The sequence below is a fragment of the Eschrichtius robustus genome, chromosome 7, assembly GCF_028021215.1.
Source record: "Eschrichtius robustus isolate mEscRob2 chromosome 7, mEscRob2.pri, whole genome shotgun sequence".
NCBI classification, from domain to species: Eukaryota; Metazoa; Chordata; class Mammalia; order Artiodactyla; family Eschrichtiidae; genus Eschrichtius; species Eschrichtius robustus.
The window spans coordinates 119,303,057-119,447,235 of record NC_090830.1 but is presented as its reverse complement, the minus strand read 5'-3'; the positions used below and the strand labels follow the sequence as shown (position 1 = coordinate 119,447,235).

At 44.0% G+C, this 144,179-nt stretch overlaps 1 protein-coding gene across 2 annotated transcripts; it reads left to right on the top strand.

Moving 5' to 3' along the window:
- Nucleotides 1–28,427: 28,427 nt before the first annotated feature.
- On the top strand, nucleotides 28,428–81,328 carry XPNPEP1 (X-prolyl aminopeptidase 1). 2 transcript variants are annotated; one of them, XM_068548521.1, is made up of 21 exons: nucleotides 28,428–28,561; nucleotides 36,014–36,102; nucleotides 40,716–40,840; nucleotides 52,760–52,823; nucleotides 54,019–54,123; nucleotides 57,560–57,652; nucleotides 57,906–58,049; nucleotides 60,322–60,417; nucleotides 62,555–62,636; nucleotides 64,204–64,414; nucleotides 66,241–66,330; nucleotides 66,950–67,000; nucleotides 68,200–68,258; nucleotides 68,393–68,470; nucleotides 70,616–70,687; nucleotides 72,771–72,831; nucleotides 74,333–74,402; nucleotides 75,285–75,458; nucleotides 76,096–76,172; nucleotides 77,363–77,461; nucleotides 80,771–81,328. In XM_068548521.1, the coding sequence occupies exons 1-21, from the start codon at nucleotides 28,500–28,502 to the stop codon at nucleotides 80,897–80,899; spliced, it is 2,031 nt and encodes a 676-aa protein (XP_068404622.1). In that variant the 5' UTR covers nucleotides 28,428–28,499; the 3' UTR covers nucleotides 80,900–81,328. The 2 variants fall into 2 exon arrangements, with proteins under 2 accessions (XP_068404622.1, XP_068404623.1); XM_068548522.1 differs by lacking the exons at nucleotides 28,428–28,561; nucleotides 40,716–40,840 and having other exon boundaries at nucleotides 36,013–36,102.
- The last annotated feature ends 62,851 nt before the right edge of the window (nucleotides 81,329–144,179 follow it).

The following is a 144,179-nucleotide window of genomic DNA, read 5'->3' as shown; positions in this document are numbered from 1 at the left end:
AGTACTTGGCTTGTCTGGTAATCGTTCTGTTGTGGGGAGAGTTTTTGTATTCATGATGCTCTTGTGGATTATTTTTGCCAAATTTTTGTTGCTCTAAGCACTTCTTGGAGGCACCCCAGTCACAGGAGGGCTCTGAACTCAGAGGGATGCCAGGCAGGGTTTGGTGCAAACAGTCCATGCTCTGCATGGGCCAGATGGTTCCACACAGCAAGCACTGTCATTTCATTGACAGAAGTCAGAAATAAGCTGATTTTTCCACTATAACCCTAATAAATGGAAAAGTGAACAACCCTATCTTGATAAGCAGGCCCATGTTGAGACAACTCATTTTTGCAAATAGATGAACATGAGTGCAAATGAGAATTCCCAAAGTAAATACTGCTTAGATGCAGTTGACTCAAAATTAAAACCCGTAAGGGCAAGGCTCCAAGTCCACATATGTTTTCCAGACTCTTGGAAACTCTTGCATTTTGTTGTTGTCCTTAGCCTTCTGCTATCCCTAACTTCCTCCTCAAGTTATTGAAGAAATAGATATTTGGAAGAATAGAATGTGATCTAGCTGGCACTAATTTAAAGGCACATGTCTGTTTTTATACCCAACCAAGTTTGATCAAAAAAAGAAACTGTGTGGGAGTTGGCACTAGGGCTTAGGGTGCCTAGCTCCAGAGTTTGAGAAAAAGCATTGACTGGGCTTTAGGAGACATAAATCCTAGACTCCCTTTTTGGCCCCAGGGTCACTCTTCACCATTCTCTGCTTCTTAGATTCCTCATCTATAGAGTCTCTCCTAGCCCTGAATCTTTATGATGTAAGGAACTTGTTTCTGCTGGGTACCTTTAAACAACACATGACAGTTAATTTTGTGTCCAGGTGTTTGGTCAACACTAGTCTAGATATTGCTGTGAAGGTACTTTGCAGTCATGGTTAACATTTACAGTCAGTTGATTTTAAGTAAAGCAGATTACTCTTCATAATGCGGGTGGGCCTCATCTAATCAGCTGAAGATCTTAAGAGCAAAGACTGAGATTTCTTGTGATATAAGAAGGAATTCTGCCTCAAGACTATAATATAGAAATCTTGCCTGAATTGAAATCCTATTGGCCTGCCCCGCATATTTAGTATTCAAGCCTGCAACACCAGCTCTTACTTGGATTTCCAGCTAGCTGGCTTCCCTATGGATTTCAGAGTTGCCAGCCTCTACAAATGCATGAGTCAATTTCTGAAAATAAATCTTTCTCCTCTTTCTCTAGATAAATATATTTCCTACTGGACCATTTGCCCTGACTCACCTTGCACTTGACCTCCCTATGTGACCTTCTCAGTTTCTGGCTTATTTTTCTGCACATGAACTTGCTTCACTTCTCACCTCTACATTTCTAGTTCCAACCTTGTGTTTTTCTCCTAGATGACCAAGATTTAAACTTTCTTTTTGGCCCAGCTACTGTTTATTTCCTTGAATAAAACTTCCTCTGATCTGCCTCCAACTCTGAGACCTTACTGAGTGACCCCAAGAGACCTGAACAGGTATGACTGAACTCAGCTAGGTACACGCACAACTGTCCACGTGCTCACAGCCTCCAGGGCTCCTGCCTTTTTGTGCTTCAGCGGCTTATGGCGTTCTTGCCCTACATACTTCTGCTCAGAAACCACATTCTTTACACAATGTCCGCATACTTTTACAAAGGGTTAAAAAGCAGCTGGACTCATTTCCATCTCCTGGGTATTGTATTTCTTGTTCATGTCGCAGGATATATGTGGTTATAGAAGGACATATTTATTAATTAAAAGGGAGTATGTATAGTTAGTTTTCGCTTATTCACAAGGGAGATTTTTAAGTATAGTTGTATGCCTGTGTGTAAAGTTATTTGACAGCAAATGTTTGCAAAGCTCCTGGAGATCCACAAAGGGCAGTTGCTTGGCCAATGCCAAGAATTATTAGAAACACAGGCTTTGCTATTGTTGACTCTACTCTAGAAGACTCTTATTATACAAGTGTTTGCCTTCATAAGGGGCACCTCACAGGAAGTCTAGGGCATATTCTCTTTTTTTTTTTTTGTAACATCTTTCTTGGAGTATAATTGCTTTACAATGGTGTGTTAGTTTCTGTTGTTTAACAAAGTGAATCAGCTATACATACACTAGGGCATATTCTGACTTCAATGCATTGCCTGTCGGAATCTAAAGGGTCCTATATATGGCCTCTCAGTCTGCTGTGTCTAGAAGACATTATACATTTTGTTCTCCCTTGTGCTGCAGTGGAATCAGGCCGAGTTTGCGTTATATAACACCACCGTCTCACTCTGTAATGAGTAACTTCTGAGGAGGCGGCGGCAGGGGGAACAAAGCCACCTGCCCTTTGCCAACCCCTCCATGCTCTGCCAGTACACCTGCAGAGAACTCCAAGGGCTTGGCCTGGAAGAGAGGCCGCTTATTATGTTTCATTGTGTAGATGACACAGGGCCTTTCCAGGACAAGCCAGACGGAAAAAAATCTCTGCTTTGTTTCTTGGCCAGGTTTTACGCAAGGTCTCCTAGGGCTGAGGGATCGTTAAGCGGCTGCCTCGCTGAACCCTTGCCTTTCACTTCACCTGCTTTGAGAAATTTGATCGACTCAGAGAGAGACATGAAATATTCAAAGGAAGCTCCCAGCGACCAGTGTCTCAACAGCTTGCAGTGTTTAAATTGGGGACTTGTCACATGTTGGTTACACCTCAGTAGCATTTGTCCACAGTTCAGGTCTGACGCATCGGTGTGCTAAGTCAGACTGAAGTTTCATCACTGTTCTTAGTTATAAGGTAAGCATCACTCTCTCCCCCATGGTCTGCCACTCTAGGGTGGGAGAGGTTATCAGATAGTGCCCTTTCTGTTGAGATAGAGACCCAATTCAAACTGGTTTAAATGAAACAGGAAATGTATTAGATCAAGTAACTAAAAAGCCCAAGGCTAAACTGGCTTCTGGGATGGCTGGCTTCACGGCTCGAATGAGGTCAGCAGGACTTGGTTTCTCTCCATCTCTAGGCTCTGCCTTCTGTTTGACTGGCTTCATTTTCAGCAGTCATGTGGTGGGCCCCAGCAGTTCCAGACTCCCCCTTGTGGTAGGAAGGTGGCTGCAATAGTTCTAGCCTCCATAGGATAAATCCGGGGTCAGCAAAACGTTTCTGTAAAGGTGACGGATGCAGAATATTTTAGGCATTGTGGGCCACACAGTTTCTGTTGCAGCTTCCAGCTCTCCTTTTAAAGTGCAAAAGCAGCCATAGATAATACATAAGTGAATGAGTATGGCTGTGTTCCAATAAAACTTTATTTAAAAAACATGCAGTGGGCTGGATTTGGTCTGTGGGCTATAGTTTGCAGATCCCTGGAACTAGAGAGTTGCTATTGGAAAAATAGCTGCCCAGCCAGGGGCTAATCTCCCAGCTTCCCTTATAATTGGGTGTGGCCACATGACTGAGTTCTAGCCAACACAACCCAAGTGGAAGTTATGTGGACCACTTCTGGGTCAAATCTTTTAATAAGCTGCAATGCCCCTTCACACTCTCTTTACCCTCTTGTTACCGATCCTAGTCCTCGGACTCTTTAATCAACAGAAATTGATGAGACCAAATGAGAATTTCAGGCAAGGCTTTAATGGGGTTCATGCTACAGCACAAGGGAGCGAAAGCAAGAAACAGGTACCCTTGCCCGCTTCCCGAGAGGAGGTGCTTGGGTCCTTAAATGGGATAACAACAAGGGTGAATCCATGGGTTAGGCACGAGGTGTAGCTCAGGTGGTCTGTCCACCCTCTTGGTGGTGCTGTGTGCAGGGATCACGCGAAGCACCCTGCTTTTTCTCCCGGCACCTCAGAAATGGCAGTTTGTCTGTGGCCTTTTTGTATCTTATTGCTCATAATGGCCCCAACTGCGCATGCATGCAGTATTTTTAGTCTCTTATAGTTTCTTTGTATCCTATTGCTCAGGGAGAGGTTTGTTCAGGTGCAAAGCACTCCGGTAGAGGATCCCAGGTCCCAGCCTGTCTCACTCTGAGACTGGACACAGACGATGAGGAAGTTCTAGGAGTGGCAGAGCCACAGGATAAAGGAATCTGATTCCTGAATCACCGTGTGGAGGGGAGTCACTCAATTGACCAGGAACAACTGCCTCAGACTACAAGGAGAGTGGGAAATAAATTTCTGTGTTGCTCAAATCATTATATACTTCATGTCTATTTTTAACAGCAGTTTACCTACCTTAAGTAATACAGAAATTGGTGTTAGAAAGGGAGTGCTAAGTAAGAAACACCTACATTATGTGGCACTCATTTAGCAGTTGTGCAATGAGAGACAAGAAAATAGAGTGGGCTGCAAAAATGGTGACCCAGGTCATGCAGTGGCAGAATATTTGTTCAGCTGTTGCCAGCAGTCATTTGGAATGCAGACCAAGATGAACCTGTAGCTCTAGGGGAAGCCATTAAAAAGAGACAGAATGTTAGTGTGTGTTAGAGTTGAGTTCCTTGCTACTTATAACAAGTTACTACTAGAAAAATATGAGCCCTGGCAATAATTGGCCAGTTTATAAGCAGAAATAGAAGGGACTGAAGAAAGCCTCTGAATTTGAAAAACCTGATTCTGGGTCTCAAACAGTAAGAAATAAGACCAGAAGAAAAAAATTAAAACCCCAGACTTGGAAAGGACAAAAGCCTATTAAGAATTCTCAGTTAAATATAGCAGTTCAACCCCTGCAGCAAAGATCAGATTAAGGGTGTAGCCTTTCCACTTGGGTCTATTGTTCAGCTGGCCTCAAGGTAGCTGCCATTAAGTTGTGAGAAAGCTACAGAGACTCAGAACTACATCCAGGAAAGAATTTTGGGTGTGGTTATTGGCATTTGGAATTTACTAGAAGCAAATAAATGAGAAGCTTACCAAATTTTTTGAGGGGATTGTATTACTACTGGAGTCACAAACCTGGGTGAAATAATCTTAAACTGGTCAAGCCTTACCCTTTGGTCCTAAATTTGCATGAGTAGAAAGTAGACTATGAAGGCTGTGGAGTCTTCAAGGAGGGCATGTCAGAAATGGCCAAAAAGAATAGTGGGCAGGGCTTCCCTGGTGGCGCAGTGGTTGAGAATCTGCCTGCCAATGCAGGGGACACGGGTTCAAGCCCTGGTCTGGGAAGATCCCACATGCCGCGGAGCAACTAGGCCCGTGAGCCACAACTACTGAGCCTGCGTGTCTGGAGCCTGTGCTCCGCAACAAGAGAGGCTGCGACAGTGAGAGGCCCGCGCACCGCGATGAAGAGTGGCCCCCGCTTGCTGCAACTAGAGAAAGCCCTCGCACAGAAACAAAGACCCAACACAGCCAAAAATAAATAAATAAATAAATAAATATATTAATTTAAAAAAAATAATAATAATGGGCAAGGAAGGATATCAGGAGGGTGGAGTAAAGGGGCCTAGAGAAAAGTAGACAGTGAATTCCTCCCAAAGAGCCGATTAAAGGACTAAGCAGGGAACTTACCCTTTCTTACCAGGCAGAATGTCTTCGTACTGTCCACCTAGCAGGGCTCCATCATGCTATTAACCCAGGACTCTGTTTTTCCCTTTCTTCCTTTTTCTGAACTGGAGTCTTATTGCGGTTATCAAGTCCTATTCCATCATGTTATAGTGGATGTGTGTTAGAGGCCAGGTAACTGGTCTTTTAGTTAATAAATCACTGGACTGTGAGGAGCCACATACAGACCTGAATGAGAAAACATTGCATCCTCAAGAATCCCAGACTCTGAGGTGAATGGAGTGACTAAATGGAGCTTTAGGTCGTCTTCCTTGAGAAGGACATGAGTGCAGGCTCTTTATGTGGGAAGAAGGGTGCAGATGGTCAGTTAGTGTCTGGAAGGGTGGACCATGATAGATTGAAGCTATTTACTAAAAATCTATTTCTTCTTCTTGAATGCATAGCTAGACCACACTTCCAGGGTTACATATGCAGTAGAACACAAGTACATGAGTGAGTTCTAGCCAAAAGAATGTGAGTGAAAGTAACATAAGCCATTTCCAGGCCAAGAAGGTCATATGTCACATCCTTGCTTCATTCCCTTTCTGTTGGCTGGATATAGATAATAATGAGATCTTAGACCCTGGAGAATAGTGCAGCCACAAGCTAGAAGGAGCCTGGGTTTCTGAATCAGCACATGGAAAAGAGCTGTCTTCAGATTGTTGAGTAAGCGAAAAATAAACTCCTACTGTTTTTGAGCATTTATGAAATTTTGTCACCCCAGCTTAGCCTACTTAATTAATACAAGAAACAAAATAGTCTCTGTGTCTGCTTAACCCTTTCTCTCTCTGAAGACTGGCTTTCGTTGCTCCTCTGTATGTAACTCAGATGTTAGCTGGAGCTTCCCTTCTCCTTGAGTTCTAGGTGAAACTGGAATGAACTCTCAATTCCTTGTCCTGTGGTTATCCAAAGACTTTTCTAAGATATCTCTGAATTCCCAGAGGAGCTTCTGTTCTTATGGATTTCTTTCCCTTTTGAGTTCCCCAGTTCTCTCTTCTGTTCAATAGTGACCAGACAAGAAACTCAACCCTTTTCTGACTTATACACACACCTACACATCACACACACCTCTTATTCACACAAATTCTTTATGAGCATGAGAGGCTGTACAGAGAAATTGGTGAGGAAGAAATGGAGGAAGAGCTTACAACCACAAGCTGTAAAACTTCAATGAAACAGTAGGTGTCACCATTCTTAAACCACCCACCCCTGGTGAGTTTCACTAGCCCTTCACTTCACCTTATCTCCTTAGTTTTTACTCTTCTCCCTTCCTCTTTCTCTTTCCCCTTTACTTACACCAAGAACCAGACAAAAGCTCTTGGATACAGTGGACAGTTTAACAATTTGTCACCCTGGGAAGACTGATAATTGGATGACTTTTCAAATCCATCTTTGGAGGGGAGGCAATGCCTTGCATGGGGTGCATGGGGGGAGAACAAAAGAGGAACATCATACTCAGCCTCTGCTTTGTCTTCCTGAGCAATTCCACTCTGGCCCCAAACATGCACAGCTCACTGAGTAAAATAAAAGTATTGTGTTTAGCTTGACCCACTATCCTAAAAAGTTGTTTTAAAACCAATTCTCTGTTTTTATGCAATCATGTTCCTGGTGGCTCATCCCAACCTATGTGGCTTCTCAGAGTATCTGTTACAAACTTACACTTTTGTAACTGAGAGAAGTTTTGGGAACTTCAAATTTCCCATTTCCTTCACATTTCCAGTGGCATTTTTATAGTGAGGCTTCACTGCTGTTCATAGGTTGGCATTCCAGGCTGTGGCCTACCAACTTCCTCCTAAGACAGCATTGCTTAACTGTCTCCATTTTAGGAGAAAAACCAAGAAATATTTCCTTTTGTCTCAAGCAGTGTGGTTTTCTTCCTCCTCTGATGTCTCGGCACCAACTTATGTTTGTCATTGAAGGATTCCCTAAGTAGCTTATCAAGTTACTTTCCCATACAGAGATAATTTTTTTCCCTAAAATGAATTCTGGTAATAGCATAAACATGTTTTTCACTTTATTTTACATGGACATGATGGAATATGGCCCTTTTAGCCCTGGAACGCAATTAACTTTGAGCTCCAGAAGGGTTGTCATGTACCGTTGTACAGGTTGTACACCCAGTGGCTCTAGGGGGCACCTTTTACACTATGGTCTATGTGCTTGGTAATCCCTAGAGTTGTGTAGTCCACAACCTGTACAACCATATGTTACAGACCTATCTCAAGGACCATCCACCATCCAACTGTCATCTCAATGGTCTAATTTCAAAATGGTCACCCATTGTGTGTCAGTTGTTCATTCCTGTCCAATCAGATATGCCCAAGTTAGAAACATCATGTTATAGACACATGGATCCAGCGTTTCAGTCCTTTTGGGGAGCCTATGTGGGGGCACTGGGGTTATACGGTAGAGAAGGTATTAGATGGGAAGGATAGATGTCTCAAAACATGGCATCTACTAAAAGAATTTGGCATTGGCATTGCCAAGGGCCAGTGACAGAAAAAATGAACAGCCAAAAGGCATATAAATATAGTCAAGCCAATGTTTTTAAACTGTGTGCTATGATCCATTAATGAGCTGTGAAATCAATTTAGTGAGTCACACTTTTAAAAACATAAAAGTGAAATTAAAAAGATTAGAAGCAGAGAAGCCACCTCTAATAATGATAAACATTGTTTTGTGAAATTATGTTTTAGTTATTTGTGTACTGGATCAGTATATAAAGTGTGGATTATGGTGCAAAAAATTCAAAACGCCAAACCAAAATCCAAACCAGATGGTGATCCTCAATCTTACTTGCCAAGCCACAGGTTTGAGGCAGGTGCCCTGGGACATGTATCTCAGAGCGTGTCTCTGGACCTTGTCTCCCCCGCTGCTCCTGCCATCTCACCTGATCTGCTTAGCTGACCCTTTATTTTGTATCTGGTTCTTGCTTCCCAGTCACCCATGTCTCAGACTGTCTTCCTCTCAGCTCCATGCCCAGCTCCAACTCTGGGGAGTCCAGGCTGGTTAGACTCCCCAGCATCCCCAGAAAGGGAAAGTTGGACAAAAGACAGCAGTCAGAATCTTGAAGCCCAGCCCTCTCTTGTCCACTTTTCTTTGGTTCCTGAGCCCACCGTTATCTTGGCAGATGGTAAGTCAGAGTCTCTAGCCTGTAGAAGTAGGGTTTCAAGTTAGTTGTGCTCATCAGGGTCTGATATCCCAATGGCACTAGGTATGTCTCAGAGACTCACTTGTTCCCTGAACTGCAGCCTATTGCTACCTTTGCCTAATTGAAACAACTGGGCTTTTGCTTAAACTTTTCGCTGTACTTTCTGTGCTGGGGTGCTGCCTGGTGCCTAGATCTTGTAAACCAAGTTATCCTTGGAACTGGACAACATCCCTAACATCTCCTACCCCAAAGTCATAGCTGATTAGATCACAGATGAACACTTGTCATAAGGGCAGCTAGTCTACAGGCTCCCCAAAGCAGCCTATAAGGTAGCCTGGTACAAAAGTTCTGCACAAGAGGATTAATAGTGATTAAGTAAACCAATCAGATGTTCTCTCTCAGAGCTTTGAACTCAATAAGAGAAAGTGAGAGAGTCAGTTGGTAGGAGGAACAACCCTCACCCCACAACCCCTCAGCTCATACTGGCAGGGGAATCTCTAGATACTGAAGCCTGCTGGAACCAGCCTGGAACTTTGGACCCTGTATCTTGTACCTCTGCCTGCCCCTTGGAAATCTTGGTCCTGGCATCATCCTGTCCCCGTTGACCTAACACCTAGCCCAGCACCTGGGTCAAGCTAGAGGTCAATGGATGCACATATGAATGTCCTCCATCTCTTTTGGGTTGCGGTGTCTGTGGTATGAGCAGTTAGACGCCCTGACTGTGAGTTCTGGCTCTGCATCCTCCTATCTATGTAACCTTGGACAAGTTACTGGAATCCTCTAAGACTCCATTTTCTTCTCTGTTAAGGTGAGGGTGGTATTATTTACCTCTTAGGCTGCTGTGAAGTTTAAAATAGCAGATGTGTGAAAGCCTGTACTTAATGAGCCCTCTAAAAGCATTTAGTGCATCTGAGTATAAGGAAGTTACATGTTATATGAGGGTTGCACTCTGTAAGACCTCATGTAAGTAAAAAAACAAACAAATTTCATGAAGCAAGACTCTTCCTGGCAAAGGATAGCAGCCATCATGTTGGCCAGCTGGCAAGAGAATAAGCAGAATTTCCAATTCACTGGGCTCTCGGGTGAAAAATTTTGCAATTTTGAACAGATTTTTAATTTTAGAGTATTTTCAAAAAAATGTCTTTATGATTACCTTCACATTATGCACTTTTAAATACACCCCCAATCAAATTTGCTTAAAATACACTGTGCTCTATGATTTGAGAGAGAAGAAAACGAAAAATGCACACTGTGATGCAAAATGAATGGTTCTTCACAGTCCCGCACAGCTGCATGTTCCCGCATCGCATTAACCTCTGGATCTGCTCAGGCTTCACTCTGGAATTTTTAAATGTCATAACAGTGTACTTTCAAAATAATATGCTTGTGTATCCCCCCACTTCCCCAAGTGTGTAATCTTGTCAGCATGTTTTATCTGGTGCCATATATCATGCACATGAAGAATCCATTTCCCCAAACAAAACATCACACATGTCCACAGTGTCTATAAATTTTGAATCCTGACATCGATGTTATTATCCTCTGACATTTGGATTGGCCTGACTTGGGCATAATTTGGGGGTGATGTTTTTAAGGAATGAAGGGGATGTCACTCTTTTCTTCCTGATGGGTTCCCTCTGGAGAAAGTGATGTCAGGAACATGCAAGACTTAACCCTGCTGGAGAAGGCCCCAGATGCTCTCCCCAGGGTACCAGGAGATTAAGCAGGCCTGATCTGTAAGCATTCCCACTGCAGGGGTGATAACAAGGTCATTCTGTACTTAGGTTTGGCTTTATAATAATACATCTGGCATCGATAGAGTTTCCTTCTTTCCAAGTGCTTTCCTATTTATGATCTCATTTTGCCCTCACAGGAGGAGGAAAGGGAGCTGGTTGGGATGAGCAAACCTGAGTTTCTCCTTCTCTGGGTCTGGGCAAGTCCCTTCTCAGGTTTAGTTTCTCCATCTGTAAAGTGGTATCAGCATTGCTATTGGGTGCTTAGGGTTGGATACGTACAAATGTGCCTGTGTATCCCAAAGCAGGGAAGTGCTTTGGGAAATCCAAAAAGCTATGCAGGCATACCTCATTTTATTGTGCTTCACTTTATTGCACTTCGCAGATGCTGTGTTGTTTACAAATTGAAGATTTGTGGCAACCCTGCGTTGTCAGATGATGGTTAGCATTTTTTTAGTAATGAAATATTTTTAAATTAAGGTGTGTGCATTTTTTTAGATATAATGGTATTGCACACTTAATGGACTACAGCACAGTGTAAAGGTAACTTTTATATGCACTGGGAAACCAAAAACTCGTGACTCGATTTACTGTGATATTCACTTTATTGCCATGGTCTAGAACCGAACTTGAAATATCTCTGAGGTATGCTTACAGACAGAAATGTGCTGTGATGATAAAAGTCATTTACACACTCTTGAAAGAATTTAAGAAATAAAACAGTAAAGAGGTTTTCAAGCTTTCTCTTGTGAAGACGACAGATGAATGGTGGTCATGAGCAGAACACATTTCTTTTGTCGGTTCAGATTTTTGCTCTCTCACTTCAAGGGGTGCCTAAACTGTAGGTCAAATGCCTTTGTCTGTGTTGGCTTTCTCCACCTCATTCTCTTTCACTCAAGAAAGTGTATCAGAATGCAAGCAAGTGAGATGTTATTATAAGGGTAACCTTGATTTCACTCAATTTATTTTCATTCAATTTATTTTCCAAAAATGCAAACTCGGGATTCTTATAAGTAACAGAACCCCAACCCAAACTGACTTAAGCAAAAGATAAAATGCACTGACTTGTGTCATATAAGAATATGCAGGGGCAGATGCTTCTGTCATGGCTGGATCCAGAGGCACAAATGGTTTTATCGGGACTTAGACTATTTATCCATCTTTAGGTTCTACTTTAGTTTGTGTTGACATTTTCAGGCAGAATCGCTTCATGAGTGATAAATGGCTGCTGGCAGCCTTAGGTTTGTATTCTCAAAGATTAGCACCCTCTGTGAAAAGAGAGCTTTATTTTCTCAATACTGTAATTCTGGCATAAATCCTAGGATTAAGACTCATTGGGTTGACCTGGAAGCACTGCCCGCTTCCTGAATCAGCCGCAGGGTTCAAGCCAATGGGAGGTGCTGATTGGCTGGGACTATATTGTCTCCCACTCTTTCCACTATGGGGGGATGGGGGATGGAGGTGGGGTCAGTCTTGTCTGAACCACATAGACTGAGTGGGTGTGGGGTATTCCCTAAAGGAAAATTGAGGGGCTGTTATAAGAAACTAGGAGAATGGAAGCTGGGTGGGCAAAACCAACAGATGTTCTCTACAGTAAACATGATACTTAGACAAATATTTTTAAGAAATTACTTAAAACGTACATTACACATGGGTTGCGATTTACCAGGGTGTTAGAATAGTCTGACTGAAAACCTCTGATCTAGTTTGATCCTCTCTTTTTCCAGATACTCTTGTAGCTTGGTAAGTTTGTTTTTGGACATAATGAGTTGAAGTTTTATTTGTGATTTTGACACCTCATTAAAGGTTTTCTCAACATAAGGAGCCAACCTAAAGGCTCTTCGCACAAGTTTTCCGAGAAATAAACTGTCCTTCCAAAGGTGAGAGGATTGCTAGGGCCTCCTTTATATACATTGCATCTGTACTTCTTGCTATGTGAAGAAAACCTTACCAAAATTTAATGCCTCTGATTTCCCAACTTTTTCATATGCAGGAACAGTAGAAGGAAGTGCAAGTTCTGTCACCTGGATTTAGAGACAAGGAAACTGAAACAGAGAGAGAAAAGCAGGCTTATGTGTAGGCAGCATGGCTAACTACCTCCACAGTATGACTGAGGCACTTCTCAAGGCCTGCTATTTCTGGAAACCTCTAAAACAAGCAGTTTGTGCCACTGAAGTGCTTTCTTAATGAGATGTGTGTAGTTTAACTGGATCAAGGCATTACATCGCCTAGAGGCCAATGTATAATTAATGTTTTTCAGGGGTCAGTTCAATTCAACAAATAGTTATTGAGGACTTATTACTAGTTGTATCACTTAGGGCGCTTTTGGTTTCAAGGGAGAGAAAATCCATTTCCAACAGTCTTAAAATATAATACAGATTTATTGATAAGCCCAGTGGTAAGGTGGCCTTCAGGTGAGGTTTGATCCAGAACTTCACCAAAGACCCAGTTTCGTCTTTCTTCTCAGACTTCCAGGCTGTCTGCTTCACCCTAAGGCTGGCTGTCTTAGCATCACAGGATGACTGCCAGAATGTTCTGAGAGCTACATGCTTCCTTATTTACTTCCACCAGGAGAAAAGCAGTTGTCCAAGGAATTTATAAGGGTGAGGCATTTTTTTCCCCAGAGAATCTCCTCCCATCTCACTAGTTCAAACTGGGACATGTACTGCCTATTCCTAAACCAAACTTTGTGGCCCGGAGGATGGGATATGCTGGTAAACAAGGACCATGCCTGGCACTCTCTTTCCCAGACACTGGGGAAGATAAGATGGGCTGGGTTGTGGGGTGGGAGTGGATAAGGGTATTGGCTGAGTGTAAATCTGTCAACAGAAGGAAGGGGAATACATGCAAAAATTCATCTCATTAAGGGTTGTCTTTTTATTAATGAATAGAATGGCATTGAATATTTGTAACTACAACAAAAGAATCAAATTTCAAGGAGAAAAGAGAAGATAATTTTAATTTCGGATATACTGAGTTTCAAGTGCCCACAGAATTATTTGGGCAATACTGTTGAGCAGGGAGTTAGGAATACGGACCCATTCATTACTCAGAAAGTCAGGTTTGGGCTGGAGATTTAGATAAGGTGGTTAAGGACATGACAGTGGAGACAAGTAAGTTCAGGTTGAGCGTCTAGGCGCAGTGCAGGGCCAGTGCCCAGGGGCAGTGCAGGGTGAGTGAGAAGGAACCTTGACACCTACAGAAGTGAGAAAAGGAAGGGGAACCCTGGGGGCTGGAGAAAGTGAGGAGAACACTGTATCAAGAAGGCCTGGGGGAGAGCAGTTCACAGAGGAGGGAGGGATCATCTCAGAGGCCAAGTTAGATGAGGCCTCAGCGGTGTGTGCTCAGTTTGGCAGCTGGGAGGTCTGCGGAGGGATGCGGCAGGTGGAAGAGAGTCAGTGAGGAGAGACGGGGAAGGGAGGTGGTGAAGGCAGTGACAGGGCTCCTCACCCTGTAAGCCTGTCTCTGAAGGTCAGGGGGAGCTAGGGCAGAACTCAGAGAAGAGGGAGAAGACTATCTTTTTCCTGGCAGGGTCTTAAATGGGTTAGTGCTTTTTGTATCAGGCCATTTAACCTTTTGATGCTCCTCTCTCTGGACAAGGAGGGCAAGTGTGGGCATAGGAGGTGGAGGCTGGGGTCTACTACAGCTGGCAGAGCCTAAATCCTTCCTTCTCCTAGACGAGGTAAGGACTGGTGGTGCCCCAGGGTGACCATCTGTGAAGCGCCCAGGAACCCAGGTGACTTCCTGCTCTTCCTCTCCACCCAGACCAGCCCCAGGGCATCTTTGAGTGGCAGCTTGGACATCCTCGGTGGTAGCAGGTATCTGCACTCCTCTCCACTCCCACCTTCCCCTAAAGGAAGTACTGAGGCTCCTCCAACTCCATACGAGGACCTCCCAGATTGTCTAGTGTGTAGACTACTTCCCACGATGTCCGAGCTTCCCCAGTCCTCTCCCTTTCATGCCTATCTTCATCTCGCCGCTCAACCTTCATCTGTTTCAAAAATCCCTATTTGAGCTGTGGGAGCATCTGGGCCTTGGGACGCAGCATCTGATGAACATCGTTAATAGGCTTTAGCCCCTGTGTGTCTTTCATCCTCCTGTCTCAAGGGACTCACAGGCCCTTCTCCTTTCTAGCTGTTGCTGGTAGTACTCCTGTGACCCACTTCTTCACTGCCTGTCCCCATGGAAAACACCCTAGGCCAGTGGGCAGTGCCTAAGTTCAAGCTATGGGGACTGGGCCCGTGCTGGTCAGTCAGCACTTCAGAGAGAAAATCTTAAGCAGGGTGTTTCTGGGACTTGGAGAAGGGAAGGGAGAGTTCAGAGGAATGCTTCACAGGAATGCTAAGATTAATGCCTCTAGTTAGCGCCCAGAGGCGCTCCTGCACTCACTGTCCTGCTGCATTGCAATCATCTCTGCACTGGGCCTCAGACCTGGGCAGTTTCTGGAAGCGTGAGCCACTTCTGAGGTGCAAGAAGAGGATTCCAGGAAATGCAGGAGGCCTCAGAGGGATTGAAATACTTGGCTGGGACTAAAGCTGCCCTCATCGGGACACTGGGCGCTGCTCCTGTGACAGGGGAGCATTTGCTTCTTCCCTGGAGTCACCACCACCCCGCACCTCCCCTCTGTAGTGGAGCATCAGGTTACTTGTGGTTCCAGGTACTCCAGGCCTTGCATTCTATCTCTGCCTGTTCTGGGCGACAATTGATTTTAGCAAGAGACCAACCTGCTCTGTGCTCAGCGTGAGCATAGTAGGGCCATTAAAGTAGATTTTCCCTACCTTTAACTCCCTCTTTATGCTAATGGTTCAGCTCCAAAGGCAACACTTAGGCAAATAAAATATTTAGAGAACCAATCAACTTTGTATTCTGTTCTTTGAGGAGTAAAATCAAGGCAATACAGGGAGTCAGAGCTGTACTATCCAATATGGTAGCCACTAGCAACATGTAGCTATTTAAATGTAAAATAAAATTAAATAAAATTAAAAACTCAGTTTCTAAGTCATACTAGCCATAGTAGGTGCTCTGTAACCACATGTGGCTAGTGGCCACCCTCTTGGACAGAGCAAATGAATATTATTCCTCTCCAGAATGTTCTATTGGGCAGTGCTGGCCTAGAGTAATAGAGGTCAACTTCATAGAATAGGTATGGCTCGGGCTGGGCCTGGACAGATAGCAGAATTAGGTAGAAGAGGAGGGGTAGGGTCTTCCAGGTGGGAGAAACTGTGAAACTGTGCTCAGAGATTGGAATGAACCTGGCAGTTTGGGGCAACACCCAGGGGAAGAGGACTAGCGGGACAGAGATTTCCTTTTGAGGAACCATGGAAGCCATCACCACTGATGATAACAGCACAGGGAATGAAAGGGAGGAGGCTGTCCCCCTCCTCTCAGTTCTCAACCCCGCATCCCATCCTTCACTCTCACTCTACTCCCTCAGGAGGAGAGGGTTCTGATGGGACTGCAGCTCCTGCTCTCTGGAGACAGGCATCTTGGTATCATAACTCATCTGCTCTTTTCGAAAAAACAGCTGGGAATGGACTGGGATGGGAATCTGGACCTGTGACCTGTGACCTCCCTCCCCCTCCAGCCTGGATATCTGATGACCTGACCTCTAAACCTCCTTGGCTGAGCAGGGAGTGGGGAAGCTTAGAAGTCAGGCCCACCTGAATTCAAGTACTGGCTCACTAGCCAAGTGCCTGTAGCCGAGCAATTTAACTCCAAGCCTCAGTTTACCCATCTGCAAAATAGGGATGATAATAGCGTTGACCTCACAGGGTAGTCATGAGAGTTCAATGGATAATGTTTGCAAGGGGTGTGGCATAGTTCATGGCAAAATAAATGTTACCTATTCATGATGTTATTCCTTACACTGAAGCTATTTACAGGTTCACTGCTGTTGTTTCTGTTTCCCTCTTAATTAAAAAAAATTTATGTAGTAGATTAATCAATTTTTCCTTAATGATTTGTATTCTTTGTGTCTTATTTAAAAAATTTTCCCTACCCCAAAATCTTAAAGATAGTCTTCTGTATTCTATTCTAAAATGTCTTTAAGTAAAATTTTAATTGAAGAATAATACAGGAAAGTGTGTAAGTTGTAATAGTGCAGCTCCATGAATTTTCACAAAGTCAACGTATCCATGAACCAGAACCTAGACCAAGAAAGAACATCATCAGTTTCCTGGAAGCCCCATTTCATCTCCCTTAGTCACTACTCTCCTGCTAGGGTAGCCACTAACCTGACTTCGAATGTTACAAATAGGTTTTTCCTGTTATTGAACTTTATAAAGGCGGATTCATACAACATCTACCTCTTAGGTGTCTGGGTCCTGTTTGTAAGATTCATTCACGTTGTGCATGAGCAGTAGTTTGTTCATTCTCATGGCTTTATTCTATACAGTTGTATGGATATACCACAATTTATCAATTCTACTGTTTATAGACATTTGGGTAGTTTCCGATTTGGGGCTGCAATGAACAGTGCTGCAATTGTATGTGCCCTTTGGTGAACCTATGTCTGTCTGTCTGTCTGTTGACTGTGCAGACATAGGAGAAGAATATCGTGGTCATTCTTCACTTGATATTAGAGTCACCAAATGCTAGAGCAGGGACAGGGCTTGGAGGGCATCCATTCTTCCATATTACAGATAAGGGGATTATGGCCCAGTGGGGACAATGACCCCTGAGGTCACACAGTTCAGCAATTGGCAGAAGCAGGTCTCCTAAGACCCTTTCTTCTTCCAGTTCATCCTGTTGCTTCTCTTGAGAGATCAGCTGGATCCTCTTTTCTTTAAGCTCCATGCCAGTCTCCCCTGCCCCCTAACACACACACCTGGGAGCACAGTTGCTGTTCCAGGGAACCTGCAGCCTCTTAGGGCATTCACAGTGTGCAAAGGTCCTGAGACACAAGGGAAGTTCCCTCTGAGGAACTGGATGGTGAGGCTGGAGCCCAGAGAGAGGGGCATTGGTGAGGTGAAGGGTTGGACAGAGCCTTGCCCAGCATAGCAGTTTAAGGTTTTTAGACTTTTAAAGCCCATTTGCAGTTGACAGGTGATCATGTCATACAACAAAATCTTCTTTAGAGAGCTTTAATCTATTACATTTATTTTTTTATTACTTAACACCCACATGATTCCAATTCCACCTAACTTCAAAGAAAGGAAGAAAGACTTGGTTGGTGATGAGGTCATACAATAGAAACTTTTTGTTTTACTCTCTCTCCGTTGAAGAGCAGTTCCTCCTTTGCTCCTACTTCCTGAAGCCACTCCATGGCTGCTTTGTGCCAAAGAGCTGGGGGAGGCCAGGGGGACGGGCTGTTTTTACAGCTGTGCTGAACTCCAACCTGAGAGCCCTCCATCCCACTCTTCACACACTCGGGCAACTCCAGCAAAGAGGGAAAGGACGTAAATCATGCCCTCCCACATGTGTTCCGAGCTCATTTGTCTCTGAACCTCACCCAAGGGCCTCTTAAGTCCTGAATCTTAAGTAGTGAGCCAAAACTGCCAGGAAAGGTGACTCTTTAGCATAACAGTGAGGCCTACCCCGTGGGCAAATGGACCCTGGAGTCTACAGGTGTGCCTTGCTTTACACAATAGAGGCACTGACAAAACCCTAGACTGATGGGACCACACATTGGTCAGGGCCACCACCTCATCTGAGGGAGGAAGAGACTGCTTTTCTCATAAGTTTAGTGAACTAGATGGTCTCCACAACTCCTGCGGTTTTGACAGTCGTGATTTTATGAAGATGTATAGGTATCAGATTTTTAAAATGCACTGTGGGAGTTCACCAGTAATAATAGAACTAACATTTCTTGTATTCTTTCTGGGCTCCAGACATAGTGCAAAGTGCTTGTCTTGTGTTCTTTTGTTTAGTCTTCAGAATCGCCTTTAGGGTCTCAGGTATTCTTTTTCCCCAGGCCACCAATTAGCAATTGATTAGAAGAGCTGCCATGCTGCATGGCAGAGCAAACTAGATGGCACTTCCTGGAAACAAGCAAAGCCCAGCGCCTCATACCTGGGGAGGTTAAGGGCCCCAGCTCACAAGGCGGCATGCTGTTCCCAGACTTTCTCTTGTGGGGACTTGTGCTCTGAGGCTACATGCTGTCTTGATTTCTCTTTGAAATCTGTGGCGGCCTCGCAGCATCTGCTGCTTATTTTGTGAACTGTGGCCGAAAGGAGGCCCCGCAGAGGCCCAACAGCTTCTCCCAGCACTCTGGTGTTCCTGTTTTGATCATCTGCTGCCCTGATAAGCCTTGCAGAGATCTCGGTTGCCCACCAGTATTCGGCCGTCTGTCTGGTGTCTGTCTTCTCTCTTTAACCAGGGCCATACACAGTGGGAATACTCCTGCAGACAGCAAACGCACCAACACCTCACCCAGGTCTCAATCATCTGGACTAAGAGCCCTGAATTCAAATACATTCAGGAACATGGCCTGCAGCATGATGAGTGGGGCCCACTAGGTGGGCCCTTGGTGGTGCTGCTCAGCTCCAGCCTGTTCGTTGCAAAAATTAAGCAGGAACCACAGGCCCAATGTTAATAGATCTTTGTGTGTGTGTGGGTGAAATCTCTTCATTTTTATGAGTTGGCAGCTATTTTTTTTTTTTAAATCTTAAAATACCATGTAGCCTAAGCTAAACATACCTATGGGCTAGAGTCAGCCCTCAAGTACCCGATTCATGACCTTCGATCTAGGTTTTGACTTGAGTGGCTTTTGTCTAGGAATTATCCAGGGAATCACCTAATTCTTCACTTTGCTTGGTGTGTGTATGGATGCAGCCCTTGCTCTTGAAATTATAACTGCCCCAGTGTCTGCCGAGCTGGGTTTGCTCAGATCACTGAGTGACTGGGTTGCACTGACAAGACCAATAGTAGAGAATCATCAGAGCTGGGTTCCAGTCTCATTCTGCAAGAAACCAACTATGTGGCATTGCTCACATGAATCTCCTGGTTTGAGCATCCTCATTTATAAAGTGAAATCTTTGGTGGGGGGTTGCTTCCAGTTCCGAAATTCCATAAATCTATGGCTGTAATTTATGTGATTGAATTACTTTCTTTTGTTTGTAGCTAAAATATGTAGACTAGGTGCTTAGAGACTCAGGTTTATGGCACACTGTAGAAATAAATCTGATTTACTAGAGTAATGGGGACCTTTGAAGTATACTTTTTCCAATGGCTTCCCTGAAAAGAGAGGCTAAGTAAGGCTTCTCTCTAAAATGAAGTGCCACTTCACTTCCCCAGTGGCAAAAGTCATTTAGAATTTCATTGAAATCTGGGGAGAGTTGATGGAGGAAGGAGGGCAAATATATCAATCAAGAATAGTAAGAATAGACAAGGATGTAGAGGAATTGCAGCTCTTATCCATCACAGGTGGGCATATAAAATGGCACAGCCACTTTAGAAAACAGTTTGGCAGTTCCTCAAAATATTAAACATAGAGTTACCGTGTGACCCAGTAATCCATTCCTAGATATATAGCCAAGAGAAAGGAAAACTTATATCTACCAAAAAAAACTTATACATGAATGTTCATAGCAGCATTATTCATAATAGCCCCAGAGTGGAAACAACCCGCATATTGATTAAAAATTTAATTAATTAATTAATCTTTGACAAATAAAAATTATATATACTTAAGACGTACAACGTGATGTTTTGATAAATGTATACATTATGAAATGATTACAACAATCAAACTAACATATCTACCACCTCCCATAGTTACCTTTTTTGGTGGTAATAACACTTGAGATCTACCTTCTCAGCAAATTTCAACTGTATAATACATTATTATTAGCTATATTCATCATGCTGTATATTAGGCCTCTAGAACTTATTTATCTTATAACTAAGATACCCTTTGATCAATATATCCTCTTTTCCCTACCCACCAGCCTCTGGTAACCACTATTCTACTCTGTTACTATGAACTTGACTTAAAAAAAAATTCCACGTATTAGTGAGATCATGTGATATTTATTTTTCTGTGTCTGGTTTATTTCACCTAACATAATGCCCTTCAGATTCATCCATGTCTCAAGTGGGAGCACTTCCTTCTTTTTTGAAGACTGAATAATATCCTATTGTGTGTATATACCACATTTTCTTGATCCATTCATTCGTCAATGGATGCTTAGGTTGTTTCCATATCTTGGCTATTATGAACAATGCTATAATGAACAATGCTATAATAAACATGGGAGTGCAGATTTTTCTTTGAGTTTGTGAGTTTATTTCTTTTGGCTCTACACCCAGAAGTGAGAGTGCTGGATCACATGGTAGTTCTATTTTTAACTTTTGGAGGAACCTCCACACTGTTTTCCAAAATGGCTGTAACAGTTTACATTCCTACCAACAGGGTACAAAGTTTCCCTTTTCTCTACATCCTTGCCAACATTTGTTATCTTTTTAATTTTTTAAAATCATAGCCATCATAACAGGTGGGAGGTGATATCTCATTGTAGTTTTGTTTTGTATTTTCCTGATGATTAGTAATATTGAATACCTTTTCACATATCTGTTGGCTATTTGTATGTCTTCTTTGGAAAAATCTCTATTCAGGTCCTTTGCCCATGTTTTAATTGGATGATGATGATGATGACGGTGGTGATGCTCCTGCTGCTGCTGCTATGGGTTTGTATGAGTTTCTTTTATATCCCAAATGTCCATTTGAATGGATAAATAAGACGTGGCATATCCACACAATGGAATATTATTCTGCAGCAAAAAGGAATGAAGCACAGATAAGTGCTACAAAATGGATGAACATTGAAAGCATTATGCTAAATGAAAGAAGCCAGACACAAAAGATGTCACACTGTGTGATTTCATTTATATGAAATGCTCAGCAGAGGCAACTCTACTAAGACAGAAAATCGATTAGTGGTCGCCCAGGGCTGGGGAAAATGGGAGAAATGAGGACTGATGCTAAAAGATAAGAGGTTTCTTTTGGGGGTGATGAAAATGTTCTGGCATTAGATAGTGTTGATGGTTGCACAGCTCTGTGAATATACTAAAAACCACTTATTTGTACACCTTAAGTGGGTGAATTGTATGGTATGTGAATTATATCTCAATAAAACTGTTTAAAAAAAGAATAGTAAGGATAAACATATTTAAATGAAGGAATGGATGAGTAAAGAGTTAAGCAAAAGTTGATGAGAAACAGGGGAAAAGAATGTTATATGACTAGGTTAAGTTACTAATATATCTCTTTAGACATTCTCATTTTATTCTAAGAGGGGGCTGCTTTTGGAAGGCAAATTATGATTAGGGAAAGGGATGGTCAACAGTCAGAAATTGTGATTTTCACTCCTGGCTATGGTCTTAAGCACAAAATTGTTTTTCTGGTATTTTTAGGCAGTGTTTTGAAGCTCAGGCAGCCTGCTACTGTATTTTTCAACTCCATTTCTTTGAGTTTAACTGGTTTGAGTTAGTAATAAGGATGCATTATGGCAAAAGGGACACTCATAACATCAGCACCAACAGGGCTGCCAAAACCCTGGAGGCCTTGCCAAGCCCCAGTGAGTTGCCTCACACCTTACACAATCCAAATCACCAAACAAGAAGAGTGGGGGACTTGCTTGTTTGTGCTAAGTTTGGGGGAGTCTGTGTTTAAGTGCCAAAGGTGAAAACATTCTAGCAAGAAGTAGTTGATTCAACTCAATTGCCAGGGCAATTTCAGTGGAGTGGAAATTCAGTCCGTGCTTTGTCAAATTCTTTAGGAGAAGGAATCACTAACTGGGATGTGTACAGAGGCCTCGCAGGTAAAACAGAAAAGACAACGTGGTCAAATGGAGGGCTCCCTGTCCCATCTCAAGGGAGTAGCCCGTGCTCCATTCACGCTGGTGTTGCTGAAACAACCAGCAACAAGAAGGAAGGACCAGTGTTGCTAAAACCAAACTTCTGATTTTCCAGAAGAAGCTGAAGATGTGGATTCTTATTTTTATTTATTTTTGAATGAATTTACATCCTTTTTTTTTTGGCCGCCACGCCACACGGCTTGTGGGATCTTAGTTCCCCCACCAGGGATCAAACCTGGCCCTCAGCAGTGAAAGCGTGGAGTCCTAACCACTGGACCACCAGGGAATTCCCAAGATGTGGATTTTTAAATAGCGAACATCTCCTTTTTAAATGTTGCTGTCTAATTAGAATAAAAAAAGCAACGACCCACAGAATGGGAGAAAATGTTTCCAAGTCATATATCTGATGAGGGACTTCCATCTAGAATATATAAAGAATGCTTACAACTCACTAATAATAATCCAATTTAAAAATGGGAAAAGCATCTGAATAGATACTTCTCCATCAAAGATATACAAATGACCAAAAAAGCATACGAAATGAAGCTCAACATCATTAGCTACCACGGAAATGCAAATCAAAACCACAGTCAGATACCATTTCATCTCCACTAAGATGGCCAGAATCAATAAGAAAAATAATAACACATGTTGGTGGGGATTTGGAGAAACTGAAATCCTCATACGCTGCTGTTGGGAATGTGAAACGCGTAGCCACATTGGAAAACAGTTGAGCAGTTTCTCAAAAGGCTGAACATAGACTGATCATATGACTCAATATTTCCACAGGTATATAATCATGAGAAATGAAAACATATGTCTACAAAAAAACTTATACATGAATGTTCATAGCAGCATTATTCACAATATCCCAAAAGTGGAAACAACCCATGTGTGCATCAACTAAAGAATGGATAAACATTATAGGGAATATTATTTGGCAATAAAAAGGAATCAAGTTGATACATACTACACCATAGATAAACCTTGAAAACAATATGCTAAGTGAAAGAGGCCAATCACAAAAGACCATATATTATGATTCCATTTATATTATATTATATTCCATATATATTTATATGGAATCCATTTTTCCATAGAAATTCCATTTAATGGAATTCCATTACATGTCCAGAAGAGGCAAATCTACAGAGACAGAAAGTGGATTAGTGGTTGCCTAGAATGGAGAGGGTGAAGGGAATTGGGGAGTGATGGTAAAGGGTGTAGGTTTCTTTTTGGTGTGATGAAAATGTTCTAAAATTGATTTTGGTGATGGATGCACAACTCTATGAATATACTAAAGACCTGCATACTTTAAATAGGTGAATTGTATGGTACGTGAATTATATACCCATAAAGCTATTATGAAAAAAGAATTCAGTGAGGGCCACATAAAACTTATCTGCCAGGCTGCCAACTTTAAGTCCTCTTATTAAGGCTTGATCAAATGCATAGCAGGTCTGGAAGGGGCTGGTCCAACCCAAATTCTTAGGAAACCAGAGAAGAGGGTGCTTTGCTAGTTCTAAAGTCACATGACTTTTCAGTGGCTGAGCCAGGGCCAGTACTTGTCTCTTGACCTTGACCTCTAGGCCATGCTACCTCTGTCCAAAGCCTAGGTTTCAGGGCATAGCCAGGAAGGGACTGTGAGAAGTCAACATCAGGAGCAGCTGGATATACTCTCTTTCTTTTGCTACGTTTTACAAAGGTCCCTCAAAGACTTCTTGAGAAAGGGATAAAATATGGTAAAAAGGAATCCTCTTTAAGGGAAGAGACAAACATAGTGCTTCCCTGAGTGCTAAGTAGTTTTTTGTATAGCATGGGAGGGTGTATGTGTTTTAGATTCACTTACTCTGTATGTTTCTGATTCATTTACACTTAGCTCATCAAAATGTTGTTTGTGCAAGAAACTTTTGATGTCCGAGAAAACCTCTGGGCCTCCTGAGGTTTTTTTTTTTTTTTTTTTTGAACCAGAGAACTGAACTTTGCCAAGAGTAAATGGAACTCAGATATCAAAGGTCTGAGTTCAGTTTTCATTGAATACAAAGCGTGAGTGGATTCTGAACTGAGCCAAATGCATTCTCCCATCCTTAATTTACAGTACATTGTTTTGGCAGACTCTACAATCCTGAAAGTTGGCTTTTCTTCTCTGATTCCTTTCTAGGGTGTAACCACAAGCCTATCGTTCAGTTAACTTTACAGAAAATAAGACCATATTATAACAATTTATGAGAGCCTCACTCATCACTGTTCCTATAACTATCAATTTTATTAGAACAAATTGAAATGTTTGAAAAGGTTAAAACCATCCTCTGAAATTTGTAATTTTGTTTGATAGCTTACAGGAATCTCTCTTTTTTTTCAGTCCTCTCATCTGGGTGTTTACGAAAAAGGATGTTGCCCTTCGCCGCAATCATTGGTCTGGGCATCAACCAGTTATCAAGTTGACTATTGAAGGACTACTATTGCATGTGGTGCTCAGATTTGAAGGATGGAACAGGTTCCTCATTCTCTCTTCAGAGGTGAAAGGCTCAGAGAAATGACTAGTACTTTGAATTTCTTTTAAATTAAAAAATAAATCTCAAAAAAAAAACAAAGAAGCAGAGCAAAATTAAGATCATCCCAAATTCTGCCACCTTGAGATAAGCGTTATTAATATTTTGTGGATCGTTTTCTTTTTATTCTAAAAAATAAATCTATATCAGTATAGACATATTTATATAAAATTATAAAAATGGGATATTACATTGTTTTACAATCTATCAATACTTGTTCCATTTCTTAGTTTAAGATTATCAATATTAATACAATTATATCTACTTCATGCATAAAATCCAGTTGTATAGATGAAGCATAATTTACTTAAATGATTCAGTGAGGAGTCTTTTGATTGCAAGTGACAGAAAATCCGTATCAAACTGACTTAAACACAAAAGGAAATTTTTTGGTTGACATCTGAAAAGTCTAGTGGGAGATCTGGTTTAAGGCATGGCAGGATTCAGGGATCAAATGATGTTATGAGGTTTCCGCTTCTCTTTCTCTTTGCTCTGCCTTCTGCTGCTTTGGTGCCATCCACATGCTGCATGTAGAGGCAGCAGTTCCAGAGTGGATACATCCAGGTTTTTGCCTGGCAAAGGTGAACAAGGCTCTCTTCCAGCACTCCCATGGAAATTTTGTTGCACTGGTCCCAAAGCAATTTCTGAGCCTATCACTGTGGCTTGTGCCTGGAATCCAAGTGTTTCACCAAATAACATAGACTGAGAATGAGAGAGGGAGGGATGGAAGAAAAGACGGGTCCTTAGAGGGAAATAGGAGGAGGGTTACCAGAAGAATAATGGTTGAATGTTGTGTGGCCAAAATAACAGTTCTGCAATTCATACACTTGGACATTTAGAAGTCATCTTGTATTGTTTCCTAGGGCTTTTGTAACAAACTACCACAAACTGGGTGGCTCAAACAGAAATTTATTTTCTCACAGCTCTGGAGGCTGGAAGTCCAAGATCAGGGTATCCTCAGTGTTGGTTCCTTCTGAGGGCCAGGATGGAAAATCTGTTTCATGTCTCTCTCCTAGCTTCTGGTGGTTTGCTGGCAGTCTTTGGAGTTCTTTGGCTTGTAGATGCATTGCCCTGAATTTTGTTTTCATCTTCACATGGCATTTTCTCTGTGTCCAAATTCCCTCTTTTTATAAGGACATCAGTAGTTTGGATTAGGGGTTCACTCTGCCCCAGTACAACCTTATCTTTACTAATTACATCTACAACAACCCTATTTCCAAATAGTGTCACATTTTGAGGTACAGGGGGTTGAGGCTTCAACATATGAATTTTGGGAGGACACAATTCAACCCATAACATGTTTCCACACAATGTTTCTGGCTACATTTAAAACCCATCCAGTCTGAGTTTGAATGATGAATCCAGTTGCCTCCCGCTTTCCACTGTGTAGACTAGGAGGTTGAATGAGGTGACCTCTAGGGTCCCTTCCATATAACTTAGTGATGATTAAGTGCTTGGGGGCTAGGGATCCATCCTGCTGCCTGTATGTATACAACACTCCAACCACTTACTAGCTTGCAGACTTTGGGCAAGTGACTCAACCACTGTAAATCTGTCTCCTCAACCAGTAAAATGAGGATTACAGTCCTTTGCTCATTGGGTTGTTGTTGGCTAGGCACATAGCACTCAGTAAATGTTAGTGTGACTGTTCCACCTCTTCAAACATGTGAGGACTGCAGAGATAGGAGAAGAGCCTGACATAGCCTCAGTGTTCTCACCCTCTGCTGATAATTCGGCTCAGTAATTTCTCCCTGAGGTTCTCCTGAAAGAAATTCAAGAAGGGGAGGGATGCTTTGTTATCCTGCAAACAGAAATTCAAATCCAGTTCAGAGAATACAAAGTATTTCTCTTTCTCGACTAAAGCCAGATGCGATAAATCTTGAGCAGCCTCCTCCTAGGCGATGTGATTACGAAATACCTGTTCCCTTTAGGTCCCACTTATCTGTCTCTCAGACATCTCCTTTTTTTCGTACAACTTGATCTTTCCCACCATCTTTTAGATGTGGGCTGGAACCAGTCATTATATTTACATTCTTTTTTTTTTTTGGCTCCATAAATTTGGGGAAATGAAGCAGACGGTCTGCTGCTTTCCAAGGCGCCACATCTTTTAGTTCTTTTATACTTTTTCTACAGGGTCTAATTTAGCTTGTCTAAATGCTGATCGAATAACAACTAGAACTCTAAGCTCTTGCAGGCAGCATAACCTACTTGTGATACAGGTGTATCAGGGGTTCACCAAGGTCAAAGCAAGAGGTGCAGGTCGCTTTTAAAAATGTGGTCACTTCCATTTAGCAAATATTTCGGAAGTGCTGACTCTGTTCTGGGAGCTGTTCTAAGCACGAGGGTCAGAACAATGAACAAGAGAGCGACCATCCCTACCCTTGAGTACTGCACATTCTGGGGACATTCACTGATGCAGAAAATAGGTAATGAGAACTTACTGCATGTCAGGTATCGTTCATCATTAAACAACACAGATACCATTCCTGCACTGATGGCTATGGTGTGTGTGTGTGTGTGAAGTGTGTGTGTGTGTGTAAAGTAGGGGGCAGAATACAATACATATAAATACATTTTTAAAATCATGTTAAATGATAATAAGTGCTACAGAAAAAAACTGAGCAGGTTAAGGGGGATTAGGAATGTTGGGGGTGGTTTACAATTTTAAATAGGGTGATCAGGGTAGGTCTGTTGAGAAGGTGATACTTGAGCTAAGATTAGAAGGCAAGGGGAGGGAGAGGTGAGGAAGGGACCCTGGATTTTGGGGGAAGAGCAAGTCCAAGGGCCCTGGGGCATGAGTGTGCCTGGCTTTTTCAAGGAAAGCAAGGAGGTCAGATTCACTGGAGCAGAGCGATCAGTGTGAGAACAGCAGGAAATGGTTAGGGGCAAATCAAGCAGAGATTTTAGCCTGAGTGAAATGAGGAACCATCAGAAAGTCCTAAGCAGAGCAGGGACAAGATCTCAGAGTTCAAAGGACTGAGCTGGCTGCTGTGTTTAGGCTAGACTGTGCGAGTGCCCGTGGCATTAGGGAAGCCTGAGTAATCAATCACAAGGGTGAGAAGGTAGTGACGCAGACCTAGAGGGGGGACAGGTGTGGGTAGTGAGGAGCGGTTGGATTAGGGATCTGTTTTGAAGACATGGCCGACACGATTTTCTGACAGACTGGACGTGGGGTGTGAAAGAGGAGGCAGGGATGACTCCAAGATCTAGCCACTGATTGGTGGAGCACAGTTTTGTTTTGGTGCATTGGGCCAGGAGTGCCGTTCGGACATTGTAAGTTTGAGGAGCCTATTGGCTATCCAAGTGGAGTGAGCAGCTGGATTTTGCCTGTATAAGTGATCTGGGGGATATAGTAAAGCTTCAGGAAGTGAGGTCGTGCTGAGGTACTTCCAGAACCGGCCACGTCCTCCTAAAAGCTAGAACATCCCTGAAGGGCAGCTCATCGCGCCGCAGCCCCTTCAGCCGACAAAGCCCTTCTTTTTCCTCCTTGGGGAATGGCGAGAAAAAGGAACAGAACTGACGCGCCGCGTCAGAGAGAACAGAACTCTCGCTCGCCGCAAGGAAAGACGCGATGCGTGTTGGGATGGGAACGCAGACGGGTCCCAGCGGGTGGGGCGGTCTCGGGGGCGGGTGGGCGGGGGCCTGAGGGTGGGCGGGGCCGCGGCGCGGGCGCACGTCACCGAGGGGGGCGTGGCCGGCCTCCTTCCCTCCCGCAGGTCCACGGGAGATCAGCTGGTCTGCGCTGCCATGACGTGGGCCGGGGCACGTCACCGCCGAATGGCAGCCTCCAGGAAGGCACCGCGAGTAAGGTGAGGGCACTCTGCCGCGGAGCCGGTGTCCGGGCAGCGCGCACCACCCTCGGCCGCGAGCGCGCATGTTGCACTCGGGAGGGCAGGGACGAGCGGGTGAGGAGCGGCGGGCTGCCCACCGCAGTCGGGCGCCGGCCGGGGCTGACCGGAGCCCCGCGAGCGAGGCCACGGGGAGGGAGCCATGCAGCCGGGCAAGTTCCGGTTCGTTTCCGGCGGGGTCGCGGGCACCCCCGGGCAGCCCGAGCCGGGTCCCCGGACGAGTGTGTGCGCGGAGCTGCGGCGCTCGGCCTGAGGGGGCGGTGGCCATCGCCGCCCCCTCCCCGGCCCGGCCAGAGGCCCCGCTGTGGCAGGAAGTTGACCCCTCCTGGCCCCTCCCGGGGTTCGGGGAGGCGGGCGAGCCCCTGCCCTCGCCCCTCTACCCTGGGAATCTAATTCTCAAGTTACATGTATGACAGTATGACAGTATGACACCTGCAGTTCGTCTTCCTGATCTGTCACCGCCACTAGGATCGGCAGCCGCGGCCCTTCCCACCCAGATGGGTTTCAGAGGCTGTGTACGGGAATACTTGGGCATAATCTCCAGGAAAATCCCACCAGTAACCTGCCCTGGGTTCTCCCTGGATTCAGGGAGGTGAGAAGGATAATCCCCTGGATTCACATTAAACAGCTTTCAGCCTGTGCTTCAGCCGCAACCAGGGTATATTTACCAGAGCAGCTAACAAAACGGGAGACTGAGAGATACGTTGAGAGGTCACAAAGGCCAGAAGCCAAACTCCCTGGCAATCCACACGGGGTCAGCTGTCCTCTGACCAGTTGCAACTTGAATGAAGAGGCTGGACAGCATGGCCAGGCGCACTTGCTGAACACAGGCCATGGCTTGTGCTTGTGTTTGTGAGTGGACGGATCCCAAGCTGACCTTGACTTGGACTTGGCCTTGCCACAGCGTGTTGGGTATGAGTAGAGGACCTGCCCGCTCGGTGGAAGGGTGTCTGATGTGGGGCTAACCTGCATGGGGAAGGAGCTGCCTATGTGTTAAGTGCTGGAAGTGGGGTCAGGCAAGTGGATAATGAGTTCTCTTTCTAGAAACTTCTATGCCGAGAAGTAGCCTTTGAGGACCAAGTTGATCTTTGCTGGATTCATAGAATCACAACATTTTAAGGGTAGAAGGGTCTTTCAGCATCAGCTGAGAGAGCCTCCTTACCTCACACAAGAGGCAACTGAGAGGCTGAGAGAAGGGAGGCCATTTGCCCCAGGCACCTCCCCTAATGGCAGAATTTGAGTGCCATTCAGTGTAAACATGACTTAGTTTAGGTGATGGAAACTAAACTCAAATTGACTTATGTAAGGGGGTGAGCTGGCTTCTAGTGCAGCTGAGTCCATGAGACCACACTGGCATCAGACTTGGCTTCTCTCTTACACCTCTTGGCTCTGATTTCTTTAGTGTTGGCTTCATTCTCAGGCAGACTTTCTCCTTTGGCAGGGTATGACAGTTCTAGTCTGACAGCTCCCGCAGAAATAGGGCCCTTTTACCTAATGGTTGGAGCAGAAATTCCAGATCTGATCCTCACTGGACTGATTTGATCCTTATGTCCATCCCTGAACCGATCATTGTGATTTGGAGGGATGGATTGAGCAGGTCTGGGTCCCAGTACTTGGTGGGTGAGTGGGTGAGACTCATTCCAACTCTGTGGACTGAAAGTGGAGAAGAGACGTTCTCAGAAGGAAAACCTAGGTGCTCTGATCAAAAGAAGGAGGGTTGGATTCTGGGTAGGCAAAATAACATTGCCCACTTCTTCATCCTAGAACTTGTTCCATTCTACCCTTGTCTCACCTCACAGGGCATGATTGAGCATTTTGGTCCTTGTGTTGCCCCATCCTGAATGATATACGTGTACGATTCTCATCATGGACTGGGGGAAGGGGGAGGGTAACAACACTGCTGGGATTTCTTTAAAAAGAGAGAGGGAGAAAAACGTGCCATAATCATCTTATAAAAAGATTGAATAGGAAGTTCTCTGCATGCTTCTTTCTTCTTACCCATCTCATGGCACATCATGATACTGAGAAGGTGCAGGCTGAAGAAGTCCTGGGCAGGAGAAGAGCACTGAGCTGGAAGTTGGGAGGCCTGGACTCCAGTTCTACCTGTGTCATCCTATAGCCCTGAGGCCTTGAGCAAATTGTTTGATCTCTGTTTCTCAGTTTCTTTCTAGAGGGGGGAGCTGAGCTGGATCATCCCTGAGGTATATTCTAGCTCTAACATTTAATGATAGCCCTGCTTTGACCGAGAGTCTGAGAATGTGTCTGTCCAAGTAAGAGAAGGGTAGATGGATCTTGGACTCTACAGAGACCAGGGTATGACAGGAGCATGACCATTTTAATGTTTAGCTGCTTTGTGGCTCCTTTGATCCTTACAGGCAGGTGGAGGTGGTGATGCTGACAGAGAGAGCTTAAACTCAAGTTCTCTGTGAGCATCAGCTGTCAGACCTGATTTCTGGTCTTGGCTTTGCAGCTCCTGATGTGTATGGCCTGTGGCAAGTTATCTTTGTTTCTTCTCTTGTGAAGTGAATGAATAGGGCTACTTCTGAATAACCTCCCTCCAGCTCTCTTGTCCTGTGTGTGAACCAGTCACTGGCACCAGTTAAATTTTGAATAGATAGAGAAATTGACTTCCTTGGCTCACCATCTTGTAAATGTACATATGAAGTCAAGGGAGATCAGGTGAGAATGTGACTTGTATCGCTGTCCAAGAAAAGGAGGTTTCTTACTTTGTAAAATATAACAGGTTTATTGAGATATAATTCATGTACCACACAATTCACCTATTAAAAAGTACAATTCAGTGGTTTTGAGAATATTCCCAGAGTCGTACAACCATTACCACGGTCAATTTTTAGAACATTTTAATCCTCCCCAGAAGAAACCCTGTACACATTGCAGTCACTCCTCATTTCCCCAACTCCACCGCAGCCCTAGGCAACCATTAATCTACTTTCTGTCTCTATGGATTTGCCCATTCTGGACACTGAATATGGAATCAAACAATATATGGTCTTCTTTGACTGGCTTTTTTCACTTAGCATAAAATGTTTTCCAGGTTTACTGTGATGTAGCATGTATCAGTAATTATTCCTTTTTATTGCCAAATAATATTCCATTGTGTGTTTAGACCACTTTTATTTATCCATCAATTGATGGACATTTGGGTTGTTTCTACTTTTTGGCCATTATGAATAATGCTGCTATGAACATTTGTGTGTAAGCTTTTTTTTTTTTTTTTTCATTTTTGGCATTTTAACATGGAGACAAAAGTGGTAACAATAGCAAAGCAAAAAATAATAATAAAAAAGACCAATATTTAACTTTCCCACCACCCAAGTCTCACACTGAAGTTCTATTCCCATGTCCCCCATCAGCACCACTGAACTAAAAAATCTATTTTAAAGCACCCAAACCAGTCCAGACCCTCTCGAAACCAAGAGCCCCAGCCAGAGCTGTCGCCTCTCTTGGGTCCAAGCGAGAGGAGGGTTCTGGGAAAGGCACCTCATAACTCACGCAACGCCGGGGACGGGTTCGGGCACAGGGCACTTGGCGGGGAGCCAGGGTGGCAGTCACAGCCTCTGTGCTGACACGCAGGGAAGGGGACTTATTCCGTGATCCCAACTATTTGGTTACACAGCCAAGTAAACGTGACTAGAGAGTTGGGTTAGTGGAACAGGAACCCGGGCCTCAGAAACAGACCGGGCCGCTTCCAGCAGGATCCAGCGGGGGGAAGGGGGTCGGAATAAAGACAGAAGCACAAAGGCGTTAAAGGCTGGTTGTGTGTAAGCTTTTATGTGGACTTAGTTTTCTTCGGTATGCACTTAGGAGTGGAATTGCTGGGTCATAGGCTAACTCTGTATTTAATCTTTTCAGGAATGCTAGACAGTTTTCCAAAGGTATTATACCATTTTACATGCCCATGAGCAATGTCTGGGTGTTCCAATTTTTCCACATCCTTACCCATACTTGTTACTGTCTGTTTTTGTTTGTTTGTTTGTTTGTTTTTAACTATAATCTTCCTAGTGGATGTGAAGTGGTATCTCATTGTGGTTTTGATTTGCGTTTCCCTAATGAACGATGATGTTGAAAATCTTTTCATGTGATTATTGGCCATTAGTATATCTTCTTAGGAGAAATATCTATTAAAACCTTTGACCATTTAAAAATTGTAATATTTGTCTTTTTTATTTTTGAGTTGTAATAGTTCTTTATATACTCTGGATACTAGAATCTTATCATATATATGAGTTGCAAATATTTTCTCTCATTATATGGGTTGTCTTTTCACTTTCTTTATGGTATCCTTTGAAGCACAAAAGTCTTTAATTTAGTGAAGTCCAGTCTGTTTATTTTTCTTTTGGGGCATGTGCTTTTGATGTCCTATCTAAGAAATCATTGCCTAATTCAAGGTCAGGCAGATTTATGCCTGTGTTTTTTTCTAAAAAAACATTTATGTCTGTGTGATCCCTTTTTAATTAATTTTTGTGTACAGTGTGAGGGTAGACGTTCAACTTGGTTCTTTTACATGTGAATATCCAGGTGTTCCATCATCATTTGTTGAAGAGACTATAGTTTTCTCCGTTGAATGGTACCCTTGTAAAAAATTGACAGTAAATGTGACGGTTTATTTCTGAATTCCATTTCATTGATCTATAAGTCTGTCCTTTTGCCAGTACCACACTGTCTTGATTACTGTAGTTTTATTAGTTTTGAAATCAGGAAGGGTGAATCCTTCAACTTTGTTCTTTTTCATGATTGTTTTGGTTATTCTGGATTCCTTGCATTTCCGTATGAATTTAGGATCTGCTTGTAAATTTCTACATAGAAGCTAGCCGGAATTTGATAGGAATTGCATTGAATCTGTAGATTATTTGGGGGAGTATTGCCATTTTAACAATATTGTCTTACAACCCATGAACATGGAAAGTCTTTCCATTTATTTAGGCCTTCTTTAATTTCTTTCAAAATGCTTTGTAGTTTTCAGAGTATAGGTTTTTTACCTCTTTTGTTAAATTTATTCCTAGGTATTTATTGGTTTGATGCTGTCATAAATGAACTTTTCTTAATTTCATTTTTGCATTGTCCATTGCAAGTATGTAGAAATACAATTGATTTTTGTATATTGGTTTAGTATACTGCATTCTTCTTCTTCTTCTTTTTTTTTTTTTGGCCATGTTACATGACATGCGGGATCTTAGTTCCCCAACCAGGGATCGAACCCGTGCCCCTGCAGTGGAAGCGTGGAGTCCTAACCACTGGACCACCAGGGAATGCCCTGTATCCTGCATTCTTGATGAGCTTGTTTGCTAGTTCTGATTTTTTGTGTGGATTCTTTAGGATTTTCTATATTGAAGATAATGCCATTTGCAGTAGACATACTTTTACTTCTTTTTTGCTAATCTGGATGCCTTTTATTTTAGTTTCTTGCCTTATTGCCCTGGATAGGACCTCCAGCACAATCTTGACTAGAGGTAGCAAGAGTGGACATCTCTATTATGTTCCCGATCTTAGGGAGAAAGCATTCAGCCTTTTGACATTAAGGTTGATGTTAGCCATGGCTGTTGTAGTATTCTTGATCAGACCGAGGAACTTCTCCTTTTCTAGTTTGTTGAGTACTTTCATCATGAAGGGGTGTTGGATTTTGTCAAATGCTTTTTCTGTGTCTATTGAGGTGATTATGTAGTTTTTGTTCTTTATTCTATTGACACTGTGTATTACATTAATTTTTATATGTTGAACCAATCTTGCATACCTGGGATAAATTCCACTTGGTGATGGTGTATGATCCTTTTATATCTTACTGGATTCAGTTTGCTAGTATTTTGTTGAGGATATTTGCATTTATATTTATAAGAAATATTTAGGTACCTTACTTTTTAATGAAAGAATATATGGTTCCCCCAGTAAAGGACACCTCATTCTGTCCAAGGAAATTAAAGTAGCAGCCATCTAAGAGCAGGCCTGGAGTGACTGGTGAAAATGTCTGGCTGTGTGGTGGACTAAGCACATACAAATGTGGTAAAATTATAACAAAACTGTTTTTAAGTTCAGAGCTGAATAAAATCTAAAACCCTTTCTGTAGCCAACAACAGGCTCCTTGTTGCCTCTGATCTTGTCTCCTAACCGCTTACCTCCCTGTCCCCCAGCACACACATCAATACCACACTGGCCTCCTTGCTTTCCTTCAGGTATACCATGCCTTAGGGCCCTTGCACTTGCTGTGCCCCTTTTCTGGAGTGTTCTTCCCCTAGACATCCACATGGCTCCATCCCTCACGTTTTTTTAGGTCTCTGCTAAAATGTCATCTGTTAGTAAAGAGGCCTTGCCTGGCAACCGCATCTAAAATAACCTTTCCTCTTACCTCGCTGACACTGTCTTCCCCTTGCCCTGCTTGACTTTTTTTCATAGAACACATACTCACTGCCTGATAGACCGTTTTCTTGTGTCTGTTGCCTCTCCTCCTATATCCTCCCCTTCTAAGAGCCTCCCGCTTTCCCCTGCCCCACCGTGTAAACCTCTTGAGGTCAGAGATGTTGTCTGTTTTGTTCACTGTTGTATCTAGAATAAGGCCTGGATTATAGAAGATTTTCAGTAAATATTTACTGACTGAATGGGCTTGAAAGAAAGAGAAATCCTCAGGTGCCAGAAATGTAGGGGAGCTTAAAGCCTGCATGGCAGTTGGTAAGCTGAGCCTTGAGGGATTATACATGCTGTAGGCCTTCGTAGTTGGGGTCCACGGCACCAGACTATCCTTGTATGAGGACAGGACACTTGTATGTAAATCTCCTTGCTAAGAAGTTAAAGTGAAAATTAATCTCAGAAGCAAACAACAGTGACAGCAGTGCTTGTACAATCCAGGATACGTCTCATTCTCATAGATAAAATAGTCTGTGAGTCTATAAGAAAAAGAATGACCCACGAAGAGGGAGCCAGCAGACCAAGCAAACTTGAGGATTACTATTCCAAGACCTTCTAATGGAGGGTCTGAAATGAATTTTAAAATAAGGGCCCCAAATAATTAAAGCTAAGAGAAGGAATAGAAACCATAGTGAAGGAATATGACACCATGAAGAAAGGACAGGCAAATTTGAAAAAGAACCAAATAGAACTGTACCTGTGAAAAATATAGTCATTGCAAATAAAATATTTTTAGACTAGTTAAACAGGAGATTAGACATAGCTGAAGAGAATTCATGAATTAGAGATTGGGACTGAGAAGGTTTACCTGCCATGGTGTTGTTGTATCTGCAAGTTTTATCTGAAACTTATTTATTTCATCACTGATACTGGGGTGAGAGTTTTTCTGACTCACGAAGGAAAACGGCTAAGTCAAGTTGATGTTCCTCTCTGACTAAGCCTTGCCACGTTTACTAAGGTCAAAGTCTGCAATATCCTGTTCTTTCTCTTCCTTAGGGCAAACTACCAGGATTTTCAGCTGAAAAATCTAAGAATAATTGAACCTAACGAGGCAACACACTCAGGACACCCAGGTGTAGAAACAGGTAATAATTTTGTCTGTTACTGAGATGGAACATCTCAAAAGGATTTTGGGTTCCCTCACCCCAACACCAAGTTGGGAGAGAAGAGAGGGTAAGGGATTAATAATTGATCATGAGTGGGGATGAAGGGATATATATCTGGAAATTAAAAACCATTTTGTCTTTTGGTTTCCTGGGTTGTTATTGTTTTTATGTGTGTGTGTGTGTGTATAGCTATTTTTCAGTAGAAAGTTAGAGTTATGGTTTTTGCATTTCCTGTTCTTGGGATGGTGGTGATGGTGGTGGTAGTGGTAGAGACAGGTTGTTATTGAAAAAGTCCTATTCTGATTTTTCTAATTTCTAATATAATCCTTTATTGACCACCTTAGAGATTAGCTTTCAGTTTTCGTTATAAGACTATGAAATAAGAAACGTTTATGGTGTATTATTGTGCTTTATAAATTGAATGGGCATTCAGGAAAATCTTTTTGGGAAAAATTTCTGGAACCATATCCTCTTCCCAGGACTGGTTAGTTATATTATTGGGTTGCCAGAAACCTGAATTCTGAAAAGTGGTGTATTTCTATATTTCTGTCCCATGTAAACTGGTGCTTTTCTGTGGGCTACCCAGGAGAACTATAGTGTTTCCTTCTAGTTGACTGAAAAAATCAATCCTGTGAAGCACGTTAGAAACCATAACGGATCTCTCTTTGGAAGGTCAATGCTGCAACTACATGCAATTTTAGGTCCTTTTTCTTTAAAAATTTGGATGTGTCTAACACACTTTGGGCCGTGTTAGGAGGGAGGACAGGAAGGAATGGGAAAAAGAGGAAGTAGGAAAGGGAAAAGTGATAGAATAATTGAATTTAGAGTTTGAAGAGAACTTATCTTTCTTTTTATTACATATGAAGAAATAGAGGTTCAGGGAGCTTCAGTTGTCTGAGGTTGTAAATCCCAGCTGGAAACTGGAACCCACTTGTTTCGATTCCTTTGGTCTTAAGAAATGCTTTAAGAGAGCCTCTGTTATGTTCCCTAGATAATATGATCTAATAGAGCATGGGCTTGGTAATTGGATAGAGCTTGGGTCCTGGTCCTGATGACCCAGTTGATTTGGGCAAGGATTTAACTCCTGTTTATTTATCTGTAAAATGGGAATAGTGAAATCTCCCTGGGGGGATTATTGTGAGAATTAACCACTAATGTATGTAAAGCCCTTGGCCCTTGCTCAGCAGTGGGACAGAGAAACAAACCACCATCTCTAAAGCTATGGATGCTGGAAAAGGAGCTTGGCATCTGTGCAAATGTTAAGGTGCTGAAATTGGAGTAAGCCAGTCCCTTCTATTCTTATAACAAGGCATGTAGGAATCCCAGCTGGTGCTTCAGATTCAGATTCAAATAATATTTCTTGAGCTTCTACAATGTATCAGATGCTGTGCATGGAGCTTTCACACATGCTGTCATGTTAAATTCTTCTAGCCACCCAGTGAGGTAAATAGGGTGTGCTCTTCATGTACTTCCAAGCAGTGAAAAGTCTTTTGTTTGTGGTAAAGGCTGAAGGTTTAGGAGCTTATGTCTAAAAGCAGACCCACATATGCAAGAGACTTTCAAATGAGTCATTCTTTTTAAAGCATGATTTAAAAATACCTGGCAATGTATGGGCTAATTTTACATCATGGCCTAGGTTTGTTGCTCTTGGCTCCCCACTTCCCTGCACACCCTGATTAGCTCTTGGCTGCTTCTAACATTTCTGAAAAGTAATGGGATGTGGAATGAGCAGATGCTATTATACAGCATCTTCTAGGATCCTAGCTTTCTTTCACTGAAGATTCATTACTGTTATGCTGAGTCTGAAAAGATCATAAACACAAAGTTGTGATATTCATTCAGCCATCTTTGAGTGAGTGTATGCATATGTTAGGTGCTTGGCTAGATACATGGGTTCAGAGATGAAGTTGACATGGTCCCTGCCTTAAGGAGAAGCAATATATACACCTAATGCACCATTTATCACATTGCTTTCATAGTTAGTTGTGTATCTACCTCTAGTAATTGCAAACACAACATTTACTATACGCCAGACACTGTTTCTAAGTGCTTTGTATATAGTAGCCCATTTAATCCTCATAAAAATTACCCTATGAGGATCACCAGCCATAATTTTCACCTCTGCCATCTTGACTCATTTCAACTGCTGCCACCTCAGTGGCTGGGTTTTATAATTATACCTGCTTTGTCTCCTCCTCAGCTCTAGCTGCTCACCCATTCAGTCACTTTTAAGGCCTGTTGGCCTGTGGCCACCTCTCCCTCAGTCACCTTTGCCCACTGTATCCTCCTCCTTGATAGGTGCCTCCACTGCCACAGCCCATTCGTTGCCTCAGCCAGTGCCCCTTATCACATCCTATCTGTTAGTTGTGGTATTGGGAGTTCTTTCATTGGGTCTGATATAGGTGACAGGTGGCTGCATCAGACTCAGGACACCGACCAAATATGAAGGGCATGAAGGATGAGGAAGGAAGGCGCAGGGGAGATGTTAATAGTGGTGAGGGGGGCAGGTGGCATTGTGGAGGGAAGTGTGAAGATGCCACTGTAGTGGAGTGAAACTGAGGATGCTGGTGATTCTGGGGAGGCCAGTCAAGAGGAGGAATGTAATGATGAGGCAAGAGATGGTGATGAAGGTCAGAATATGGTGTTGAGGAGGCCGGTTGTGGTGACCAGGAAGCAGAGGATGTCTTTGACCGGCTCCATTTTGCCTTTGATGGTTTTCAGTTTGTAATTGAGGATTTTGTGCTTGCCATTGGTTCTGTTGACTTTATTGATGAAGTCAGTAACATAATATTGATCCATACTACAGTCAGTGCTACAAACACCCAGTCGGTGCCATCGAAATCTGTAAGTCAGGATGTGCCCAAATAGAAGCCAAATTCTATAAGGAAATTAATGATCTTGAAAGAAAATATACTGGCTGCTGTCATATAGTTGCTTTTTAAAATTCCAGATGCTCAGGCTGTACTCCAGGCTAATTAAATAAGTTCCCCAGGTAGTTCTCATGTGCAGCCAAGGTTGGAATACTGCTCCAAAGGATGTCTACGTTTTTGCTTGACTTTTAAAAATGTTAAATTGCTCAGAAATATGGTTCAGAAACACAAATTTATTCTGAAGCTCCTGAAAGATGTCATAATAAAGTTTTCAGATGCTGGCAAGCTTATGAGGTCATGATAGGCTTCATTTTGAACCCAATGGAGGTATTGACATATAAATTTAGGTCAGATTAGATACTTCTGATCCCTCTTTTTCAGGTACACGAGAAATTATAGGCTCAGTAGGTCAGACAAAAGGAAAGGATGTCCCTCTGAAAAGTATTCAGAAGCATCTGTAATGCAGGGATCATGGACATGTTTGAATCATGAATAGGACCATTTCCATTGTCTCTCTCTTTGAGTACTTCTGTCTTTTGGAGACTTCTGAGTGGGAGCCCTGAGGCCAGCAGCTGAAGCTGCCCTTGCAGATTATGAATAAAATGGGGCACTTTTTCAGTGAGTCCCAAGAGTAGTAGTAAGGTACCTCGTAGGGGAATCTATTGGAGATAACCATAAAGACTGAGGCTTTTATAGCCTAAGGTGCTGGTGATGATGGAGAAGCAGCAGATAAAAATGCTAAAGAAAAAAACAAAAAAAGGATCTATACCTAGCAGAGTACAAGCCACAGTGAGCCAGGGTGTAAATTCTTGAAGATAACCTGTAGTACAATAGCCTCAACGTAAATTACTTACAGCATTGTGCATTAGGATGTTTTTGGTTAAGTCAGGTATTTTTTATTTGTTTAAAAAATGGGTTGGCAAAATCCGAAAGTCTGACAACACCAAATGGTGGCTAGGATGTGGACCAGCAGGAACTTGCATTCGTTAATGGTGGGAATGCAAAATGGTACAGCCACTTTAGAAGACATTTTGGTAGTTTCTTACAAAACCAAATATACTCTTACCATATGATCCAGCAATCGTGTGCCTTGGTATTTATCCAAAGGAATTGAAAACTTATGTCTACAGAAAAACCTGCAACATAGATGTTTTATTTTTATTCATAATCACCAAAACTTGGGAGCAACCAAGGTGTCCTTCAGTTTGTGAATGAATAAACAAACTGTGGTACATCCAGACAATGGAATATTATTCAGCAATGAAAAGAGATGAACTGTTAATCCATGAAGAGACATGGAGGAATCTTAAATGCATATTGCTAAGTGAAAGAAGCCTATCTGAAAAGGCTATATACTGTATGATTACAACAATATGACTTTCTGGAAAAGGCAAAACTATGGAGACAGTAAAAAGATTAGTCATACCAATGGATTGGGGGGAGGGGAAAGAAGGATGAATAGACTGAGCAGAGAGGATTTTTAGGGCAATGAAAACTATTAAACTTAAATCATAATGATGGATATGTGTCATTATACATTTGTCAAAACCCATAGAGTATACAACACCAACAGTGAACCCTAATGTAAACTGTGGACTTTGGGGGATCATGATGTGTCAATGTAGATCATCAGTTATAACAAATGTACCACTCTGGTACTTAACTAGTCAGTGAGTGGCGTGGAGCAGTCTGGTTTTGGTACAAACTCTCCTGTTGTTGCAGACAGCAGAATGGCTCCAAAGGTAACTTCGGAGCTGCTTCGGCAGCTGAGACAAGCCATGAGGAACCTGGAGTATGTGACAGAACCAATCCAGGCCTACATCATCCCGTCGGGAGATGCCCACCAGGTACTGAGTGGAGATGGGCTGGTGATGGAACTCGTCAGCCCCTCGTTTCTTTTTATTCCTTTCCCTCAGCCCCAATGTGTTTGTAGGATTCAAGTTGTCAACCCACATCTAAGCATGTTCTCCAGGGCTAGGTACAGGGACCTGTGTCCAGTAGAGTCTCACTGAATGCTTATTGATTTGGCCCTGGCTTCCTTATTTCCAATGTATATAGCTAGCTTTCAATAAATTGTGGAAGAATTAGGAGATAAATGAAGGGGCAGAAGTCGGGACCTTTCTGTTGCTGATGCACTTTACCCCATCTCCTTTGCCACACCATGTCCCCAGCAGAATTGTCTGTCCTGCCTCCCTTCTCCCCATCCAGACTGTCCTGTCCCACTGGCACAGCCAGAAGGGCAGCCAGAAATTCATCTTGGTTCTCCACTCTAGCAGGTTTTAGGGATGATTCTGCATATTACCCCCATCATCCCCCCAGCCACCACCTTTGGTGGAAGCGTTTCAATAAGTGCCCTCTATATCTGAGAACACGAGTGATTTAATTATGGGAGAGTCAGGTTTAGAGAGGTGGAGACTGCATGTGATGGGGCTGAAAAGCAGAGGACGAAAGGATTCTAGGATTTACTTTTTTAGGTCATTGAGTCAGCAGGTGTTTGGATGCCTACACCATGGTCGTGGTACTGCAGGGTTACAGAGACGAATTTAAGTTTGAATTCCTGCCCTCCCCGTGTTTACGGTTTAGTAGAGACCTGAGACGGTATACAAAGTGCTATTCTTCCATAGAGTTATCGACACATATACTTCTTATAGCCTTTGTTTATGTGCACTGCCTTAGGTATGGTACATGACACAAAGATGAGAATGGTCCTGGTCTCAAGAAGTAGACAGTTTAGTAATGGAGTTAAGATATGCATACACATGTCTATATTGCAAGGTGGAATGTGGACGTGCCATCAAGAAAATCTGGGCAGAGGGCTGTGGATGTTTGAGGGTGAGAGGGGAGGGTGATGGAAGGCTTCATGGGCAGGGGAGGCATGTGAACTGGAGCTTGAAGGACGCATAGAGTTGGGTAAATAGAGAAGGGGGAAGGGATTCTAGATAGAAGGATTAGTAGGAGCAAAGACAGAGAAGCAGGGAAGCTTAGAGTGCTTTTCAGAAACAAGGTGGTAAGTTCCTCTGGCAAAAGCCTAAGGAAGTAAAAAGCAATAGTCAGAAATACTGGTGTTCTAGAATTCTTTAGTTGCAGGCAATAGAAACCACCTTGAAGTACTTTGAGCAATAAAAATGCTGCTTTATAAGGATTTAGGGGCAGGGCCACTGCACTGGCACAACTCCAGGTTGTGAATGGTACTCTCTGGAGTTGTGCCTCAGGTAGTCTGTCCCGTGGAACCTGAGGGCAGGGTGCAGCTGGCCCTCTAGGAGGACTGGAATGGGAGGGGTTTCAGCTCTTGCTGCAGATAAGTTTCTTTCTGTCTCAGGCAACAAGGTAGATAGTGAATAGATGGCCATCTCACAGCTTCTGCATATATATCTCTTTATCTGTTACTTTCAAGATACCAGATTGAGCCAGAACCTTAATTCCAAATCCGGAGGCCTGGGTGAGAACTTGGTTGGTGTAGTAGCTTGGTGTTTATCCTTGGTCACTGTGAGTGTGTAAGTACGTGTGTGTGTGTGTGTGCGCGCGCACGCGTGCATGTGCATGCGTGCTCACATGTGAGATCACGTGTGGCACTGACATGACTGATGAGGGTCTGCCATGATGGAGGGGGTGGCAGATAAGGGTATTACTGTAAGCTGAAGCAAAGTTCCCGAAAGAGGTCCACTCTAGCTGACCTCCTTTCTGCCCCTCCTCCAACAGTGGCAAACCATATGGTCGTGACAATATCAGGCCAGTGTTAACCTGGGGACAGCATCAAGATTGGACCCCTGCTTGGAGGCACAGGAGATTTCCTGGCCTCAGGAGCAAATGAAGGGCTGAAATGAATAACCAAAGGGACTGGATGATTTGAGGCAACAGCATGACATTCAGGATATTTTGATGTTTAGAACAGAGTTTCCCAAACCGTATTCTACAGCATTCCTGTTGTGTTTTGTAAGGTGTTCTGCAAAAAATGTAGTCAGGGGTCAAGAAAATAGTGAAATGAGCTGAACAGTTTCTTTTTTTTTTTATTGTGGTAAAGAAACTTAACATTTAACCATTTTTCACACCACTGTACAATGCATCAGTGTTAACTGTGTGCACATAATTGTACAGCGGATCTCTAGAACTTTTTCGTCTTGCAAACCTGAAACTACAGCCACTGAACCCCTCTCCCTGTCCCCGCCAACTGCCATCCTACTTTCTAAGAATTTGACCACCTTAGGTGCCTCATCTAAGTGGAATCATGCAGTATTGTCTTTTGGTAACTGAAAAAAACTTATTTCACTTAGTGTAATGTCCTCAAGGTTCATCCATGTTGTAGCTTATGACGGGATTTCTTTCTTTTTTAAGGCTAAATAATAATCCATTGTATGCATATACTACATTTTCTTTATTCATTTGTTTATGAACATTCAGGTTGCTTCCACCTCTTGGCTCTTGTGAATAATGCTGCACTGAGCATGGATCTGTAAATGTTTCTTTGAGATCTTGTTCAATTCTTTTGGATATATACCTGAAGTGGGATTGCTGGATCCTATAGTAATTCTATTTTTAATTTTTTCAGGAACCTCCACACTGTTTCCCATGGTGGCCATGCCATTTTACATTTACCCCAATAGTGCACAAGAATTCCAATTTCTTTACATCCTTGCCAACACTTGTTACTTCTTTTTTTTGATAGCGGTGTCCTAATGGATATGAGGTAATATCTTGTGGTTTTGACTTGTATTTCCCTGATGATTAGTGATGTTGAGCATCTTTTCATATGCTTGTTGGCCATTTGTGTATCTTCTTTGGAGAAGTGTCTATTCAAGTCCTTTGCCCATTTGAACAGTTTTCTAAACTGTAGGATTTCTCAAGGCCTTTAATATATGAGTGTGCACTGTACAACTCTAAGGAACAGATGAAGTATTCAGCACTTTTCAGATTTAAATGTCCATGGAATTCCCACAGTCATCTCAGGAGTGGGGTAGGGGACTCTGTTCCATGGAATTCCTTAGTCTGTTGATCTTCAGTAGCACTTTTTGTACCACAGTGGGTTTGAACTTGCACCTTGAAGACGTGAGAGGAAGGGGGGGTGTAAAGAGGAGAGGCCCCTGAAGATGAGGGTTTGGCAAGTAGACGCAGTTGAAGGGGTGAAGGGGGAGGTGGGAGAACAATGTGTAAGTGTAGGAGAAGCAGCAGATCAGGCCGGAAAGGGGCTGTTGGCACGTGAGAAAGCCAAGGTGGCCGTGCACTGTAATGTTAAATTTAGTAGGCGGGGGAGGTAAGGAGAGACTGGTGGGGTTTAGGGTGGGGCTTTGGTGACAGAATTCTTCCATTCACCTCTGTTCTGTAGATGAACAAGATTCACCAACTTCATAGGAACCAAAGTTTCATCTTGACTAAGGGCTGGATGAGTAGGTAGGGTAGCCAACATAGCTTGGGCCTGAGGAGGTGTAAGTAGCAGAGGAACTGGGCATCCCACCATTTAAGAAGGGCAGACCTTGGCCTTGTCCTCAAGGAGCTCCTTGTTTCTTCTCCTGCCTGGGAACCTCTGATGGGCTCTTCCTTGCCTCCTGCCAGGCCCAGGCTTCAGCCTTTGGACTTGGGCTTCCTGTCACATGGATTCTCTGCTGGATTCACCAGTGGTGTTTTTCATTCTCTGCCTTTCAACTGATTGGATGCAGCCCATGTGTATCGGTGAGGGCGATCTTTATTGGGTCTACCAATTCGAATGTTAATCTTTTCCAGAAACAACCTCACAGACACACTGAGAAATAATGTTTTACCAGCTGGCTATCTGGGAATCCCTTAGCAAGTCAAGCTGACACATAACATTAACCCTCACAGCACTAGCACACTGCTGTCTGAGATTGGGTCTCTCCTTTGAAAGGGTCTCACAGGCTGTTGTGGAGCAGCAGCCAAACTCCTGCTAGTTCTGCTTCACTTGTGAACCTTCACCTCCAGGGGAGGCCTCATTGTGTGGAAAGATTGGACCTGTGAGTATTACTTGCGTTAACCTTTGAAGGCTTCCAGTTAAGGGTGTGCTGGAAGCTTTGTAGTGTTGGTATTTCAGTTTCAGTTTCCTTTTGCCTGGAGTTAGGATAAAATCTGTATGTTTACTGGTAGGGGATGTTCTTGTAGCCAAGCCAGGTTTATCTTGATGTTCTTGGTCCTGGGCGCTGTTCCTGAGCCAACTTTTTTTGGTATCATAATGCTGGTTTTCGGTCTGATACTCTGATTGATTTTTTAAAATTCTGTCTTTGACATTAGGTGTGACCTAATAGACCCAAAGCAATTTCTTATTCAGCTTTGGGAATGGCGGCGACACTGGCCAAACCCCAGTGATGTTCCAGGCTTTCCCTCAGTGTTTCATCTCCTGCTAATGGATCTGGAATATCAAAATTGGATGGGTCCTCCCTAAATGAGGAAGTTTAAGCTCTAATCCTGGAAAAATGTGTTTTCCAGCAACATCCTGAAAACACAAAAAGTTAAGCTTGCTTGATATGAGCTGTCACTTTTATTGCAGAAGTCACTATTTGTTTAGGCTTCACAAACTTATATTCTTGTACTCTTGCTGTCCTCTTCTCTCTCACCTCCCTCCCCACTACCCCCCCCCCCCATTTTTCTTTTATAATCTTTGGTTATCATTTCTATTGCTGTAGCTTAGCCATCTGCCTTGCAAGGCGGGAGAAGTTGTGTTTTGCTTGTCTGGTGCATATTTCCTGACTACCATATCAGGGCTAAGTATTGGGACAAATGTAAAAGGCAAGCAGTTAGCATATAGGTAAGCGTATGGGCTCTAGAAACTGTCTGGGTTCAGGTGGCAGATTTGCCACTTAACTAGCTGCTTGACCTCAAGTAAGTTACCTCAAACTCCTAAGTGTCAGGTAATCTCTCTGCGTCTCAGTTTCTCCACCAGCAAAAATGGGACAGTGACATATCTATTTCTTAGGGCTGTTGTTAGGATCAAATGAGTTAATAGATATAAATGCTTAAAGCATGTCTGTCACCTAATAAGTCTCATTATATTAGCTGCTATTTCTGTTGTTGTTATTATTACTATTATAGAAATGAATGAGGGAAAATATTCCCTTAAAGAGTAGATAGCCCCAGTCACAAATCTAACACAAAATGCGACTAGTAAATGTCATAGGAAAGAACTCAATCAGCACTGTCCAGTAGAAATATATGAGGCACATATGTAGTTTTAACTATTCTAATAGCCATAGTAAAAAAAAAAAGTAAAAAGAAGCAGTGAAATTATTTTTAATAATACATTTCATTTACCCCAGTATGTCCAAAATATTATCATTTCATCACATCATCAGTATAAAAAATCATTAGTGAGATAGTTTACATTTCTTTTTTTATACTGAGTCTTCAATTCCGGTATGTATATCATTACAAAACATCTCAACTTGAATGTGGAATGTTCGTGGGAAATATTTGATCTGTATTTAGATTTCATAAAATTTACAGTTGAAAAAGTGGCCTTACATACCAAAGTTTTTCTAAACATACTTAAAAAGTTTTGTAATAAATGAACCTTGAGCATCAGTTTTAAAATTTATATTTAAATTAGTTGAAATAAAATCAGACATTTAGTTTCTCAGTCACATTAGCCACATTTCAAGTGCTTGGTAGCTACATGTGTCTGGTGGCTACTCTAATGCTAAGCACAGATTTAAAGTGTGGACTGAACTCACAGGTGAGAGGGAATATTTTAAGCTGACAGGGTCAAGGAAGGCTTCATGATGGAAATGCATTTAAATTGGAATGTGAACAGGTAGAATTTGGGTGCTTACAGGTAGAGAGGTACAAGAAATACCATGGGCAAATCCATGGAAGTAGGAGAACATGAATAACGATAACCCTAAAGAAGAAAGAATAATAGGGTCTGGTCAAGGCCACTCAGGAGCCACCAGAGTCAGGAGTTTAGGTTTCTGTTAGACGGTAAGGACCCACTGAAGGTCTTTGAATAAGAGAGTGACACGATCAATGAACGGGAGCAGTGTTCAGTGTGGATTGGAGAAGGGAGACACTGGGAACTGAGAAGCCTGTTCCGAGGCCACTGCAGGATCCCAGAGTCGGGCTACAGAGGGCCTGGACGTGGGTGCTGGTCTTAGAAGCAGAGAAGAAGGGAAGGATTTGGAGGAGAAGCGGTAGATAGATGGAGCGAGGACCTTGCAGGCAGATGACCGAGGGAACTGGGAAGTTTGGAAGCTGAGAGGGTTTGTGGTGCCGTCCACAGAAAGAAATGAGGAGCCCCACGTTCCTTGTTTCAGGCCCCATGGAGAGGAGGGCCCTCGTTGGGATGACTGTTAGGTGGGACTCTGGGTCCTTGCCAGGGCTGTGAGGACAGGGAGGAAGTGCTGGCTCTGTGTGACCTGCCGCAGGAGCCTCCTCAGTAACAGAGAGGCTGCTGTTCTCTGGGGCTCTTGCTCCTGTTTCGTTTCAGGCTAGATTCAGCGTTGCTGGAATTTCTCCTACGGGTTGGGGAGGGAGGGTGTTAGAGAAATGAAGAGGAGTCTTGAATTCTGTCCTTTGTGTACTTTGCAAAGCACAGATACACACACCCACACACTGTTGCGTGTTGGAGACAGTACGCACCCCGAATACGTAATTGTGCAAGGACTTGGCACTCCAGGGCTCTGCTCCTCTCTGTCCTTTGCGACTCTAAGGGTTTTTTCTTTTAAACTCAGAACAATGGTTGTAGTATTAATGAGTTTGGGCCCGGGGGTACTTTTACAGCGAGGAAGTGTCCATTGTCTCTTGTAATCTGGGTATTTTCATGTACCTTCTAAGCCAAATGCTGGGATTTGCGGGCACTACTGGCCCCAAATCAGGAGAATCATTGGCTGGGGCCAGAACTGCACTGGCCCCACCTTTGAGAAATCCGAACTCTTCATCCTCCCCTTCTGTGAGGCCCCTCGTCTGCTTTTGGGCTCGGCTTAGTCCAAAGATCCCGTTCTTGGAGGGGGCGGCCCTGCCACCTTGAGCTTTTGGCTGTGTTTATGGTTCCTCCTTCTGGAAGACATGACTCTGATTTTCCGAAACTCTTTTTGATTCTACTCCCATTCCTCCAGGAGCTGGCTTCCTGTTTTTATTTCTTAAATAGGCTCTCTCCTGGGGTGGAGGTAGTGATTTTTATCCCAGAGTGATTTTATTCACCGTATTAATTAGAGTAACGCTAGCTGTGGTAACACATCTCAAAGTTTCAGTGACTCTGTATTGTAGAGCCTTATTTCTTGTTCATGTAGCAGTCCAGAGTGGGTGTTCCTGGTTGGTGGGTGACTTTCTTCCACTAGGAAGAAGAGTGATTCAGGGATCCAGGCACTTTCCATCCTGTGATGCCACCATTCCAGCTGGCGGAAGGGAAGGAGTATGGAGAGGGTGCGTCCATCTTTAACTGCCCTGACTCAGATATCACTTCCCACCCACTTTCCATTGGTGAGAACTAGTCATGTGATCCCTCCTAGATGCAAGGGGGCCTGGGAAATGAAGTCCTGGATGGGAAACCAATCATTCTTCAGTGACTTTACAGTAAGGAAAGGGCATGAATCTTTGGGCAGCTATCCGTTTTTCCCACGTACCTTGACTTGGTTTCATTTAAGAGACAAGAAAGCCAGTAAGTGGGAGCCAGGCTTGAACATAGGTTTGATTCCTGCATGTAGGAGACATCTATTATGTGGTTGATGAAGGTAGAGGTGAATGGGGGGCATACCTGTGTTCCTTGTTCCCTCAGAGTTTATAATCCACTTGTGCAGACCAGATGTGCACAGTCTCTGTACAGAATAAAAGAGGTTGCTTGGCAGTGTGGTAAAGGCATGGGCTTTTGAAAGTCAGACCTGAGATCAGATCTCGGCTCTGCCACTTAGAGCAGTGGTGTCTTGGTTGGGGGGTGGTGGTAAGTAAGTAATTTACTTCCCTGAGCTGCTGATTCTTCTTCTTTTTTTTTTTTTTTTAAACCTGTAAATGGGAAGGATGATACCTTCCAGAGCTGCTGTTGGGGTTAGAATTAGGGGAAATGAAGATAGTTATTGGCAAGTAGTCAATCTTAGCCAATATTATTTGTTATCATCACCCAAGGTGGGGAGCATCGATAAGTGCCATTGTGGATGGTTCGGTAAAATTGAGAGGTGTGGGGGATCTCTGAAAGCTGGATGGGTCAGAAAGCTTTGTGGAAGAGGGCATGTTTGAGCTGGATTTGGAGACATGGCTGAGGCTTTTTTTTTTTTTTTCTGTAGTTTACTGATATGCTTTATTTGGCTGTGTGTTATTTAAATTGTTTGAATTAGATGCCAACATTTAAAAATTGAGTGATCTCTCACGAACATACATATATTTAGCTTTACCTGAAATATTGAAGGTTGGCAACACGTGGTTCACATTCCAGCATGACGGGAATCAGAGCTGAGTAGGAGCTGCTCTCTCTAGAAGAGACAGCCTCTTGTCCTGCTTTACTCATTTAGTTTACCTGCCTGTACCCTAGGGCTTTTGAGTTTGAAACCCCAGTTATAATCCCTTCTGGCCTTTTTCCTGTTGGATAAAGCATTAGTTTCCTGTTGCTGCTGTGACAAACTTAGTGGCTTATAACAACACAAATTTATTATCTCACAGTTCTGGAGGGCTGGAGTCTGCAGTGGTCAGCAGGGCTAAAGTGACTTCTGGAGGCTCTGGGGAGAATCCATTTCCTTGTCTTTTCCGGTTTCTAGAGGGCACCTGCATTTCTTGGCTTGTAGCCCTTTCTCTGTCTTCAAAGAAGTGGCTAAGGTCTTAACTACGGAGAAAGGTTCATCTCTCCTCCTGCTTGTTCATTTATTCTGCAAGTATTGGTTGCGGGACTAGTGTGTGTCACCTGTGCCCTGTACAGGGACAGTGACAAACAAGACAGACAAACACCCTGGTCTCATGGGACTTACATTCTGTGGGGCAGGACAATAACAGTGTAAAAGAGTCATTAAGAAGAGAAACATCTAGAAAAATGCGCTATACAGAGAGGCAGAAGAGGCTGAGTGGCTACTGTAGCTGGATAGTCGAGGCAAGCCTCTCTGGGGAGGTGACATCTGACCTGAAATACAATGATGGGAAGGAGCCTGCCATGCCATGATCAGAGGGAGACTTTTATAGGCACAAGGAAAAGCATGTGCAAAGGCCTTGAAGCAGGAATGAGATTGGCAAGCGCAAGGAGCAGAAAGCAGGTGGTGTGGCTGGAGCACCGTGAGGGGGAGGATTGTGGGAGGGGAGCAGGGCCGGATCAAGCTATGCCTTGGGGACTGGGCTGGGGTTTGGATTTTATCCTAAGTGTGATGGGAAGTCACTGGAGGATTTTAAGCAGGATGCTAACATGATATATACACATTTTGAAAAGCTCACTCTGAGTGTGTGTGAAGAGTGGATTGTAGGGACAGTGGTCCAGGTAGAGATGAGGGAGGCTTGGACGGGGGCATATTAGAGATGGAGAGAAATGGACAGTTTTGGAGGAAAAAGTCAACGGCTGTGTTTCTTTGCGGCTTTTTCCTAGTATGCTAAGGCTTTGGCTTATTTTAGGCCTTTTGCTGTTCTCTAGGGAGAATGTTCCCGGGCTTTGCCAGCTTCATGGCTGGGGGAAGAGTGGGAGGCCCGGGCCCAGTGCTTGTCTGGCCTCTGCTTAGCCTGTTGGTGTGGAGGTGACAGCTTTGGTCAGTGATGTCTTTCTGGCATGTTGGCCACTTAGGTCATGTCTAGACGTTCTTGCTCCACCCTCATCTCGATCCCAAACCAAACACATCCACCTGCTGTTAATTCCATCTCCCTTTGGAGAAACTCTTCTCCTGCCTTTGCTGAGAGGCAGGTCCAGGTAACCCCTGGGGGGCCGTGAGCCTCCGCCCAGGCTTCCCCAGGTAGGGGTGGGGCACTCCTTGAGAGCTGTGTCCCTGCGTGCCAGAGCCCAGCCAGGCTGAGCCCCTCACCCGCCTCCTCACTGTGCGTCAGGTGGGAGAGCACCCAGCCAGGGGGACCTCCTTGTTGGTCCAGAGTGCCCCCTCTGTATTTTCCCCGTTGTGTACTCTGATTTTTAGCGCAAGGTTTTTTTTGTTAACTGAGTTTCCCCAGCCTCTTAGCTGCTTTTTCACCACTCAGGAGGAAGAGATTAATAGCATCTCTTCTGGTGCATGTGCGCAGCACCCCCGGGTTTCTGGAGAGTTGTTCTGAACACTCACTTACTGCTCCTCTCACAGGAGAACTAGGAGAAGGGCAGGAAGAGACTCCCCCATGTTGGCCTTTCCTTTTTCAGTCTTGCACTCACTAATCCCTGGTGAATAAACAAAGGAGGGCACTACAGTTCATAAACGATGCTCCAGGCCACTTCTTTTTATGTCCTTAGTGCTATCTGGTCAATGTTCCCTTGTGTTTTCGGGATCAAACATTTGCTTGCCATTGCATTCAGCAATCTGAAATGACCCGTTGTAGAAATGAGGAACTGAGGCTGAGAGAGGAGAGGAGACTCGTTGCAGACCACGTAGCTGGGCCTGCTAGAGGGCAGGTGCGGCCCAGAGCTCTCAGAGCTCCTTCATCCTGCCATCATGATTCTTTCTGCTGACCCTTCCAGCACCTCTGTGGGTCACGGTCTTGTGACTGGTCTGAGGCTGCGATTGTGGCTGCCTTGGTAAAAGGGGCAGCTCTCATCCACGCGGCAGGACTAGAACCTGGGAGCCGTTTTCCCCTACATCATGTTGACTGTCCCAAAATGCCTTGGGCTCCAGCCAGCAGCCCCCTTCTCTATCCTAAGCATTCTTAACCCTGCCAAGTCCTTTAGCTCAGGAAAAACCTGCTAACAGGAGGAGCAGTGGCTCTGGTCTCAAGTAGATCAGATCCTGGCCCTGCTATTGATGTGTTAGTTACTTAAAGATTCTGTGTTTGAACCTCAGTTTTCTCATTTGCTATTGGTATTATCCTGGAGAGTTATTTTGAGGTTGGGAGACGATGTGTTTTATGGGGGCAGCATGGCATAGGGCTTCAGAGTTGAGGCTCTGAAACCGCCCAGGTTCAAATCCTGCCTCTGCTACTTACTAGCTGTGTGACTTTGGACAAGTTACTTGACTCTCTGTGCCTCACTGGCTATTACCAGAAGTTACACAATACGTGGCCTCGTACCCTTTCCCCAGGAATGGGAAACTCTTACTTTCTTAGCCCTAATCCCATTCCATCCAGAGGCAAGAGATTATCTGGGAAGGGAAGGACCTGGATTTGAACATGATGTTTTATTTTGCTGAAGCCTCCTGGGTTAGAGGAAGCATTTCCCTTCGTTCCCTAACAGGAAGGGACAGGGTCTGCGTGGGAGAGATTGGTGACACTGCCTTGGATGGGGGATACAAACAGGAAGTTCAGAAATAAGCTGATATCTAAAGAGACTTAAGTTAGAGAATTATTGGCACATAAAACAGAAATTCGGGCTTTTGAGAAAAATAACAGATGCCTAAATGTCAGTGGCAAAGAAGGGAGAAGGCTATTGGTTTGTTTTTTGAGTAAGATCTCAGTGAGGAAAGAGCAGTTTTGATCTGTTTCTCTTGACTTGCTTTGTTCTCCAGATGAAAAAATTGAGGTTAAAGGGAACAGCCCTTTAGCCCTTAGTTAATTAGGGTCTTCTGTAGTGTGCACTAATTAAAAAAAAAAAATGTTCAGCTTGCCTTTTCAGCTAGATTGGCAGTTCCTTGAAGGCAGGTGCCCAGCTTTTGCCAGCCTTTGCAGTCCTGCTGGGCTGAGCAGGAGTCAGCATGTGACTGATCAAGGTCCAATTCCTTGTCCTTTTTGTTTTCCAGAGTGAGTACATTGCTCCGTGTGACTGTCGGCGGGCCTTTGTCTCTGGATTTGATGGCTCTGCAGGTGAGTTTCTAAATTCTCTCTTTGTTCTTTTGGTACTTTTGTTTGCCTCTCAAAAATAACTAGACCCAGTTTCAGCCTGTGATATAGAACCAAAAAGAAAATGCAAACCAGACGTCCCCATGAGCCTCTGCAGAGGGGATGTGGTCCCGGCACCCCCAGCTCCTAAGCTTACATTTTAGTGTCTCTTTATGCCTTTGCTTTTCAAGTCTTAAAAAATGTTACTTAAAAAATATTTTTGAACTTTTTACTAACTGTAACATACATACAGAAAAGTGTATCAATTAACCTGAATACCCCTGTGTAACTAGCACTCCAAATAAGAAGTGGGACACTAATAGCATCCTTAAAACCCCTCTCCTTAGCCTATTGGTCCTGTGTAATTGTCTAAGCCCTTGACTTTTGGTTTCTCTGTTTTCAGTTTCAGCTTAAATAACAAAGATGAATGTCGAGCTACATTGTTGCCCTGCCCTAACTTTACCAAAACTGTTGTGCCCTTGAGTTTTAGGATGGGTTCCCCCCTTCAGACTCCCATCCTTCAAGCTGCTAGACTTGGTGCGAGCCCCTCTCCTCGCAGTTAGCGCACTGCTTCCGTTGATGTAAAAGGCACTTTAGGATTGGTGTTGGCTGACACCTCTGCTGAAAGCCCTGAGTTCTGCTGGGCCTGTGGGAACTGAGGGCAGGTAGAGGTGGGAGGCATAAACTCCCGGCTGGTGACCAACTGCTGCATCACAGTGAACACTGACAGCATCCAGGTGGTCTCTCTTGGGAAAGGTGAAACACCTCCTTTAGGGTGTCTCCTGGAGCAGATGGCTGTGATCACTGAGCAGATCCACCACTATCTTGTTGTTAATTCCGAGACCCTTGTGGCCGCAGGTCCACAGACCTCTTTCTACTGGCCTTGACTCATGCTGTACAAGTGGGGTCCTTTCTGTGCAGGGACCAGTACCCAGGCTGACTCAGGACTGTTTCTTTCACAGCTTGGCCCACAGCTGGTTTTCAGTGGTATCATCTTCTCTTGCCTGGAGGTTCTCTTGGAGTTAAAGGCCCCGCTGCCCCACCAGAGGCCCCACCAGAGCGGTGGTGAGGCCACACGGGATCTGGTGCCCCTCACCGTGCTCGCCTGCCTGCTGCCGTTTTGTGCAGCTTCTAGGTGGTGGTCAGAAACCTTTCTCATCTCTTTGCTCCCCTGCTGTAGGCACAGCCATCGTCACAGAAGAACATGCGGCCATGTGGACTGATGGGCGCTACTTCCTCCAGGCTGCCAAGCAGATGGACAGCAACTGGACGCTCATGAAGATGGGTGCGTAGAGGCACCGCCATCTCAACTTTAGTGGGCAGCTCTGGCAGGGGACCCTAGGGCTCCTCAGGGCTTCTGGATCTTACCCCTTTTATGGGGCCACGGACCCCTTTTATGGGGCCACAGGCCCCTTTTAGAATCCAGGGTGTCTTAGTCTGCTCAGGCTGCCAAAACAAAATACCATAGACTGGGTGGCTTAAACAACAGAAATGTACTTTTTCACTTCTGGTGGCTGGAGGTCTGAAATCAGGGTGCTGTTGTGGTCAGGTTCTGGTGAGAGCTCTCTTCCTGGCGTGCAGACAGCCTCCTTCTCGCTGTATCCTTCCATGGCTCTCTCTCTCTGTTCCCCTGCTCAGAAGGCCACCAGTCCTCCTGGATTAGAATTCTACCTTATGACTGCATTTAACCTTAATTACCTCCTAAACCCCCTGTCTCCAAGTATAGTTACGTTTGGGGGAGGGCTTCAATGTATGAAGTTTGAGGGGACAGTCCAGTTCGTGGCACAAGGAAAACCAAGAAAATGACATGCTGATATACACATACCATTACGTGTTCAATTTTGGAAGATCCTGGTTCAGGGTACTCATTTCAGTGAGGAGAAACTGAGGGCCAGAGAGGACAGTTGCTTTGCTGCAGCTCACATAGCTTGCTGTGCATTTGATTCATGCACTGGGGCCTTTCCACTGCTCTTTGCTGCCTCGTGATTCAAAGTGAGATAAAGGTAAGGGGCCACTAGCAACTGAAGCTAGGAAGCTCTCCCTCTGAGGATCCTGACTTGCTTCTGGCAGCTCAGCCATAGGGCAAGAGCATGGGTCTGGAACTTTCTTGGGCAAGTTGCTTCACCTTCAGTGCTTCAGTTTCCTCATATGTAAGGTGGAATAGTAATAGTAAGTACCACATAAAATGGTGAGGATTAAAGAAATAGTATATGGGAAGCATAGAGCTCAGTGTTTATTGGATAATGATTGTGTGTGTGTGTGTGTGTGTGTGTGTACTCTTGTTTTTTCATTTAATTTTGTGCTGTAGTTTTCCTTGTCACTATAATAGTCTTTTGAAACATGATTTTAGTCGTTGTACAAAGGTCTCTGCCTGCTGAATTTTGAACTTGGACAATAGAAGGAGGGAAAAGGTGCTACCAGGGCTGAGTGAGGAAGAGAAGATGAGGCCAAATCCCTGATATTTCTTGTTTGTAATTGGAAGTAATGAGGAAATCAGGTTGTTACCAGACTCATGGTTCAGGGAACAGAGGGCTGTTGACACTGAGTTGAGTTGAGTTGGCTCCAAGATCCAAGCAGTTAGCCCACTGAGGTAGTGTGTGTGTGTGTGTGTGTGTGTATGTGTGTTTCACACACTCTCCACATATATGTGTTGTTTGTCTTAGGGAGGGAGGAATTAGGAACGTTTTTATCCTGGCAGTGGATTTATTTTAAATTTCCGTTTCTCAAAAGTCTTTTTAAAAATATAGAAACATCAAAGCTACAGGTGGTTGTTGCCCCAGTTGTTCTCCCTCTTCTCTCTCTCTCTCTCTCTGTCTCACACACACACACACACGCGCACACACACACACACACACACACAGAGGCACTTGGGCTGTAGGGCTATTATAAATGGATAGGCCACTAGACCTTTACACTTCTTGATTACATGCCTCTGTTGACGGTATATGCGCCCAGTCCATCTGTATTTCAAATACAAGCAAAGATTAATATCTTATATTTTAAGAAAAATTACAAATGGAAGTCCTAATACTTTCTGCTTGTACCCCAGTGGATCATTCAGTGTGCCTCTGGGGTGTGGGCATCTCTCTTTGGGGCCTAAACTCCAGCTGTTAGATAAGTCAGCGCTTTGGGGTTCAGAGTGTCAGAGGAGCGAATACTGTCTGCCTGTCCTCTAGAACAGCCCCAGCGGATGAGTCCTTCTCCCTTCCAAGCCCCTCTCTAGTTTCTGCCCTAAGCCCACCTCCTCACTGTCTCTCCTGTGTAGGGAGATCCTGGTGGGTGTAGCTGGGGAGTGGTTCATCCCTGGGGTTTTTGCCAAACATCTGTCTGCTAGGAGATGATATGACTTCATCCTGTGAAAGTTATACTAGGGGCATTAAAGGAACTTGATTAGTAAGTGGCTTGTTCAGCGGTTTGAAAAAAATAGGAAAGAATCAAATAGCAGAATAACAACTCAGTGCCAGCTTCTAGGCAGTTTTTTAGAACAGATTCATGAGCTCATTTCTTTTTTTTTTTTTTTTAAATATTTATTTATTTGTTTGCTTTTTTTGGCTGCATTGGGTACTTAGTTGCAGCATGCGGGCTCTTCGTTGCGGCTTGCGGGCTTCTCTAGCTGTGGTGCTCGGGCTCCAAAGCGCGTGGGCTCTAGTTTGTGGCACACAGGCTCTCTAGTTGAGGCGTGCGGGCTCGGTGGTTGTGACACCTGGGCTTAGTTGGCATCGAGGTGGTTGAGGCACGTGGGATCTTAGTTCCCCGACCAGGGGTTGAACCCACGTCCCCTGCATTGGAAGGCTGATTCTTAACCACTGGACCACCGGGGAAGTCCCATGAGCTCATTTCTTTACAAACCTTTGAACTTCCCTTCTGTGGTTATGTGGTTATCAGTACTCGCTAGGGAGAATAGTAGAACAGTACTATTTCAGAATATGTGAACTTTTGCTCTTAATACTTTACCGAAATGTTAATTGTTTAGCAAAAATTTGATGAAAAAAGTATACATCCGAAACATACAAGATACTGGGTTGAATTAAAGAAAAACGGGGATATAAAAATAACTTTAGTTCCTTTTTTGAAGCTTATTTGGTGTCCTATGACTGTTTGCTCTTGGTAGTTGGGAAGCCCAGGGAGCCAGTTAAAGACACGATGTTGGGTTCCTGTGTGTCCCTCTTACAGTCTTTGGATACGTTTCTCTGCTGCCAGTCAGGCCTGGTTGTCTGGTGGGGGCCTTCACTCTGCAATGCTGCCCTCCAGATAAGGGGAGGGCACTGTGGTGTGTGTTCCCTTTACCTGGTGTGCGATGTAAGGGAGGTTCCCAGCTCCAGCCTTCACCATATCACCACCCACCCTCTCATCATCAGTAGTGGTAAAAGTGACCGAAGACTGATACAAGATGATCTTCACGATGACACCATGTACCTGTATTGCAGCGATTCCTGGGATGCCTTTTACCAGGGGTCTAATGAAAATCCTGTTTCTTTTTTTCTTCTGTCTCACCCATTCCTTATATACCATCTTACTTTATGTTTTCCTTTTATAGCATCTTACACTTTTCATAGCCTTCCAGGATTAAGTTCAGATTTTCCAAGTGCCGTCAATTCTCTTTGAAGAAGGTACTTAATAAAGACCCTGCTATCATGATGTTGGTGAATTGCCTTCTTCTGGATAGGACAGTGAGCTCGGGTCCCCTGGGAATTGCTTCTCATCTGTTCTTCACTCTGTAGGTCTGAAGGACACACCAACTCAGGAAGACTGGCTGGTGAGTGTACTTCCTGAAGGATCCAGGGTTGGTGTGGACCCATTGATCATTCCTACAGGTGAGTAAGCATAGGCCCTTTCATCTTGGGTGAGGAAGTGAGTTCTAGAGGCCTCTCCATCCTCCCTGTTTGCTTGTGGGTTGTGGAACATTTGGGGGCTCAGCATGATTTGATGTCACAACAAAGGTCAAGGTGAGGAGAAGAGTTAGCACAGGGCCACGGGATAGCCTTTCAGAAGGTGCCAGGCTCTCAAAGCCCTGCTGCCTGTAAAGGGTGTTCAGTTCATAGCTAGACCACGTGTGTTTCTCCTCAGATTACTGGAAGAAGATGGCCAAGGTTCTGAGAAGCGCTGGCCATCACCTCATTCCTGTCAAGGAGAACCTTGTGGACAAGATCTGGACAGACCGTCCTGAGCGTCCCTGCAAGCCCCTCATCACACTGGGCCTGGATTACACAGGTCAGAACCACGGCTGTGCCCAGAAGGCCCCCGACCATCGGCCCCTTCACCTAAACGAAAGTCCTCTGAATCCAGGTCGAGCTTGAGCTGATTGGAGGATTTTGCCCCGCCCTGGCACATGGGGCATTTGATGCAGCAGGAGTTCAGTTTGTTTCCACAGTTGCCACCTACTTGCCACCTACTTTGGCATAGTTTATTCTTGCAAAGCTCTTCTGGGCAGACCTGTGGGTGCTGCTGAGATGGCTTTTTTACCATTCAGTTGCTAACTGCCCCTCTAACGTGTCTAATATTGGAAACAGACTAGAGGTTTCTTTTCTTTTCTTTTTTTGATTTAGTCACCTTGAGAGTTTTATTTCTTTATTTAAATTTTTTTTCCTTCTCACATATTTATTAATCCATAATCAGTGTCAACAGCTGATTGGGTTGTATACACACCCCAGCCTTAGCAGATTGTCTTTTGTTTTGTTTTGTTTTTTAAATTAATTTTTATTGGACTGTAGTGAGCCTAGAGGTTTCTAGATTCCATTTCCTTTTCTTCTGTCAGCATTTGTAGGTTTACCTTCCCAGGCCCCCTCCTTCTGTCCGTCCTCTGCTTTAGTAACTTTCGGGTGTGGGTGGGTTTCTTTGGCTTGTGTGACAGTGGTGAGTGAGGGGCAAGCTCTGTGAACATTCTGTGGGCGATGAAAGAGCGATTTATGGGAGAGTGAGGAGTGCAGAGGGAAGGGCCTGGGAGGTGGGGCTGCCGGGGAGGGAGCCTTGCTGTAGAAACGGCAGAGGAGAGGTGGATGGGGGATGTCTGGAATGTAGGCACATTGCCCAGAGGGGTCCTGGGAAGAAAGCGTTACAGCCCAGACTCTCAGTCAAGTTTGAAACAGCATTCCCGAGCTGGTCTTCACAGCAGCGTTTAGTTGTGGGGACAGCCCCCAGCTTGCTTTCCTTGTGACACCCTCACCTGAGGGTATTACAGATTAGGGGGATGGGTCCAGTGAGCGGCCCAGGGTCAGCTAAACATTTTCCATCAGCGTGTTCTGAGTTTTGTTCAACTGAAGCAGAGGCTCTGACCTATTGCTTATAGAAGGGGGGAGAGCAGGTGTGGCTGGTAAAACTTCTGTTCAGCAGACACATGAGTGCCTGCTGTGTGCAGGACACTGCTAGGTGCTGGGCGAATAAGACAGATGCCTGCCGTGTTCACAGGTGGCTGCGCCCTGCGTTACATGTGCTGTTTCAGGCTGGGTGGTGGTGGTGGTGGTGCTGATGGGGTGAGCTCCTCTAGGACCCCAGTTTCATCCTGGGGAGAGCAGGGAGGCCGTGGCTGTGTCTGACAGCGCAAGTGTGATTTGGAAGTGGTTGTCACACTGAGTCAGACTGTAGAGAATTCCTCGGTCTTAGCACTGAAAGGCAAGTCTCGTATCTCCAGGAATGTAAAGTGGTTCCCCTGACCTCTAAGACTCGGTGAGTTCTCTCTGCTGGGTAGTGTGTTCTCAAAGCTCCCTGTACAGAAGTGTAACTAATTGCTGGTTTTTGGGGTTTCTTTTTTTAAATTAATTTATTTTATTTTTGGCTGTGTTGGGTCTTCGTTGCCGTGCGCAGGCTTTCTCTAGTTGCGGAGAGCGGGGGCTACTCTTCGTTGCGGTGCGCAGGCTTCTCATTGCGGTGGCTTCTCTTGTTGTGGAGCACGGGCTCTAGGGGTGCGGGCTTCATTAGTTGTGGCTCACGGGCTCAGCAGTTGTGGCTCGTGGGCTCTAGAGCACAGGCTCAGTAGTTGTGGCACATGGGCTTAGTTGCTCCGCGGCATGTGGGATCTTCCCAGACCAGGGCTCGAACCCGTGTCCCCTGCATTGGCAGGTGGATTCTTAACCACTGCGCCACCAGGGAAGTCCCACTAATTGCTGGTTTAATTGTCTGTCTTCCCCTCTAGATTATAAGCCCCATGAGCGCAAGGACTGCATGTAGCTCAGAGCTGTAACCACAGTGACCAGCATGGTACCTGCAAGTATCTATGCCTGGGAAGTGTAGATGCTTCATAGACATTTGTTGGATGAACAAATGAATTACTTTTTCTTTGAGGCAGTCAGGGCTCTTGACAGTCAACTAGCTTAGAGTCACTTCTCACGTATGGGGCTTGAATCTGGGCCTTCTGTCTGCTCAGATAACATGCTCCCTGGGATATGGTGCTGGTTAAAAATGTTTGGAATGGGTTCTTTCACTTGGCTTCCGCAGGTCCCTGGGACCAGACCAGGGCTGGAGTCGCAAGTACGTTTGTTTCTTGCAGGCATCTCCTGGAAGGACAAGGTTGTAGATCTTCGGTTGAAAATGGCCGAGAGGAACGTCGTGTGGTTTGTGGTCACTGCCCTGGATGAGATTGCATGTGAGTGCTCTGGTTTCACTGTTGGGGTGTGTTACCCAGTCTCTGCATTGGTTCTCTGGGAATCTGTGTGTTCATGCAATTCAGCTTTCTGAGTGGCCAGGGAATAAGCAAAAGACTGTCACCAGCTGGGTATATGATATGCCGAGTAGGATGGAGAAGTAATTATAGGGAGTCGGGGAGGGGAATGTAGCTTGGTCTGGAGCTGTATTACAGCCAGGGGCTGATGTTAAATCTGTGATGATGTCCCCCTCTGGCCAGTCTACTCAGGACTGTGACATCTCTGAGGAGGGACATTTCCAACAAACTTTGGGTGCCTGTCAACATTCGTGTGTCTCTGTGGGTATAGAAGTAAGATCATAGGAGGTATTTTTTTCTTTATCCTTTTCCTGTATATCCCCAAGTTCTTCGCAATGAGGATGTTCTACAAATATTTCTACTTCAGAAAACTCAGGAACTGAAAGTTCTTCAACAAGCCTTTTGGTACAATAGCAGTTTTTTAATCTTTAGACCTTAAACTATCCCCATGGAATTGTTCAGTGCCTTCTAGAACCTGAAGGAATCTTCTTATTCTGTCTGCTATTTTCTGACTGGATTTGACCCAGGGTACCTGAGACAAGGCACTGCCTTATCCTTCGATTTTTCTCACTGGAGAAAGAAAGTTCACTGCACAGTGTCCTAGCTCTCTAATCCCCAGTTCCAAACTTTGTCAAGAGTGTCAGTGATTTATATCCCTAATTAACTAAATAACTTTAACATCAGAGGAAATAACATATAAAGCTAATTTCTCTCCTTTATTATTAAAAAGACACACACTTCCACTGCAGAAAACCTGGAAAGTGCAGAGGAAGTAGAAAGAAGAAAAAAAAAAATCACCTATAATTTTCTTACACACAGAGAATCACAGTTAACATTCTGCACATATATAATTTTGTAGCTAGATTTTTTCCAATGTTTTGGGATACTCTAAGCATACATAAGCATAATTTTAAGTGAATATTAAATATCTCATCATATGGTTGTATCATAATTTACTTAACCATTCCCCTGCGTATGCCCTTTGAGTAATTTCCAGCGTTCTCGTGATTTTGTTACATCAGAGTACTTGGTGCATCACAATCCATGTCTTAGTTTCTGATAATTTTCTTCCAACTTCTGGTTGGCTTTAGAGGTGGTGTTATGGATTAGAGGGTGTGTGCATGGCAGGGCTTTTGACCATTTTGCCATGTACCTGCCGGGAAGGTTGCACAGGGGTGTATGAATACACCCCTCTCGCCACACCCTCGCCAGCCCCAGGTGCTGTCATTTAAAAAGAGTGCTAGTTTGGTCTGATAGGAAAAACATGTTGCCTCATTGCTTTACTTTGCGAAGCCAGATTTTAAAATAGAGGCAGTGCTTTTTACGCCAGGGTCTTCTCTGCACTCTCATCCTCAGGGGAGCAAGCATGAGGCAGCTGGAAGTCCTCGGACCAGAGCTGTGCTCTCTGCTGGTCCCTCCAGTTTCTCCAACACGCAGTGACCTCACTAGACCCCCTGACACTGGCCAAGGCAGGTCCTCCACCCAGCCGTGGTTCCGGGTGGGCCGCAGGCTCGGGGTTTCATTCGTGGGCCGGAGCCCTGCTGACTCACTGCTTTTGTTCCTCTGCCGGGAAGCCCCGCCTTCCTGGGGCTCTTGACCCTCACACAGGGGGCCTCATCTGGCCTCCCTCATGGGTGGGTCTCAGTTTTTCTACTCTAGGTCGTTCCCCTCAGAAGGGAGCGAGTGCTTGGCTCCCCTCCCCTGTATTTGGGAGTGCCAGAGCGTTTTTCTGTGGCACGTCAGGCCTGCTGGGCCTGGCAGGTCACCGCCGGGTGGACCATTTCAGCTCTTGTCTGGAGGGCATTTGTTGGGTTTTCTGACTAATAACTCTTCCATCCCCTTCTCGGGGTGGTGATGCGGTAGCATAAGAAACAGTTCTGGTGCCATCATTTGGCGGATATGAGCAACTGCAGCTCAGAGGTGGGACCAGGAAGTGAGGCTCCCAGCTTCTCGGAGAGATGCCGCCCAGTGCTTCCCTAGCGAGTGGAAGCTCTTCCCTTGCTCTACAGGCTGCCCCTTAAACTCTCACTCAGGCAGGTGACAGGACCTTTTTTTTTTTCAGGGCTGTTCAATCTCCGAGGATCAGATGTGGAGCACAATCCAGTGTTTTTCTCCTATGCAGTCATAGGACTAGAGACCATCATGTGAGTGCTGGCCCCGCGCCTGAAAGTCCTTCCCCACAGCTCCTCGGAGCCCCAGTCGCCCCCTTCTGGCCTGCGCCCGCCAGTCTCGGCCTGACGTGTGCTAGTACGCTGCTTTTCTCCTGCCTTTTCCCTTTGCTGCCTCTCTTCCTTCCCCTTCTTGTCTTCCTTAACAATAGATATTTATTTATATCCTGCCTCTCTTTTAATCCTGAAAATGATTTGAAATCTCTGAAAGTCTCTGTAGTATGAGGAGATAAAAAAAAATAGGTGGTCGAGGACATCAGAACAAAACTGGAGAGAGTGAGGTTAGTTCACAAAATTCCTGCTGCAAAGTCTTGTTCAGGCCATACATTTGATTCCAGATTTCCCAGCAGCCAATGCCAAGGGGAATATGGGCTCTGTTATACAATCCTGGGTCCACGATGCAAATAGACCCAGTCATTTGGAAGGTCAGAAGTGACACAGAAAAACCCCCTGAGCTGTGCCTCGTGAGTTTCTCTTTTAAACTGCTGCTTGTGGCCAACCTGCCATTGCTCTTCTTATTTGGATGGCTTTCTGCATTCAGACAACGTATTTATTGAGTGCCTCTTATGTGCTAGGGTCTCTGTTAGGTGTTGGGGTGAATGAGACAGACAGCGTCCTGGGTTAGAGTTGCAGAGATGAGAGGTTTCCTCAGGGCATTCCGGCACATAGTGGGCACTAACTTGTCATTGGGGTGGGTACGGGTGTTACTGGAGGGGCCTGGCCTGGTCAGAGGAGGCTCTTGGGGAAAGTAATATTGAGTCCGAGATTAAGGGTACATGGGGGTTAGCTAGGTGAGTAGGGGGCGAGGAGGAAGAGGAACGGTGATCTAAGCAGGGGAAGCAGCGTCTTCAGAGGCTCTGGGCAGGAGAGAGCACAGTGTGCGTGGAGGACCCAGAGTGGTCCAGTGTGGTTGGAACCTGGAGTGGGAAGCCGGCAGGTGGGCAGGGCCCCCATAAGGAAGGCCTTGTGAGCCAGGTTCAGGAGCTTGGGCTCTTGTCCTGAGGATGCTGCGGAGCTACTGAATGAGTTTTTCACACGGAACTACGTGGTCAGGCTTGTAAATCATAAAGAATGTTATGATTGGAGTGAAATTACGGGGTGGATTATGATTGCTGCAAAAAATAGGGTGGATAGGGAAGACTGGAGGCAGGGAGACCAGTTAGGAGGCTGTGGCACGGATCCAAGTGAGAGACGGTAGTGGCCTGAACCTGGGCAGCGACTGGGCCAGGCTGCAGTGAAAGCTGGAGAGGTCTGAGGGGTGTTTAGGCTATAGGTTCAAAGATCTCAATGTAGGAGGGAAGGAGGAGCATCAAGGAGGACAGTGCCCAGGTCCTGGCTTGGGGAATGGGGTGGAAGGTGATAGCATACACAGGGCAGGGGACGCAGTTTGGGGAGCAGGATTTGGGAAAGGCATGGAGGAAAGAGAAACTGCTTGGTTTGGATGCCGGGAGGTAGAGCCTGTCGCTTGTGTGTGGGTCTGTGTTCTCGTCCTCTCACTCCTGTGCCCGCCTTTTCTGTCACCTCACCTCTGGCCCCTCTGCAGGCTCTTCATTGATGGCGACCGCACAGATGTCCCCAGTGTGAAGGAGCACCTGCTGCTTGACTTGGGCCTGGAAGCTGAATACAGAATCCAGGTGCTTCCCTACAAGTCCATCCTGAGCGAGCTCAAGACCCTGTGCGCCAGCCTCTCCCCGAGGGAGAAGGTGTGGGTCAGCGACAAGGCCAGCTATGCCGTGAGCGAGGCCATCCCCAAGGTTGGTAGCCCCAGAGACCCATCTAAACCTGCCACTCCAGCTGCCAGGCCCTTTCCAGTCCTGGCATCGTGCGGCTTGTCTTTGAAGCAGAGGTTGTTCAGGCAGATTTCCAGGACTGGCTGTTGGGTCAGAGGTGTCGTCTCCCTGGATGAGCCCTTTGGGCTGGAGTGTGAGGCTTTTAGAACCCATTGAGTTCTGTGTTTTCCAAAACATGACATGAGAGATGATTTTAGGTGGTACACATTCATACTTAGGTTTATTTAAATGTATCTGTTTTAAAAAGCATTTTAACAGTTACAGAGAATGAACTAGTGGTTATCAGTAGGGAGAGGGAAGGGGGGAGGGGCAAGATAGGGATATGGGATTAAGAGGTACAAACTACTATGCATAACATAAATAAGCTACAAGGATATATTGTATAGCACAGGGAATATAGCCAGTATTTTATAATAACTTTGAATGGAATTTAACCTTTAAAAATTATGAATCACTATGTTGTATACCTCACACTTATATAATACTGTATATCAACTATAAAAAAAAGTGTTTTAGTGTGTACTAGAAAAAAATATGATTAGCATATGAGACCATATATTATAAAAATTGTTTCTTAAGAGAGAGTTGAGTTCAGTAACCTATGTTGATTCAAAGATAGTCTAAAGAAAAGTCTTAGTAAATAAGGGTCCAGGGGGTAGCAGCTAGGGTAAGACCTGTGCAGGTGGTATGAGAGTATCTCACGTTTGGGAGACACTACTCTACACCCACCTCTCCCACCACATTTCATAGTTAAGGAGACCTGAGGCCCAGGGAGGCTTTGGGAGTTGGGGATTTATCAAAGGTCAAATGATACTGATAGCCCTGCCTTTGACTGAGCCCCTGCTGGGTGGTGCTAAGCAGCTGACACCTTCCCCCTCATTTTAACTGAGGCCTGGCGCAGGAGTTCAAGGCACCTTAGTTGTAGCCTTTTTGACTGTCCTGCCCTGGGCCTCTCTCCTCCACTAAGCAGTGGGCCATCCTGGGAGGAGCCCAGGCCTGGCCCTCTAGACCTGGCCTGCCATTGCACCCCTGTCACTGTCACACTGCATGACATAGTTACTCAGAGCTTTACCTCCTTGGGGATCATGCCTGCCTTTGTCTCATGACGGGTAGGTATCTCAGAGAGCGAGCAAGGAGAGTGGAGAGAGAGAAAGCCCTTTGAGAAGCTCTGTGCTAGTGCAAGTGCAAGGTGGTGCAAAATCCCTCCCCCCTTCCCTGTAACACAGGGCTGGATTCTAACTTGTTTTCAAATTGGGAAGGCTCTTCCCCGGCCCTTTAAGGCCCTTTAAGATCAGGCCTTTAATAGTAGCTGATCCCTGAGCAGGAGGCAGGAAGGAGCAGGAGCCTCCCCTCCCCCCTCATCCGTCATGTGCGTCCCTAGACAGTGGGAAAAAGCCTCCTTTGTGCAGCCAGAAAGGGGTTGTTTCGGTCAAGCTTTGATCTGTTAGTGAACTCTGACCATGACCTTGGAGGTTTGAAAAGCAGTATCTCTCTGATGGCTGGCAGCCAGCAGTCTCAAAAAGCTACGGGGTGGGAGATAGACGAGAAATAGCTTGTTTTATGTTTTTACTTAATCTTTTTGGATGAGCTCAAGCACCTTTTGCCATGCTCAGAGTCACCAACCGAAAAGGGCAGGTCTTCGGGCCCCAGGGGACAGCTGGGTGGGTCCTGAGTGGGAGCTCTTCCAATGATTTGTCTGAAGTGTGCTGTGCTGGGTGGACAGGTGATAGCCTTGGTCTTGGGCGAGTGGAGCCAGACTCGATTTCCCATATGACTGCCTTTCGCCCCAGGATCATCGCTGCTGTATGCCTTACACCCCCATCTGCATCGCCAAAGCTGTGAAGAATTCTGCTGAATCAGAAGGCATGAGGAGAGCTCACGTGAGTAAAGCAGCCTGTGCAGAAGAGGGGAGGCATGGTGGTCAGGAGGCCCAGCTCCCTCACCTGCTGTGTGGCCTTGAGCCTGGCACAAGGTGGGAACTTCTCTGAGCTTTCCAGAGTTAATGAGAGAATGAAATAAAATACTGGATGGGCTAGATCTTTACATAATATAACATAAAACACAAAAGGAGATTGATGATGATAGTGTAGGTGATGGTGATGATGAAGGTGAAGCCTCTGAAGAGGCCTAGATGTGTGTTTCAAGGCCAGCAGTGGATCTAGAAAGATTTGGGGCCCAGAGACGGCTTTTGACAGTGGCCCGTCTTTCCTGCTCCAGTAGTACAGGAATGACCCCTCTGAGGGTGCTCGTGTGTGCTCTTGAGGTGGGCCCCTTCCTGACTGTGCCTGAACTACTCCACAGCAGGGGAGCCCTTTCCCCCGTAGTGGAAACTGCTGCACACTTGTTCACAGGAAATGCCTGCATGTAAAGCCCTGATTGCTGATGGTTTGTAGCCCTGTAAGAGTGCAGCCCTCTCAGTATCACATTAGGGCTGGGCTTTGAATCTGCCCATCTGATTTTCAGTAATAACTTTAAAAAATGTCTCTGTTATTTGCACAGATTAAAGATGCCGTTGCCCTCTGTGAACTCTTTAACTGGCTGGAGAAAGAGGTTGGTTCTTAGTCTTTGTTTAACACATGGATATAGATTATTCAGAAATTATCTACATGTGATTCGAACTGTGGCTCTGGTTGACCACGAGGTCTAAGATCTTGATCTAATTTTAGTACTCTCTTTTAATAGTTCTTTGTGGAAATTTGGTGCGTATTTAAAAATTCTTTAATTATAAATAGTAGTAACAAAGATGAAGAAAGAAATTCCTTAACAGAATGGATACTTTCTGGTTAAGGAATTGTCTTATAACTAAGTGGAGTTGCATTATAAGAAAAAATGACTCTTAACGATATTACAAGCAAGCTGACTGTGTTAAGAGAAAAAAGATCTTTGTGTATATTTTGAACTTTAAGCCATAAAACTTTTTATATTAAATTGACTCCTGGGCATTAGTTTCTTGCCCTTTTCACTCCTTGTAGTTGACAGGAAGGTGATTTCTTTGTGCTCTTATTAAACAATATCATATTCACTTTAAATATTATATAAACAACTCTTTTAAAGTAGCTTAAATTGGAAGAAGAAAATATCACCCTGATTCCCACTGGTGTAACAGTTTTTTCCTCTTTGGCAATTGTTCATCTGTGTACATTGTTTTTCCAATATAAATCATTTTTACATGTCTCTCACTGTACAGCTACGATTTTGTATTTTGTTTATTTTATTTATTTATCATAGTGTGAGCATTTTCCATGTGCTTTGAGGTCTTTAAAAAAATGATTCAAATAGAGACTGTGTTTAGTAGCTAGACTGATTTATTTACCCATTCCTCCTATTTTCAAATGTTTAGATTGTTTTAAATTTTTTTTGCGCTTACCAAACACCTTGTAATAATATCTTTGCATTTATCTTTTTTATTTATTTAGGATCACTTTCTTAGGATGATACCCTAGGTGGGGATGCTTTTTAATTTTTAAATTTAGGTGTATTAAGTTTTGGGAGGTTTCAGGATATAACACTGAGGGAAATAGTTGAGTGAAAAATTAAATGTATAGAAACGCTTCTACTTTTAGATGGCTTTGGTAAGAGCCTTTGGAAATTCCCTCCTCGTAAAGATGAGACATATGCTGTGTCCTATAGATTGGACAGTTGGGACATGGGGATTGAGGAAAAAGTAAGCTTTTAATGCACCCCCTATAATATGTAGGAGACGGATGAATTTATCACACCCCAATGGTTTATAAGCAACTTCCTTATAGGTGCCCAAAGGTGGCGTGACGGAGATCTCCGCTGCCGACAAAGCTGAGGAATTCCGCAGGTAAGGATCACTTTGGGGGCCCATGAACCTTGTGCTCGTTTCCTTGGTAAGTTAAATGAAGCTGGGAGGGCCCTGATTCTTGGCACAGTAAAAACCTTTAAACCACTCTGCTCTTGTGTGTCTTTCTGTTCCAGGCAGCAGGCTGACTTTGTGGACCTGAGCTTCCCAACAATTTCCAGTACGGGACCCAACGGCGCCATCATTCACTACGCGTAAGGCATGCGGAGGAGCACGCCGCCTGGCTTTGCTGCTGCTTCTGCGCAGGAGCCTGAGCAGGGGAGAGACATTATCTTACCAGAGGCCCTGGCGCCCACCTCCGTGTGTCTGTTGAGATTGTTCTTATATGGGAAATACGACCTTGGAGGTCTTATTTTCTCTTCTTTGCTCTAAATCCCCAAGCCTCTGCCTGTTGGGAGCCAACTCTTAGGCACAGACGTTTCGCGTTGACATTCTCGCGATGTCAAACGGGTTGTCCCTCTTTCCTTTGAGGCTGCAGTATCTGTATTCATAATCCCTGAATCTTTTTTTTTTTTTTTTTTTAAATTTTTATTTATTTATGGCTGTGTTGGGTCTTCGTTTCTGCGCGAGGGCTTTCTCCAGTTGTGGCAAGCGGCGGCCACTCTTCATCGCGGTGCGCGGGCCTCTCACTATCGCGGCCTCTCTTGCTGCGGTGCACAGGCTCCAGACGCGCAGGCTCAGTAATTGTGGCTCACGGGCCCAGTTGTTCCGCGGCACGTGGGATCCTCCCAGACCAGGGCTCGAACCCACGTCCCCTGCATTGGCAGGCAGACTCTCAACCACTGCGCCACCAGGGAAGCCCCAATCCCTGAATCTTAGTAGTTAGAGTGTTTAGTGTTTTTCTTTTCTGACAGTGGCAGCCCTCTTGATGCACTAGTCCAAACATCCTGTGAGCGCCATCACCTCCATACCAAAAAGCTTATCGCTAGGCTGTGGAGCGCCCTGCTGCGGTTGAAGAGATAATCTGTAACCTCTCTCCTCCCCAGCCTATGGGGGTTTGTGCCACATGACCTACAAGAGCCCACGGGCCCACAGAGCCACGCATCCCTGCACTGTGAGACAAAGGGGACACTGGTGAATGTAGGACTGCTAGACCTGCCTGTAGAGGTGGTGGGAAATGGGGCTCCAGCTTCAGCTTCGCCTGGCTTACGTGGTTCTGCCTCGTGTGGGCATCCTGAGTCCTTCGCTCCCCACCTGTGATGTGCATAGTGAAGGAACACTTGGCTGCCTCACTGTGCTGCAGTGCTGTACGTGGGCACAGATTCCTGCCCCCCGCCTTTTTAATCGCCTTTAGAGTTTTTAGTCTTGGGACAAATTTTGAAGCTGTTGTGTGGGAGACAGTCACAGATATGTGACTGTACAGTTCTCTCACATTAATGCCTCTGTTCCAACATTAAAATAGCAAAAGGACTTCAGTTTTGTCTTAGATTTAATGCAGGTGATGAATTTCCTGGCTGGATACTACTCTAGAATTTTGCATATAATTAACACAATAAATAATTTCAGACCAAGGGGGGAGAATTTTGCTTCCCCTTTGGTGCCTCTTCATTGTGGCTGTTGGAAGCCTGTTGACAGAGAGGGTGCTGAAACTGGGCCCATGTCTGGTTGTCTTTTCTCCCAATTGGGCTCGAGTGCCCACTTTCACCCTTATTGCCTGGAAGTGAAGGAGAGCCTCTCTGAGAACCTCTCTCGGCTGCAGGGCGGAGACTTGGAATGCTCGCGTCCCTTTTAGCTTTTCCCAGTGCAGCATATTGTCTGGAAAAAGGCATGGAGAAATCAGATTTTTTCCCCAGCAAAAATCCCGTTCGGTTTTCTCCCAGACTGAGACATTGACCTTCTGCCTGTCTGGTGGTCTAGGAAGCAAGTGGGGAGGCACCTGGTGGGATTAGGACTGAGGGAGGGAAGTGGAGGTTGAGGCAGCGGCCTGGACCACCCCCCTGCCCCCCCCCCCCCAAAAAAAAGACAAATGACTGCAGCTGCTCTCTTCCCACTTCCCAGCTTGGTCTTATTGCTTCTATTGATTATTATTTTTGTAGCTTTTACAATTATCTGATGAACACTTGTTTTCTTCCAGTCACAAATGGAGGAAGATACAAAGAAATATGTTATTTCCTTCTCCCGACCTCTTTATCTGCTGGGGAGATAGGTTGACTGGGTCTTTGAATAGTAGAAGGTTAATATTAGTTGAAATAATTAACCTATTGGGTAACTTTAGTTTGATATAATTTAAGGCTTACATAAATTGTTCGCACAGTACAAAGAACTCTTGTATTCCCTGCTCCCAGATTCAGGAAGCATTTACATTTGTGGAATAATTAATTTTTAATTAACTTTCTTAGGCCAGTCCCTGAGACGAATAGGACCTTGTCTCTGGATGAGGTGTACCTCATTGACTCGGGTGCTCAATACAAGTAAGTGAATCGGGGCTGCGTAGAGCTTGACTCCACTGAGTCAAGGCAGTTGAGTAGGTGGACAGGCCAGGCTCCAGCCGAGAGTGCTCAGCTGGTCATCTCGTTCTGCGCCAGCCGCTGATGGAATTGTTTCCACGTCTTGTCCTTTTTTTCACCCCTTGTTGAAACAGCCCAGTTGTGATCCTGTTCCCACAAAAGACTGTTTGATAGAAATGTTTAGTCCTTGGCTGGAAGCTGTTAAACACTAAATAAATAACTGAAAGTAAGCTTTCAGAACCATTGGGAAGTCTGCTCCAGCCCATAAACCACCTGGCAGCTCCCCAGACTTTTAGTGGCCCCAGGGCCTTGTGAAGTGAGGGCTTAATTTTTTTTAAAATCTTTTTTCTTTTATTATTTATTTATTTATTTATTTATTTATATATATATTCATTTATTTTTGGCTGTGCTGGGTCTTCGTTTCTGTGCGAGGGCTTTCTCCAGTTGTGGCAAGCGGGGTGCCACTCTTCATCGCGGTGCGCGGGCCTCTCACTATCGCGGCCTCTCTTGTCGCGGAGCACAGGCTCCAGACGCGCAGGCTCAGTAATTGTGGCTCACGGGCTAGTTGCTCCGCAGCATGTGGGATCTTCTTGGACCAGGGCTCGAACCCGTGTCCCCTGCATTGGCAGGCAGATTCTCAACCACTGCGCCACCAGGGAAGCCCGAGGGCTTAATTTTGAATGAATGAATGGGAAACGAGGGTTGTCCCTGAATTTCTGAATTTCCTTCTTCATGCCTTGCTGCTTTCGCAGTCATCATCTAGAATAGTTTCTCAGAGAAACCAAGACTTGGTTGGGTCTTGATGTGGAACCCACGAGGAGGAGCAGGAATAGGTGTTGTCTGCATTGAGAGAGCACGAGCAAGGCCTTTTACTGCTCCTTTCTCCACTGAAGTTGGGACTTTGGCTGGTGGAGATGGAAGCCACAACCTAGCCTTGGGACGTGTGGGTTGGAGTTAATAAAAGCCTAGAGCTAAGGGTATTTGGATTTCTTGGGTAATGGTGTAACTTTGGTTCACTTCTAAATTTTAGCAGGATTCTAGAAGTTACTCTATGTCAAGGGGTGGATTAGGGTGTTCTAAAAGATGCATTTGGGTATTTTTAGGGTCCAGTAAACCGCTTGCTATCCTGACAGGAGGAATTAGAGTTTGACCTTCTTTTGCTAGAAACAGGTTCCTATTTACTTTGTCCACCTCCCTTTCATTCATAACCCCAGGGATGGTGTCTTCCGTGAAACAGTCCTCACACTGTAGACCAAGAGTGTGTCTGTCAGGGCCTGACTGAGTTCACTCCCACTACACTGGGCCATCCTTGCATTCACACTTTGTCTCATTTTATTTTTTTTTAACAATTTCATTGAAATATAATTCAGCTTACTCATTTGAAGTGTACAATTAATGGTTTTTAGTTTATTCACGGAGTTGTCAACTGTCACCACAATCAATTTTAGAATATTTTCATCACCTCAAAAAAGAAGCACCATTCCTGTTAGCAGTCACCTCCCACTTTCCCCTACCCAGGGAACCACTAGTGTACTTTCTGTCTGTATGGATTTGCCTATTCTGGACATTTCATATAAATGGAATTATATGGCCTCAGTGGCTGACTTCTGTCACTTAGCGTAATGTCTTCAAGGTTCATCCAGGTTAGAGTGTGTATCAGTATTTCATTCCTTTTTACTGCTGAATAATATTTCATTGTATGTGTATACTACATTTTGTTTACTCGTCAGTTGATGGACATTTAGGTTGTTTCTACGTTTTGGGTGTTACGAGTAATGCTGCTGTGAACAATCGTGTACAAGTTTTTGTGTGGACATATGTTTTCGGTTCTCTTGGGGGTTTACCTAGGAGTGGAATTGCTGGGTCCTAGGGTAACTCCATGTTTAACCTTTTAAGGAACTGCAAACTGTTTACCAAAGTGGCTCTACTATTTTATATGTCCACCAGCAGTGCATGAGGGTTCTAATTTCTCCACATCCTCATCTGTCTCACATTTGAGCAAAAGCTTATTCTGAGTGAAAACTAATTTGTCCTTCCTTTTGGAAAGGGATGGAACCACAGATGTCACTCGTACCATGCATTTTGGAACCCCTACGGCCTATGAGAAGGTAAGAGAAAACTCGAGAGGCCCTCTCTGCTCTTTGACAGTTCTCCCTTGTGAAAAGGATTGTATACATAAGTAAAAATTATATGTGGGACAATAAAATAGCTCATTACTGTGGAATCAGGCTTATCTGCTTTATGACACCCATTTAATTAATTATTGGAGAGATTTTAAAAGCATTCTGTCTGCTAAGGTCAGAGTGGCTCAGATTCAAGTTTTAATAGCTTTGGCCTTCTCTTCAGTCAGGAAATTTCTTTGGGGAAGGGAGTGGGGTAGTGAAATATATGCCTTTTTACGAACAGTGTCTAGATTTGATTCTGAAAGCTACCCCGGTTCCTTTTTCAAGCTCAGCGTTCCTATTTATAGGCTCAACTCTCTAGGAACCCTCTGAAATGACATGCACTGCTCAGTTTTTGGTCTGTCTGGCATGGAAAAGAGGAAACAGCTGTAAGGTAGAGGGATGTGTACCATGAGTCTGGAGACTGGGCTTCAGATCTTGTCTGCTGTTTACAGACTCCATGACCTTGAACTCAACACTTAGACCATCCATAAAAACGGTGAGAAGAGTACTCACCTCCAAGGCTGGCTGTGAAGGTTCCGTGAGCCCAGCAGGTTCTTGGATGATAGTCACTGCTTGGCAAATACTGGTTGAATCTCTGAGTATATCTCTTTTTCCAGGGAGCTCCTTCAAGAAGCTTGTCCAGGGAAGAGGGCTTTATGGGATAGAGCAGGGCAGATTTCCCAGTGTTGGTCCCGTGTGTCATTCACTTGTAGGCACCAGCAAATGAAGAAGGGTTTGACCTTGGGTCCAGATACCTACCTTTGGTGTGACTCTTCTTGTACTGTGTTCAATCCAGACTAGATTGAACAGTGCGGGGTTTAGTCCTGACTCTGCACCTTACTGGCAAGCCACTACCCTTCCAAACAGCACTTTTCTTGTCCAGGCAGTAGGGACTAAACCCTGAGTACAGATGGTGGTGAGGTGCACAGAGGTTGAAGCAGGACTGCCTGGCTCCAAGGCCACATGCTGCCACGTATGAACTGCACGACCTGGCATTCATCTCTCTGTGAAGTGGGGATGGCAAGAGTGCCTCCATCATGAAGTGTGGGATTAAACGTACAGTGCTGTACGTATCGTGCCTGGCACAGAGGAATAGCTCAGTAAGTGTTAGCTAGTGTCATCAGTACTTTTTAGTACTTTTCCCCAGTCTTTCTGAGGCTCAGATGGCAGAGAATATGGCAGAATGTTCATTACAAGGGAAAGACTGGCGGGGTCATCTCTCAGTCAGTTCTCTTTTATTAAATCGAATTTCAAGATTTTCTGGAAAATTGGTACCAAGGCCAAGGTTTTTTTCCACCACCAGATTTTTTTCCTTTTTCCTCTGATTTTCTCTGTGGTATTGCTACAAAACCTTCAGAGGCAAGGTTTTCAGAACTACCCAGAAACTATAGGATTAAAGCGTCTATGCCAGTCCTGAACATGCCCTCTGGGTTTTCTTTGGCAGGAATGCTTCACATATGTCCTCAAGGGCCACATAGCTGTGAGTGCAGCTGTTTTCCCGACTGGAACCAAAGGTAGGTGATTCCTTCAATCACATGGCAGGCTTTTTCTTGTTCAGGCATCAGACGTGTCTAAGTTTGGGTGGAAGAACATGTCCTTCCCTCGCCGTACCAGCGCCCAGCCTACTTCAGGCCCATCCTGGGCAAATGGGGGTGCTGCATGGACGGAGCTGAGAGGACCTCCAGGGAGCCAGGCTTAGGATTGGGCCCAGGGTCAGGTGTGAACCTCCCTCCTGACCAATTATGGTGTCGGGTGACCCATGTGGGTGGCTCCCAGGAGAGGGCAGCAGGGCATGAAGGCCTCAGGGCCCCAGTGGAAGTTGGTGCAGCCTCCTGTCTGCCCTTCAGTGCTGGGCCAGTGCCTCCTTTCAGGACCCTCATTGGGATTTATTTTACTGAGAACCTGACTTGAGATATATACCGTTTTGCATGAGGATGGGTGGGTGGGCCATTGCACGGGGAGTTGACAAGACCTGGGCCTTGAGTCTGCTTAGGCTAGGCTGGCACTCATCTCCCTGGGCACCACTTTCCTCATGCTTGCAGTCTGGTTAGAATCTCATCTTGTAATTCTGAAACTGCAGGGTCCCAGCGCTGGGAAGGGAACGTCCATGTCATCTACTGCAGCCCGTACCTGCTACAGGCAACCATTCCTCACCTGCATCCTCCAGCTTCAGACTGAGCTCTGACTGGGGGGGGAGCTGCCCTCCGCAGGAGCTCTGACTGTTAGAAAGTTCCTCTTTGTGCTGGGCTGAAACCTGAATCCTCCAGTAACTTTTACCCGCTGGTTTCTGTTTCACCTTCTGGAGCCAAACATAACAAATGTAATCTCCAAAGTGCTTTGCAAGTTGAAAAAAGTACTGTACAGAATCACCAAGCGGTTCTTAATATGTCTTTCAGGCCACCTTCTTGACTCCTTTGCCCGCTCAGCTTTATGGGATTCTGGCCTGGATTACCTGCATGGGACGGGACACGGTGTTGGGTCTTTTCTGAACGTTCACGAGGGTCCTTGTGGCATCAGTTATAAAACATTCTCTGATGAGCCCTTGGAGGCCGGCATGATTGTCACTGATGGTAGGTGTCCCTCACCTAGAGGGTGTGCGTGGGTCCTCTGGCCTTTCTGAAAGCTCTTTGTTGTTTCTTGTATTTTAATTATTATAAAGTAAATTGGAAATAATTTCTCCTTCCTGAATTAACAACAACAACAGACAACAACCTTTTTTGATTATAAAAGTGATAAATATTCACTGTAGAAAAAGTGAGACTATGGAACGGTATAAAGAAGAAAATGAAAATCATTTGTAATCCAGACACCCAGGGGAAACATGACTTAATATTTTGCTATGTTAGCTTCTTGTCTCTTCCCATATCGTTACCGCATCTTTGTGAATGTATTTTCCTGCCTGCATCATTGTGTCTTACGGATATGCCCCATAATTTATTTGGCGGATCCTCGGTTATTGTACTCCCTACCCTGCAGCCAGTTCTCAGGAACTTCTGAGTCTTTCTCTGTCTGGACCTCAAGTGCCTATTAAAAAGTGCCCCGCGGGAGGAGGCGTCTCTGGGCTCTTACACCCAGATTGAGTGGCCCTTCATCTGTTTCTCCTTCTCCTTCTCCTTCGGGGAAGCGCTGTCATCCCAGGAGTGCAAGCTTCTCTGTGCTTATCTTCATCGTGGGCTGCTTCTCATTTTGGGGTTTGGTTTGTTTTAGAGCCAGGGTATTATGAAGATGGGGCTTTCGGAATTCGCATTGAGAATGTTGTCCTGGTGGTGCCTGTGAAGACCAAGGTGAGTAATTAAGTTTTTGTTTTTAAAATTCCCTTATTCCTTAATGGGGGAGGATGAGGACTTTTGTCCTTGGAACCAAGAGCATGTCATTCTGGGGCCAAAATGGAGCCTCCTTCCCCTGATAGTGGTGTCTCTCCTGGAATTCATTCTCCTCTGCAAAGCCAGAAGGAAAATCCTTAGTGAACTGGGACCCAGAATTGGACCTCATGGAGCCCCAGGCAGGCCCCTGCTTGATGTTAGCTGGGGCTCTGAGTTTACTGGAGGCAGCTTCTTGTCATGAAGCCGCCTCTGCTGTGGGGGAGGGGTGCTCGCTTAAAGGCCCCTTCCAGACCCTGAAGCAGAATCTCCACGGCTGGGGCCCGGGAACTATTTTCAACAAATGCCCCAGATGATTTTTATCAGGTAAAGCTGAGGAAGCCCGAGTTATCCCCTGGGTCGGCCCCCACAGGTGTGGTGCCCTCTGGAAGACAGGTGTGTCACCCTCTCCCCATCACATTACCAAGAGGTCGCAGGCTTTAGGTGCTGGGCTTGACCTAGAAGACCTGTTGGCTCCTCCTCCATGGGTGATTTTGGAAATGGAACAGTTGGAGGGAGGTGGCTTCCTAAGTCTTCAGGGAAGCTGACTGCAGGGGTCTGCTCTCTGCTTGCACACTGACGTCACTCTTCTTGAGAGTGGCCTCTCCCCTCACTCCCGCAGGCCCCGCCAGGAGCAGAGACCCAGCGTGCCCCGGCCATTCCATGCCACGTGCACTGGACGGGCCTGTTACCTGTCACCTGATGGGCCTGGCGGGGTCACGGCAGGCTGCGTGGCTGATGTCAAAAAAAGGGATCTGCTGGGGGACTTACGCCTTAGCAGAGGCTCGAGAACCAAAACCAGAGATCCCCCTGCTTCCAGACGCCCTCTGTGCCTCTTCTCCATCACAGCAGGCAGGAGTCTTGTGGACCTGCTGCTGGGAGCCCCTCAGCTCTCTTTGGCTTTTCCTGGTGGCACAGGCTGTTGTTTGCCCAGTGGAGCAGCTCTTGGAAGGTGGCATCCGCTGTGTCTATTAAAAATGGTGACCAGTGAACCACGTCTCAATTCCTAGTTACACCCGGCTCTGAGGGACGGTCCTGTCTGGTGGGAGTGACCTCGTTGCGGGGCATTGTGGTAAAGAGGAGTAAAAGCTTCTGTTTTCTTCCTTCTCCCACAGTATAACTTCAGTAACCGGGGAAGCCTGACCTTCGACCCTCTAACTTTGGTTCCGATACAGACCAAAATGATAGATGTGGATTCTCTTACAGACAAAGAGGTAAAGAGGAAGCCTTGGGGGAGGGCAGAAGCGTGTGGGGTGGGGAGCGGCCCTACGTTCTCCCCTCCGCTCTCATTTTTAAGTTAGAGCCTAGGCCAGCTGAGTTGGAAAATCCTAGGTCTCCTGAGGACTGGAGGTGCTTTTCCTGTATTTTTGGGTCTCGAGGTAGATGTAGCCCTGCTCTCCTCACTGTTGGGGATGGTAGGGCTTCACAGGTGGGAATGACTAGTGTGCTGTGGCTTTCCAGGAGGGCCGGAGCCATAGCTGCCCTGAGGCGTGTTTAGCAAACATGGGCATGTGTCTTCCCTGCATTTTTGTGGGTGGGTGGGGCCACTGCACATGCCAGATTGTTTTCTGGTGTTGCGTGAAATGTTAAGGAACTGAGAAGCAAATGCTATTATCATATGCCGAGTTTTGTCACAGGCAGGGAGAGAGATTGTTGCTTTGGGCTCTGAAGCCCGTCACAGAGCAGACGCACAGCAGTGCCCACCTGTCAGGCTCAGAGGGTGACAGGCCTTGGAACCCCTGCAAATCCCAGCACGGGTCCCCAGGCTCATGAGGCCAGCTGAGGCGGCAGGCCCAGGAACCTGGAGTACGGCTTGAGGGATCAGGCAGGTGATCAAGGTCAGAGCAGGGACAAGGGTCAAAACAGGGTGGAAACACCACCACCCCGGCTGTCTGCTGTGAAGTGGTCAGGCCCAAGGCAGGAAGACAGAAGCCAGAAGGACACAAATTCCAGAGGAAGGCAGGCAGGCAGAAGTCCAGCAGAAAGCAAATGCGTAGCAGAAGCCAAAGGCAGGACAAGTGTGGTGCATCACTCTAGAAATAAGAAGTTTTTGTTACCAGAGGCAGCCACTGGCCTCATCCCAGGGGCTTTTGAGGCAGAAACGTACCCTCAGTGGAGCCTGCGTGGGCCTTGTGCTTGGCACTAGAGGAAAGTGCCTCTGAGGGCTGGGGAGCCCCCTCTGCGGGGCTGTGGAACGGGCCCTCCCAGCCAGGAGCCCCCTCTCTGCCTCACCCAGCTCACAGAAGGGTGACAGAGGAAGGTCATCTGCTTGCTGCTTAGATTCCCTCTGTGCTTGGGCACCTCATCTTGACCACCAGTGCCTCGATTCAGCCAAATGTTCCCACTCACAGCACCCAAACAAGCCCTGCTGATGCTGGTTTATTCAGTCTGTAGATGGATACAGAACAGGAAGCAGCCTGTCAGCAGCACAGTGTCAGGTGTGTCTTTTCAGCGGGAAGAGTCTCTCCTGCGGTCCTGGGGCTCTTCTCCGGTCCCCACAGGGGTGGCTTAGGTGAGAGGGGATGACGACACAGAAGTGAGCATGGGAGCCACCCTGCTTACAGCCCTCTGCCCAAGGAACCAACCTCTCCTCGTGGCCCTCGAGCACAGCTTCGAGGGTCTTAGCAAGGGACCCTCTACTAATAAGTCACTTTGCCCTCTTGGAAGCCCAAGGCTGTGGCTTCTGCCAAGTGATTCCAGGTCACATAGGCCTTGCTGTCCGCATGAAGCGTACCAGTCAGGAGACGTTTCTTCCACGTGACCTTCCACTTTATCCAGGGAAATAGTGCATGGAGGAAGGTTAAGCAAGGCCATTTTTCCTTGAGGGAGAGAGTCTTTTTAACCTGTGACTCCCCCATGACATTGGACAAAGACCAGTGTTCTCTGTCTGGTCCAGTGTTCATTACTGTACCTTACATACCCCAATCACTGAACTATTCTTTTAGCCACTTAGTTTTTATAGGATAGATAATATCTTCTTACCTTGGAATCATTAGCAAGTTTCCACAAATTACAAGTAGAGGACAGTATTTAATATTCCAAGCAGAGTGTATGTATTATCTCTTTTAGCAAAAGTGTTCATTTCCCATATACCACTCAGTAAATCTGGGGCTTCATTCTGTCTTAAGAAGGCATAGTAATACCCCACAGCAAGATTCTGTCCTTTGGGCTTTTAAAATACCAGTCATTGCCCTTTACCGTCTCCCAAACAGTCTTAGTAGAAACTGTAGGGAGTTTTGGGGTTAGGTCTGCATTCCCATCGATTTGTCACCATCGATTTGTCACCAGGTGGCAGCAGAGGACTTTGGTTGGACACGAATGTGGGTGCTGCAGGCGGCCAAGGCCTTTGTGACCTTGCTCCAGCCCCCTGCGGGTGCCCCAGCTTGTCCCAACCAAAAGGGTCCTGGGAGTGTCTGTGGTCCCAGGCTCGCTCCTGCCTCCTGCACTGTTGAGCTGCTTTGGACGGCAGGCTGCCTTAAGCCCTGCCTGGCCTTGCTGCTGACGTGCAGCTGTTTGCTTGCGTTTGATATCCCACCCCTCTTCCCCACCCCCCAGAAAGACTAGTAGGCGCTTATCATCAGTGGGCATAGGAGCACCAGTTGGGTCAGTCATCGGCAACACCACCCCGTCTGTCTGATGTGACGTGGTCAGGCCCCCTTCGGGGCAGTGCAGAGCGTGGGTTGTCACTCTCTTGGCAGAATGTGCTTCCCTCCAGCCCTCATCCTCCCTCACTCCTCACCCGGAGGAGACTGGCAGAACCCTTGTCATCAGGTTCAGCGCATCAGTACCCCCCGCCCCGTCCCAACAGACAGACACACACACACACACACACACACACCCCAAGTCCCATCGGGCTCCATACTTTTACCTCTTTTTTATTGCCTGGTGTGGTCGCCCCATTCATTTGAGGCTCTGAAAGTCAAACTTACTCCCAACCCCACCCTGCAGCAGTGCAGTCCTTGACCTCCAAAGGCTTTGGGTGCATCTAGACGGCCACACTCACAAGACCCTCACCGGCTTGACTGATCCTAGTTTATTCAGCTTTGTAGGTGGATACGGGATAGGAAACTCAGCGCGTTGGTAGGACAGCCTCAGGTGTGTCTTCACAGCAGTTGAGGCAACCAGGGTGGGTGCAGGAGCTGTGAGACCCCTGCCCCCACTCTTGCATCATGGCTTCCAGGGGTGCTGTCGAGGGGGACACCCGGTTACAAGTTACTCTGCATTCAGGGAAGCCCAGAGCCACGGCTTGCCGTCAGGCATTCGTGGTTCCCTCACACTCACTCCAGTCCACAGGCAGTAGATGGTTCCAGGAGCATTTTCACCATCAGCCATGTGGCCTCGTCCCATCTATTTCCAGGGAGGTAGAACACAAGGAGGTCGCTTGTCCATGAGCAGGGAGAAGGGGTTTTGTGCTCCTTTACTCTCATCCTGTGATCTCAGCACATGGGGCCTCACTGCTCGCTGCACAGCCTTTGGTGAAGGTGTGATGGTGAGACCACGTCTGTATTCCTTCCCTCTTGCAGTGCGACTGGCTCAACAACTACCACCTGACCTGCAGGGACGTGATCGGGAAGGAACTGCAAAAACAGGGCCGCCAGGAAGCCCTCGAGTGGCTCATCAGAGAGACGCAGCCCATCTCCAAACAGCATTAATACCTCCCCGTTTTGTTTTTTTTTTTAAAAACGCTCTGGGGAAAGGAAGAAGCCTGGCCCACCCGTGACATCTTTCCCCTTTCTCTCCTTCTTCCTTACCTCCCCGTTTTACTTTTAGACTCTGAGAAGAACTCAAAATCTTCTTATCCTCTTTGATACTTTCTTGCAAACACTCGATCTTTTATGATTTTTTAAAAATTGTTGAGAATGAGCCAAGAATAAATTGCTGCCCCAGCAGGAGGATCGCCACAAAGCCAAAAGCTTGATCGGGGGTACGCCCCGAGCAGCTGCAGGGAGTCCTCCGGCCAGTGATGGTGAAGCAGCGAGCGCTCTGCGACAGTCACGCTCCAGGTGCTAGCCCCTCGTTCGTGATCCCCTTCGTGCGCACGAGACTGTATTTATGACCAGTGAATAAAATGTCAGAACGCGCTTCATCTGCACCGTCTCTCCTTCCGGCACCATCCACCCTGTGTGTGGGGTGGGCTCACGTCCAGGGAACGTTTTCTAGGTGGACGGACACCTTTGAGGAGAGAGTCCCTGGCCTCCCTGCATATTTTCTGACTTAATTTCAAGCCTCTTTTAGTCTTTTCTCTAGAAAGCCTAATATTTTGTTGAGTATTCTTATTGTAAGTTTTTCTTTCCTGCTTCTAAAATACGTCATTGATGTACAAAAAAAACAACAAAAAATCATGTCGAAAGTGGCAGTCTACTATGGTCTACCCTACAGTGGACAGTGCAGGCATCTCACTGTCTCACTACTTGTAGACAGTGGTCTTTGGCAGGTGCCTGCTACTCCCTATCCTCGGGCGTTCTCTGGACTTGCACGCGTGGGGCAGCCTGAAGGGCCGGCAGAGCTAATGCCTCTGAGGCCTCAGACCATGATGGTCGGGTGTGGGAAAACGGACTCGTCTTCCCTCGGCTGGGATGTCCGAGGCGTGGTCTACACTGCCTCCTGGGGTTCCTCAGTGGGGCTGAGCCCTCCTGGCCCACTGCGGGAACTTGTTCAATAACACACCCTTTATTTTCTTCCTTCCCTTCTGCGTCTTACTTTCCCTTTCTCCCACCAGTGCTTCCTGGAGCCATCTCCCATTAAACCACTTACAGGCAAATCCTTGTCTTTGGGTCTGCTTCTTTAGGAACCCAAGTCATACCCCACAGGTATAACCACTATTTGCTATGTATTTTTGCCAATTTCTTTCTTTGTATTTAGCATTCAGTAATATATAGAATAAGTATGTGTGCATGTAGAAAAGAATATCTATGCACACATACACATCACATGCACAGACATTGGGCCATTCTGTACATATGCAATTTCCTTTTTTTTTTTTTTTTTTTTTTTGCAATTTCCTTTTTTAACTTGGCAATATATCCAAGTTATTTTTTCATATTGGTACCTATAGATCCAATTATTTTTAATGACTGTAGACTATTCTATTGCATGGCTGTCTTCTTTTTAAAACCAGTTTCATTAAATCTCAAACCACATCTTTGATTTGGATGGCTGTGAAAGGTAAGTAAGTAGAAAGCATACTTTGGCCTTTCACCAAAGCACAGCTGGCAAGGTCCAATGCTCATTACTTTCTCCACCTGGGGAGCAGCAAATGAAATGAACTAATCTGTATTTACCATTCAGATCCAGGGTAGCAGCAAAGAAAACTTTACTGGTAGGGTGAGCCTAAATTGACAGAGTACCTAAAAATGGACTAGTCAACATTTACACTGCCCCTCCTGCCTTCTTTCAGGGATCATTGATTCCAGCTTGCTATGTGGGAGGAAGCAAGAGAGACAGCTAGTTCTCAGGTTATATTTGTAACAAGGCCAGGAAAACATAGGAGCAGTGCCTCACAATAACACGTAGTTTGATCCACCAAAGATCAATCCTTGAATGCCTTTGGTTCACCCTTGCTCATATTTCTAATATGTTCCCTAAGACTGGACTTAAACGAGACGTTTCTCCTCAGATGGTAGAACTTACTAATCGTGTTTCTTATCCATCAACTCTCTAAAAGGCAGAGGCCCTCCCCTTGAGGACTCGGACCGTCTTCTCCTCTGTGACATCCCGAACCTTCCCCTTTCTCAGGAAATGGGAGCTGTGAATTGCAGCTGATCTGGAGTTTAAACAGACTGTAACTCAAGTGTGACAGCAACTCCAATGTCTGTTCACCAGGCTGTTAAGCCTGTCACTTCCCAAGGCAGCCTCAGAGCAAAGTTTGATTTAATTGGCTCAAGCCCGCTTTCTTGATCTCTCCAGAAGGTGTCAAAGAAGGTTTTCACACAGAGACACTATGACTGTGAGATGCATCCTCATTTCTGAGTTGTTAGAATGTGAAACTCCATGTGGATTCCATCCTCTGCAACGGGAAGTATCTATACGGATAAGGGTTCTCTTCTACAGTGCTGTTTCCTATTTAAACAAAGGCTTTGTGCTGTGAGATCACTAGAGGTTTATGTTCACTCGGACCCCAGAATCTTTTTCTGCCCTCGCCACATGTTGTGCTTTGTACTCTGTAGCCTCAGGTAGTCTGTTAGTTTAGTGGTTTGGAGCTCAGCACCGGTAAGATCAAAATCCTTTGTTGCGACCCCAGGTGAGCCAGTGGATTTCCTTTGTTCCATGATCGTAGCCAATACCTTTAACCTTGTCACCACTGTCATGGTGTCCTGGCTTCTCTGCCCCGTCCCCATCCCTTCAGTTCAAAAATGAGGTCCTTTAGCCACCACCTCCAGGACCAGCTCACCCAGAATCTAGGACCAGGCCCGTCCTCAGTCAAGCTGAATACTGAGGTGATTCCAAATCCTTTTTCTGCCAGTCCTGTTGCTCCTTTGTGTCCACTTCTAAGGTAGGGTCTCAGCTTCTGAATGATTCTCCCTGCCCGAGATCCAGCTTTTGCGCTCCTATCTGAGAGGCAATGTCTCCTCTCACCGCGACCCCCCGCCGTCTCCTGCACTCCCAACCCTCACCTCTGCTCCCATGCTGATCTCATGTAGGCAGCTGACATTTTCAGATTTGGACACACTCCTTGCACAAGCTGGATGTCGTGGGAAGGCTCGGGGAGCTGGGGGGAACACTCTTGGTGATTCTGTTATGGATGAAATTGTATTTGCCACGATCATGGGTCAAGGAATAGCATCTGCAGACACAGACGCAGATGTTCCAGCTGTCCTTTGGCAGGAAGATGACAAAACATGAGGTACCAGTGGGTGTACAAATCCACGTGCATAAAGAGAAGGGAAGGTCATCATTCTCCACCCCCCTAGCCCAGTGTGCAAGGGCAGAATTAGAGGACATATGTGTAAGAGACAGACCTGATGCTAACTGGCAGAAATGCTCTCACTGCCTTATGAAGCAAGAGTCACTAATTAAAACACAATGTTCGGAGGAGAAGAGAAGATGGTGGAAGAGTAAGACGCGGAGATCACCTTCCTCCCCACAGATACATCAGAAATACATCTACACGTGGAACTGCTCTTATAGAACACCCACTGAACGCTGGCAGAAGACCTGAGACCTCCCAAAAGGCAAGAAACTCCCCACGTACCTGGGTAGGGCAAAAGAAAAAAGAAAAAACAGAGACAAAAGAATAGAGACGGGACCTGCACCAGTGGGAGGGAGCTGTGAAGGAGGAAAGGTTTCCACACACTAGGAAGCCCCTTCGCGGGCGGAGACTGCAGGGGGCGGAGGGGGGGAACTTCGGAGCCACGGAGGAAAGCGCAGCCACAGGGGTGCGGAGGGCAAAGCAGAGAGATTCCCGCACAGAGGAGTGGTGCCGAGCAGCACTCACCAGCCCGAGAGGCTTGTCTGCTCACCCGCTGGGGCGGGCGGGGTCTGGGAGCTGAGGCTTGGGCTTCGGTCGGATCCCAGGGAGAGGACTGGGGTTGGCGGCGTGAACACAGCCTGAAGGGGGTTAGTGCACCACAGCTAGCTGGGAGGGAGTCCGGGAAAAAGTCTGCAGCTGCCGAACAGGCAAGAAACTTTTTCTTGCCTCTTTGTTTCCTGGTGCGCGAGGAGAGGGGATTCAGAGCGCCGCCTAAACAAGCTCCAGAGACGGGCGCGAGCCGCGGCTATCAGCGCGGACCCCAGAGACGGGCATGAGATGCTAAGGCTGCTGCTGCCCCCACCAAGAAGCCTGTGTGCGAGCACAGGTCACTCTCCACACTGCCCCTCCCGGGAGCCTGTGCAGCCCGCCACGGCCAGCATCCTGTGATCCAGGGACAACTTCCCAGGGAGAACGCACGGCACGCCTCAGGCTGCTGCAACGTCATGACGCCTCTGCCGCCGCAGGCTCGCCCCGCATCTGTACCTTTCCCTCCCCCGGGCCTGAGTGAGCCAGAGCCCCCTAATCAGCTGCTCCTTTAACCCCGTCCTGTCTGAGCGAAGAACAGACGCCCTCAGGCGACCTACATGCAGAGGCGGGTCCAAGTCCAAACCTGAAACCCGGGAGCTGTGCGAACAAAGAAGAGAAAGGGAAATCTCTCCCAGCAGCCTCAGGAGCAGCGGAGTAAATCTCCACAATCAACTTGATGTACCTGCATCTGTGGAATACCTGAATAGACGAATCATCCCAAATTGAGGAGGTGGACTTTGGGAGCAGGATACATTATTTTTTTCCCCTTTTCCTCTTTTTGTGAGTGTGTACGTGTATGCTTCTGTGTGAGAATTTGTCTGTATAAGCTTTGCTTTCACCATTTGTCCTAGAGTTCTGTCTGTCTGGTTTTTGTTTTTTTTTTACTTAAAAAATTTTTTTTTCTTAATAATTATTTTTTATTTTAATAACTTTATTTTATTTTATCTTACTTTATTTTATTTTATCCTCTTTCTTTTTTTCTTTCTATTTTTTCTCCCTTTTATTCTGAGCCGTGTGGATGAAAGGCTCTTGGTGCTCCAGCCAGGCATCAGGGCTGTGCCTCTGAGGTGGGAGAGCCAAGTTCAGGACACTGGTGCACAAGAGACCTCCCAGCTCCATGTAATACCAAATGGCAAAAATCTCCCAGAGATCTCCATCTCAACACCAAGACCCAGCTTCACTCAATGACCAGCAAGCTACAGTGCTGGACACCCTATGCCAAACAACTAGCAAGACAGGAACACAGCCCCATCCATTAGCAGAGAGGCTGCCTAAAATCATAAGGCGGCCACAAACACCCAAAAACACACCACCAGACGTGGACCTGCCCACCAGAAAGACAAGATCCAGCCTCATCCACCAGAACACAGGCACTAGTCCCCTCGACCAGGAAGCCTACACAACCCACTGACCCAACCTTAGCCACTGGGAACAGACACCAAGAACAACAGGCACTTCGAACCTGCAGCCTGCGAAAAGGAGACCCCAAACACAGTAAGATAAGCAAAATGAGAAGACAGATAAACACACAGCAGATGAAGGAGCAAGGTAAAAACACACCAGACCTAACAAATGAAGAGGAAATAGGCAGTCTACCTGAAAAAGAATTCAGAATAATGATAGTAAAGATGATCCAAAATCTTGGAAACAGAATAGACAAAATGCAAGAAACATTTAACAAGGACCTAGAAGAACTAACGAGGAACCAAGCAACGATGAACAACACAGCAAATGAAATAAAAAATACTCTAGAAGGGATCAAAAGCAGAATAACTGAGGCAGAAGAACGGATAAGTGACCTGGAAGATAAAATAGTGGAAATAACTACTGCAGAGCAGAATAAAGAAAAAAGAATGAAAAGAACTGAGGACAGTCTCAGAGACCTCTGGGACAACATTAAATGCACCAACATTCGAATTATAGGGGTCCCAGAAGAAGAAGAGAAAAAGAAAGGGACTGAGAAAATATTTGAAGAGATTATAGTTGAAAACTTCCCTAATATGGGAAAGGAAATAGTTAATCAAGTCCTGGAAGCACAGAGAGTCCCACACAGGATAAATCCAAGGAGAAACACGCCAAGACGCATATTAATCAAACTATCAAAAATTAAAATATAAAGAAAACATATTAAAAGCAGCAAGGGAAAGACAACAAATAACACACAAGGGAATCCCCATAAGGTTAACAGCTGATCTTTCAGCAGAAACTCTGCAAGCCAGAAGGGAGTGGCAGGACATAAAGTGATGAAGGAGAAAAACCTACAACCAAGATTACTCTACCCAGCAAGGATCTCATTCAGATTTGATGGAGAAATTAAAAGCTTTACAGACAAGCAAAAGCTGAGAGAGTTCAGCACCACCAAACCAGCTTTACAACAAATGCTAAAGGAACTTCTCTAGGCAAGAAACACAAGGGAAGGAAAACACCTACAATAACAAACCCAAAACATTTAAGAAAATGGGAATAGGAACATACATATGGATAATTACCTTAAACGTGAATGGATTAAATGCTCCAACCAAAAGACACAGGCTTGTTGAATGGATACAAAAACAAGACCCATATATATGCTGTCTAAAAGAGACCCACTTCAGACCTAGGGACACATACAGACTGAAAGTGAGGGGATGGAAAAAGATATCCCATGCAAATGGAAATCAAAAGAAAGCTGGAGTAGCTATACTCATATCAGATAAAATAGACTTTAAAATAAAGAATGTTACAAGAGACAAGGAAGGACACTACATAATGATCAAGGGATCAATCCAAGAAGAAGATATAACAACTATAAATATTTATGCACCCAACATAGGAGCACCTCAATACATAAGGCAACTGCCAACAGTATGAAAGAGGAAATCGACAGTAACAGAATAATAGTGGGGGACTTTAACACCTCACTTACACCAATGGACAGATCATCCAAAATGAAAATAAATAAGGAAACAGAAGCTTTAAATGACACAATAGACCAGATAGATTTAATTGATATTTATAGGACATTCCATCCAAAAACAGCAGATTACACTTTCTTCTCAAGTGCACATGGAACATTCTCCAGGATAGATCACATCTTGGGTCACAAATCAAGCCTCAGTAAATTTAAGAAAATTGAAATCATATCAAGCATCTTTTCTGACCACAACGCTATGAGATTAGAAATGAATTACAGGGAAAAAAACGTAAAAAACATAAACACATGGAGGCTAAACAATACGTTACTAAATAACCAAGAGATCACTGAAGAAATCAAACAGGAAATCAAAAAATACCTAGAGACAAATGACAATGAAAACACGACGATCCAAAACCTATGGGATGCAGCAAAAGCAGTTCTAAGAGGGAAGTTTATAGCTATACAAGCCTACCCAAAGAAACAAGAAAAATCTCAAGTAAACAATCTAACCATACACCTAAAGGAACTAGAGAAAGAAGAACAAACAAAACCCAAAGTTAGCAGAAGGAAAGAAATCATAAAGATCAGAGCAGAAATAAATGAAACAGAAACAAAGAAAACAACAGCAAAGATCAATAAAACTAAAAGCTGGTTCTTTGAGAAGATAAACAAAATTGATAAGCCATTAGCCAGACTCATCAAGAAAAAGAGAGGACTCAAATCAATAAAATTAGAAATGAAAAAGGAGAAGTTACAACAGACACCGCAGAAATACAAAGCATCCTAAGAGACTACTACAAGCAACTCTATGCCAATAAAATGGACAACCTGGAAGAAATGGACAAATTCTTAGAAAGGTATATAACCTTCCAAGACTGAACCAGGAAGAAACAGAAAATATGAACAGACCAATCACAAGTAATGAAATTGAAACTGTGATTAAAAATCTTCGAACAAACAAAAGTCCAGGACCAGATGGCTTCACAGGTGAATTCTATCAAACATTAAGAGAAGAGCTAACACCCATCCTTCTCAAACTCTTCCAAAAAATTGCAGAGGAAGGAACACTCCCAAACTCATTCTATGAGGCCACCATCACCCTGATACCAAAACCAGACAAAGATACTACAAAAAAAGAAAATTACAGACCAATATCACTGATGAATATAGATGCAAAAATCCTCAACAAAATACTAGCAAACAGAATCCAACAACACATTAAAAGGATCATACACCACGACCACGTGGGATTTATCCCAGGGATGCAAGGATTCTTCAATATATGCAAATCAATCAATGTGATATACCCTATTAACAAATTGAGAATAAAAACCATATGATCATCTCAATAGATGCAGAAAAAGCTTTTGACAAAATTCAACACCCATTTATGATAAAACTCTCCAGAAAGTGGGCATAGAGGGAACCTACCTCAACATAATAAAGGCCATATACGACAAACCCACAGCAAACATCATTCTCAACAGTGAAAAACTGAAAGCATTTCCTCTAAGATCAGGAACGAGACAAGGATGTCCACTCTCACCACTATTATTCAACATAGTTTTGGAAGTCCTAGCCATGGCAATCAGAGAAGAAAAAGAAATAAAAGGAATACAAATTGGAAAAGAAGAAGCAAAACTGTCACTGTTTGCAGATGACATGATACTATACATAGGGAATCCTAAAGATGCCACCAGAAAACTACTAGAGCTAATCAATGAATTTGGTAAAGTTGCAGGATACAAAATTAATGCACAGAAATCTCTTGCATTCCTATACACTAATGATGAAAAATCTGAAAGAGAAATTATGGAAACACTCCCATTTACCATTGCAACAAAAAGAATAAAATACCTAGGAATAAACCTACCTAGGGAGAGAAAAGACCTGTATGCAGAAAACTGTAAGACACTGATGAAAGAAGTTAAAGATGATACCAACAGATGGAGAGATTATACCATGTTCTTGGATTGGAAGAATCAACATTGCGAAAATGACTATTCTATCCAAAGCAATCTACAGATTCAATGCAATCCCTATCAAATTACCAATGGCATTTTTTACGGAACTAGAACAAATCATCTTAAAATTTGTATGGAGACACAAAAGACCCCGAATAGCCAAAGCAGTCTTGAGGGAAAAAAACGGAGCTGGAGGAATCAGACTCCCTGACTTCAGATTATACTACAAAGCTACAGTAATCAAGACAATATGGTACTTGCACAAAACAGAAACATAGATCAATGGAATAAGATAGAAAGCCCAGAGATAAACCCACGCACCTACGGTCAACTAATCTATGCCAAAGGAGGCAAAGATATACAATGGAGAAAAGACAGTCTCTTCAATAAGTGGTGCTGGGAAAACTGGACAGCTACACGTAAAAGAATGAAATTAGAACACTCCTTAACACCATACACAAAAATAAACTCAAAATGGATTCGAGACCTAAATGTAAGACCAGACACTATAAAACTCTTAGAGGAAAACATAGGAAGAACACTTTTTGACATAAATCACAGCAAGATCTTTTTTGTTCCACCTCCTAGAGTAATGGAAATAAAAACAAAAATAAACAAGTGGGACCTAATGAAACTTCAAAGCTTTTGCACAGCAAAGGAAACCATAAACAAGACCAAAAGACAACCCTCAGAATGGGAGAAAATATTTGCAAACGAATCAACGGACAAAGGATTAATCTCCAAAATATATAAACAGCTCATTCAGCTCAATATTAAAGAAACAAACAACCCAATCCAAAAATAGGCTGAAGACCTAAATAGACATTTCTCCAAAGAAGACATGCAGATGGCCAAGAAGCACATGAAAAGCTGCTCAACATCACTAATTATTAGAGAAATGCAAATCAAAACTACAATGAGGTATCACCTCACACCAGTTAGAATGGGCATCATCAGAAAATCTACAAACAACAAATGCTGGAGAGGGTGTGGAGAAAAGGGAACCCTCTTGCACCGCTGGTGGGAATGTAAACTGATACAGCCACTATGGAGAACAATATGGAGGTTCCTTAAAAAACTAAAAATAGAATTACCATATGATCCAGCAATCCCACTACTGGGCATATACCCAGAGAAAACCGTAATTCAAAAAGATACATGCACCCCAATGTTCATTGCAGCACTATTTACAATAGCCAGTTCATGGAAGCCACCTAAATGCCCATCGACAGACGAATGGATAAAGCAGATGTGGTACATATATACAATGGAATATTACTCAGCCATAAAAAGGAACGAAATTGAGTCATTTGTTGAGACGTGGAGGGATCTAGAGACTGTCATACAGAGTGAAGTAAGTCAGAAGGAGAAAAACAAATATCGTATATTAACGCATGTATGTGGAACCTAGAAAAATGGTACAGATGAACTGGTTTGCAGGGCAGAAGTTGAGAACCGGATGTAGAGAACAAACGTATGGACACCAAGGGGGTAAAACTGTGGTGGGGAGGGGATGGTGGTGTGCTGAATTGGGCGATTGGGATTGACATGTGTACACTGATGTGTATAAAATTGATGACTGATAAGAACCTGCAGTACAAACAAACAAACAAAAAAACAACTAATACTAAAAAAAAAAAAAAAAGGAATGAAATACTGACACACACTACAGCATGGCTGAACCTTGAAAGCATGGTCTCACTGAAAGAAGCCAGACACGACAAGCCACATATTGAATGATTCCATTTCTATGAAATGACCCAAAGAGGTAAATCCATGGAGACAGAAAGCAGAGCAGTGGTGACCAGGGACTGGGGTGACAGGAATGAGGAATGACTGTTTATGGGGGGTGTGGGATTATCTCTTGTGTTGATGAAAATGTTCTAACATTGGTTCAGGTGTTGGTTGCACAAGTCTGTGAATATACTAAAAACCACTGAATTGTGTACTTTAAATGGGAGAATTGTGTGATATATTATCTCAATAAAGTGGTTTATTAAAAAAAAAAAGAACTGGGAGCACTGGGATGTTCTTACTTTTCTTATTTCATGTTTATCATTTTGCCTCCATGGCTCCTTCAGGGCAGGGGATGAGTCTGAGTAATTTTTCTTTTGAGCTTTCTTTATAGGGTAAACGTTGAATGGATGCTGGTACAGATGGACTCAAACTCCATCACAAGTGGTATGTTTACAGCAACCCAGGCAATTTTTCTTACCTTCTGCCCCAGAAGTCAGTGCAACATGCTTTTTTTTTTTAAACTGAGTGCCTGCTGTGAGGCACTGCAGTCTCTTCAAAGTCCTGCTTCAGCTCTGAGGGCCTGAGGACATGGCCCACAGCCCATCCTCCTCTCCCCTGAATTCCTGAGTTGAGGACTCTCAGATTTGAATTGAAGCTTTCTTGCTCTGTTTTCTGGTCCTGTCCTGTAAGTGGGTTACAGACTTCTTTGCTGCCTGAAAAAACCCCATCTAGTCTTTTTTAAAGGGAAGTTGAAACTATTGTTTACTGTCACTGTGTGGACACAGTATGGGGGGGGCCACAAACCTCCCTCACTTCTCTTTCCTCTCAAGAAAAGCCAAACGTTTTGGTTCTGCAGCTTCCCAGGCCTTGCTGAGAGTCTATGGACTTCATTCCTTTCACACTCGGCCACCAGAGGGGGCTCTGATCAGAAAGCTGAGACTCGAATCTCTGCCCAGTACGTCACGGGACCCAGAACGCTGGAGCTCAATCAGACCAGCAGGGCCCACGGTTGGGGATTTCCTGGCCCAGTCAAATTTCAAGCCAATATAATTTAGAGAGAGAATTTGCTGAACAGGGACAAACCCAAATGTATCAACAATAAAACAAACAAAAAAACAACCAAACTTCCAGGACATTATTACAAAATAGATAAGACGAATATCGTCTCAGAATAAAGGACTGTCATTTAACTTAAACACATTTTAACTCACTGTAAAACTCATGGTATTCTTTTTTTTTTGCATTTTTGGGGACTAGATTCTTGCAAACGTCCTCATTACACACGGCACCATGGACGATGCTGAATGGAAGGAACCAGGCACAAAATAGGGCACACTCTAGAAGTCATATAGAGGCGGGATGAGCACAGGTGAGGGTGATCTATGTGGCCCGAGGTCAGGGTCTGTTTACTCTGGGTGGGGAGTTAGCAACTGGAAGGAAGCATGAGGGGCTTTGGAGCTGCCGGTGATGCTCTGTTTCTTCATCTGGGTGTTGGTTTCACAGCACGTCCAGTTTGTGAAAAGAGAACTGTGCACTTATGAAACATGCACTTTTCTGTATGTATTATACTGGAATTGTGTTTAAAACACACAGTTCATCATTGTCTACCCTGAGCCTTTAGTCCTTGGGACTTGCTGATCAAGTTCAACCCCACATTCGACAGAGGAGGAAACTGAGCCCCCCAAGAAGGGAGGCACCTGTTCTGAGTGACAAAGCAAGTCACTGGCCAAACTGGGACAGGCTCCCCAGTCTGAGGCTTAGCTCGGGGACCCCTCGCTGCTTCAGGCTTCCTGGTCCTTTAGTAAATGCAGTGCTGGCGGCTGCGCTAGCAGGAAGGGTCCCGGCTGCCTTCGGGGGTGCCCTGCCCATGGGGAAGGTGATCCGTTGATGGGTGAGACATGGAGTGGGTGTTGCTGATACCCTGTCCTCACCCTGAGGCTCTTCAATTCCCTCTGCTGAAGAGATGTCTACTTCCAACCTGCAAGTCCTTTGCTCATGACAGCTTCATTTTATTATTTTAGAGAAGAAAGTTCTTCTCCTCCCTTTCAAGGCAAACTCTTCTCCCACTTACACCCCTGAGGCCAGCCAACCTGCTTTATTGCATTAATTCCTCTTGTATTGGCATCTTTTATCTTTTTTTCCCCCATAGGGCCTTATCCTTCTGACTACAGTTGTACCCAGTATTTTTCCCTCCTGAAAACAATCCTTTTCCTGGTCCTGATTAATGAATGAGTCAGTACATATTTGGGGAGTGCCTATGCTGGGCACTGTACCAGGTGCTGGAGAGACACTGCCTCTGCTCACAGACATGCAGGTCTGGCTGCCTCGCAAGTTATTTTCAAGGTCTTCAGACTTTTTGAGGAAGCTGAGTCCATCTTCGTTCTTTCCAGCTCCTCATGTCCTATTTCTCTTCCACTTACTGTTATCTGACTCCATCCTCACTACCATTTTATTTTGTTGTTTAATTAATTCATTTCATTTAATTAGATTTTATACAACCAACGTCCTTTGAGTCGGATGAACACACGTGTAGCTTGCCTGGGACAGTCCCATGGTACCCGAGCTCTTATGACTAGCACCCCGTTTCGCTCTCTGAAGTGTTCTGATTTGGATGTGAAGCTATCCGGTCACACTACCTCTTAGTAGTCATATACAGGGGTCTCTTCTTTTGCTCATTTGTGTTGAACCTTTTGTCAGTTTTGGCCAAGTGTTGGTTAAGAGCTCAGGCGTGAGTTTAAATCCCAGAACCTCATCTATGCACAAGCTCTGAGCTTCAGTTTATCTGTAATTGGAGGAATAAAGGTAATCATACCCACTTCATAGGGCAGCTGCTGGCTTCAGGGAGGGAAGCGTTTCAAGTGCTTGGTGTGCCTCTGGGCACGGGGTGAGTGCTCGGTAAGTAGCTTCTGGAATCTCCCCTCTCTCTTGATGTCTGGCCTCCCCAGGGTCTCCTCCAGCTCTCTGATGCTTTCTAGAATCTTCTCTGGCTTTTCAGCCTCTCCTGCCCTAACCTGCTGGAATTCACGGCTCCCCGATTTCTGGGATACAAGCCTAGTCTTGTAATGAAGAGTGTGGGCCATGGTGACAGATGTCCTGGTTCAAATCCTTGCGCTGACAATCAGCTGAGTGTGCTTGGGCATGCTGTTTAACCTCTTGGTGCATCAGTGACCACACCTATAAAATGGGGCTGCCTACTTCGTAGGGTGGTTATGAGGATCCTGTGGGCTAAGACTTGCACTAAGGGCTCAGCACAATGCCCGACACCAGGGAACATCCAGTAAGTGTTGTTGCTATGCCCAGCCTCCCAGGTGTCCGAACTGATTCCTTCTTCTCCCGTACCCTGTCTCGTGCAATTTTGTCTATTCTGCCCCTGGGAACCCCTCAAAACTGTCTCCTCTCCCTTCCCATTGCTGCTGCCCTAGTTGTTTCAAAACCTGTTCCTTCTTTCTGACCTACTCATACCAGCAACCCTGCTACAATTCCCTTCCCTTTCCAGTCCACTTTCCATGTAAATGGCAGCTGAATATTTTCTGAAGCACATTTCCAATTGCATCACTCTTCTGCGCTAAAACCTCCTACGGTCCACAAGGCTAGATCTCAAATCCCCAGTTTTGCGGCTCAAGCTCTGCCAGCTGGACCCCACCTACCTAACCAACTTCATTCCCCAGCTTCACCCTTCCTGTGCCTGAAGATCCAGCTCAATGGACTTGATCTTTCTCTCTCATGTCCTCCCTGTGATTACCCATCTCAGAGCTTTGTCCCTGCTGTCCTTCGGGGACACCCACACCCTCCCACATTCCCAACTTCTACCATCCTTCAAAGCCCAGAGGAGGGCTTCCCTGGTGGCGCAGTGGTTGAGAATCTGCCTGCCAATGCAGGGGACACGGGTTCGAGCCCTGGTCTGGGAAGATCCCACATGCCGCGGAGCAACTAGGCCCGTGAGCCACAACTACTGAGCCTGCGCGTCTGGAGCCTGTGCTCCGCAACAAGAGAGGCCGCGATAGTGAGAGGCCCGCGCACCGCGATGAAGAGTGGCCCCCGCTTGCCGCAACTAGAGAAAGCCCTTGCACAGAAACGAAGACCCAACACAGCCATAAATAAATAAATAAATAAAAGTCAATAGACAAAAAAACCAAAAACAAACAAAAAGATTTAAAAAAAAAAAAAAAAAAAAAAAGCCCAGAGGAAATGATGCCTTCTGTTTGTAGCCTGTCCTGATTTTTCCTACACCCCAAATTGGAAGGATTCTCTAGAACTCATCTGAATCTCTCCAATGACTGCTCCACTTTCTACGCTGCATTTTGTCTGAATATAATTTATCCACCACAGGTCATATGCCACTGTTCCTGTGTCTTCTTGTCTCTTGCCTGCTGTCATTAGCCTTGGCCGCCTCCCTCAGCATGTCCAGGACAGGAGCTATTTAATGCCACTGTGTGCAGGGCCTGTGTGCAGGCTCCGAGGTGGGTGCTATGAAGACCATCCGAGTCTCCTTCTCTGCTGCGAGGGAAGAGAAAGCTGAGCTGGGGGAAGGACGCGTGCACCTGTGTGCACACACACACACACACGCATGCAAATGTCTTAGGGACGTTCTCAGCAGCACAGCACATAAGCTGGGGCAGACTGAGGCGGCGCCCCAGAGAACTGGTGAGTCCGGAGAGGCTGCAGAGCAGGAAGGACTTGCCTCGTGGGTAATGGGGGAGCCTTGGCAGAGCAGGGAGTTTGCACAGAGACTGGAAGGCAGGGAGGCACAAGGCTTGGCTGGCAGGAGGTGGGGACCCTGGGCAGGGGGCAGTCTGATCTGTTTCTTCATTCGCCTGAGCGACAATTCCTGTCCCAGCTGTGAGACCTCTCTGAGTCTCCATTTCCTCATCTGCCTACGTCACAGTCTAGGGACCAAGATCACAGGCTTGGTTATCAGAGTGACCGGGTTTACATCCTGGATCTCCTAATTGTTGACCGAGTGACTTTGGGAAAGTCACCTGAGCCTGGGTTTTCTCATCGTGCCAGGATTGCAGGAGGTAGAATGACAGAGTGAGCCTAAGTGCCTGGATGATCATAAATGCTCGATACAGCCTAGGATGCAATTCCAGAGCCTCAAGCTCTTTGCCTTCTCTGGGGAATGCTGCAAGCTAGGCTCTGTAAGGGCTGGGTACACAGTGCTTAATTAAATCACAGGTTACATCCCAAAGCAAGATGGGTCTAAGGTTAAGTGATGCAATATGCCAGGATGTGTGAGCATTACAGACATAATTATGACCACAGCCCCCATTCTCACGGGGCTTGTAGCCTGTTTAGGGGGATTAAGCCACCTTGAGCCAGTCTGTCGAGCACCTTGATTTATTGGTCAGAGAAGACAGACCAGGAAGGTGAAGCAGCTGGGAAACTTGTCTTAGAGAAGTTTTAGCAGGAAGGTCAGGGTCTTCAGCGTCTCAGAAGACTCTGCAGAGTGAAGACTCATTCATTCAACAGATATTTATTGAGTGCTACTCTGTGGCAGGCTCCATTCTAGACACTGGGGTTACAAGAAGTAAAAAGAAAAGACAAAAATTCCTCCCAACAAGGAACTGAATTTTTTCCTGCAGGAGGAAGTTGCAACAAAAACAAGCTCGGTATCAGGGTGACCTTCCTACAGCCACTGATTCGTATACAAAACAAAACGTGATAGACCTAGGACTCTAAGTCATGGCTTGGAGTTCTTGCAGGTTTAGGTGGCATGTGGCCAGTGGGCCCATCGTGACTGAGGTCCTCATTCAGTCACGGTCATCCTGGGTCAGGTAGAGTGACAATACCCACGTGGTGGCCTCTGAGCTCACCTCCCGCTAAAGCTGAATGAGTTAATGAATGACCACCAGGAGGTGCACCATACTTTCATACTTCTGGCCACAGACATGCCTTTCCCCCCCCATTATCGTCAGTAGTATCTCTGAAGGACAAAGGGCCAGTACAGGAGGGTGGGTTCTCATGGATCTACTTGGAGATGATTTCAAAATGACTATTCCTCTAGGAACAGATGTGTCAGTTCAGCACCGAGAGTAAAGGTCAATCATGAAAGCATATTGTTATTACTAAACTTCTGGTTAATATTTCCCCCCTTTCACCAGGCAGTTCCTCCTTTTGTAGCAATAATTTTTATACTGGCTTTGAAACCCAAATTCAATGACGTTAACGCTTTGCTTAAACTCCTCCAATGACTTCCCTGGCTCCCAGAATAAAGACCCTGGAACGTGGGGTTAGGGGCCTGCATGATCTGAAGCCATCCTTCCTCTCTAACGTATCCCTTGCCACCCGCTCCCTAACTCTCTTCCCTCCAGCCCTACGACCCTACTTTCAGCTCCTGGCAACTTCCAAATTCCTTCTCCTGGGCCTCTGCACACTCACTCACTCAGCCTGAAATGCTCATCTCCTCTGTCTTCACCTGTCACCTCGCACTCATGAGTCAGATCTTAGCTAAAGCTTCATATTCTCAGGGAAGTGTTCCCTGATCTTCTGACCAGATCAGGGCTTCCACCGTAAACCCTCTCACCACCGCACAGGCTGCTCCTTCTAGCACTTATCGCGTCTGTGAGCCAACATTTATTTTGTCATGATGTGACTGAGGGTCTATCTCCCCCACTAGACTGTGAACTCCACAGACTAAGAGGCCATATTTTTTCTTCTCACAACTTCATCTCTAGCATATAGCACCATACCTCACACATGGTAGCGAAGTTTCACAGTTAATTTTCTATTCATTCAGCAAATATTTATTGAGCATCCACTATGCAATTCTAGTGATTATTGTACAAAGTGAGAAAGGAAAAAAACCCCAAAAGATAATGGTGGTGGAATCACCGGAGAAAGGAAAGTTGCAGAGGCAACATGATTTAAAGAGGCAAATGAATAAAATACAGAAGTTAGTGAAATGTGTTTCTCAGTGTCCGACAAAGGCTCTTGGCTTTCCACGCTTCAACTCATGGCTACTACCAGGTATTTGTGGTTTCCCAGGATTACAGACTTACTGATGTAGCCTGCACTTCCCATGAGACATCAAAACAGTAGTGAGGAGTTGTTCAGAACTCTGGGAAATTCAACGGAGAATTTTTATTTCATTCAGCAAATAGTATAAATACTTAGGCAGAGTCTTTGATGGGGTAGCTCTTACGTGTTAGGAGCAGCGGGAAGAGTCTCACCTGTTCAGACATGATTCAGTCACAAGGCAGAATGTACTCTGGTGACAGCAGGAAAGAGCTAGAGCCTAGATTTTTTTTTATGTCAGCTAATACGAATCTAGAGAATACCATTTTTCAGAATGGAAATCAAATCCTGCAGATGAAGAACTGTTTTTTAAGGGAAGTTTGTTTGCACTGACACGATCACTTGAGAGCATCAATTTGAGTCTCTGTATCCAGAATTTACTGAACTGTAGAATGAATATACTACGTATCATCTGCCTTAGGCATTGCACTGTAAATATTTCATGGCTTTAAATATATGCCATGATTAGGTATGTGTTTTAGTAGTCAAGTGAATAAGGGTTTAAAGCAATGAAATGAAAATATTTCCTTTCAGTTCAGCATATATTCATCTGGGGGCTTTAAAAACATGTCACAGAGAAAATTCTATTCAAAGCCGAGGTTCTCCTGGTGATGGCAGAACTGAGGATGGGAAAGAGATCCCGAGTCTTGGTCTTTAGTGTTCCTTCCCATTTTTTATACAAGAAAATTCCCTAAAAATGCTCATAAATGTCCTCAGCTATTTCACAAATTTGTTTTGGTATTAGATAATATTACTCCAAAAGCCAGTTTTTAAATACATTAGTCAATAAAGATGGGGAAGAGGGTTTTACTGTTGAAGTGGCCTTGAAATCAAATGAACAAATAACATTCAACAAATCTTATTGAGCACGTACTATGTATCGAGCTGTTTATTATCCAATTTGAGATGACACTTAGCAGCTCCTGGCACCTCGGAGATCAAGTTAAGAATTATTTGAACCTCTAAATCCATGTCTTGTGAAAGTACATATTCCTCTAGCCTTAAAGGAATGTACCATTTAAGGGGGGAAGTAAGGCAGGTTTAGCAGTAATTATAGAAGAAGTAAAATCTACAGAGGGGAAAGAGGCAAGTGTTTAGGGAGAAAGAGTGAGGAACACTTCCAGCTGGAAGAATCAGAGAACGCTTGGAACTATGGAGATGGGTTTAGATGAACAAAAAGGATACAATTTTGGATCAAGGATATAGTGTGAGCGAGGACATGGCGGCAGGAACGTGTAGGCAGGTACAGGGAAGACTCATCCTTTGATCTGACTGGAGTGAATGGTACATTATGGGGAGAAGTGAGGATTAGGCTGGAAAGGCAAGAGAAGGCCGGATTGGGGGGGACTTTGGAAGTTAAGGATTTTACCCTTTAACCTGTAATCCAAGAAGAAATTATCCAGATGTCCTGTTCTTATCCCCTGACACTAAGGATATTCGCGTATGATTTGAGCACCTATTTTCAATTCTTTTGTGCAAATACCCAGAGGGGGGCAACCTCTGTTCTTAATCCTGACCTGATGGACAATCCCATTCCATTTTCACAGCTTGGTCCCAGATCCATCCCTCCTGAGGAACTCAAAAACACCATTTCCCTGCTTTGCTTTAAATAGGTCTTATCTTCTCTTTGTTGGAAGGCAGTGTGGGATAGGATAAGGGACACAGGATTAGAAGCCAGGAGACCTGCAGCCTAGGACCAGACCTATCAGTTGGTTAGCTAACTGTGTGTCCTTCAGCTTTGTTAAACCTCAGTTCACTCAGCTCTACCCTTTATTCCTCTCAAGCCTGTAATTAGCACTGAGGCAACTGGAGTTTTGGACAGTATTTTCCAAATATGAACAATTGCTCCATGTAGGTAGGTACTAGGTCCTTAAAATTTCAAGCCAGAAAGAACTTTTAGAGATTAACTGCTGCAAAATGCTGTCATCTCACAGATCTGAGGCCCAGAGGGGTGGGCTATTTAGGGGCTGAGTTAGGGGTAAACTCCAACCTTCTGACTCGAGGTCTGGGCCTTTTCAACCTCAGCACAGCCAGACCTCCTTCTGGGCTCAATCAGATCCTTTGTCCTTTCTCCTCTTACTGGGAAAAAGCAAGAGCAAAAACTGTCCCTCTGAGTCATTCATTGAATCAGTTCAGCTCAGATTTATCTCTGAAGTCTGGCTGCTTTGTGACCTTTCCTGAATTCCATTCTCCAGGCGTGGGAGGGAAGTCAGTCCTTCCCCGGCCCCCCTGCTTAGTATCATTGGGAATTCTCTTATTCGTATTCCTGTCAGTGCCACATTTAATGCACCAAAGCTGGCGTTTAAAGCAATAACCAGCCTGAAGTTTATGAAATAAAAGATTGATATCAGCTTCATGAAACTAGGCAAAGGCAATATCTTTTCTATATCTTGCTGTGCCTTTAACTCCAGGAACCTTAGTATTTGGTGGTCACTGAAAAATGAAATAGCAATAATAATAATGACAATAATAAAAAAAGGTGATGTCGTCTAAGAACTAGTTTTGAGTAATGTTGTCTTTAATTTCTTTATTGATTTAATGACAAGGGAAGATTAGAGCTACTACTTTCTTCAGTTTCCAAGTACATTTTCACTTTTAAAAGAAAGATCAGGGACTTCCCTAGTGGCGCAGTGGTTAAGAATCTGCCTGCCAATGCGGGGGACACGGGTTCGAGCCCTGGTCCGGGAAGATCCCACATGCCGAGGAGCAACTAAGCCAGTGTGCCACAGCTGCTGAGCCTGCACTCTAGAGCCTGTGAGCCACGACTACTGAGCCCGCGAGCCACAACTGAATCCCGCGCGCCTAGAGCCTGTGCTCCGCAACAAGAGAAGCCACCGCAATGAGAAGCCCGCGTACCACAATGGAGAGTAGCTCCCGCTTGCTGCAACTAGAGAAAGCCTGCGCGCAGCAACGAAGACCCAACGCAGCCAAAAATAAATAAATAAATAAAATTAAAAAAAAAAAATAAAGATCACATAGCATGTAGCTTAAAGATTCACATTTTGTTTGTCACCTGGCCTGTTTATGCACTGGGGGCTTGGGCAGCTGAAATGCATGACCACGGCCATGCTGTTTCCTCATGAGGAAAGAAAAAACCAGGAGATGGGAGAAATATTTGCTTTTCTTATGAAATAAAATATTCTGGAAAGTTAAGTCAGCTTTATACCTGTTCTCCCAGAAAGTCATTCCATTTCACAGGGTGGACTATTTATTTGCACGCAGAAGGCACAAGTGACTGTAGTAAGTATAGGTTTTGACATCTCTGACACAACATAATTTGGCTTCATCAAACTTCCCAGGCTTATCTCTTGTTACTTACCTTTCCAAATCCAATGACTTCGTTAAACTGGACATTTGCCATTTCCCACGTGATTCTTTTCTTTTCTTTTTTTAGTTTTACAAGATATTTTTATTTTATTTTTTGATTTTCTTTTTTCCCTTCCTCCTTTTTTTTTTTTTTTTACATTTATTTATTTATTTTTGGCTCTGTTGGGTCTTCGTTTCTGTGCGAGGGCTTTCTCTAGTTGCGGAGAGCGGGGGTCACTCTTCATCGTGGTGCGCGGGCCTTTCATTGTCGCGGCGTCTCTTGTTGCGGAGCAAGGGCTCCAGACGCACAGGCTCAGTAGTTGTGGCTCACGGGCCCAGTCGCTCCGCAGCATGTGGGATCCTCCCAGACCAGGGCTCGAACCCGTGTCCCCTGCATTGGCAGGCAGATTCTCAACCACTGCGCCACCAGGGAAGCCCCCTTCCTCCTTTCTTTCTCTTTCTTTCTTTCTCTTTCCTTTTTCTTTCTTTTTCTTCCTTCCTTCTTTCTTTCCTTTTTTTTCTTTCTTCCTTTCTTTCTCTCCCTCTTTTTCTTTCTTCTTTCTTTTTCTTTCCTTCTTTCTCTCTCTCTCCCTTCCTCCCTGCCTTCCTTTAATTGAAGTATAGTTGATGTACAATATTATATAAATTACAGGTGTACAATATAGTGATTCACAATTTTTAAAGTTTATGCTCCATGTATAGTTATTATAAAATATTGGCTATATTCCCTGTATTGTACAATATATCCTTGTAGCTTATTTGGTACATAATAGTTTGTACCTCTTAATCTCCTACTCCTATATTGCCCCTCCTCCCCTCCCCACTGGTAGCTACTAAAAAAAAATACAACTAGTGAATATAACAAAAAAGCAGACCCACATGATTATTTTCAATTTTACTTTTATTCAGTCAGACATCATCTACCCTTTAACTGGAGGGTTTCATCTACTTACTGTCAGCTGGATTTGAGTCTAGTATCTTGCTGTTTGTTTTCTATTTGGGCCACCTATTCTTTGTTCCTTTTTACCTCCTTTCCTGCGTTAAGATAAACTGAAAATTATTTAGGGTGTTATTTTATCTCCTGTAATGGCTGTTTTAAAGCCCTTTCTGCTACTCCCATTATCCCTTTCATTTCTGTATCTGTTTCTGTTGACTGATTTCTCTCTTGGATATGGGTCACATTTTTATGCTATTTCATATGACTAGAAAGTTTTGATGGTATGCTGGATGCCATGGTGTGATTATCTGTATTTCATTGTCTTCCTTGATAGCAGTGTTAAGTTGTGTTCTGGCAGGCAGTTAATTTACCTGTGGATCAGGTAGGTGATCATTTCAACGCTTGTTTTATGCACACAGTGAAACAAAAAATATTTAGGGGATAAATCACCTAAGATTTTGTAGACATCAGTGCAAAATCTGGATTTTACTGTAAGTAAACAAGAAGCCATTAGAAAATTTTCAGCAAAAGAATGATATAGTCTGGTTTATCTTTTTAAAAAGATTACTTCAATAAATAAACCCTTATTGAAGCCCCAATAAGAGCCAGGACAAATGACAGGCACTGGAAACAAGACCATGCATGAATATATAGGATCTTCCTGCCCTTGAAAAGCTCACAGCATGACTGGGGCTATTATGTGTAAATGCCAAATGGAGGCAAACTCAGGGAAGGACTGGGAGCAGAGCTGGTGCCTCAGAGAAGGGCTCCTGCAGGAAGTTACTCTCAGCTCTCTCTCCAAAACCGCTAAGGCTTATCCAGAGGAAAAGAGGAGAGGCGTCAGAGGCAGGCAGAAGGCCTTAATTAAAGGTATGAAGGTGTGTCTTTCTGGTTCAGGTGTTTAAAGAGACTCGTAGAGGGGACTTCCCTGGCGGTCCAGTGGTTAAGACTTCGCCTGCCCATGCCGGGGGGCGTGGGTTCAATCCCTGGTCGGGGAGCTAAGATCCCACATGCCTCACAGCCAAAAAACCAAAAAAACATAAAACAGAAGCAATATTGTTAACAAATTCAGTAAAGACTTTAAAAATGGTCCACATCAAAAAAAATCTTTAAAGAAACTCACAGAAATTCCAGTGTCATGGGAGGGACAGTAATTAGCCCATCTTAGTTCAGCCCACCTTGGAGTTCTTATTAGTCCATCTTGGTGTTCACTGGATACCACCCTGGTCCAATCAGCTGTGACCCAACCAAGGGTTCCTTAGTTTCTTTGACATGGGGATGGGGAGACAGTGGGGCTGAGCAGGAAACCTGAAAACTATCCGCTTCAGCACTTGATAAGACACTGTCTTGGATTATTCTTTAATTGACATAATAATTATACTGACTTTGCCATAAGCTTCCCAACAGAAGTGACACCATCTTTTCCATCTTTTGTGCTTTACTCTCACTGCACACATTCAACAATCCCATGGCTGGTTAGTTTATCAACTGATCAGGATTGGAGCAGGAAACACTTTATTTAGAGAACTGCTATGTCCTAATAGTGGGCAGGGCATATTAATAGATGTATTAACATCTCAAAAATTTTCACAAAGACACAGCTGTGGTATCATGGAGAGATACTTGGTCTTTGTCCCTGTTTTCTAGGGCAGAGCTCCTAAAACCCTTGATAAGTGTGATAGGACGTGCTTTTGTTTTAACGAGGTGACTCTTGGTGGACCCTTAGATAGCTTCAGGATGGGGGCTTGGTCCAGAAAGACCAACCCTTGATTAGAAGCTTAGGACTTTCAGCCCTACTCCCCAAACTTTGGGGAGGTTAGGGGGCTGGAGATTGAGTTAATCACCAGTGGCCAATGATTTAATCAATCATGCCTACATAATGAACCCTCTATAAAACTTCCCTGATGGGGTTTAGAATGCTTCTAGGTTGGTGAACATACTGAGGGGTTGGGAGGGTGACACACCTGAAGAGGGCATGGAAAAATCTGCGTACACCTCCCCCCAGTCCCATTCCCTGTGCATGTCTTCCACTTGGCTGTTCCTCAGTCATATCCTTTATAATAAATTGGTAATAGTAAGTGAAGGGCTTTCCTGAGTTCTATCAGTTGTCCTAGCAAATTACTGACCCTGAGGAAAGGGCTGAGGGAGCCTCTGATTTATAGCCATTTGGTCAGAAGTATGGGAGGCCAGGATTGTGACCGGCATCTGAAGTGGGCGCCGTCTTGTGGGACCGAGCCCTTCACCTGTGGGGTCTGTGCTAGCTCTGAGTAGTTTGTGTCCGAATTGAATTGAATTACTGAATACCCAGTTGGTGTCTGGAGAATCAGAGAACTGGTGGTTGGTGTCAGAAAACACCCTGGAACGGCCAAAGGGAAAAGCCCAGCACCAAGGAGGTAGAGAGGTTCTCGGAACAACTGCGCTTAACAGAACACACTGGTACCCAGTGGCTTAACTGCTCATACTGCATGAGGGGAAAAAACAACACCTCTCTAAATTACCCCAGGAAGTTAGAAACTGGCGGTACCACCAGGGCAAGTAGCAAAGCAAGATACTGCGATTTTCCAAATGGTACTCAGCTCAGGGTGACCAGGGTGACCAGGAGGTCTACAGCCTGGTCTCAGCATCTTCCAAAAGTCTCACCTCAGGAGCACTGGGCCACGTGGAATGAGGCTTTATCTCTAAGCTTCTCTTTCCATCCCAATTTTGACCTTCCCTGTGAATCCACACTCCCTGTCATAGGAGAAAAGCACCTTAGGGTGCTTAAAGGGACTCACAGAGGGTCTCTGAGGGCGCTGCCCCCAGCGGAGCTTGCCCTTAGAGGAGGCAACCTGTTCTATTTAGCTTCACATACGTCATGGCTCCTGGCACAAGCCTGGGCACACTGCAGCCATTCCCAAGGTTTGCTTCGCATGCCCGGATTCCACGAGAATCTTATGCCTCAGCTTTGTTCAGCTCCAGTGAACTGTGACCCAGGGCTGGGCTCACACAGGAGGAGGAGGAGGACTCTGGCTGCCAAGGCCTAAATGAACTGTGCTGTGAAAAGCTTCGTTCTCTATGAATGAAATGTCAAGCTTTGTCAGACAGCATGAGAGAACGCTTCTTCATTTTCACCAAGAACTAGCACTGTCTGGGTGTCCACCGGTGCTGTCTTCAGGCAAATGTGGCCTGCATCCTCTGCGTCTGCAGGAAAAGTGTTCACCTCCTGCACTAATGACAATGGTGGCTTCTTAAAAATACTGGAAACAGATCAACCAGGATGGCTAGTTCAAACCTTGCCACGTTTTGACAAGCCACACAAAAACGCTGGAAGGTACAACTACATGCCTTAGTGAGAGGAGAATGATAAACAGCACTAAAAGGCAATTCAGTCAACTAATAAACATTTACTGAGCACCTACTCCGTTCCGAAGACTAACACGGGTAACAAGATGTTAGAATCAAATAAAACATGGCGCCCTATCCAATACAACAAGCTAAGGATTTCTTTACACACAGGCTTATCTTTTTTTCTTTTTAAATAATTATTCCCAGCACTGCTCGTCTACTGTTAGGGATAAACTAAGTTATTAAAAATAAAAAAGGAGTGGCAACTAGGACTTCTGACCAGACTTCAAACAAAGCTTGTTTTTCAAAGAACTGCCTCAGCTTACAACTCTTTTCCTTTTGGCTCCAGCCTCCTAACTCTCTCCTCTCCAGCCTGGGCTAGAAACATAGGCAAAAGCTCCATGTTCTGAGAAAGAACGTTTGATTCCTGAGCGGGCCTCATTCTTTCCTCAGGGACCCTAACCCCATGAGCCTCAGGTGTGGGTTGGCGGTTGCAGAAACAACTTGGATATGAAGTTTCAGAGTCAAACTGCAGGGATGCTGAGTAATGGATCCCTACCGAGTAAGCAAGGATCAAACCAAGGTGTAAGGAGAATATGAAAAAGAATGTGTATAGATGTATAACTGAATCACTTCGCTATACAGCAGAAATTAACAAAACATTGTAAATCAACTGTACTTCAATAAAATAAATTAAAAAACAAAGAAAAAACCAAATCATAATGACTTCCTTGACTACAGCTCCTCAGACCACGGTCCCTCTGACCCCCGTCTTCCCCTCAATACACATGCAGAAGCATCCTTTATTCTCTTTGTTTCTCACATCTTCAATTCTGGTGGAAAAGTTACCATGTGATATTTACACTGCAAGTCTTAAAGTTCAGTAACCTTAAAGGCGATTCTTCCATTTGGAAGTTCCTGTCTTCTCTTTCTTATTTTCCATGTTAGTAGGTCACAAATAGCGAGGTGAGGCAGGGAGAGAGAGTGGGAATAATCTTTCTTTGAAGAGATCACCGGCCTATCTATATTGCACGTTTGCTTTCATTCAGTTTTTTAAAAATATATATTTATTGTAGAATAATTGCTTTACAATGTTGTGCTAGTTTCTGTTGTACAACAAAGTGAATCAGCTGTAAGTATACATAGATCCCCATATCCCCTCCCTCTTGAGCCTCCCTTCCATCCTCCCTATCCCACCCCTCTAGGTCGTCACAAAGCATCGAGCTGATCTCCCTGTGATATGCAGCAGCTTTCCACTAGCCATTTTACATTTGGTAGTGTATATATGTCAATGCTACTCTCTCACTTCGTCCCAGCTTCCCCTTCCCCACCGTGTCCTCAAGTCCGTTCTCTACGTCTGCGTCTTTATTCCTGCCCTGCCGTTAGGTTCATCAATACCGTTTTTTTTAGATTCCATATATGTGTGTTAGCATATGGTATTTATTTTTCTCTTTCTGACTTACTTCACTCTGTATGACAGACTCTAGGTCCATCCACCTCATTACAAATAACTCAAGTTCATTCCTTTTTATGGCTGAGTAATATTCCTTGTATATACGTGCCACATCTTATTTATCCATTCATCTGTTGATGGACATTTAGGTTGCTTCAGGAACAAGACAAGGGTGCCCGCTCTCACCACTATTATTCAACACAGTTTCAGAAGTTTCAGCCATGGCAATCAGAGGAGAAAAAGAAATAAGAGGAATCCAAATTGGAAAAGAAGAAATAAAACTGTCACTGTTTGTAGATGACATGATACTATACATAGAGAATCCTAAAGATGCCACCAGAAAAATACTAGCGCTAATCAATGAATTTGGTAAAGTAGCAGGATACAAAATTAATGCACAGAAATCTCTTGCATTCCTATACACTAATGATGAAGAATCTGAAATAGAAATTAAGGAAACACTCCCATTTACCATTTCATTCAGTTTGACAATATTGAACTTTACCTGAGCCCTGTGCTCCCAGAAAACAGTGATAGTTAAGAAATTCCCCCGACCTCTGTGTCCCAACAGACAGCTTACCACAAAGAACTACCCTTCCTCATGTGACTTAGTTGAGGCTTAAAGTGCACTCTTTCTCACGGTTCTCACAAGGTTTGGGAGGTGGCTCCCTTATTTACCTGTGACAAGGCCAAGCACAGACCTCTGCCTTTTGTCTGAGCCTGCGGACAAGGCTGGACACAGCCCCTCCAACTTCCTGGTCTTTGTCTCATGATTGATCAGCTGAGGTTAGAACCGTTTGTCCCCCTGAAACTAGCTAACCGCAGAGAAAGACATTTCCTGGTCTGACAACTGATTGAAACTTGTCCTGCTTGCAAAACAACCCCGACTGTAAATCACCTCATCTGTAACTTATTTATTCTCCTTCCCTTCCCATTAAAAGTTAAAGAAAAACCACCCTGTGGAGACATTCTGATCTTGGGATCTTTTTATTGCAATAGCCTGAATACAATCAATCTTCTTATTCATCTGTTTTTTGCCTCCCCCCTCCTGCTTTACTGAGATATGACTGACTGGTTTTTGCCTTTGACAAGCTGCCCAGGATTTAGTGAACCTCTAACATACATGTGGGAGGGGGGACAGAGATAACTCTGACACTCTCTCTTCTCTCAGAGCTCATCATGGAATCGAGAAAAGATCCGTGAACCTAAGGAATCCTTGTACCTGGCAGGCTGTAAAAAGTGCTCGGGTAGGTGAAGAGTGCCAGGGTACCTGTGGAGATGGAGAGAGGAATTCTACCTGGGGAATTTGAAATTTAAAATGGGTACAGAAGAGCAAAGCAGCCCCCCAGTGAGGGGTCTCCTGCTAGTGATACTGAGGCGTGAACTGGGAGAGTTCTCATTACACCTTGCATCAGCTCTCCCCAAGCTATCTCGAGTAAACACACAATCAAAGTAAACCCAGTGTCCTTGATACGCAAATATGATAGCATGAAAAAAAAGTCTTCTGGCACCTATTCCAACCAGATTGCTTCTTTCTGTAGAGAAAATCAGTGTCAGATGCTGTCTGCTTTCTAGAGTCTGAAAGTTACCAGAGCAGCCAGAATGAGACCAACTGACCTGGGGCAGAGGGATGTAGTATCCACCCAGCCTCAGAGAGGTGATAAAGGGACTGATTTGCTGAACTGATTGTTGCAGGAAGGTAAATTACACAAACCCAATCTGGTCCTGCCAGTGGAAAGTGGATTGAATGGAATTACCAATTAGTAGTTCATCATGGCTTCAGCCTTGCCTTAGTATGCCTGGGCTCAGATGGCAGCAAGTGGGTTGGTCTCCCTCCCTTTCAAGATTGAGGATGGGGGAAAAGGGGAGAAAAATGCCCAAACAAAACCAGATTGCAGACGGCAGTCTATCACAGCTTCCAAGGAATCATAAAGGGCACTGTCTTTATCATAAATCACAAATGTGCATGAACTTAAATGCACATTACAGTAGCTGAAGCCTGGTCTAAATTGGTACATTTTGTTTCAATAGCATTTGATTATTCTTGTGATGTTATTACTATGATCATAACTATTGCAATTTGCCAGTATATAGAGATGGCTTGTCCAAAGAGAGACAGCTTGAAATCAAGAATAGCACAGATGATTTGCTGTGAGCACCCATTTGGAGGGCAAATGGGCAGGCAGCATTCCATTTCAGGAAGCTCACTCAGTGTGTTTGGGAGAGCCTGGTCACTTTCCACTGGGGAGAAAGATGCTGTGGAAGGAGAACTATCCTTCAAGACAAGTCTTGAACAGTGGTAGAACCTTGGATCCAAGTCGCTTGGCCCCTGCCCCTGCTATGAAGTTCTGTGAACACACTGTACTGCAAATCATTGCTGCCATTTCTTTGCATACCCTGTTGCTCTCATCTCTTTTTCTCAAAGGTTCGTCCACTTGGTGAACGGTCTTCCTTCAACAAGAGCATCCCTTCATTAGACCTTCCCCTGGTCTCTCCAGGTGGACCAGATGACTACGGACAACCATCCACATGTATTAACACCACGCACGTAAGACAGTCTGGTTGTAGTAGGGCTCACTTATCACAGAATTACACTTATTTGTCTACTTGCTGCCTGCCTATCACACTCTAAAGTGTCCTGAAAACAGGAAGTGTGTGTGGTTCTACTTTATATCCACGGCACAGTGATGGCACTTGAGGACTCAGAAAATATTGGCTGAATAAGTTTCTTCCTCAGTATAATAAAAATTCTCACAGAATTGCGGCAAGGATCAAGCAAAACTGTTAAGTATTTAAAGTCCTGGTAATGAACTATACACAAATCAAACATTTTCATAATCTCCCAACTGCGCAAGAAGAATCTGGGTGAGAAATCACACAGCTGCTTGTAAACTCAGCTGGTGTCTGTCAATCCAAGTCTTTGAGAATCCAGGGCTCCTACCTCAGTGGCTTGGCAGAAAAAGAAAATCCCATTTCATGAGTCAGAAAGGGAAAGGTGTTGCCATTTAAAAAAAGCAGAGCATGGAGAGATATAGTGAACAGCAAAGTAGAGGGATGCTTTGAAACAAATCCTACCTGTCAAAAATTGTGTTTGTCAGCATTGGTTCTGCCACACTCTTAAGACACTACATGGCTGGTTGGCCTCTGAAATCCAGGGTCTTCTCCTACTTAGAAGGTTCAGGGGATGAGTTGGGTTGCTCCATGGTGCTCACTCCTTCAACAGGATGGAGGGAAATATGGGGTATCAGGAAGAACAGAGAAAGGGGTTTGGTCATGGAGGGAGTCAGGAGAGGAAGCTTGGCTGGGACACCCCGGGCTGCCCTCTGCTACTGCTGGTTGGGATGGCTCACCTTACTCTGCATCCTGCCCTCACACGGACACAGATGGCAGGCAGAGGAGAGGACACACCACCCAGAAACAAGGAGAAAGAAGTCCTCAGGACACACAAAGCCGTCGCTTTTAGCACCAGGCCTTGTTCTCCCAAAGTTTGCCAGTGGCCTCTTCAGCAGCAGGCAAATATTTACCCAAATGATTCATTTTTAGAACTTCAGTTCCATTGTTTGTTGTGGATATATTTTATGGGAATGGGGGCAGGACCAGAAAGCGATGGTTATTTTCTATTGCCAGGGAAACTGGGCAGAGCAACCCAGCTACTGGATGTGGACAGGACTGATCATTTTGTCATTGAAACTCCTGCTGGGATGAGGACCAGAAGGAGGATGTGTACTGCCTGTCAGGTGAATGTACATCAATTCTCGCTGCCTTCCTGCTAGACTAGAGTGTAAGCTCCCTGAGGGGAGAGGCAATGGCTGGCTCACTTAGTTCTGCATTCAACATGCATAGAATAAAAGTGGAGGAATGAATGAGGGAATGAATGAATGAGCTCTTAAGCACCACTCATGAAGAGAGAAGGGTACCTGGCTCTATTGTGGGGGAGAGTATTGCAGGAAAGTGGAGACAGGGGTGGGGAGCCATGAGACCTGGCTTCTAGAGGAGGACCAGGCACCATGAACCCAGGGACTGAGTTCTCTCCAGAAAGAGCAGCCAGTTAATCTATTTTCACCCAAAGGCCAGGCTGGAGCAAGTGGGGTCAGGCAGGTTCCTTTCTCTAGGTCTCTTGCAGGTCAGAGGAGAGGTTCTGGAAAAGGTGAAAGGGGAACCCAGCTCGGGCTCTACCCATAGACACGGTACGGCCTGGACAAGCCCCTTTCATTTCCTGGGTCCCCTCTTCATCATCACAGAATTGACAAGGAGGTGATTCACTCTGTGCTCCTCTTATGTTCCACTGGGGTCCACCTGGTAGCAGGGGAGAGAGAAGGCCTGTGGGCTTGGAGCACAGCCGAAAGCGGCTACTGCAATCAATAAAGTTTTTGACAATGCCACTTTAAAAAATTCAGGCAATGGGACTTCCCTGGTGGCACAGTGGTTAAGAATCCACCTGCCAAGGCAGGGGACACGGGTTCGAGCCCTGGTCCGGGAAGATCCCACATGCCGCAAAGCAACTAAGCCCATGTGCCACAACCACTGAGCCTGCGCTCTAGAGCCCGTGCTCCACAACAAGAGAAGCCACTGCAGTGAGAAGCCCGTGCACTGCAATGAAGAGTGGCTCTGGCTCGCCGCAACTAGAGAAAGCCCACGTGCAGCAACAAAGACCCAACGCAGCCGAAAATAAATAAATAAATTTTAAAAAATTCAGGCAAATTGCTCATTTGACTGAATAGTATTGATATATGTGTTTGTTTTAATACAGAATGTGTATGCAGAAAACCTCAGTGCACAGAACTATCTTGGAAGCTGAGCCATATTTCCCTTTGACTCCTAGTTCCCACAGGCATTACCACCTCATTGCTTGAGTGTTGCGAACCTCAGAACTAGATGCTCTAGGTCCCTTCTAACTCCCAAACTTCATAATTTTTAAACAAAGTTGAAGCAGATGGCTCCTTTCACGCCCCCCCCCACTGCCTGCACCAACAAACCCACATTCCCTTTCCCTGTTCCACAATATTCTGATCTGAATGTCGTTCTTTGATGAGAAAGTTGAGGGTATAGCAAACTTCTATGGAATTCTTCAGTAAACCCTTGAATTCAGTAAAGTATCCTTCACTATCTGGTGTATTTCTTCCTGGCCACCATGGCTCTCAACATCCCTGATAATTTAAGTGGAAAACATTCATGAAAAATTCCTTTCCAGATATGCTTCTTCTCTAAAAGCACGCCATAACCCTCTCCGTGGATGTCAGCTAAGCTACTTGCTTCTTTTTTTTTTTAACATCTTTATTGGAGTATAATTGCTTTACAATGGTGTTAGCTACTTGCTTCTTGATAACAACTTGGTGAAAAAACTGCAGGGAGAATACTTATTCACTATTTGCTTTTTTTGTGGGGACATCTTAGTAATTAGTTTTATAATTGCTAGACCTCTGTTGGCTCCAGTAAACAACTGCTTGCCATTTTAAAGCATTCGTGAGTTATAGAGATTACTAGACGTTGACAGTGCGAGAATTACGTGGCAACAGTAATATATAACGTCTCTGGTGTCCCTGTGCATAATTTGCCAGCTCTTCCTGCTCAGTCCTAACAAACTCAGTGAAGGACGGCTTACTGCTAGGGGCCAAAGAGCAAGTCTCCCTTGATTACAGCCACTGGGAGAACACATTGGTTATGCTGACAAGGAAATTACTCAGTCCTTACATCAGAATGCCATCTTCATCCCCCGGGGTAGGAAGGCAGGGGCTGCCATCCTTCCAACTTTCTTAGACATAAGACCCATTTAAAGGTCCATCTCAAGGACATCTCTTGGGCATTGCTTGTGACAGTTGGATGTCACTAAAAGGAAACTGTCCGCTCAGAACATGGGCTTATCAGCACATTCAGCACTCTGTCTTTTGGGACGACCAATTCCACGTGAAAAATGGGGAATAGTCTGAAGGGGAATGAGTATTGTTGCCCCTGCAGCTGACTCTTCATTTCTGTGTTTTTTAAAAACCAACTTTATTGAGATTTAATTTATCTACAATCAAATGCACTCATTTTAAGTGTATGGTTTAACATTTTGGCAAATATATGCACCCATGTAACCATCACCATGATCAATATATAGAAAGAACATTTTTATCACCCTCCCAAACGCTTTCATGCCCCTTTCCACTCAATGCCCCTCACCCCTAGCTCCAGGAAACCTCTGTTTTTTGTTACTACGGATTAGGTTTACTTATTCAAAATTTTTAAATGAATGGAACAATATGGCATGTACTCTTTTGTTTCTGGCTTCTTTTGCTCAGTGTATGGTTTCTGAGATTCTTCCATATTGCTGTGCATCTCAGTAGTCTTTTCTTTTTATTTTTGAGTAGTATTCCATTGTATAAATATACCATAATTTGTTTATCCATTTACCTGTTGATGGACATTGGGTTGTTCTCAGTTTTTGGCTATTATGAATAAAGTTCTATGAACAGAAGTCTTTTTTGTAGACATACATTTTCACTCTTCTTAGGTGAATATCTAGCAGTAGAACTACTGGATCATCTGGTAAGTGTAGATTTAAATTTTTAACAAATTGCCAAATGATCTCTAAAGTGATTGTACTCATTTACATTTCCATTAGCAACACATGAGAATTCTAGTTGCTCTGTATCCCCACCAACACATGGTATCGTCAGTCTTTTAATTTTAGTCAATTTAGTGTATGTGAAGTGGTAATCTCATTGTGGTTTTATTTGAATTTTCCTGGTGACTAATAATGTTGAGCATCTTTTCATATGCTTATTGCCCATTCACATATCTTTTGTGAAATGTCTGCTCAAATATTTGGCCAGTTTTTTTTTTTTTTTTTTTTTTTTTTTTTTTTTTTTTTTTTTTTTTTTAATGGGCGCCAGACGTCGCCAGGACCCCCACCCCTACCCCCTGCAGCCCTCCTGACCACTCTGGAGGTTGCCAGGATCCCCGCCTCCTGTTATTTTAAAAAATCCCTAAGTGTCCGGAGGAGACCCGCGGCCGGCCTGGGGCGCAGAACTGCGGGCCGCGGTGAGGGGCATGCACTGGGTTGGGGGGGACACCAGCTCGCTGCAAAGCCGCCGCCGCCCCCCGCCGCCTCCTTTGTCCCGATCTCGCCGCAGCGCAGCGGACAAAGAACCCCCGCCCGCGGGCGCGGCCCCCCGGAACAGACCCTCCCCCCGAAGCCGCGCCCCCGCCCGGGCTGCCCCTTCCCCGCCGCAGAGGACCCCCCCCCCCGCGCGCGCCCCCACCCCATCCGGGGCGGCCCCTTCCCCTCCCGCAGGCCCCCGCCGGGCCCAAGCGCCCGGCCCGCCCGACCCCTCTCACCATGGCGCCGCCCGCAGCCCGGCCCGATCGCCCCGATCGTCCCGCAGCCCCGCGGGCCCGGCTCCGCCCGCCCGCCCGCCCGCCAGCCAGCCAGCCAGCCGCCAGCCAGCCAGCCAGCCCGGTCCCTTGGCCAGTTTTTATTATTTGTTTTCTTGTTATTTTGTAAGTTTAAAAAATTTTTAGATTTTGTCAGATGTATGTAGTGTAAATATTTTCTCCTAGTCTGTTGCTTGCATTTTTATTTTTAATAAGCAGAAGTCTTAAATCTTAAATTCAATTTTTCTTTCTTCTTTCCTCTCCCTCCTCTTTTTTTTCTTCTTCTTCCTCTTCCTCTTCCCCTCCCTCTCCCTCCCCCTCCTCCTCCCTCTTCTTCTTTTTCTTTCTTCTTCTCCTCCTTCTCCTTCTTCTTCTTCTCCTTCTTCTTCTTTCCTCCCTCTCTTTCTCTCTTTTTTCTATGGCTCATGATTTTTGTATGCTAACTGAGAAATCACTGCCCATTCCAGGGTTTCAAAGATCTTTTCTGCTTTTTTATTTTTTTCCTGGAAGTTTTAAGTTTTAACTTTTCCATAGAAGTCTATGATCCATGTCAAGTTAATTTTTACATATGGTGTGAGGTAAAGGCAAGGTATATTATATCTATGTCTAGTCGTTCCAACAGAAATGTTGAAAAGGGTATCATTTCCTCAATGGAAGTACCTTGGCATGTTGCCAAAAATCAACTGACTATAAATGTATGGGTCTATTTCTGCATTTTCTGTTCTGTTCCATTAATTTGTATGTTTGTGTTTATGCCAACACCTCATAATTTAATTACTAAGTCTTTAGTAATTAGAAATCAAGTAGTGTAGGTCTCCTGTATTTATTCTTTTTCAAAATTGTTTAGACTATTTCAGTCTTTTGCATTTTCATATAAATTTTGGAATTGGCTTTAAAAAATACTAGCAAACCTCTTTGGGTTTTAACAGGGATTACATTGTATCTATAGATTAGTATAGGTGTATCTTTCATTTATTTAGAACTCCTTTAATTTTCTCTTAGCAATGTTTTATGGTTTCCATCCTCTAGGTCATGCATATATTTTTATAGATTTATCTCTAAGTATTTCATGGTTTTTGATACTACTAAAGGTAGTATTGTTTTTTTTTTTTAATTTCACTTTCCACTTTGTATACAGACATAAAATTGATCTATGTACGTTGACTTTGTGTCCAACAAACTTGTTAGACTTACTTGTCAGTTCTGGTAGCTTTTTGTGAATTCCTTAGGATTTTCTCCATACACAATTATGTCATCTGTGAGTAAAGACAATTTTACTTCTTTTTCTATCTGTATGCCTTTTATTTCTTCTTTCTTTCTTTCTTACTTGCTTATTTCATTAGATAGAACCTCTAGTACAATGTTGAATAGCAGTGGTGAGGGTGGACATCCTTGTCTTGTTCCCAATCTTAGGGACAAAGCATTAAACCTTTCATCATTTAGTATGATGTTAGCAGTAGGATTTTCATAGACACTCTTTTATCAGGTTGAGGAAATTCTCCTCTATTCCTAGTTTGTTGAGAGTTATTATTACGAATGGGTGTTGAATTTGGTAAAACACTTTACGCATCCAAGTAAATGATCATATAACTTTTCTCCTTTATTCTGTTAATATGATGAATTGTATTGATTGATTTTTAAATGTTAACCCAAACTTGCATTCCTGTGACACCTCCCACTTGGTCATAATTTTTTGGCTTTTTAAATATATTGCTGGATTCACTTTCTTAATTTTTAAAAAATAATTTAAAAAAAATCCATGTTCACAAGGGATGTCAGCCTGTAGTTGCCTTTTCTTATAATATCTTTGTCGTACACTGATTTTTATGTTTATCATTTTTTTAAATGTAAGCATTCAAAGTTATAACTTTTCCTACAGACACTTTTTATTTTATTATTTATTTAAATTGAGGTATAGTTGAGATACACTATTATGTAAGTCTCAGGTGTACAACATAGTGATTCACAATTTTTAAAGGTTGTATTCCATTTATAGTTATTATAAAATATTGGCTATATTCCCTGTGCTGTACATGGATATACTGCAGACACTTCTTTAATTGCATCATATGTATTTTGATATGCTGTGTTTTAATTTTCATGAATTCAACATTTTTTCTCATTTCTTTTGTGATTTCTTCTTTGACACATAGGCTATTTAGAAATATGTTAATTTTTAAATATTTGGAGATTTTTAAGACATCATTTTGTTATTAATATCTAATTTAGTTGTATTTTGGTCAGAGAACATACTTTCTTTGATTTCAATTTTTAAAAACATATTGATTCTTGTTTTATCGCTTAGCATCTGGTCTGTTATGGTGAGTGTTAGATGTGAAATTGAAAACAATGTGCATTCAGCAGTTTGGGGTAGAATGTTCTATAGATATCCATTACGTCAAGTTGGCTATAGAACAGAATAAAAGATAGGATGTTATAGCTATTCTATTATGGCCAGGAGCAAAATCCCTTTCATTTACATTTGAATGTACATCCTATAATTAAACCAGATTGAAACAGGTCCCCAAATCCATCTTGAATCAAATGTAACACTAATCCATATTTAGAGATCATTCCTGATCCACTGCTTTCAGCTGGTTCCTTTCTAAAAAGAATGGCTTCTTGGTATCAACATAATTTTTTTCCCACTGAAAGCAAGTAAAACAAGAGGTCCAAATTATTAACTCTGGCTCCATCACCACGTAGAACTGTGTATTTAAAAAATGACCAAAGATAAGTTTACAACTTCTAGATAATATTACAGTTTGTAGATAGAGAAGTTAATTTTATTAATGGCTATAATTCAGAAATTATTTACTATATGATAAAGGAATTGAAAATTATGGTTAAGATAAGGAGTTTCTTACCTCCACCTATATCCAGAATCCCATTAAAAATAACTCTGTCGGGACTTCCCTGGTGGCGCAGTGGTTAAGAATCCGCCTGTCAAGGCAGGGGACACGGGTTCGAGCCCTGGTCTGAGAGGATCCCACATGCTGCGGAGCAGCTAGGCCTGTGTGCCACAACTACTGAGCCTGTGCTCTGGAGCCCATGAGCCACAACCACTGAGCCCGCGTGCCACAACTGCTGAAGCTCACGCGCCTAGAGCCCGTGCTCCGCAACGAGAAGCCAACGCAATGAGAAGCCCACGCACCGCAACGAAGAGTGGCCCGTACTCACTGCAACTAGAGAAAGCCTGCGCGCAGCAATGAAGACCCAACGCAGCCAAAAATAAATAAATATATTAAAATAAATAAATAAATAAAATAACTGTCAATTAAATTTGACCTGTGATCAAGTTCATTGACTAAGTAAAATATGTTCTGCAATAAATGATATGGTGGTAATAGTGGCTGAGAAAAAGGAAGGAAGAAGAGAAATAGGAGATAGGGGATAAAAAACTATTCAGTTTTTTTAAAATAAAAAATTTACTTATGTTTAATTGCTCTAAATGACACCTGCTTGTTTAAAGCAAAAATAGTAACAATGTTTTGTGTGTTTATAGCATACATAAAATTAAAATACATGACAATGATAGCACAAAGGACAGGAAGGAGTAACTGAAGGTACACAGTGAAAAGGTCCTTAACAAGTATAGTTCAACTATATTTCCACTCACTACTTTTATTATGAATACTATGTTATATGTATTTTACCACAATAAAAAATTGGAAAAAAAAATAGGCTATTTTGAAAATTATATGTGGATAAATATAAATCCTACAAAATCTTGTATCATCTTAGAATGTTTGGAGGGGGTACAGAATTTTTACTGTTGTTTTGTTGGTTGCACTGACGTTCTTAGGCCTTTCTTCAGTTTTTCCAAAGGGCAGTACTTCTCAATGTTCAGTCTTTCTTTAAGGGGAGAGCAGAAAGCTGAGTACGTAGTTGGTTATCAAAAATCACTGTCTAAAAGATTCTTAATGTATTATTGAAGTAGTGTGGAGTAGTCCAAAAAAAACCATTTGTCTTCAAGTCAAGAAATTTGATCTTGATATATAGTTTGTCACATACTAGTGGGCCCTTTTCCAAAACACTGTGGATCTTAATTCATAAAGAAAGTGTGCTGGACTAGAAATTCAATGGGTTCTTTTCAGCCCTAAAAAATCTATAACTCTGATTGATCTATGTTGCTGTGGCGATCAACCTGGGAAACTAGATTTCTGAGTTTGCCCGTGGTATAGTATCAATACAATTCCTGTTGCAAGTAACAGAAAACAAAAACCAATGCCCACCCCAATCACCTTAAGCCAAAGAGATGAGCTCTGTGAACATGGATGCTTACTTCACCAGCTTAGCCAGATGGGAACAGCGTCCCACCACCTTTGCCATATTCTATTAATTAGAAGCAGATGTCAGGTCCTACTTACCGTCAGGGGTGGTGGTGAGTCTTGTTAAAATCTTTATTGAGGTCTGCCTTCAGTAGGGCATTAATTCCATGTTCACAAGTTTGCTTCCTTTACTCTTTGCCATCCTTAAGGTCAAGTTTTTGCAGTTTTTGATGGTCCTTGGAAATGGCAGAGAACCAGTCAGCTGCGGAAGACAGAAAGTTGCTGCTCAAGGCATTGTGTGGGTTTACCTTGCTTGATCTTCCAATTAAACCTAATCAGCAGTAAATTACTGTTACTCCAACACACTGCTTTCTCAATGCCCAGGGGAAGACCCCTAGGTACCCTGAGGGTGTAAGGAGTCCAGGAAAAGAGGGTCCTGCAAAGAGAACAGGCAGAATGAATCCCGTTTTCAGGGATCAGGTGAATTCCTTCAACCCAAAGACACAAAGTTCAAATTAATTTGCATACTTGTTTCCCCATGAATGAAAAATGCTTGAAAGTAGATAAGCAGCTACTTTCATCTGGGTCACTGATTAAAACACCATGTTTATTATGTCCTCTCTATTTGAGGGTATAGGTTTTTGGTCTGACATATATAGAGGCTGCGTTCAGCATCTAAAACTTATCACCTGCATGTTTCTAGGCTGAGGCTGCCCCAAACCCCTGAGAAGGGCAAGGTGGTAGAATGGGAAGAATCCAGGGCTTTGGAGACAGATCGGGGATTGTGTTCCAGCCTCCCTTGCTATCTCTGTGTCATTCATTGAGCAGATTATTTCCCCCTTTTTGAGCTTCAGATCCTTCATTTGTATACTGGACTTAATAATACCCAAATTGAAGATTAAAAGAGTGGATACTAGTGAAAGAGTTTATGAAGTACAAGTGCTCTATGTATGAGGTACTGATTATCAAATCATGGTAGATTTTTCACTGAAGTCTTGGGTCAAGTAAAGGGATATGTTTATCTGACGATGCCAAGATGGAAAACCATAGCATCTTTGCTTGGACACTAGAGTGCTAGGTGGTAAGGACACTGATCTGCCCCAATATAGTAATGACTATATTTCATATATTTTGAGTTTGAAAAGGCTTCTGCAATGCTCTGAAAGGCTGTATAAAAAAGTAAATGGACTTCAGAGAAATTGCCATAAACATGTAATGGGAAAACATGTGCTGTTCGGAGAATAAAATTTTACTTGTTGATGGACAAAAATTATATGCAGATACTGCAGGAAGCTATGTATAACACAGTAGTTTTTACCATGAAATGTTAGCAGAACTTACCCTCCTGTTTCCAGAGAATTTTTCCTTTGATCACAGAATCAAGAACAGGCCAAGAATGAGAGTTCTACATTGATTTTCTCCCATGGGACCAGAGAGTTTCTTGATAGTTGAAAAAGGGATTCTTTAATATCTCCTTTCCCTGCTTTTGTTCTGGTTTCTGATGAATTTGGCCACAGGAAAGTAGTGAATCTTGCTGTCTTTGGATATAACTGATTTCACCATGAGTTAAAGGATTCAGCCTAGAGAAAAAGTAAAATGAGGAGAGAAAAATCCTATTAGGATCATTTTCTTCATTCCAATACAGCTGAGACTGGGGCCTTCCTGCCAGCACATCCTTGGTTTCTTTGTCCAGCTGATTTTTAAATAACTCAGGTGATTGGCCTCATTATTTTTCTTGGGAACTCAATCTACCATGTAACAGAGCTGACTCTGAGGAATTTCTTCTTGACATAATATTGTGTGTACAGTTTCTTCATACATCTTCCCTTTACTCAATTCCATTCTGTAAGGAAATCAATAAGCATAAAAAAAGAGAAAAGAAAGTAGTTAGGAGACAGACAGGGTAGGGGAGCAGGAATTGTTGGCTGGTAGGATGAGGGAGAGGAAGCAGGCTGTGCCCAGAGTCACCAAAAGAAAGGATGAGTGGAGGGAAAATGGCCCTCAGGATGGACCGGAAAAGGCAGCAGGGGCTCAGGAGCAACAGCAAATTTCCTTCTTAATTTTGAGCTCTCCCTAAACTGAGGTGTGCCTCAAGACGCTGATTTCAGTCATCTCTATGGATTTGGTCAATTTTTCGGTTGCTACTTCAAACTGATATTTAATTATTTTGAAAACTCCATAGCTATTCACGTTAGCTGGCATAACCCAAGGTTTGAACACCTGTCCCAGGAGGGCTGGGAAGTGAGGTTGAGGAAGATCCAGTTACCCTCCTCCACGTGGTAGCTTAGCCGCTGGTTTTCCCACAGACCCGACCCACGCCCTGCTCCCTAGTTCACCTCCCTCGTTACTCCATGGTTGAGCTCTGGCTCACAAAGGAGTGGATTTCTGAAGGAAACACAGGAGGGCAGATGCGCAGCACACAAGAGGGCTCTGTCTCCAGAGCCAAAGCAAAACTGGGCTCCCCCCATCTGGGCAGTCAAGAGCAGAGATTCCATGCAGATGTTGAGAGGATAAAAGCCTCACATGACATTCTTAAGGTTCCCGTGTAAAAAGACATACAAATTTGAGAGATATTCAAGTACTTCATATCAGTCAGAGGCAAGCATGCTTTAAACATTCAAGCCTTGTTCTACTCTTCATAGTTACTGGACCACAAATCCAACCATTTAACACACCCCAGTGACTTGCCATTGTTCTTGGAATGAAATTCAAGATTGTCCATGTGAGCCACAAGACCCTGAGCCGGTCCTTGTTTGGCTCTCTGGCCCCATGTCTGGCCAGTCTTGTCTATATTCTATCCACACTGATCACCGTCTGGTTTCCTCAAATGTGTCACCCTCTCTGTGCTAATGGACCTCCAGATGCTGCTTCCCCTTCCCCAGTTAATCCCCACCCACCTCTATACCATTGCTTAATCACCCCATCTTCAGGGAAACCTCTGTCTCTCACCTGAACTCTCACAGAGCTGTGCCTCCAGAGTAGCTATAATTAGAGCCACAATCACACAGGTACACGTGTAAGTGCGTCCATTGCGCTGGACTGTAAACTCCATGAGGACAGAGACCTTGTCTACTTTGCTCACTACTGTATCCCCTGGACTTCTAATGCCTTGTCCTTACTGGAAACTTACTCATTTCTGTAGGAAAAATGACTGTGTAGGTTACAGCCCATGCTCAGAGACAAGCCCATTTATAGTAAGGTGTGACCCATCTGGAAATGGCCAGAGATTAACCACCAGGATCCAGAGTCCTGTGGGTGGTTGGTCAAAGTGATTAAAACAATTAACACTGACTGTCTAAACTAAGTAAAGGAAACCTTTTCCATTTGGAAACTAGTTTGCTGCCGGTTTAAGTCATCAAAGCAACACTCCAAGCGTCTCACAAGCACCTTCTGGTGGGTTCGCAGGTTTATTAAACACATGTTCAGAAACACACACCCCTCCATGCATCTCAAACATTCTTACAAAGTAATTAACAATCTCTTAGTATTTTGTCTCCTTTCCCATTGTGCTTTCCCTGACTTCTTAGATAATATATATATACACATATATATGTTTTTTCTTTCTCTAATTGGTAACTCAGTGAAACACATCTCTGTTTCTTCACAACAACCAGTGCACTGTTAGATAACACTTACAATAATACCTAAGGATAACAACCATAGAGTTTGTCTTGGGAAAAATAAGAGGCTTTTAGAGAACTTTTTATTTTTCTTATGTTGTGGGTAGCTCACGGGGATATTTAAGTCCCAGTTAAATGTGTATTAGAAGAGTGAAGAGATTCACTGATGTTACATAGATGAGCACAGATCATCAATTATCCAGAAGCTGCATCATTCAAAGATATGAGGAAAGGGAACTGGTGAATAGAAACCCCCGTGGCTGCAGGAGTCACCCAAGCACATGAATGAGCTAATAATTTCGGGAGAAAGGAGACTGTTCCAGAGGCCTTGTCAGGGAAAGGGACGATGAAGATTTGGAGAAATGGGGATGAATAGCGCTAAGGGCCCTGTGAGGAAGACATGGGGCTTGAAAAGTGTATTAGCAGGACCATGATACTGTCATCACCGTATTGTGTTAAGGCTGAGTTGGTGAAGAGCTTCCCATGCAGCCTTGGCCAGTGTTGGGAACACGAGGAGGTGGCACAGGAGCAGGAGCTCATGTTCCCAACTTTCTTTTCCATCCTGAGTAGGAACACAAGGAGGGCAGTAATGGATGATACCACAATGGCCCCAAATGAACTATCAAGGTTAAAACCCACAGGCCCAAGAGGAGGTGGTCAGGAAAGGGGAGAGAGTCAGGACCTCCTCTCTAAGTCCTCCTTCACCTCCACCCCTAGGGGTCTTTTCTCAGCCGGACTCTTCCTGTTCTCACTGCTGTTTCACCCACCTGGCACTGAGGTTTGATGTTCCTGGCAGTCAGTATCATTAGTGTGGAGCTGCCATGTCTCTCCGGTTAGATCAAGGAGACCATGGTCCACCTCCTGCCACTGTGTTGGTCACCTCAGGGCATGGTACTGAGATGGATGCTGCATAGCTCTAACAGTTGAAACAAACAGTCTTGCTCTACATCCAAGTCACACGTGTAGAAATCACTGGGTCCATCCTACTGATGTTTCCTGATATCTTTTGGTCTTAATGCTGACTTTCCAACAGAAGAGCTCTGTATTTTCAAGCCTGGCTGCTTGTTGCAGATCCCCTCTGTTAGAACATCAAAGAAACTGTAGCGTGCCTCTCTTTGAATCAACTACAATAGTGGAATTTTCTTTCTTTTTCTTCTCTCAGTGCTACAGTTGTTCAAACAAACACTGGTTATTGATGATGCAGGTGCCCCAGCTTCACTCCCCTCTGTGCGCTTTAATTTGCCTCCTTTCTGGGTCACGTTGTTGGCCTCCTTCTGGGTGTCACTGGACACAGGACCATGTGGGTGGTCTTGTGTTTCCTTACTGGATTCTGCAAAGATTATTGTTCTTAGTTGTTTTGCTCTTGCTGCTCTCTGAATACATCCATAATCATGTCTATTCCATTATCCTCTGATTTAAGAACTTAGGTGCATGATCTGGAGCCAAGATGAAGTGGGAAGAGAAACCAGATTCTTTTCCTATTTTTTTAGCTAAAAACTTAGCAGGAGAAAAGCGTGGTGTCTTCAATTTCAGCTGTTAGGTAGGATAACAGAGTGCAAGATGGATTAGAATAGATTTTATTCTGTGCTTTGCTACCACCTAGCCAAATGACCTTGAACCATTCCTCTCAACTTTTGTGGACACTATTTTTTTCATCTAAAAAATAAAACGATTTCATAAAGTGGACCAATTCTAAGGCCCTTTCTGGCTCTAACATTCTAGAGAGACATGGTACACAAACCTCAAAGGCTTAAGGAATGTGTCTGTTCTAGTCCAGTGGGGGATTTGAACATGACTAATATAAGGATCATTAGAAACGGGAAAGTCATAAGGTGACGCCTGTCATTTTCCCCTCTGAAAATGACTCTTATCCATGGGGTTCCTATGTGCAATGATACTACACAAGGCAAGTAAAAGAGATAACAGCAGGAGAGACAAAAAGTACTTCATAGAGTAAGCACAAATCATTTTATTAAAATTTTCACAATAACTCGTTAGGTAGACATTATTATTATTATTATTATTTCTTTTGGAGAACAACACTCGAACGACCTTTAATGTGCTTAAAACGAATCACTTTACAAAAAGCACGAACACTTTTTTTAAAAAATTAATTAATTAATTAATTTTTGGCTGTGTTGGGTCTTCGTTTCTGTGCGAGGGCTTTCTCTAGTTGTGGCAAGCGGGGGCCACTCTTCATTGCGTTGTGCGGGCCTCTCACTATCGCAGCCTCTCTTGTTGTGGAGCACAGGCTCCAGACGCGCAGGCTCAGTAGTTGTGGCTCACGGGCCCAGTTGCTTCGCGGCATGTGGGATCTTCCCAGACCAGGGCTCGAACCCACGTCCCCTGCATTGGCAGGCAGATTCTCAACCACTGTGCCACCAGGGAAGCCCCACGAACACTTTTTAAAATGTAACTTTGGACAGAGTTAACAAATTAAAATAGCGGTATCAAAAACCACAGTCGCATGGTCTGATCCTCTACAATGGACTTTAGGAATCTCTGAGCAATTTACTAGGATTCTAAATGTTCATCCAATGAGCCTAGCTATGTTTCTACAGATTTGAATGTTGCACTGAGAACAGCTGCTCAAAGATGAGTTCCCTCTGTCAATCTCCACAGTTTTTCAAGGTCAAGTTACCTGTGAGCCCATTTGCATCCTCACGCCTTAAAAGTGTGCTATGAAATAAACCAGCAGGATGTATTGGGCGGAAACTGAGTCCCAGGACACATATGGATAAGCAAGTCAAACATTAAACATTCTATTTGAAAGAGAAAAAAAGCAAAGAAAGATGTACCAATACACATCGTTCAAGGAATAGGAGTTTCTACTAAAAGACAAAAGTTGCGCAGCAGCAGTTACGACTTTTAATGACATTTTGTTACGTGGGAAGACATAGCCTACCAGAAATCTTGCAGGGAAAACTTTCAAGAGAGGTCATACCTAATTTACCCCATACACTTAAAAATGGCCAAATATGAAACTCACCAAGTCGTTTTAGAGATGAGGAAACAGGGCCACAGAAGTTAGGTGCCATCGTTTATGGCCATCTGGAGTCAGCATTTTATTCACTAAGCCCCTGGCTGAAGCACTCTATCCTTTACCGCAGGACTTCTTGCTAAAAACCCACGCCATCAAACGTCCCCCTGTTCTAATCACAAAGTGGTCTGCAATGTTAGCCACCTGCTCCTTAGTTTTCCTTGAGGCCAGATTATCACCAGCCAGGACCTCTGTATAAGGACCTTCCCCACACTTGAAGTGGTGTATTAATTGAGTCAACCGCAGGCCAAGTTCTTTAACGTTTTCTCTCTTGGGGTTACTTCTCTGCCCTGGATGAGCACCTGGTCTGCACCTCTCGGGCTGGGCAGTCCTGCATGTGCTATGGAGTCCCTCACCTCCATTCCTAACCCACCTGCTACCTGCCATCTAAACTACTGGAGGAAGCTGAGACAGAATACTGGTTGGTTGACTAGTCCTAAGTGTAGGATACAGCAATTTTACCCCACCTACTAGAAGTGGGGAACTTCTCTCATTGCTCACATGGCAAACCTTGTTTGCTTTTTTTTCATGTGTGCACATATTGTAACGGTGCAGTCTGCTGGTTCTAGTTCAGTGTCTATTATAGATAGTTGATGCCACCTGCAAAGCCCACTTAAATCTACAAAGTAAATTACTCTTTTACTCACATTTATGCACCTAAACCAATGTGCTGGTTCTTTTTTTTTTATTTTTCAAATTTATTTTATTGAAGTATAGTTGATTTACAATGTTGTGTTAATTTCTACTGTACAGCAAAGTGATTCAGTTATATATATATATATATATATATATATATATATATATATATATATATATATATATATATATATATATATACACACACATTATTTTTCATATTCTTTTCCATTATGGTTTATCACAGGATATTGAATATAGTTCCCTGTGCTATACAGTAGGACCTTGTTTTAAGACTCTGTCTTTTCTGTACTACATTTACTATTTTAGATCATAAAGGAAGAACGCTTCCCAATTTTTTTCATTAAAGTAATATAACACTGATTTCCAAACTGAAAAAGACATAGTTATATGGCAACTGATTTTCTTCATACAACCACGTACCCAGCCATGAGCAGAGGGCACTGTGCTGGTTCTTGATGGAGAAAGAAAGACTTAGTGAATGCTTACTTATCACTTATCATCAGCTGGTAGAGTGTGCACACTGAGGTGGTTCTGCAGCAACGGAGGGGCTGTGTGTTGAGTTACGCACTGAGTTACACACTTGCTCTACGGTGGTCCCCCCTGTCATGGGCTATACTTGTGGAAGTCATGGGTTCCTCACATCAGCGTGTTTATTCAGAAGCACCTTACATAGAACTTCAGAACCAGGAGAGATCCAAGTGATAATCTGGTCCAGCATCAGACTGGCTGGGGATGGGGCTGGGGCTGGGGCACTGGACCATACGAGGATTGGTACATGGCTTTGGTCTCAGGTACATCATGTTCTTCTGAATTAGTTGAGACTATTTGATTTCAAGTAACTGGAAACCACTTAAGCTAGTGTAAAGTGAAAATGGGAATTTATCATAAAGATAGGGGAAAGGGGACTCATAGAGGCAAAGGAAAACACCTGAGCCTCAGGAGCTGGAACCGGGAAAGTGCAAAGTGACAGGAACTCAGGGAACCCTTGGTGCCTCTCACACCTCTGCTTTGTTTTGTTCACTTGTCTATGTCTGTAGACTGGCTCTCTTAGCAGATAATCACATGGCAGAAAGGATCTGGATTAGATCCACAGGGGTAACTTCTACTCTCCATCCCCAGGAAAAGGATTCTCATTAATCCACCTTGCATTAGATGCTGTGTTAATTACATTATTGGTCCCAATTCTTTACTGCCCTTTCGAAGAATTATATTTCTACAATCACTGCATGGTCTCTTGGTGAACAGACGGCAGTGAGAAAACTCTTATAGGATGCTGGAAGAATGGCAACCCGTGTTATGTACTGGTAAATATTTTGTGAAACTATTGCCTGTGGCAGTCTGGAAAACAGAGAGTATTCTTGACTTGAGCACTGGGTTAGTCAGTTTTAAAGCAGAATTTGAAAATGTGAGCTGGTTGCTACTAGCCTTTTTTGATAAGGTAGTACAAGAAAGGGATGGGCGCAGGGAAGAAAGTTTGCAAACAGATTCAGATAGATATAGAGAGCCCAGGGATTCTGGGACTCTCAGGGTTGGAAAATGAAACTGCTTCTAACCATTTCAAGGTGTGGCCATTAAAGCACAGCCTTAGGACCAGGACCAAATCCAGAGCACAGCCACTAAGACAAAATCTCAGAGCAAACAAATGTCGCAGTCTTTGTTAACTCTTCTGAAAAGGCTAAGATATTACCGAGTAGATCATTTTACCCAGACAAAAGTGTTGTTAGAAATACTAGGGATGTGGTCCCACCTAAGCCCAGGTGGTAGATGCTCCTGGTGCCCCACCCAGATTCCCTTCACCAGGTTGGTGCCCTCATCCCCCAGCTGTTGCTAGTGGCTCTCACCTGCCATCTCTTCCACATGATGACCCCTAGCTGACTAGAACTGTCCCAACCTCCTGCTGGCTTATGGCCTTTGTCTCTTCGTTCAGTGGCCTTTTCACAAAGAATTTCCAATGATGGCAAACTTAAAACAAGAAGGCAGAGTTTAAAATGGAAACCTAGAGCAGCTCTAGAAGTTAACTCATCAGTGAGGGTGTGGAACAGTGACTCTGCTTTATATATTTACTTAATATGTGAGATCCCAGAAGGACAATCCCACAGCATTTTAGCAACTTTCCTCCATGTGATGTAGATAAAAGTAATACCCGAGTCACAGGCAGCATCCTTTTTTTTCCATTTTCCCCGATAATTTTGCTGAAGTTTAAAAGAGAATAGGAAAATGCGGAATATTATATAGAACACATCACAAAGCCAGCTCACAAAGCCTCAGTGACTGTAACAAAGGCAACTGATATGAATAGTAAGAAAAGGGAATCATTACTACCCAGAATATCTTGACAGGTGAATGCAGCTGACCTTCTGATGCAGAGTCCTGAAAATTGTAAAAGGGGAAACAGTCTCCTGAAAAAATGTGCTGCTCTGTTCAGTGTAAAGCAGTGGTTCTCTTTAGCTCTGATTGTGTCACAGGTTCTGTGACTGTCACCACTCTTCTCCTAGTAGCAACTGATGTGGAGAAAAGCCACTGCTCCCAGGAACCCACTGAGCAAGGACTGTCCAGGGCCTTCTCAATCTGGCCCCCTGTCCAAGCTCTCTAGCCTCCTTTCTCACGACACTTCCCCTCCCTAGGAACCACTTTCACTCCTATCTTGGTTCACTTCTAAATGGGCGATGAATGCATATATCATGCCATTCATCCATCTCCTCTCTGGTTAAATCATTCTTTAGGTCCAAAGATACCTAATTTAGAGGAGGGTGGTGAGGGGATGAGTGAATAGCTGAGGGTAATTAAGAGGTACAAACTTCTAGTTGCAAAATAAATGAGTCATGGGGATGAAATGTACAGTGTGGGGAATACAGTCAATAATTATGTAATATCTATGTATGGTGAAGAAAGCAGCCAGTTACAAGATAAATAAGTACTAGGGATGTAATACAACATGATTAATATAATTAACACTGCTATATGTTGTATATGAAAGTTGTTACAAGAATAAGTCCTAAAGTTCTCATCACAAGGAAAAAATATTTTTTCTTTTTCTTTTCTTTTGTATCTATATGAAATGACAAATGTTCATTAAACTTACTGTGGTAATCTTTTCATGATGTAAGTAAGTCAAATCATTATGTTGTACACCTTAAACTTATACAGTACTGTATGTCAATTATGTATCAATAAAACTGGAAGAAAAAAAACAACAAAGATATCTAACTTAATTCTTTAAGTGGAGCAGAGCGGTCCTTCCTCCAAGCTCTGTCAGAATGTTGCATGCAGCTTTTTTGATGACTTTGCGTTGCATATAGGATAAAATCCAAAGTCTCTTCCATGGCTTGCAGTGTCCTGAATAATCTACTTTGATTCCTTTTTATGCATCACCTCGTGTCTCACAAGTCTGTAGCCACACTGGCTTCTTCTAATTCCTCAGAAGCAGGGAAGCCATAGGGCCTTTGTCTATTCTGTTCTTTCAACCCAGAACAGGTTTCTCCCTACTGCTCATTTGTCCAATTTCTACTCATCCCTCTGATGGCTTAATGACACTTAAAAGCAGCCTTGCAGAGTGGTTAGTAGTGTGTGCTGCACAGGCAGAATGTCTGGATTCCCATCTGATTTCTACCACTTATAATATTTGAAATTGGGAAATCTGCTTAACCTCTCCAGGTTCTGGTTGCCTCATCTATATCATAGGAATAATAATGGTAAGTACCTCAGAGGGTTGTTAAAAGGCTTAAACAGATAACCCAAGGGAGTCTGGAATAATGGCAGTGGTGGCATTATTTTGTCATTTCGCCAAGTACACCTGTAAAATTAAGCAGAGCAATTAGGTAGGAAAAACTCCAACTCCCCCAAGTTTATAGTCAACATCTACAAAAAATCTAGTTGACCAAGTATCTTCATAAACAGTAAGTATGAGTAGGTGGCGCCAAAACACCAACAACTCCAAGACCTGAACTGTATTCACAACTGCACGGGGGAAAGCAAAGGAAAGCAGTGGGGCATCTGACGCATGCCACAATCTCCCAAACAAGCAGACAGGTGTTCACTGGAAGCTGGAGGGCCAACCTGAGAACAACTGGTGAGACCAGGAGTTTTTCAGACTCTGCCAGCCTGTGTTCAAGTGGTGAGCTCTCAAGGGTCTGGCATTCAGGGCCCCACGAACTCTCAAAGCTAACCAGACAAAATTCCTTCTAAGACCACACCTCACAGTGACTTACTGCCGGGAATAAGATCCAAAGTGAGCAGCACAGGGTTAATAGAGGCAAGGAGGAAAGAAAGTCCTGATGAAAGGAGGGGAGACCAGAGAGGGATTTTCAGTAAGGAAGGCAACATATTGTGAACATTTCACAAAAACAGCAGAAGAGGGAGCTCTAGAGCCACGAAGTTAAGGAAGGAAAACAACAAATTCCATATAAAAATGAATGACAAAAAGATCGAGATCAAATTTCATATACAGGTGTTAAAATAAAAAGGGAATAAGGAGCAGAATGAGATTCTTACTGACAGTTAAAGCACGCCAGAGGCATATGTTTACAAAGCTAGTGGGAACATATTCTCAGGTGTAGAGAGGAAACGGGAGGAGGAGCTCATCAGTAGGGCAATGGCACCTGCTAGAGAAGCCTCTGGGGAAGGGATGGTGGAGGGAGTTGTGGGCATTTTCTAATCCTCTCCCTTGTGGAGAACCAGGCAGAGCCAGTGGGGTGCCATGCCAGCCAGAGACTTAGTTCCAAAAAGCTAACTGGGGCAGTGGTTACCATCCGAGAGAATCCAGAGCAGAAGGCATGATCTTGCATGGAACCAAGAATCTAGACCAGAGCAAAGAGGGTAAGAGCCCAGCAGAGTTCCACAGGGTGAGAAATCAAGCAGAGTTACAGCAGCAGGAAGTGATGTGGGAAGGCGTTCACAAATGGCTTTGGAGCCTGCCCAGCGACCACTTACTGGTCAATGTGCAGGCAGCCTACAGGCACATTAAGCTGGTTTGAAGTTACAGAGTGGGTAACAACATCCACGGATGGACGGGTGCCGAAAAAGGAGGAAAGATATTTTGGAGCAGAGCAACACCACCAGCATAGCAAAGGCTTGGGATTTGGAACGTGTAAGGTCTTTGCCCGTTAAATCCACTCTCTGACAACCATCTTCCATGTTTCCATCTCGCCTACTTGGAATCTCCCATGTGACCAATCACATAACCTCACTGTTACTTTCAGTCCTCTTACGCTATCACGTTTCCCCTATTCTCACTGCTCCCGGGTCCTTTTTACCCTTCTCGCTCAGTCAGGCTCCATGGTTCTACAAGCTCACTCACTTGCAAACACTGATGTCATCCCCTTCCTCCACTGTCCTCAAGTAGCAACCCTGGCCCTGGTAAACCAATCTATAGATCAATAATGGCACAATATCTTTTTCCAGCTCTGACCTTCCCTAGCAATTCCATGTCTAAAAGCCTTGAAATTTAACTTACCGAAACAGCATCGATTTCCCTCACTTCCCTACTCGAATCAATCTTCATGTCAGTAAACAATGTCGCATTTACTGGTTACTCAAGTCAAAAGCTAGTTCTCTTTCTCTCAAACACCACATTCAATCTACGCATACGTCGTTGGTACCTTCTTCCCAAACGTACACTGAATCCATTTACGCCTCTGCACCTCCACTAAATACCTCTGGTACAACTCACTATATATCCCCATCACAATCGTGTTCCAACGAATCTCCCTGCTTCTAAGGTTGCCTCCTACCTCTATCCATTTCCACCAGTAGCTGGAGTAACCATTTACAATATGAATCCACTCCACTGCCTAAAACCCGCAGTGTTTTCTGAATGCCCTTAGACTAAAATCCTGAATTAAGCTTTCATGGGCCTGGTTAATTTGCCTCTCTAACCTACTCAGCCCTCCGGCCCACTATACCCTAGCCACACTGGTCTTCTTTAGGTAGCCGGAAACTGTCAAGCTTGTTGTGATCTGAGGCCTTCAGGACAAAGAAGAAATGGAGGCGTGGTGCATGGTACTGGGGAGTCTCTAGTAGGGAGGCCTGACCTTGTCTTGGGAGGCAGGGAGGATTTCCCTGAAGGAGTGATATTTGTCCTGGGATATAAAGGCTAATCTGATTAACTATGTGAAGAGTGGCAGAAGAGAGCTCCATATGGAAGAGCACGTGCAAAGGTCCTGGGACTGATGAGATGGTGGTATGTTTGAGGAGAGAGACAAATATCACAAGCGGATATAAGTCGACCTGGGCAGAGGCTGGATCCTTCAGTGTCTATAGGTCACATCAAGAGTGGTTTGCCTGGGGCCCAGCCTACTCATAAGGCTGGCTATTACTAAAATCCCACTCTTAGCAATTCATTCTTTCAGAATTAGGGCTTGGTCTCAGTTAAAACGTAAAAACACAGAGGAGAAGAAATTCCACTGATATCTCGGTGGAAATGATGTCTCTGTGAGCAGGTTGTATTAGGGGAGGAGTGGGTGTGTTTTCTTCTGGGAGTCCTGAACAAAAGAACAAGGAATACTGGCGGGATACTTCTCACTTCAGTCCATAAGGGTCCTTATAGTATGCCTCAATGGGAGCAGGAGAGGGAAATATCTCCCAGCTGCTCCTATTGGCCAAAGCCTTCCTCCTCTCCAGAGGGCCTGATAGGACCTGTGTGGTCTGAAGAACCAGCTGGAGCGCAGGCCAGTGGGACATGAATGTCTGCCGAGCTGCTCTGATGTCTGGGTTTTTCCATTTCCATAAATTACAGGGACAGGAAGCAGGTACCTCTTAGAACTCCTGAGCATTTGAAAATGAGAACAACATTAGATTTGGGCCAAGTTTGCCAGACCGCTGAGCAATTCTAGGCATATTACGGTTCTAGGTTTCAACCTCCTCTTGCTCCCTTTGATTCTTTAATGAGTAAAGAATTCACTTTCATTTTTCTTCTGTGGTGACTTCTGTCCTTCACTTGCTCTCTTGTTTTCCCTTCAGTCTCCCTCTTGCCCTTTCCTCTTATTTTGCAAGTGGATTAGATAAGCTAAGGCTCATCGTATGTCTCTGTATCCTCAGCTTGACCACCAGCCTTCAATCTCCAGATCTCATTTCTGGCCACACACAGAAGACTTGATTCCTGCGTGCCTCCCCATCACCTGCAGGAATAGCTGACAGCTTGTCCCTTTAAGATAGACCTGATGAAGTGTAGACCCCTCTTCCTCTCCTATTTTCCCCTATATGAACCTATTTTCCAAACCCTGCCTCGTTTATAGGTCTTAAAGCCTCAGAGACAATGACAAAATTCCTGTCTGTGCCCTAAAAGCCAGTGGCAGAGAAAGGCAGTACCAGGTGTCCTTGGCCCAGACCCTTCAGTTCAGCGTGATGGACTGATAGTTCGGAGGCCAACGGCTCACCTGAATGGGCAGCATGTATTTTCTAGTGATTGATCTCTTCCTCCATAAATTATGGATATGCATCTCTGCTGAGGCCGGTGACTTATTGAGAAGCCCTTTAAGCAGTAAATCCCCTCTCTCTCCATTCTCTGGGCAGCAATGACATTGCTCAAGTCACAGAGAAATACAGGGCTGCCCTTTGCAAGGCACGTTCTTAAAAAGCAAATTTTCACTTGTTAAAGCCTCAGCAGGGAGACTTTTGGGAGAAGATCAGCAACTTTAGTCTGGGCAGCCTCGCTTCCTTCAGTTCTCTTAGCAAGGAGGCCTGGCTGGGAGCAGGGCACAGATTTGTATGAATCAAAATGCATAGCTTTGGGTTTGTTGTTGTTGTTATTATTATTATTTGTGGGCAAAAGAAAATCTATTTGTGGGCTGATACAGGAGAGTAGGTATCAGAGGGAAAGGAATGCCTCCCACCTCACCCCACCCCACCCAGAGAAGGGACCATGGAAGAGAAGGGCCAGGAAGGCCCCTGTCCCATCCACCAGAGCAATCTGCCTATTTCCCCGCAAAGATCCATAGGACCAGCCTCATTCAGTTCTCTTACCAAGTCAACCTCTCCGCTGGGCCAGTCCAGATTTCATACCAAAGATGTGCAGACACCCAATAATTTGATTTAAAATCTCCCATGAATGGATGACCAGATCTCACAGTGGTGCACACTCCCGCTACCGCTCTCCACGTCATACCCCTCGAAGCCCGTCACTTCCTCTCTCGCTATCCCAATCCTCATCCTCCACAGAGGCCACCTTCCCTTTTCTCTACCACTGGCCTTCTCTATGTTCTATCCCCGACTCACACCTCATTTACTTTATTCAGCTGCATAAATTTTGAAAGTGGACCCTATTTTTCCACTTCTTCCCATTCTTATCTATTCTCTATTAGTCTTCTTATACAAGTAAATGAGATTTTTCTACAGAGGAGATACAAAGATACCACTCAATGAAATCAGGAGGTTCATGAGGAAATAGTCCTAGGTTTAAAGAATTAATTCACCACCAAGGGCTCTAGGAGTATGACTCTTTTCCAGGACAAAAGATCAACTAGAACCTTGAAGGAGATGTTCCCAGAAATTATTGTCCAAAGCAAGTGAATCCAATTAACTCAAGGGGTTAGACTGTAGTGGATGCTATGGTGCACCCCAGCCCTGTCCACTCCCACATTTAGGCCTGAGAGAGTCGTTCTCCCAGTTGCTGACGCTGTTGGCAGCCGACAGCTCTCAGCTGAGTTGCTCTCTGAGAACTGCCCTTAGCTAAAGAGAGCTACCTCACCCAAGTTCACACTTCCTCCCTATGGGAATCAGCTGAGGACACTGTTATGACCGTATCATGGTTCAATCCCTCCTTCTTCATAATTCTACTTGTTTTTCCCTATAGGTTATGTCTTGATAACATTCTCCAATAAATCTCCTGGATGCAAATCTGCATCTCAGAGCCTATCCCCTGAGGAACCTAATCCATGACGTATAATATCCATGAAAGCATCCCAGAGTTTTCACAACATTGCTTGGTCACTCTTATATCCTCTGTTACTTCTTGACAAGACCTGCTTACTGCCCTCATAGCATTCTCTTATATCCTCAAAGGGCAACGTTCTTTCAGTGTTCTTTTCTTCAGTTTAATGTTAAGCTCACCTCTTACTTCTTGCTCATTACCTTAATTATGTGACTGCTCAGTGGTTGCAAAAATAAATTACACACATCGATTACACTTTGGTTATGCATCTGTGAAGAATGGTCACCAGTATCCCCGAGTGCCCTTGTTGGGAAATGTGGTAGATCATACACTGGCCACTAGGAAATGTTACTCTGCTCTAGTTTCCTCATTATGTAGGCAGTGAGCTTATTTTCACTGGACATGTTAAAGCAGAGACAAAGAAGGAAGGGGAAAGAGAACAAATATTTATTAGCTACCTGCTGTGTGTTCACTAGCCTAGGACTTCTATACATGTTTTCTCATTTTATCCCCCCAAACAACCTTATTTACAAAGTGCCATTAAGCCCATTTACAAGTGAAGATTTTGAGGCTCAAGGAGGTTAAGAAATTCCCGGGACTTCCTTGGTGGCACAGTGGTTAAGAATCCGCCTGCCAATGCAGGAGACACGGGTTTGATCCCTGGTCCAGGAAGATACCACATGCCACAGAGCAACTAAACCCGTGAGCTACAACTACTGGGCCTGTGCTCTAGAGCCCGCGAGCCACAACTACTGAGCCCTTGTGCCACAGCTACGGCAGCCCACACGCCTGGAGCCCGTGTTCCACAACAAGAGAAGCCACCGCAATGAGAAGCCTGCACACCTCAACAAAGAGTAGCCCTCGCTTGCCACAACTAGAGAAAGCTCGCGTGCAGCAACAGAGACCCAACACAGCCAAAAAAAAGTAAATAAATAAATAAGTAAATAAATAGGGCTTCCCTGGTGGCGCAGTGGTTAAGAATCCACCTGCCAATGCAGAGCACACGGGTTCGAGCCCTGGTCCGGGAAGATCCTGCATGCCACGGAGCAACTAAGCCCGTGCGCCACAACTACCGAGCCTGCGCTCTAGAGCCTGCGAGCCACAACTACTGAGCCCGTGTGCCACAACTACTGAGCCCACGCACCTAGAGCCCGTGCTGTACAAGAGAATCCACTGCAATGTGAAGCCCGTGCACCAGAACGAAGAGTAGCCCCTGCTCACCCCAACTAGAGAAAGCCTGCATGCAGCAACGGAGACCCAGTGCAGCCAAATATAAATAAATAAAATAATAAACTAAAAAAAGAAATTCCCAAGTAACATACTAAGAAAATGGAGGATTTAAAATTCCAACTAGAATTTACTTGACTCTAAATCCCATGCTTTTTCTCTTAAAACATAGTTTTATCCAGGAGTATAAGGTGAATCGTTTGTGTGTGTCTCTTTTACAAGAAAGTGACACCTCAGTGGACGATTTATGCATAAGGGTGGTTGCGTGGCTGTGTGGACAAATGATAAAGAGTGATGATTCTGGCGTCAGATTGCCTGGACTAGTTGTGTATCTCTGGGTGAATTTCTTAATTCCTTTCTTTATGTCTCACTTTCCCCAACTGTAAAAAAGAAATAATGTCAATAGTAATACCTAAATCATAGGGTTACTTTAAGCAATCTGAGATAGAGAATCAGGACAGGGGGCCTGGTACATCATTAGTAGTCAATAAATGTAAGCTGTTTTAAAAGTTATTAATAAGTGAAGATTGGACTCGATGAGTGGTTCAAAATTTGAAGTGTGCACTTACATCACCTGGCACTAAAAAAAATTATCCAGGCCCCAAATTCAGAGAGTCTGAGAGAGTACATCTTAGATCCAGGCCCAGCCTTTGTATTTTAAAAGAGTCTTCCCAGATGGGTCTACTACAAATCAATGGGTAAGGACAATTCAATCAGCAGAACAATACATTTCCTTATATTTCTGAGATTCTGTGATTCTAAAGGGCTGTTTAGAGAAAACACATAGATCATTCATTCTTAATACAGGCGATATTGCCCTCATGGGGGCAAAAATTTATTCTTGCCAGAGCGCGATGGTGAAAAAAACCTTACTCTTTTACTATATATATATATATATATATATATACACACACACACACACACACAATACATAAACAGATACATAGTATATCTATGATATTAAAATTTCATTGGAGGAGGGTGATTAGGGAAAATTGTCTAAAAGGGCTCTTTGGAGGGATAATAATGAAAAAAAGTTTGAGAAACACTGTTGTAAAGGAGTGGGTATGATTTTAAGATTAAAGCAAAGATACAGATTTCCCACCTGCCTTTGAGTTTGACTAATTCATATGGATGCCACTACTGAGTTGTGAGTAGGAAAAACAGAGTTAACTGGTAGTTCAGAGATCAAGAAAAAGAACCTTAAGAAATCTGATGACATCTGTGGGCTAAGGTTTAAAGCAGACCTTTCATATTTAAGAGTTGTTTGGTTTTTCTTTGTCTTGTTTGTTTTTTAAGCCTGATAATTCTTTTACTCTTTTGGTAACCTGACTGCTCTCTGTGTGACCTAGAAAGTAGTAGTGGACATAGGAGACAAAGAGAAATACTATTTGAGAAATACTCAAAACCAGAGAAAATAGTATTTCTTCTGAGGCCTTGTATTAGAGTTTGCAGAAGTAAGCTGCAAGGCGGTTGGGCATAAATGATGTAGGAAATGCTCATTAATCAAGACTTGACTGCCTATTCCTCAAACACCTTAGTGACAATATAGTTGGAATTTTCTTTTTCCACCAAAATCTCTCACATTAAGCATCCTGAACGAGACTTTATGGGCATCTCTCCTGTAGATTTACTGCTTTTCCTGCAAGAACATCTTCCTTAAATGCTGGGCAGAGGGAACTCAGGCTGTGAACAGGTGTGCCTGCTTGTCAAGGATCATGGTAAAGACAAAGAATCAAATGCCAGATGTGCTGTCCTCTGGAAACCACTTCTGTCAGGCTATGCTTCGTGTCAGCATATGAACTTTGAATTTTCATATTGCACATATTTATTTTAGAAAGAATCGTTCCATTCCTCTCACCCCACTTCTAAAATAAATACATACACAAATAGATACATCACCTTTAATGAAGTAAAAAGTAAATAATAAATGGAAAAATACTTGCAACTTCCATAAGAGGAAATAGTTACTATTATTAATAAAAATTACAAATGTTCAAAAATATGTACTCATAAGTCACAAGTAAAGAAATGCCAAGACCCATAAAACTGTTCTAAATGTCACTCCTAACTAATAATTTAAGATATATAAATTTAAAAATTAAAATGTATTCATCTACTTATTTCCTCAAAAAAATTAAAATAGAATTACTATTCAATCTAGCAATTCCACTTCTCGGAGTATACCCAAAAGAACTGAAAGCAGGGACTTAAACAGATATATGTATACCCATGTTCATAGCAGTGTTATTTACCACAGCCAAAATGTAAAAGCAACCAAGTGTCCCCGGTTGGATGAACGGATAAACAAAATGTGGTAAATGCTTACAATCGATTGCACACATTAAACATGTCTAGTTCTTTGTATATTAACGATACTAAATAAATACATAGGGGACTCATATAAACCAAAAGCCAAAAACCCAAATAATCCAATTAAAAATGAGCAAAGGAACTGAATAGACACTTTCCCAAAGAAGACATACAAATGACCAATAGTTTTATGAAAAAGTGCTTAACATCACTAATCATTAGGGAAATTCAAATCAAAACCCAATGAGATATTGCCTCACACCTGTCAGAATGGTTATCATCAAAAAGACAAGAAATAGCAAATGCGGGAGAGGATGTGGAAAAAAAGGAACCCTTATACAATGATGGTGGGAATGTAAATTGGTGCAACCAGTATGGAAAACAGTATGGTGGTGTTTCAAAAAAATTTAAAAAAAAACTACCATATGATCCAGCAATTCTACTTTTGAAAATATATCCAAAGGAACTGTAATCACATCTTGAAGAGATATCTGCACCTCCTTGTTCACTGCAGCATTACTCAGAATAGCCAAGACACAGAGGCAACCTACATGTCTATCAATGAATGGCTGAATGGATGAACGAATAAAGAAAATATGGTATATATGTACAATGGAATGTGCTTCAGCCTTAAAAATGAAAGGAATCTTGCCATTTGGGACAAGATGGTTGAATCTGGACAGGGGTACATTATGCTAAGTGAGATAAGCTATACACAGAAGGAAAAATGCTACGTGATACCACCATGAAGATTCTAATATAGTCAAACTCATAGAAGCAGAGAACAGAATGGGCTGCCAGGGGCTGGAAGAAGGGGTAAGTGGGGAAGTATTAGTTAAAGGTTACAAAGTTTCAGGTATACAAGATGAGTAAGTCCTAGAGAGTGATGGTACAGCACAGAGGCTATAGTTAACAATACTGTATTGTATACTTAACAATTTTCTAAGAATATGGATCTCATGTTAAACATTCTTTTTACACACTAAAAATAATAAAGAGAACAGGAGAAAAAAAAAGAAATAAGTCTCCAACTTCAGCTATTAAATCATGAAACGTTAAAAAAAGCACACTAACCTTTTGAGTTTTCCTTTAAATATAGAAAAAATTTAAATCTTTTTCAGCTTGTTTGTTATGTTTGCTATCTAGCAGTGCCCAAAGGTATGGCTAACCTAAAATATAATAGTAATAAAAGGAAAAGAAAAGTATATGAGGCAAACAATAAAACTTACCCTGAAAGACATTTCAGAATAGAATTTTTCAGTAAACAGTAGGGTCATCTGCTCTAAGAGAAGAAGCAACGCTAGTAGACAAAGGGACAAATGCAGTTTAATAGACACCATCTAGCCATACCTGGTGTGAGAAGACTTACATCTCTGGTTAAAGAATTATGGGATGAGATAAAAAGTAAATGTGATTCTTTCATAACAACGTTCCATAGCCATATTTTATTAGTAACTAGCATTTGTGAAAACCTGAAGCTACCTCTATAGTAAATGGAAACATAACCAGATAATTCACACCTCCCCTGGAGTGCTACGCTCCGTGCTGTGCCTGTTAATTCCAGCAGATCTGGAATCAGGCTGAGCTGTTTTGCATGACACTGACCACTGATCAAGGCATGAAGCGTACTGATTAATAGTACTGCTTTGTCAAAGGAAACTACAAACAAGACGACAAGACAACCCTCAGAATGGGAGAAAATATTTGTAAATGAATCAACAGACAAAGGATTAATCTCCAAAATATATAAACAGGTCATGCAGCTCAATATTAAAAAAACAAACAACCCAATCCAAAAATGGGCAGAAGACCTAAACAGACATTTCTCCAAAGAAGACATACAGATGGCCAAGAAGCACAAGAAAAGCTACTCAACATCACTAATTATTAGAGAAATGCAAATCAAAACTACAATGAGGTATCACCTCACACCAGTTAGAATGGGCATCATCAGAAAATCTACAAACAACAAATGCTGGAGAGGGTGTGGAGAAAAGGGAACCCTCTTGCACTTTTGGTGGGAATGTAAATTGATACAGCCACTATGGAGAACAGTAGGGAGGTTCCTTAAAAAACTAAAAATAGAATTACCATATGACTCAGCAATCCCACTACTGGGCATATACCCACAGAAAACCATAATTAAAAAAGGCACATGCACCCCAATGTTCATTGCAGCACTGTTTACAATAGCCAGGACATGGAAGCAACCTAAATGCCCATTGACAGACGAATGGATAAAGAAGATGTGGCACATATATACAATGGAATATTACTCAGCCATAAAAATGAACGAAATTGGGTCATTTGTAGAGATGTGGATGGAGTTAGAGTCTGTCATATAGAGTGAAGTAAGTCAGAAAGAGAAAAACAAATATCATATATTAACGCATATATGTGGAACCTAGAAAAATGGTACAGATGAACCAGTTTGCAGGGCAGAAATTGAGACACAGATGTAGAGAACAAATGTACAGACACCAAGGGGGGAAAGCGGCAGTGGTGGTGGTGGTGGTGTGATGGATCGGGAGATTGGGATTGACATGTATACACTAATATGTATAAAATGGATGACTAATAAGAACCTGCTGTATGAAAAAATAAATAAAATAAAATTCAAAAATTCAAAAAAAAAAAAAAAGAATAGTGTTGCTTTGTAATCCTGGGTCTGAGGAGTTTCAGGGCTGGGTGCCAGCACTCTTTATGTATAACAGTGAGACTGACAACTTGCATCTGGTCTCGGTGAGACTCCTGGAGGGCTCTGCTGTTGTGGCTGGTCACTTAGCAGAAGGATGCCTACATGACCAGGAAAATATAAAAATCTCCAGCTGAGACAGCATCTTGGACCCCCTGGTTCCAAGGTGTTCTCTGCACACATGGTTCCTCATCTTTTTGAGAAAGTATATTCTGCCAGGGCCTTACAGTAGGGGCAAAGGCAGCTTTCACCTAGGCGCTCCAGATCCCCTGCTGTGAGATAGGCTTTGGCTGTGATGCACATCCTTATTTGATGCCCTTGCTATACTGAGTATGCATGATCTGTGATGAACTGTGGATTTGTAAGCATCGCCATTTTGGGTCCTGTGAGTCTTCTTTAGCAATCCAACCTTGTTTAACTACCACCGTCATGCAAAATCACACACCGTAACACACTGAAGTTTCTTAATGAAAATTTAAAAGCCTGAAAAACTTTTACAGTTTCTTCAAATATATAAATCAGAGGTTTAGAAAAATTTATTAGTTATACTTTGGTTCAGAATTCTGTATTACTTACTAGCTATTCCAATAAATAATACGAAGAATCAGATTAAAATTATACTCTATCAAAAAAATGGAAGGAAATTCTGGCATGCTATAACGTGGATGAACCTTAAAGACGTTATGCTAAGTGAAATAAACCAGTCACAAAAAGACAAATAATGCTTGATTCTACTTATATGGGGTAACTAATGTAGTCAAATTCATGGAGACAGAAAGTAGAATGGTGGCTGCTAGGGACTGAGGGGAAGGGGAGTGGGAAGTTAGTGTCTCATAGGTATGAAGTTTCAGTTAGGAAGATGAAAAAAGTTCTGGAGGTGGATGGTGGTTAGGTTGCAATACAAGGTGAATGTCCTTAAGACCTCTGAACTGTACACTTAAAAATAGTTGAAATGGTAAATTTTATGTTACGTATATTTTACCACAATTTAAAAAATGTTTTCACTTATATTAGCAAAGTGGCTTTTTTCCCCCAATGATTACACACCGTGAGTTTGCTAACGTATTTAAAAAATTTTTTTAATTGAAGTATAGTTGATTTACAATGTGTCAATGTACTTTTGATAGGACAGTAAGTTGGTACAATCTTTTGAGAAAGCAATTTGTTGATATGTTTCAGTGGTCCTAAAAATGTATATGTATCTCTTTGACCCAATTTTCCCTCCTAGGAGATTATCGTGTTTATACTCAAAGACTGTTCTATTAAGAAATGCATTGAAGCATTGTTTTTATTTTTTTTAAAGCAAACAGTCTAAAGGTTCCAAAATTCGTTAAGTATATAATGATGCATTTCTACTCTGGGACACTAAACAAGCATTAATATTATTTATGTGAATATTTAAAGGTATAGAAAAAAGTTGCTAGGACATAAATTAGTAAAAAAGTCTACATACAATTATGAAACTATAATAAACTCCATTTGTTTTGTTAAAAAGCAGCTGGTTAGCTAGCTAGAAAAAATATTACTATCTATTATTATCTATTGTTACATATGCACATATAGAAAGATTTATAAGAGAATATACTATCCTTTTGTGGCAGGATTATGGTTCATTTTTATTTTCATCTGACAGCTTTTTCCCCCGTGTAGTTTCTAAACATTCTGCCCTAAATATCTATTCCCTTGCTAATCATAATCAAGTAATAAGAGTTGTTAAACATACAAAGTATTTTTCCAGGCCATTTTTCCTAGCCTGTGTTTCCTAATCTCTTTCTTTTGTCCAGGTGAAAGCAAAGTAGAGTCAAGGTTTAGTTTGGGATAAACAGAGGCATTGGAAAAAGCTTTCGAGGATACTCTGGACCAACCAATGACTGTTCTTGGCAGAAGAGAAATGTGGCTCTTGTAAGGTACCCTGCTGGGAAGCAAGATGGTGGAGGGAAACACTGCTGCCTGGGGCACTGGAAAACTTCTCTCCCTCTAATTTTATCAGTGACTCAAGAGGGACCCTGGGAAAGTCACTTCACAATTTGGGACCTCATGGTTCTCATTATAAAACAAATTTGGGTCTTTTAGGCCTTCAAGCTTAATTGCTTTGCAATTTAATGTTGTGTATTGTTCAAGGTTGATTTGTGTCCAGACTGGGAAAGGATTAAGCCCTGCTTTTTTTTTTTTTTTTTTGCATATTCCAATTTATTCAAAAAATATGAGAAAATTAATATTTTGTTAAATTTTAATACAACTTTACCAACACAATAATTGTTGACAAAATGCCTTAATCTTATTAGGTGCTTTAAATATAATTTTGTCAACTTTGGAGCTGCATATTCAGTTCTTTCAACATACATATAATGTCTGACATATGAATTAATTATAAAAAGCAGTCCTCCTATAAATAAATTAGCCAAATCAGATTACTGTCAGAAAAAGCCTAACCTCATTTTTTGATTCAAATATACGTTACAAGTTCTTCAGAGTATTATAAAAGCCAGTGAGAAAAAAATTATGAAACACTCTTTTAAGGATCTGCTGCAAAAATCAATCACATCAAGATTAAAACAATATGAAGATACTATTATTAATTCACTTGCCTTTATAAAAAGCCATAATAATATTTATTCTATATGCTATTTCTTATTGCTTATCTGCAACAAAGCAATGTAATTTATAGCTAAAATCATATTATTCACAATGTGAGAAGTTTGACAAAAAGGCATTGTATTTTTTAAATAAAAGTGTGAGTATATTGAAGTCTGTAC

Bases quoted from the DNA above. Each gene is read 5' to 3' on its own strand.
- XPNPEP1 (XM_068548521.1), top strand. From the start codon at position 28,500: ATGACGTGGGCCGGGGCACGTCACCGCCGAATGGCAGCCTCCAGGAAG. The intron at 40,841-52,759 runs GTACTGAGTGGA...TTTGTTTTCCAG, and splicing joins CGTCGGGAGATGCCCACCAG to AGTGAGTACATTGCTCCGTG. The intron at 60,418-62,554 runs GTGAGTGCTCTG...TTTTTTTTTCAG, and splicing joins TGCCCTGGATGAGATTGCAT to GGCTGTTCAATCTCCGAGGA.